This window comes from Dicentrarchus labrax, unplaced genomic scaffold (genome assembly GCF_905237075.1).
Source record: "Dicentrarchus labrax unplaced genomic scaffold, dlabrax2021, whole genome shotgun sequence".
Lineage (NCBI taxonomy): Eukaryota > Metazoa > Chordata > Actinopteri > Moronidae > Dicentrarchus > Dicentrarchus labrax.
In genome coordinates this window covers 1,592,127-1,711,939 of record NW_026136715.1, presented here as the reverse complement: position 1 = coordinate 1,711,939, position 119,813 = coordinate 1,592,127, and the positions used below count along the sequence as shown (strand labels likewise).

Sequence of the window (119,813 nt, the reverse complement as noted above, 5' to 3'; positions counted from 1 at the left end):
AATGTATGACGAACAATATACAAGTCAATTTCTTTGTATTTTTATATCGAAATCCAATAATTTTCTCTTCATGTAAAACTAAATGTGACACGTGCTTACGTCAGCATGAACTAACTGATTTCAACCAATAATATCCTGACATTCACCGGTCAATCAATCTTTTAGCCACACAGAGCGAAGATTCATTAGTTAGCTAGATAGCTAACAGCATGGCTAGCTAGCTACCAGAGCTCACTGCTTACTGTACAAACACACAACTTTATCAGTGTTTTGGGTGTTGTTGTTGTTATAAGTATAATTAATGAAATAACAACCCCTAAACAGAGATATTTCTTCAATCACAATGACAAATGTTAAATGAACTGCTCCTTGTTAGTAGAAACATTCACTGTTGGTTTGACTGTGGATGTTATATAGAAATATAGAACGCAACCAGACCTATACTTGAATTGTTTCGACCTGTATCTGGCTGTGTAAGTGAAACCCAAACTAAACCATGATGTCAACAAACCGGCATGGCAGCCATTTTTACAGTAATACCGGCATACCTCGACGCATTCCTCGGGATGTCAGACAGAGCTAACAGCTGCCACATCAGCTCAACTCAGGCCTCTCCCGGTATTAGTTTCTTTCCATGGCCGAGTGGATTCACTGTCACACCCTTAAACAAACGGCCAGAAGTCCTGACTGTAGTCATCATCAAACAATAGCTCTCTGTTGAAGCCCTCTGTCCTTCCTTTCATCGTCAAAATCAACAACAGTGCAAAATTATAATTCACTGACAAAAGTCTGAGTGAAGCTGATGTTTGACTTTGCTCCTACTGACCTACGCATCCTCCATCCATCCGCTCTGTGTTAATACCCTGTCGCCTTCAGGTTCCTGTTAAGTACAGACTTTACATGACAGCCTTATTGTTTGCTTGTGTATATAGCTGAGCTGCACAATATGGTAAAAACGTCATATTGTGATTATTTTGTCAGATATTGCAACATGATTCGCGATTAATCTCTCATTTTCTGAATTAATCGATTAGTTATTGTGTACAGAAATGTTGACAGTGACATCCTTGAATGTCTAGCAGCAGTTTTTTCTTCAGAGAACACATTTTTGATGCTTATAATCTTGATTTCCATTTTCTTTTCTAAGGTCACATTGTTCTGTTGTCTTATAGAATGAACTTAGATCAATACTTACTGATATTTCTAAAGTAATGGAAAGTAATAAAGTTACTTTAATATTGTGATACTTGGATTAGCTCACTGACTACATTCTTAAACAGGTTATTAGTCACTGTATCAGATTACATTTTTAAAGTAATCCTCTAACCCTCCACCGGGGAAATTAAAACCAGTTCATCCAGCATATCACCTTCATTGTCTTCACCATAGCATCGATGGCTGAGGCTCGCGGGTACTGTAGTATCTGGAGCCGTTTTAATTCTCAGAAAACGCACATTAATGAGGCTTTAACATGAAATATCCTGAACTCTAAACAAGATTTTGGACTCAAACACAAAGACCCAGGACGGTGTACTCACTGTGTCGGGTTAGTCTGGACCGGTCTGAATCTCCTTCGGTGGATTTAGTTCAGTTTGGATGTTGCAGCAGGAGTTTGTGAGGATGTGTGGAAGAACACAATAAGTCAGCCAACAGAGCATCACATCACTTTATAACCTCCCCATGTGAAGGTCAGGGCAGCATGTGACCTCTGTGGCTGCCACTGACTGGTCGCACTGGTCCCGTTGGACGGTCATAAAAGGCCTGCTGTGGTCGGGATGGAATACCAACATGAAGCGGGACTAAAGCCCACATCTGCTCCCTCCTCATCCCTATTTTCTTTCCCTCTCACCTACTGTATGTGAGGGCTATCTATGGATACTGCTCTCTATCCTTTCACCCTGTTTCTGTCCATCCATCCAGACTATGTATGGACATCAGACCTCCAACTATCTTCCTCTCTCTGCTCTTCCAGTCAAATAATAATTCCACTTTTAGTTCTGTTCATCATTTCTATCACTTATGACTTCATTGTACTCGCCCCCCTTAGCTACTGTTCATAATATAATAACATAGAAAAATGTATTATATATATATATATATATATATTATCCTTCTTATTGTTTTTATTTATTTCTTCCTGCTTTCTTAATTTATTTAATTTAGTCTTTAGTATAACTTTCAGTAAATACTTTCATTATTTAATTTCTATTGTATTTTGTCATAATTTTTATCATCATATTTTATTTTTAAATCTAATTTATTTACTTTTTATCATCTTGTCAATCATCTGTGAAGCACCAAATTGTATGAAATGTATTATATAAATATTTCATTTGTGCAGCATTCACACATGTGCAGGTTACAATGACTACTAAAATTTAGGGCTGTTAAAACATATTGTGATTATTGTTGACAGATATGATTCACGGTTAGTGTCGGAATCCCCCCCACCCCCCCTCATATAACATTTTACTTTTCATAATCAAACAAATTTTAGCTTCTGAGATTTGCATATTGCACTTGGTCCTATTTCAGTTTAGATAATATTTCAGCTAATTGTAGAAATCCTAGTAAAAATATATATTTCTGTAGGGCACAAAGGATGGTTTCAGCTGATGTTGTGCACACCGTCAGGGAACTGTGATACCGGCCCGTATTCAGACACGTTGGAATACCTTCAAATTATTCATTTATTAACTATTATTTGCTAGTTGGCCGTTCGCTGTAGTCGATGCAGTGTTTTCTACAGGCGACGTCGGGACTAATATATATTAACTCTTTGCCTTGGAAACAACACTTTCTGATTGATTGTGTTTCTTCACCCATCAGATCTCAGATATTAATGTGGTGAGTGCAGTGTTATTAATTTATGGATAAAACTACTAAAATAAAACCAACGCTGTAACAGACCAAACACAGGCTCCATCTTAATCTCCCATCATCCTCCCTTTCTGTCAGTGTAATCCCCCATTAGTGAATGACAGTTCTAAACGAGGCATTGACACACACACTGTTTCATTATCGCACACAGAGAGCAGCTTTAGGATTTGAACAGCGGTCTGTTGTGATATTTGATTTCTCTGCGTACAGTTACAGTGAAATAATAGATCTGCTGTGGGATTAAACGGGAGGCGTTCAGATGCAGCAGGACGCTATTTTTACTCTTCAACCCTCAGGGAAAGTTGACTCAGACAGAACAAATCTGCCTTCACCTCCGACCTGCAGCCTCTTTAAACCTCATATCTCATGAAAACTCACTTCTGCACTGCGATCAGCTGCCACGGCAGAAAGGTTTCGGCTCGTGTTACTGCCGTAGCTGCAAATCCTGGAGCAATTTTAAGACACTTGTAATAACTTACACGTCCTTAAAATGTCTCTTTATGTTAGTGAATTATTGAGCATCCATTATCCCAGCAGAGCTCGCAGTGGACCTGCATTTTGGCGTTACTGTTGAAGCCCACTGACCATGTGGTTCAGATTGGGTCCAAGTTAATTTGTAACAGCAGATAAACTTGCCTGTAACTCCTCCCCCAAATCACAATTGACCCTTCAAAAGCCCCGCCCCTTTTTGCCTCGGTCAACTTCCTGCTTTCCTGTACTCAGATATGCTACGTGCTAGGCTAATCTAGGTTGAAAACACATTTTGAAAATATATGTATGTATGTGTATATATAGTCACATCTAGTTAACAAAATGTTTTTTTTATTTAATTCACAAAAACTAAAAAAGAACAAACAAAACAGTCAGTCATAAAAAACACATACAACATACATCACCACCAACAAAACATCCAAGAGATTCATAAAGTAAAATACTTGCAGATTAATCCAAACTTTTCATTTGGAAAAATGTTTACGGCTTGTTAAGATAATTATGAAAATAAATAAATGAATAAACTTCACTTGATGTTCTTTTTAAGTAAATGAGCAACAGAATAAATAAAGTCATCTTTAAAGTAAAAGTAATTAAATAGTAATCATAAATAAATAATTCCTACCAACCCTGTTCGTAATGTTATCTGACTAACAGTTGATGGACATTAGATCGATAGTTAGCTATAATATTCATCAGCTTTTAGATGTAACTAGTTAGCTAATGGTGCAGTATGAGTGCGTTTTCTTTTTTCACTTTTTGTTTTTATTAAAAATGTTTAGTTTTAGTTTAGTTTTTATTAGTTTCAGTTGTGTTATTATAATATGGGGGTATTTATCAGAATAGGAGTTATAATTCGGACACACTGATTCACAGAAACAAATGAACCAACACCTCCTTATGCTTATTTTAGTGAGATTTGTACACAGTATTGTTTCAGTTTGTTGATGCGATTCAAACTTTTCCTCCTTTTTCCTGCTGTTGAGAGTCTGTTGCTGCTGGCTGACCCCTCTGTGTTTAGAGGCGTTTTATAAATAAAGGTTTACTCACAGACTTACTGCTGATACTGCTGCACATTTCTCTGTAAGCCCTCCATCCATCCTCCCTCCATCCCTACCAGCTGTCCCCTCCGTCCCTCCGTCCCTCCGTCCATCAGCTGTTTCGCTCTCTGGCAGGAGGAAAAATAAACGATTGGAGGACAGATTGTTCATTTCCCAGAGAGATCTGACTTTCTCTGGGAAATGAACAAGATATCCGCTGACTAATTTAATTTTCCTCCTCCTCTCTATCGCTCTCCCCTTTGACCTTTCTTCACCTCTCTCTCCCCCTTTCTCTCTCCAGTTGTCCCTCCTGTTGATTCTCTCTAATCCAGAGTAAAATCCTGAGTCACACAGCCATAAAAATACCTTGTAGACCTCCAGTTCACACTCTCAGAACCACTGACTCATGCACCAGTGTGCACCAATACCTTTATTATATTCAGCTTTATACTTTTACTCCAGTACATTTATCTGTCAGCTTTAGTTGCTTTTGAAGGATGAAGTATTCCTTTTATACGCTGAGAAAATTCTCCTAGTTCTTAGTCTAAATAAACTGTTTAAAAAGGCTCTTAGATAATCTAAATTCACCGTCACAAAGCTGAACACAGGACAGACTGTAAAGATAATGATGGTCTCAGATCTACTGCTGCAGCTTCACATTAAAAACATTTAACCAACGAAGCAAAGTGACACTGGTCGCTATCATAAAGAGATAATGTTCAGTTTCTGAATGTTTTTTGTCGCTGGTCACAGACTCCTGCTGCTTAAAATCAGACCTCAGGATGATGGAAAATAGCCGATTATTGTCTGAATGCTTCCAGTATTCTGGGTCCTTCAGTATTGACCACATTCTTTGCCATAATCAGGCTGCCTTAATATTGACTAACAGCTGAGACTAGTGGACAGTAAATAATAAATAATAGTTGGTATTTTCAGTAATACTAGTGAGGATCCTTTAATCACGTTAATGTGGATCTGTGGACATTCAGGACGGAGCAGCAGTCTGTCAGTCTGTCAGTCTGTAACGTCAGCAAACACTCAGCAGCTGTCAACAGGAACAATTTACTCCCTGGAAAAGAAACTAATGGATCCATCTGACCAGACCGTCCTCACAGTGACAGTGAACACATCGCTCACTGCGTCTGATACGATGCTTATGCTCTTATTTCAGGGAGACTGCTGTGTTGGTGCCAACGGCCAATCAAACAGCACTGATTCCTGGAAGGTTACTTCACATCGTGAGCAGTAAAATTACATTTTTAATCTTGCAGTTGTGGAAACAGATGGTACAGTGTCTATCTCATGTTAATATGGGCTGACGTGCAGTGTCTGGAGCCTTAAAGTCATAGATCTGTTAAAATTAAGGCTGTAAAGATTCACCGATACGAGTCGGGGATCAGTTTTAACGTTATAGACGCGACTACATCGGTACTCTGATCGATCTAAATGAACCACGAACCGGTCGATGGTCTGATTCTAAAGTTGTGAATCTGCTGACTGAAGCTTTGCTGCTAACAGCGTCTCCACTCTCGTGAAAGGTCAAAAGTCAACGCCAGGGCAAGAGCGGCGAGAGTAGGGAAAGCGCAACTTGTCTTATTTTCTATTTTCTATATATATTGTTGTTATATATTGTAATATAATGCACATTTAACATTCTTCTTATTTCTTTTTTTAGCAACTTGAACATCTGTCCCCCCGAGGATCAATACAGTATTTCTGATTAGGAGTAAAAAAAAAAAAAAAGCCCTTGTTGGAAGCTAACGTAACGCCAAAGCTGCCAAACACAGAGTGCCTTTCAGTGTAAAAGCTGCAGAAGAGAATAAAAATAATTGATACTAAGATATTGATAATTAATGTTGATATAAATAATATGTGCAGCGTACCTTAACCTTTTAATCACACAAACATTCACACACACCATTTGTGCACAGTGTTAATCCCGGTATAATACAGTATAAACCCCCTACAGCCCCACAAACACCTGTCACACACACCAACCACAGCTCACTCTCTCTCACACACACACACATACATACACACACACACACCCCTCTCTCTCTCTCTCTCTCTCTCTCTCTCTCTCTCTCTCTCTCTCACTCACACACACACACACAGAGAGAGAGTCAGAACAATGGGCCGATGCTATAAACTTATTTTAGTTGGACAACAGAGAGACGCCAAGGGAACCCCGAGCTGGTCCCTCTAATCCCTCCGCTGTCAGTCAGATTGACACTTATGCCACACACACACACACACACACACACACACACACACACACACACACACACACACACACACACACACACACACCAGTATCAGTTAGCCGGTGCTTTATTTATCCTCTCTTTAATCTTTAATGAATCCCTCTGGTGCTCAGTGACCTACAATCCACAGAACCAGAACCATCACTTCCTTCGAGGTGACTTTTATTTTGAAGTAAGCTAGTCACAGGAAGTTTAAAAGTGGCACCGGCTGCTATTGTAACAAGATAATGGTCAGTTTCTGAATGTTTTTGCCAGCAGAACAGCTGTATATATGTGATGGAGTGATGGGACAGGACAGAGCCACAGTGAGCTGATTGAGGAAGAGCTGCACACCTCCAGCCTCTCAGCCAGGTAACCAAAGTTACCTTCAGCATAAAATCAGGTCACGGTTGTTGATTACTTCCTGTATTCTGAGACCTGTAGTATTAACCAGTTCCCCTCCAGTGGCTCTCTGTGGCTTTGACAATATAATAATGTTGTAGACTTAAAGTCATTCTTACATTCTCAAATTGTACAAAGGAAATGAAATTGAACCCATTTCCTTTCTGCTGCCTTACCGATGTGTTTGATCTGCAGAGAGAAAATAACTTAATGTGGCTCAAATCTGAGAAACCAGGAAACAGTTTCTGAGTAGCTGAACTTGTTAATTTTAGAGACTTCAGTTTTCCAATCAAAACGCCTGCAAATGGATTAAAGCGACCAAATATCCTGAAAAATGTTTACTGTTAAAGTAAATTCTAGCTGTAGCGGTACATTATATAAAAGGGGGAACCCTGAGCTTGTGTGTCTGTCGGTGTGTTGTGCAGTTGTTCTGCCCCCTAGTGGCCAGAAATGATTAAATACGCAACGGCATGACTGGTCCCTTTTAGCGTCGCAGTTCCCTGTTGGTGTCATTGTGATTCACTTGGGGGAGAATGTCATCTGAAGATAGACTATATGTTAATAACTGTTATAATAATAATAATAATAATAATAATAATAATAGTGCAAAGAGTTACTGAATAAGTTAAAAGTAAAATAAGGTATTAAAGGTACAGGTATGGTTGGCGTTTCCTCCTACTGTGCTTGGACAGTGAGTGTTATGAATGTTATGTGTTGTTCTGTCCTTTCATATCTCTGCTGCTATAGTTAAAAGATCCCAGCTGATAACAGAGTCTGAACATATTAAACTACCTTGTTGGGTCACTCTTTGATAAAAAGCTTTGTGTTTGTGAGCAGCTGCTGCAGCCTGTGACAGTGAACAGCTGGAGCTGCATTCCTCTGAGGCTCCACAGCAAAGCTCCGAAATCCTACTGGAAGCGCTCTCTCTCTCTCTCTCTCTCTCTCTCTCTCTCACTCACACACACACACACACACACACACACATATATTAAAACAAGCATATAGGTAGCACAGACCATGAGATCACCTGTTCTAATAGAAACATGGTGGGAAGCAGTGAATCCATAGGTCAGACATTAGCTCACACACACAGACTGCAGGACGAGCTCAGAACAATAAACTCTATTCATAGACCAACAGTAACTTCGCTCTGTGTGTGTGTGTCTCTGTGTGTCCATCCATTGAAAACAAACACATTGTTGAAATTGTTCATGCAGACAGATTTATCTGACAGACGTTAGTGAATAAAAATGACAACAACAAACAGCAAACAACAAAATAAATGTAGTTTCTTTGAATTAATGTTTTGGTGAATCGCACATAAATAGAAACGATGATGTAATAAATGTAAAGTTATTAAGATGCAGGCATCCATTTGACATCGTATTGCCGACCCAGCTTATGTAATAAAACAGTAAAAACAATGTTAAGATACAATGCTATAATGCTATGAACTGCTGAAGTAGACATCTGCCTGAATCCATGTGGATGCAGCAGAAAGCGAAACCTACAGGTTAATGTTTTGTTTTTTGTTTTTATTAAAAAGGAATAAAGACAGATTTTCCCAACAGATGGACTGTTTTCTGATGTCCCGACTGCAGAATGGTGAGGTGAGATTGGAAAGTACCACAAGCTGGCTCATTGCATTACAGAAATCGATGAAACCCTGATTTATAGGTCTACTGTATAATTATAAAAAAGCTTTCTTACACCCCTTAAAATCAAGAAGGCCTTGTGACTCCTAGTGGTGGTCCTGACCAGGGCTGTAGTATTAATGTTTTTAACTTTAAAGGAGCATTTAATTAAAACCCCACCAGATCATACCGCATTCTAAAATTCATTAACAAGTAAGAAAAAAATGCATTTTGTTCCTCCATAGTAAATATTTTATTGATTTTGAAGATGTGTGGTCTTCATTAAACCGTCCCCATCCTCCTCTTCCTCACTCTGTGTACCCATCTCATTGAAAAACAAAAGTTATTTCTGTTCACAAACTAAAAGCAGTTCAACTATAATCCAGTGTCTGTACTGAGCTAGTTACAGTGTTAGAAACAAACAGCTGCTCTCTTCTGACATAAATCACTATTAAACCTTATCATTATTATTATTAATAATAATAATAATAATGTATATCAATTAAAAACTACAGTTTCCCTAGATTTACAATAAAAAAAACACAGCTGGGTTCAGCTCACTTTACATTCACAAAATATTTCATCCTGTCATCAACAAAGAAACACACGTCAGTCTCTATTTACAGTTTCTTAAAATAACTAAAGTGAGTCGATGTCTCGTTATTCTCTGAGCCTACAAGCACACACAGAGGCGCACATTTTAGCCTTTTACTATGACACTGAACAGTGATTGACAGCTTGTAGTCCTCCAACCAGGAAGTCTTTGACTTCTAGATTTTACGTTTTTCAGTTTGTGTAGAAAATCACAAAACCCAGAACAGTTGGTTTGTTCCAAAGCAGAAATTACACCTATTAAAGTTTCAATTGTCATTTTTAGGGATGCACAATATTTTTTTATGCGATAAGGTAAACAACAATAATTTCACATTTTTGTATTTTAAATAAACAAAAAAAAAGTTCACAACCTGTAGTTTATACACACCTGAGGGTTAGCATAAGAATTTAAAATAAATTATTATTTTTAGGGCTGCCCCACTTATGGAGAGTTTTAATTGACTCACTTTTTATTAATCGGATATTCGTCTTGTCACCAGGACCAAAGTATCAGAAGATTTTTGCTACAAAAAATCGGCTAAAATTTAATTATTGGAATAATAAAATATAATTTATGAGATGTATTGCGCATCCCTACTAATTTTCTGTTTTGGAAATTATTTTGTTGAACAAAACCTGAGGCAAGATTTATTAATAATCTGTTGTTGGAACTCTGAGTAACCGTGACTTACAGGTTGATCCAAAGTAAAACCATAATTTCTGGACTCTATGGAAGATTTAAAGCTGCATCACAAATCTCCCAAATTTTAGTTCAAGCTCCATCCTGGAGATCTGCAGAAATGGCCCAAAATGTATTAATATTAAAGGGTTTGGATATAGTCTGAAGCCAGAGTCCTCTCCCAACACTTGTAGAGGGAAGAATCTGAACTAACTCGGTCCGAACTTTAAATCTGAACCAAAGTTCCACCAGAAAATGTCACTAATAACTGCTGCTGCTGTTAGCTTCTGCTAAAACACTGGTTCCCAACCTTGTCCCTTGTGTAAACTGATGACCCCTGACTAAGTGACTTATTTTATTTGGAGTTTATTTAAAACAAGTGATTTGGATGAATTTTTCCCGAATCATAATTCACAAATAGAACAATGACCACTCACCCCTTAAAACAAGGCTTTCCGACCCCCCATTAAGCTTTGGTGATCCCTATAGGAGTCCTAACCCCCAAGTTGGGAACCACTGTGCTAAAACATTGGCTAGCACACTGAACTAAAGTTAGCTAAACACAAAATCAGTCAGATCGATCACTTAAAACAGCCTCATCTAGACCTCCAATACGGCGCACAAACAGTGAGAAAGTGAGTTCATTTTATCTACAATATTGAATATTTGTCACTTTCAGGTGTCTGTTGTACACACACACACACAATATATTTAAATTAATCAAAATATGAACTAATCTTAGCTGAGATACTATCAACATGTCTTACATTATACAGTAATGGTGGAGATCTTACTGACTCTGGATCAGAGACACATTAAAAAGTAAAAGCAAACAAAAAGAATCTTGTGTTTTCAGTGAGAAACATTAGCTTTCTGTTTAATATTCTAGTGTTTTTCTGCAGGAGAACCGTGTGTGGGGCGGTCCATCAGTCCAACTGTGTGGTGTACAGATGTTGTAGTGAACAGTAATCAGTTCTTTATTGTTTGTAGATCTGGTGGTTCCCTCCGGCGGCGCTGGGCGGCAGCGCTGCGCTGGCTCCCGCCTGGACGTCAGCGAATCCCATCCTCTGCCTCCTCTTCCTCTGCTCAGTCATCTGCATGAACACAGCAGGTACGGTGAGTGCACACTGTTAGAAATTGTGTTTTTATTTGATTTATCGATTCTGATTGAGTACCAGTTTCAATTCCAATATAGTAAAAAAAAAAAAAAAAGAGGTATTATAATTATTACTATTTATTTTTTGTGGCTTCACTGTGATTGTATTTAACAGAAATCATAACTATTCCCCACAAATAACTCAAACGTATTGAAGAGGAAATTGATAATCGTCAGTCAACTTCCTTTGTTTAATGTTACTAATTTTTGTGTTATTTTTCTTTATATTACCATAAAATAATCTTATATCCCTTTGAAGGACCAGTGTGTAGGATTAGCGGTGTAGTTGCATGATGCAACTCCTTCCCTTCACCCACCCTTTTTAAACACAAGGGAGAAACTACGTTTGTCCCTCCTCGGCTAATGTAGAAACATGGTGGTTCAACGCGGCGGACTCTGTGGATAAAACAGCTCATTCTAAGGTATGGAAAACACAATTAGACACTAATAAAAACACACCTATGAATATTATATTCCAGTTCTGCTAGTAGATACCCTTCACAACACACACGCATGCTTGCGTTTTTTGCTTTACCCACAGCTGGGTACTACTAGTAGGGCTTTTTGGAAGAATTGAGTGCAGTGCAGCTAGATAAATGAGACTGCACCATAAGATTACAGTACTAAATTCTTTCAGTCATTGGTCTGATAAACTAGTACACACTGAGAAAGACCCACTTAGAATGTTTTGGATTCATTCTACATTAATGTGGAGGCTTTGGCATGCAGTGGGGGAAATATCTTCAGGAATTCAAGGCAACACAGGGTGAGTAATTGATGTACAAATCATTTCCAGGTTGTGACTAGAAAGCATTTCAGTCAGCACCAAAACGTTTGTCAAAAGAGAACTTTTTTTCCAAATGCAGAATGTTAAATTTGGTGGATTGGCTCTGTTCTGGGACCAGAGTAGCAGCAAAGGTTCCCCAGGGTACATAACATAGCAAGCATCAATGACAACAGAAATGACATTGTTTAAATCAGATACAGCATAAAAGGAGGAACTGCGGTGGAGGCGGATTGCAGAGTAAGCAGCAAAGGTAGGCAAGCTAAAGCAGCTTTGCTTGGAGGCTAGAAGAGAATCAGCTGATGTGTGTTTACGATCAGCTGATGTAGCTGAGCTTGACTTTGTGGCCTGCCTGAATTCACACTGTGCTCAATTAATCATATCATGCTACTGTGCTACTGCTCTAGTTACTGGTGATGAATTAACTTTTCAGGAGTGTTAATTTGAAACCCCAAATATAATCGAGTCTTACTGTTTATAAGTAAAACCTGGCAGCTTTAATGCGTGTGTGTATACCTGCTCTTTGAGCTCAGTCAGCTGAGTCGTCAGGGTTGTCACAACCTTCATTGTCGCTGCCAGTTTGTCCTGTAACATCCTCATCTCGTTCTGCTCCCCGTCACCGTCGGTTACCACCAGAGACATTGCTTGCATCCGTGGAAACCAGTCCAAGTTGTTGTTCTGAAACAGAAGAAGTTGTTTCCATGCTAAGTCTGTGTTCTTTGGTATTTCCCGTTTTTTATTCTGTGTGTGTGGATGTCATTTTCGTTTTTTTACTTTGATCATGTGAGCGACGTAGCTCTCCGGTCCGGTGTAGTCCGTCTTGTTCTTCTCACGCACCAGAACGATGAAGTACAGGTAGTTCCAGATGTTGTGCTCCAGTTTGATGTGCTCTTCGAATGACACCGTCTTATTGTCAAACTTATCTCGCTCCAGACCTGCAACAACACGCAACACTGCAGGTCAGATATTCTGCTGGAAATGTTTTAAAAATCTGTCGTCAGATTAGTGTCCCCAAGAAATTATCGTGCATCCCTACCTAAAATTACTGTTTAGTTGCCGCCCTGATACAATAATATAAAGACACACTGCAGTTATATAAAACTTTCTAAAATAACTAAAACAAACACTAGTGATTATAACAAGGCTGATCAAAATATTAAAGCTGAAATAAATATTACAATATTGTCGGCATATGGTTGATGTAATAGTATTAGTTTTCATTAGTTTTACTTCTGTTTTGTCTGCAGAATTTCTGTATATAATGTTTTTGTGTGTTTTATTCAGTTATTTTCAGAACCGCAGTAAATCCGCCCGGCTCCAGTTCAGTGGCTCATTCAACTCCCCCCATCCTTCCAGCTCCCAGTCCGGATACAGACAGCTAATAGGATCGCTGACTAGCTAATAGCAGCTAGTACAGTTAGCATATGCATCGGTGTGTTGCCTGTGTTACAAGAGAAACGGTCTGTGTTGCAACAATCCTCTGATACTTTGGTCCTGGTGATAAGGAGCAGCTCCTGAACGCAGTTTAATGTTTTTGTTTTTCTGCAACTGTCAGACTGACAGAGCGTCGACTAAAACTCTTCACATCGAATTCAACTATTAAGGGGCAGCCGTCTCTTTTAGTTTCCTTATGCCCAGTGCGTACGTGTATCAATGTTTTTCCTAATCTGCCTCTCACAGTTCCCTCAGTGGTCGGTCTGACAGCTGTGTAGTTGTCTGTACTCACCGCAGATAAAACATGTGGTCTTCAGTATCTCCTCTTTCTTCTGTTTCTCACTCCTCAGGTCGGCGAATGTGTCAATGATGACGCCAAAGATCAAGTTTAGGACGATGATGATGACAATGAAGTAGAACAACAGGTCGTACACCACCCGGGCCGGAAACAGCGTCTCCTACACACAAACAGATACACACAGATACACAGAGACTTTATTTAACCAAAAACCCTTAAGTAAGAAGTTATTAACGATTATTATTATTTCTCAGCAGCTAGAGAACTTTATACAATCTGAAAACCCAAAAGTTTTTTAAAACTGATCTATAAAACTCAGTAACCATTAATAATAATTAGTTAATGAAGGGGATGGATACAAAGTGTTGCTTACGTTCTTGGATGGTTTGCGGAGAACGTCTCCGACTCCTCCTCCGTTCCTCAGTCCGTGGTTCAACACAGTGACGATACACATCAGCAGAGTGTCGCATGCTCGCTCCGAGCTCGGCTCCTCTGAAACACACACACACACACACAATACGAAGCGTTTAAGTTGAACGTGTATTAAAGCTGAATCACGTCGTCCTGCGTTGAACATGCACACGCCAACTCTCACCTTCCTCCTCAACGGCGGCGACAGCGTCGGTCTCCGACGTGCAGCTGACTCCATCTGTAGAACACGAATTGATGAAATCCTGAGAGGCTTCACTCTGCTGAGGTCCTGAAGGACAGAACACACACAGTGTTACTGTCAGAGACTCACCAGTACAACCAGTAACACCTCACCAGTACAAACACACACTGACACACTTCTGTCGTAAGTAGAACAGAGGTCTTAAGGGCAATTTCCGGCCCTCAATCACGCAACATAATGTCAAAAATATAACATTGTTATGTTTACCTAAACTTATCTACAGATGTCCTAGTATTTGGATATATACACCATTTTTCAATTCAATTAAATTTTATTTGTATAGCGCCAATTCATAACAGAAGTTATCTCAGGACACTTTTCAAATAGAGCAGGTCTAGACCGAACTCTTTATAACATTATTTACAGAGACCCAACAGTACCACCATGAGCAAGACCTTGGAGACAAGGGCAAGGAAAAACTGCCTCGACCAGTTGGACGGACGGATGGACGGACGGACGGACAGACAGACAGACATTTGCCCAAGCATTGATGGATAGTACATTTAGGAAAACCTTTGAATCATGAGTTCCCTGTGAAGCTTTGGCGACCCCTAGTGGAGGTTGAGGCCCCAGCTACTCAAGATGCTGACTATTTCCTGGTGCAGATGAAAACATAAAATGCTCCCAGTTGAGTGTTGAGGACGTTACCTGCAGCAATCTGCAACAGCGGGTCAACCTCCATGATGAAATCATCCTTCAGGCAGAGGAAGCCGACGATGGAGAAGAGGTAGACGAGGATGAGAGCGAGCAGTGCCGTCAGCAGGATGGAGCGCCCGTTCCGAGTGACGCTCTTTATCACGTTAAACAGGGTCTCCTCCCGGTAGATCAGGTCGAACAGCTGCACACAGACAGACAGACAGACAGACAGTGAGTTTGAACTGTGGCAGCATTTCTGGTTGTTGTTGTTGTTGTTGTTGTTGTTTACCAGGATGCTGTAGAAGAGCTCATGGACAAACAATCCCAGCGTGGAGGTGAGGACGTAGGCCAGGTGGTACAGGAACTCCACATCCATCACCATGGCTTTGTATCCCATAATGAACGTCCCGTTGTTCCCCACGAAGCTCACCACAAACACCACCTTGTTGATCAGCTGCAGGTCAACAGCAAACAGCGGATTATTAAATCATATTGTATAAATATGAATCCGTTCTTATCATTTATCCTGGGAAATTTATTTTTTTCTTTTGAATATAAAATGGCTGAAATTGTAAATAAACATGTTGCTTTGTAGTTTAAACTGTGGAAGGAAGTTGTCATAACTTCACTGTACGATCTCCACCAAACTTCACATCTCAGAAAACTACATGCTAATATTCAGTCATAGTCACAGCGCCCCCTACTGGAATTCATTGCTGCAGCAGCTTTAATATTTTTATTCTTCTGTTTAATTTTAATCTTCTGTTTCACTTTGTTTTAATCCTTTGAATTGTATTTTCAAACACCAAAATTAAAATTAAATATTAAAATTGATTTTTTTTAACATTTCACTTTTTCATGATTGTAATATTGGCAGCCTTAGTTTAAGGTATTAAGAAAACCTTTTAAAAGTCACTTTGAATCCTCTCATAAAATAAATAAAACGGAGGTCTGACTTTAAATAAAGTTTGTTAGACAGATTTCTGTTATCAGTTCACAGAGTGAGAGTGCCCTGCGGCCCAGGTGGCTGATGGGTAACTTAGTGCCACGTACGTTGAGTGATCCCAGCAGTATGAGCGTGTTGCCGATGCCGAGGTGGTAGATGGATCTGAGGATGAGAGCGAGGGTGAGCGGCTGGAGGCCGTAACGCTGAGAGAGCAGGGCCAACACGGAAAGACCGATCAGGATCCAGAACAGCATCAGCAACAGGGAGTCGTCAATCGCGCCTACTGGGAGGGAGGGAGCGGGGGAGGAGAGAGTATAGAGGAGGGGGAGAGAGAGGAGAAGAGGAGTTGAAGGGAAAAGAGATGAGAAAGAAAAAGTTACTCTGGGCACCAACAGACAGAATGCAGTTCAATAATATGATCAGTATCAGTTCATTGAATCCTCTTTGTAAGGAAGTTTGTGGACGCCAATGTTACAATCATTTAATCAAACTGACATTTTATTATTATTACTATTATTGTTGTTTTATTTCATTTTCAGGTAAAAACAAACAAACATTTACTGCATAAATATTTGTACTTTCACTGACATAATTAATGTGAAATGGCCTGTAAAATGTGTTCTATCAGTACTATCAATACTATCAGTACTATCAGTAATACCTTGTCCGGAGTTGTAGGGGTAGAAGAAGGCGATGATGAGGTTGATGAAGACGGCGAGGTTGAAGGAGATGGTTCCCCACAGAGACATCCTCCTGGAGAACCAGTACAACACCGGCATACCTACACACACACACGCACACACATGCACAGACGCATGTTATAGTTATTGATAATAATTATCATTAATGACTTCATACCCTGTCCTTGAGGATCAATAAAATGTTATCTTAATCTATAATAATACATCATATGTATGGGGGGGGGTCCATATACAGTTCAATAATACTAAAACATTAACAGCAGTAATAATAGCAGTCGTCTATAATCTATAACTGTACGTCCTAATTGATTTATTGATTATCGGAATCGAAGAAGCGACTCACTCCTCAGCTTCTTCTGCCACTCCATCTCTCCGTGCAGGAAGGACGTCTGTTCGAAGAAGTGCGTGACCTTTGACCCCTGCTCGTCCTGCTCCGTGGTGTTGAACACTCTCAACTTGGACTCTTCGGTCAGAAACTCGCAGATCGGATGAACGGGAAACACGATCTGCTCCATACTGCGGTCCTCACGGACGATCTGCAGACAGGCAGGCAGACGGTTATAACAGGTCTTATACTCAGTTTATTTTATATTGCCTTATATTTATAGCTTCTTTCATTGTCCTTTGTTCCCGTCACTTTAATCTCCGCAGCACTTTGGTCAACTCGAGATATTTAAATAAACTTGATTTGATTTGAATTATTAGTATTAATGTTACAGTTATCAGTGTTATCCACTGACTGTAATTAGTCTGCACAAAACATTAACAGTTATATGCTTATATATGACAATAAAGTTGGACTGAAGAGGTATTAGCAGTATTAGCAGTACCTCTATCTGTGAGGTCAGCTGGTCGTAGTACTCCAGAGGGTCCTGTTCCACAACAGCAGCTGGAGCTGAAGACTTCAACATCTGGGACAGAGGACGGTTGTTCAGGTTCAACTGCAGATGGACAGACACAGTGTTAGAAAGTACTGCAGTAGTACTCCAACAGTATAAAGTAATGTTAGGAAGTACTGCAGTAGTACTCCAACAGTACTTAGAGTAGAGTTTACCATGGAGGAGATCCCCTCCTCTCCCTCTTTACTGTTCTTCTGGGGTTTCAGGAGGTTCTGCAGGACCTTGTTGTGTCTCGCCAGCTGCAAACAAACAGACAAACCTGTTTAGAGAACTACAAACTGAGAGCACAGTGAGACCTCCTGTCGGCCAGCGAGGAGCTCATCTTTACTCACCTGTTGAGCCAGGATGTAGATGTTGTGTCCCACCTCGCGGGGAGAAACCTCCACTTCCACCTCCTCAAACTCACACTCACTGTCCTGATGGTAGGCCTTCTTTATCACCTCCACCTGCACACGCACGCACACACAGACACACAGACACACAGTTATACATGAACTCAGGTTATCAATAAGCACTCTAACAGACTCTGCTGGGAAGACTCTGACCAGCTCTCGTGGTCGGAGGTTGAACAGGATCCTCTCTGCGTTCTCGCTGTCGTGGCGACTCTCCATCAGAGCCAGCAGCAGCTTGGAGGCATTGTCCTGGCAACCGGAGAGAAGACAGCGGCAGTCAGTCGACAGGTGTGACCCCGAGCCAAAATAAAATGAGACTTTATTCTGTAAATTACGTGACTTTTATTTTGAAGTAACAGAGTAATACACTATGTCCAAACCTTTTCTATCACTGAGTAAACTGACTGTACTTTATGTATATTTCATTTTATTTTCAATAATAACAATAACAGCAGATAACAGATGATAAACTGAACAATGAACCCAAACAGTGAACTCAATAACTGCAGGAAGTTTGATTATTTCCTTGATCAGAGATGAGATTTCCTGATATTTTTATACAATTCTGTCTGTATTCTGTATTTATTGTATTTTTGAACAATCATACAGACTAAATATTCTTACTTTTCTGACAGATTCACAGTTTTCTCCTCATTGTTCTATAAACTCTTTGGTCAACAGGATGAGGCTGCTGATCAGAGGCTGAAGCTCTGTGTTCAGTTCTTCAGAGTTTAGATCTTAATTAGTTTTCTCCAGAGAAATGAACAAATTGCTGAGATACAGTTCTACTGTGTATATTATTTTTTTATGAGCCCCATGTGACGCTTTGGCAACCCCTAGTGGGGGTCCCGACCTCTAGGTTGGGAACCACTGGAGTTAATACATACGATATCTGTCCTAAAACCCTGAACTGAGTCTGTTCACACTGACAGAAGCTAATAAAAATAACAATCATTGAGTAAGAAAGTGAAAATATTCAACAATAATAGGCTAATTAGGCTTAATTGAATTTACATTCTTTCTACTTCTCTGTCTGCTTTGAGAAATTCTGGCTTTTGGACACGTTCGTTTTAGCCCCCTTTAGTCTGACACTGGGGCAGATAACGATAACTGACGTACCTTCAGCTGGAGCACCATCTCCATCCGGTACCGGCACAGAGGACTGATGTCATTCAGGATCAGGGCTGTGATGATGTCGATGCCGTTGGACTCATGGGTCACTATACATGTCTGCAACACACACACACACACACACACACACACACACACACACAATAGTGATGAGTCTACTATACACGAATCCAATACTGCGGTTATTTCTCAGGGCGGCTTGCAATCAAGCACGCGTATATATCGTAGGAGGACGCCACCGCAGTGATTGTGACCTGTTTACACTCCTCCGTGTACCACAGGCCGTTCAGATGTTGCATCTTTTGTGCACAAATACATCATTTTGAATGGAAACGGGTTGTTTTCCTGCTTAATTACCGCAACTTCATCATCATGCAGCCTGCAGGTTTTGGTTGCCGAGTAACAACAGGCGCCTCGGATAAACGCTCTATCTGAACGGCCCCTAACTCAGTGACAGAGCCCCCCTCCTGGCCTTCTCAGTCTACCTGGTTCTCCTGGCAGGGGCCCTGGCAGTACTCGGTGAGTGTCTCCAGGGTCTGAGTGATCAGGTGGACGTTGGATTCGTTGATGTAGAGGCCCAGCAGGCCCAGTCCTCCCGTGGTGCTTCCACACATGATGTCCAGGAACTGCAGAGTCTCACACACCAGGTTGTAGTTGGTCTTATTGTTCTGGCAGCGTAGGAAGTTCTGGAAACACACAAAAGTCCAAAAGCCAGTCTTTGATAAGCCACCTGTAGATTCTGGTTTGTTATCACCAGCCGGTTGAACTGACCTGCAGGTCGTGGTTGTGGTTCTCACACAGCAGCTGCAGGAACCTCAGGATCGGCTTCATGATGGTCACAGCTGGTCCCATCTCTGTCTCCACCTCTCTCTGCTCCGCTACCGGTTGGACCGGCAGGGCTGCGGCACCCGGCACCGGGGCGATGGCCTGGCCCTGGACCAACAACGGGTGACTTGCTGTACCAGGAAGTACTAGCGCTGTAGAGCCGCCTTTACAGACGGGGGAAACAGAAGTTCTCACCTCTGATCTCTAAACTTAAAAAACATCAAATATCTAAAAAGAGACGGAAATAATGAAACATTAATCTCACCGGTCTCCAGCTCCTTCTCGTTGGCCTTGTGCGTCATCTCTCCGACGTTAACCGACACCGTAGCTTTAATGTCTGTCTGGGCTTCTTTCATCCGGTCGTGAAGAACCTTGAAGAACTTCTCTGACTTGTTGTCGCCCATCATCAGTTTGTAGAAGGAGTTCTAAACAGTGTTTTATAGGTATACACAGGCAGAAATGGAAAGCTGAGACTATTGTGGATTCAATGAGCCCAATCGGAGTCAAATGTGAGGATTTTCGTCCCCATAGTAACCATTTCATTGTGAGCTCTAGGGTAGTCATAATCCACAGACTAGAGACCGGATCAAACTGATGCTGGTCTGCTGGACTCACCTGTATCTCCGTGTTCCCTCCCTCCAGCAGACAGATGGCCATCTGGATGCTCTCCTGGAAGATCTTGTCGTTCTTGGTGCTCATCACCAGATCGGTGAACAGCTTTGTTCCTCCTTCTCGGTCCAGACGACACTGAACCGCCGCCACCGCTGCCCAGTCCCGCTCCTGCTCCCCACCTGACACACACAAGGAATTCACTTAATCAGGGTTCCCGTGTGACTGCCAAGAGTTCTCTGCAAGTGGTGTGAACAGCTCGTAACAAGATTTTCTGTCATTTAAGACGCTTCCCAGCCACTGAGATACTTAGGCAATCTGTGTTTTCACTATTAGAGTAAAAAAATGTGTATAAAAATACGGGTTCTGCTCTTTGATGTATTCACTGTTATCTATAGAACAATAATAATAGTCTGTGTGAAAAATTTGTGAATATGACCAAAATGCTGGCAACTTCTTATTTGTTGCGCTTTTGGCCATTTTATCTGCTCCTTCATCCCCTTTTATACCAACATGAGCAGGTACCCCACATAATCTGTGTAATCTTAACAGGCTCTGATACATTAATAAATATGAATGTCTTCTCTTATTGATTTTACACTGCAACAGACACAGAAACAGATAAATGTTAGTTTTCATTTATCTGCTCACTGTGGGTCAAACTCTTCCATCAGAGCTCATTATTTATCTGAAGAATATATTTGATGTGAGGCCTGCACCACAAATCCGGACTACCTGTTAAAACTGAGATTAAACTGCATTTCGTCAGAACCTTCAGATCCTCACCGGCTGATCTTCATCTCCAGATTTCATCAAACCTTTAGACCTTTTACCAAACACACAGCCTTCCTACTGTGCATTCTCTTCCTGTCTGTGATGTAATTTCCCTTCAGCAGACAGACAGGTAATCAATGAGTGGGATGACTGACACCTGTCACTCTCTCTCTCGCTCTCTGTCTGGCTGTTGTTTCGCAGTCTGACAGCAGATGTCGCTGTTTCACTTCACAACATCTCATGAATGTGTCGGTTGAAACTGTGAATTAATAAAATAAAGTTAGCGTGACGCAGCGTACCTGCAGCTCCGAGCTCAGCCAGGTCATTCTTCGGGTTGTTCTTCTTGTTTGGAAACAAGTAGTTCTGCAGCAAAACCTTCCGCAGCGCGATTCCCTGAAACAACACCAAAGACACTTTAACCCGCCGTCAGCTCTCGTTTTAAAGCTAATATTTTATTATTTCTCTTTAGAGAATGAGACAGAAAATATGTGTCTTTTTCTTTTATATGTAAGAAAAGTAAAATAAATGAAGTTTTTTCAAATGCTTATATTAGACACAATCTTGCTTAACATTGAAGTGGATTTTTCTCTGCAAGTCATAATACACAAAGTTTGTATATAAAATATGTCTTTAATTAATAAAAGGTAAGATTGGGTGGTGGGAAATATTTATCAGTTTATGTGTAAGCTATATGTAGTATATTCTAATAGTAGTCAGTAGTTAAGTAATATTTTTGATGCTTTACTTTGCCATCAGACAGCTCTTTATGGTGGGTTTATATTGATCTACACTCTCTTCAAAGCCACCAGACTCCATTGACAAAAACAGTAATTTTACCTCACAGAATACAGGAGTTGCTGGTCTGCTGCCTCGATCCACAGCAACTAAGTCTGTTTAGATCCTAACTAACAACCAAATTCACACAATAACACAAATAAATGAAGCGATCGAGGCAGCGGTGAACCAGCACCTTCCATGTTCTGCAGAGTAAAATCATTGTTTTTGTCATTGGAGTTGGTGAGGTTAAAGATCGACACACACACTTCAGTTTCCAGTTGAAAAGGGCTGTCTGATGGTGAGGTAAATTATTCTATATTATACAGAATATAGAATATTCTAAATATACACTTGAACTGATTTGTTTAAGTGGTCAAAATACATTTTGCTGTTTGGTACCTTATAAAACCTGAACTAACACTGAACTAAACAGCAACAGAAATATTTCAAATGTGTTAAAAATGTGTTTCAAAGGTAAAAGTTGCTCTGGTGATATTTTTTTATTGTCTGTCAGTTATTATTATTGTTTAACTGACCTTTTCATCAAAGTCCAGAGTCCTGATCAGCATCTCCTGCAGAGTCCTCAGGACTTTGATACACAACTTCTCCTCTGAAGACATCAGAGCTTTGGTGTGCTGGATCAGCCTAAACACAAACACACACACATATATCACATATATATTTTCACCCCCTGTCAGTGAGTCAGTACCGCGGGAGATTTTGAACCTACTTGGAGATGAATCCTCCGGACTCACAGCGCTGTCGGGCATCGGTTCCCTCCAGGAACAGGAGCTCCGGTTGGTGGAGGACGTCCACCAGCACCGACAGCTCCGCGTTCACCAGCGGCTTTAGGCGCTCCTCCAGAGTGTTGATGATGTCCTGTAACATGCACATTTCACTAAAAATTATAGCTGCCACATGTGAGATTCACTCCCGAAAAACAGATTTTATGGTCTCATCTGTCATATTCAGGTCTGTGCCAGCAACTGTTATCAGTTTTATGTTAAACCTGTGTGTTTGTTCCTGAGCTTGTTTTCACACTGATTGCCTACCTGCAGTTTCTCTATGATGTTCTTGTAGTCCCAGGGGTTGCTGGGAGCGATGGGTCTGGAGGAGCGGGACAAGGACTTGTAGTTGGGGTTGGAGCGGGACAGAGAGTTGAGAGCAGATGTGGACAACATGGAGCTGATCTGAGACTCCAGGTCCAGAGGAAGAGTGATCGAACGACTCTTAGCTACAGAGAAACATGCGTCAGTGTCAATCTCTGGGAGGTTTCATTTGCTACATAACAATCAGTGGTGGTAAGTTACTAAATAACTAATTCGTTAGTTACTAGTTACTTTTCTGAAAGTAACTGAATTACTTTTACCAATTACTGCGTATAAAAGAAGAAACACTGAGTTCTGACTGGAGGAGGGACTTTCATTAATGGAGTAGAAGTAGAAAGTTGCACAAGATTTAAAGTACAACTACCTCAGTACTCAGTTACTTTCAGGACATTGTGTTTGTGTATGTGTGTGTGTATGTGTGAGACCTGTCATGGCGAGCGTCCTGATGCAGGTCTCCACCTGTCCTCGGTGCTGCTGCTGCAGCCAGGGACAGTCCAACAGCCGGACAGACGACTGAAGCAGCTGAGTCACGATGGTGTAATGAGTCTGACAGAAACAGAAAGGCCTGATGGGTAAATAAATAAAACTCCTGCAGGTGATCTTCCTGCTCCACCTTCACCGAAAGATGGACGATATGACAGCTCTCCAAAAGTGCAGCCAAACCCTCTCTATCTCCCACTGGTGGGTGACTGCAGTAAAGACCCTCTCTAAAATACATTATAATCATTATAAAGTGTTATTTATTATCTGTTTCCTCTTTTAAATCCACAATTTTACACAATATTTCCAGTGTAATATTTATTTTATTTTCCATTATTTATTACTTTATTTCACTTTATTTCAGCACAAACTGCTATGTTTTATGTTTTTAATCTATTTTTATTGCTGCTATTTTTTGTTTTTTAAAGAAGCGCTATAAAAATACTATTATTATTATTTCCTACATTCATATAAATAAATAAAAACATGCTGTAAATAATTAATATTTTTAATTTAAGAACTTGTGACTTAGTGTTTCCCTCTTACGAACCCCAACATTTGCCCAACATTGAGTCACACTGTGAGACAAACGCGGCGCCGCCAGAGTGCATCATGGTCCTGACCTGCAGAGAGGTGCTGTTCTCGGAGAAGGGGGAGCTGAAGAAGGCGTGGATGGTGTCAAAGACCACGTTGATGATGTATTTCTCCAGGATGGGATCGGAGAGACGCTTCTCTCGTTTGTTACAAACCTGCAGACGAACAACAAAGAAATCACACAAACACATGAAAACTGTGTGTGAGCACATTTAATGAGTGAAAGTGATCAATCAATAACTGATTACTGCGTTTCTCAGTCAGTCTTTGTCTCTGTGTATAATGACTGCGTCTCCGTCAGAGCTGTTACCCTGGCCATGTCCACGGTGAAGTCTTCAAACAGCTTCCAGATGTGGTTCGACGTGTAGATTTCCTTCATCTCAACCTCTGTGTCCACGTAGCAGTGATTGACAAAGTTCACATAGGCCACCTTCACCTGGAGACACACGGACAGACATACAGACAGAGACAAAGACAGACAGAGAGACAGTTTATAGCTTTAGTTGTGGCCATTTTCGACAGGAAAAGTCATTAGATTAAAGCTGCAGTAGGTAATTTTACGAGCTAACTAGTTAACGGCATTTAACATTACAGTTCTTTTAGCAACAAGTCCATCTGGAAACTCCATAAATCACCTCCCTAAGTTGAGGATTGACGGGTGAATGACGTGATATTATTGGTTGAAATTAGTTAGTTCATGCTGAAGTATAAAAGTATAAAAATACAAAGAAATTTAGTTTTTGTACATTGTTTGACATGGACTGGACTTTAATAATTAATTGTGAGGACACACACGCAGTCAGTACCTCGGTGATGCAGTCCTCATGTGTCACCACTCTCACTACGTCCTCCAGAGGCAGCAGCGAGGTACATTTGATCTCAGTGTAAACGTTCTTCCCCTCAGCACAGGCTGCCAGCAGCTCCACCAGAGAGATGTGATACCTGCAGACGGAAAGAATCAACATTCAAACTCTAGAGATAACACACGAGCTCACTGATTGTCTACAACCTGTAAAAAAAAATCCAACAAACAGCAGGATGTACAAAGATCTCTGGAACTGAGAAGTGACAGAAAAAAAACTTGTTTTGCTGTTTGAACATAAGGAACAAAGTCAATAACTTACTTAAATATTCAATTGTGAATTTCCCCTTGGGGATGAATAAAGTATCTATCTATCTATCTATCTATCTATCTATCTATCTATCTATCTATCTATCTATCTAGCTATCTAGCTATCTATCTATCTAATTTATGTTGACTGTTAATACATATCTACACATTTAAGTGAATTTCAGATGTGAGTTGCAGCTGAGTAGAGCGACTGAAAGTTAAGGATTTATTTCCACCAAACCAAACTTTGACAAGGATTAACATCATTTTATGCTTTCACAAATACTTTTATATCTGTGTGAATTACGGGTTTTAGTTTGATTCTGTCCATTTTGAAGTGTGTTTTATCTACTATCTAAAATTACTAGTTTTGTCAGTGGAGTCTGGTGGGACGTAGCACCCACTGTGGCAGGGGAATTTAGCATATATAACCTTTAAGTATCTGAATGCATCTTCCACCGCTAATTTTCACTGAGGGTACAGAGTTGCCATGGTTACCTGAGCGGGCTGTTCTCGCCGACCCCCTCCCTGCTCTCCGCCATCAGCCCCAGCATGACGTTGAAGGAGGCCTTGTCATTGTAAAAGACGACAACGTCCTCGCCGGAGTTGGTTAACTGCAGGGAGACAACAGTGTTACATCGACATCCTGAAGCATTCTGAGAAAAAGTGACGCGTCTTGTCCTCGTCCTCACCTCCGTCATGATCATGTCCTGACACTTCTTGACGTACTTGCCCTCGGCCTTGATGATGGTGTGGAGGAAGTTGAGGTACTGAACGTGGCGGCCGTGCGTGGCCAGACAGTGGATGAAGTGCTGCAGGACGCTCTCGGAGATCTCGCTGCACAGCTGGTAGTTGTTACTGAAGATGTGCTGCACTGTCTCTGCCTCCAGCAGCTGCACACGGAAGAGGGAAAGGTCAAAATGCAACATCTGTTCTGATGTTTTATGAATGAAACAGTTATTTAGCTCCTGAAATGTCACAAATAGAGGGGGAAGCAGTGGGACGTTTATATTCCTGCTCCCCAGAGGATGAACCCTTTAGATCTTAATGACTCCATGACCTTTACATCGTTAGTTCCACTGTTGGTGAGACTGTAAGAATAAATAAATCATCAGGATGTTGTTTGTCAAACACTGTTGTGTCTCTAATGAACACTGCAGCCTGTGGGAGGCGCTAGTGTGTGTGTGTGTGTGTGTGTGTGTGTGTGTGTGTGTGTCTGTGTGTATGTGTGTGTGTGTGTGTGTGTGTGTAAGCAATGATTAACTGAAACAAAATAATATTTTTCTGCAGATTGATGAGTTATGGAAGCAGCGTACCCCGGGGTTGAGGAAGAGACTGAGGTTCTTGTGCAGCAGAGCCTGGTTCTCCTGGTTCCCCGTACAGAACTTCTGTAGGAACAGGTGAGTGTACCTGATGATCTCCTGCATCTTCACATCGTTCTGTAAACAGACAGACAGAGAGAGAGAGAGAGACAGACAGAGAGAGAGAGAGAGAGAGAGAGAGAGAGAGAGAGAGAGAGAGCGAGAGACACAAATGAAGCTGAGCTCAACGTCTCTTTTCAAAGTCCAGTTAACAGACCAGAGTCCGAAAGGGTCAGGAGCTTTTGTACAAAGAGAATCTGTTAGAATGCTTTTATTTTGGCGGTGTCCAGTCTCACCTGGTCGTAGGACACCTGCAGCAGGTCCAGCATGACTTTGTGAGCTCCCATGTTCTTCAACAACCTCTGCTGCTTCTTCCAAACACCAGTGCTGCACATCTTATTCAACCTCTCCAGGATCTACAAAGGAGAAGAGAGGAGTGATAGAGAGTTAAATAAAGTTAAGAAAATCACTCCTCTGATTGTGATGTGTTGATGAAAGCTGTTTAATTAATCTATTCTTAACATTAATTGTCCCTCAAGGAAAGAGCATACTGGCTAACATGAGTATATTTTACTCGCCACTTAACTTCCCAATGGACAAATTAAACGTGATAAATGATGGTGAAACTGAAATAATGTTTGTGTTAAACTGATATAAAGATAAATATAAAAGATCTGGTTGTCACTCAGCAGTGATAATTATATTTACAATGTACATTATTGTCACAATGATACGTGAGTGATAGCAACATAATAAGCCAAAGCTTACCCTGTGTTTATATTTATGTATTTTTTTAATAAATTATTTATTATCATATTATTTTATTATTTCTGTCTCTGATGTCTTTGTTCTGTTTAAATCTTCTATTTTAAAAAGCAATAAAAAGTGAATTAATTCATACATATATGTCTATTGCAATGCTAAAACGTATATATATATATAGAATATAAGATTTCATCATTATTAATTATTAAAAATCTGCCCATACATTACTTACTGTGTGGAGATACATGTAGGTAGCAACAGGTATCAGGAGGATAAAAATCAATTCAAATATTCACTGAATGTTACTTGTGGGGTTCCCCATGGCTCAGAGTTTCGTTTTTTACATATTTTAAATCATATTTGTCGGGTTTCCAAAATGTTAAAATGTATTTTGCTGATGATACAAAGAAAGGGCAGTAGTAAATTACAGTGTAAAGAACTGGTTTAACAGTAATCACAGAGCAAACTTAAGATAGGTGATGTAAAATAACATTTGGGAGTGATGCGAGAATCCACATCTTAATTATTTTAAAGCAACTCTGTCTAAGCCTGAAATTCCACCGGGTACGGCTTTATAACGTTTTATCTGCGATGCGGTTTGGCTTTGTGATCCGCACGTCTTCAAATTCCACTGAGAGCCTTTCAGGTGTCTCTTACTTGTGTATTTTGTCCCTTGAAAAGAGACAAAACGGTGTGTTTCTCCTCTTATAATCTCCTCTAACTGACTGACTTCTGATCTGGTGCCACAATGTTGATTGTTGAGTCTGCACAAGGTATTTTTTTTTGAAAAACGCAGCACAGAAATAAGACATACAAAAAAACTACTCATAAAGAATGAATAAATCCTGTCTTTATTCAATACTCCAGAAGTCAGAGGGTTGATAGATTTAGTATAAAGTTATTGTACAAAGTTAAAATAAAAGTATCCAAACGTTATTTAAAATGTGAGAAAACCAATATGACTTCAAACAAAATGACATATTTTAAAAACAAAGAGAGAGGAATAATATATTTTCAAAAACTCGTTTTATTGTATTTCAGTTAAAGGTCTGAATCCACAACATTTTAACACATTATAGAACACCATTTAAGCATAAAAGGTTTTAAAATAATTGAATAAAAAAATTTGAACTGTTTGATCAAAATGGCATTTTGGCATATCGTAACTTGTGTTTACTGTTACTTTTGATGCCACATAGGTTATGTATTGTCTGAATGAGTCTTTTTTATCTTTTCTGGCAAGACGGCAACCTGAGGATGTGTTAAAGACATAAGACTAAAAGACAGACGATTTTGTACCATCACAGAACAGCCTGCTTTAAGAGTTGAGAGCATTTACACCTTGATTCCACCAGGGGTGGCTCTGTGATTGCGCGTCTGTAACATGGTTTTCATTCTCCAAGCAACTGTGAACCTATTGTGATGTCACCCATCAGTTTGGTGAGTACCGTTTTGAAGTGTCCAGTTTGGCGTTAGTCTGGTGTATTTAGTTGATTTGGTTATAAAAATGGATGGTATGAAAATCACTTTTGATAAACAATGTTGGCAGTTTCCATGATATGCTGGCAAGCCTTATGATTCAACACAGACATTTTTATTTTTCCCTTCAAAAGATAAAGGAAATACAAGACAATCTGGACTTGGAGATTGGACACAATGGCAAACTGAACACTTTGAAGCCAAATCAGACACAACAAGAGGCAACAATAATTTTGATTGGCTCAACTTTAGAGTGTAATTTGATAGAAAAGGAGGACTGTGGATTGTGTCCTTTTGTCTCTCACAGTGTAAACGTGATTGCTTCAGAGCCAGTATAAGCACAAGGAATGATTGCACACACTGATAACTCCTTCAGTGTGTACATACTGTGAAGGCATGAAATTTGATCCTATCCTTTAATTTTCATCTTTATTTCCATTTGGCAGATGATGTTATTCAGAGTATCAAGATAAAACAAATGAAATTATGCTGAGCAGTGAAAGCCAACATTGCTGAAGAGACAAAGACAAGAGCACCACATAAATAAAATAAAAGACATCACAGCCCCGCCCACATTGATTGATTGACAGGTGATTTCTGGGAAGCGCACTGCAGATACAGCAGAGCTGAGATGGAAAAATAAACAAAATCAGAATGCTACCTGAAGGGAAACAAACTGATGAGAGTTCTCACCTCTTTGACGTTCTGGTAGTTCTCGTTGCCCTTCTCCAGTTTCTCCTTCTTGGGTGTCATGTCCTCTGATGCCCCCTGCAGGATGCAGAGGGTAAGACAGCATATGCAGTTCTCTCTGGGTATGGTACTACATTATACACACTTCAATCAAACTAATAAATTAATAAGGTAAAAGTAAGTAGCGTGTTACAATAAATAAATAAACGTAATGGTCAATTTTGCACATTGATTTCAGCAGAGCGTCACAGACATGGACAAATGAAGTAATGTACGTCATGTGGACCCTGGTAGCTACACAGAAAGTTATTTGACTAAATTTTAACTAAACACATTTGAGGTTACTTAAAAAACTACAGTTTGGGAAGTCATCTTCATTCAAAATAGCTTCCTTTCCTCCTTCCTAATGTTTGTGGAAAACATTAAGTCAACTGTTCTTAGCAACCGCTACGTCAACGGATACGTCACTGAACACAATCCTAGACTGAATCATATAGTCAAATAAAATGGCAGTTCAGTCTGATTATCAGGTTAGCGTTTGCCAGAACCCAACTGTTTGTTTGTTGTTTTAATTGTTTTATATGCAGTATAAGTGTGTATAACATGTATGACAAGCTTTATTTCACATGGGAAAGAAACAATAAACGGAGAGAGAGAGAGAGAGAGCCGTGACATGCATCAAAAGTTCCAAGCCAAATCTGAACCAAGACAATGTAGTTGCACCTGAGACACCAGCAAGCCCAACACCAGCATTTCAACAGTACAAACAAGTTCAAAAAGTTAGTTTTAGTCGCCGTTTAGTAGTTTAGTTTCATGAGTAATATTCTGATTATTAATAATTGTTAATCTTCTACCAAGACAGTGGTTCTTGTGCTGGTGTAGTAGTGGCTTTAGTTTGTTTGTTAGATATTATAAACAGTTCTCATATTGTTATTTAGACATGCTTGAAATGTCACTCAGCCATCTACACAAGAAATACACACCTAGTTCTGGAAAAGAATGGAAGTCTTTGGGAGTTAGGCCATAATCATTGACCTTATCACCCCATATGAACTCTTTCACTCTAAAGCTGTATGCTGACGATTCTGCACTATTCACCATCTTCTCATCTTCTTTTTTCCTTGAACTAATAACTTCAAAAAACGTTTTATTATGTGTCCAATTTTAAGAATCTTGATATGACCAAGTAATGTTAATTGTGGCAGGAACAGAAACATTTTCATGTTTGGGTGAATACAAATGTGTTAATTAGATGACTAAGTCATCCGAGAAAACCAGCATTTTTTAGCCTACACAAGCGTTCATCAGGGTATGGAGAAAAAAAAGAAGGTGGCTATAAGAAAGGGAATAAATTCCTAAATGTCAACTCTGTTTGACTCCTTAATTAAGGCTTGTAAAGCTTCATTTTCATTGGTTTAAAATTGTTTTGCTGCCTAAATACAGGATGTTTTGACTTCTGAACTTATTTTCTAACCACATCTTGGGAATCTCCACAAGCTCCTCAAACTCCACGTACATTAAACAGTTATTTTACCTTTTCAATATTAATGCTTAATATGAAAATAATCTAATTTTGGCTCCTCACCTCTCCTTTCTCCTTCTTGTCTTTCTTGTCTTTCTTCCCATCCCCTCCACCCGAGCTCTTCTTCTCCACCCACAGTTCAGATTTCTCCACCAATGTTCGGAGGCGATCCAGATCTGCCTTGATCAGCTTGTAGTTCTCCACGTCCTGAGCTGAGATCAGCAACTGGACCTGCAGACACACAGCGAAACATTTGGAGGATTAACCTAAGTAAACCATGAGTGTCCTGCTAACAGTGGGTTGGTGAGTCTTCATTCAAAATTATTCAAAATTGATGAGCAGATTCAATCAAATGTTATCAAGCCCCAAACCTACAGCAGTTGTAGTCATAACGCTCAAAAATTAGCTGACACTAGGGCGTCCAAAACCAAATACCTTGTTTTTTCTGAAATAACTATTTATGGCAGCCTAAATCTATTTAGCTCAATTTCTCATTCAAATAATATGACTGTTCAGAATCAGAATCATATTGAATAAGACCTAAATAAACAACACACTTTACATAAACTGGATAAAGGCTTCACAAGAGAAGTGATCCTGATATAGAGTGCTGCAGGAATGAGTCCTAAAACCAGAAAGTTTGCATTTTAGCACCACCGGTTCCCTCTCCTCAAAGAAGTTTTTTGAATGGGTTTTTGGTTAGATGTGTGAAATAAGGTTTGTTATCGGTTTACACACACTTAAGCTCTTTTACCTTTTATTTACTGACATAAAATACATCAATCTTGAAGCTTTTAGGTTATTTCTTTAAAAAAGGCGGTTGCTAAAAAGTGGCTAAATGACACTACAGAGGTTTTCGGTAGACTTATCTACTCACTTGCCCGCCTTCTTTACTTCCTTGTGTTTATATTGCGCTCTTTCAAACTTTTCTAACTCAAACTTTACAACTTGTAGATTTTAAGTACAAGACTTAATTACAAGTTGGAAGTTTAGTGATGGTGAAGCTGAAGTCAATGCACCCTTGGTGTGGTTCGTTTATAACCTAATGTAAGCGCTTTACCTCTGGAGATCTGCTTAATTAAAAAAATTATAAAAGTCTGTTCATTTGTGAAGATTATCTTGCTAAATTGTTGTTCACCATGGAGCTGGGTTTCTGCAACAATTCAAAATCTCGCTGGCTTTTTATTGAAGGAACCAGGGCGAAAGACCTGGCCTGTGTCCAAAGTCTGTATCATGTTACTACTTTCAGTTTTATGCCAACCTTTCAGTGTGGATGCTGTGCTGTTGCAATTAGAATACAGGAAATGTATCTACTCTAAGCAGCCATGTTCTGATCACTGTCAAAGTAAGAAAAAGTTTGTAACACAAAAAGAAAGTAAAAGTGCAATTTAGAGTATTTATTTTAGTATTTCTTTATTGTCTTTCTTAAGGCCCGGTTCACCAATTTTGTTTCACTCTTTTTCCACTGTGAACATTGATATCTATATTTGTTTGGTTTTTGAATATTTCTGTATTATTAGGCACAAAAACAGATGTATCTGAGCTTTCAGAAAAAATGCATCCCAGTCATCGAAGTGTGTTCCAAGTGTTCCACGGCTTGAATTGTACGGCATTAAGTTTGTCACTGTACTTCCATAAACAAAGGTTGGTTTAGTCGAATTCTCTCAGTGCCGAGGTTGTCTTGACATTCTCTACAGAAGTCAATCAAAAGTCTTTATCGGAAAGGAGTATTAGAGTACAGCCTGAATTTTTTAATATACAGTGTCTTCAGTTTATGTAAATGTGATGCAGATTGCACCATAAACACACTGCCTGAACAGGGACTTGAATCCTGGACCCTCAGATTAAAAGGCTGATGCTCTACCAACTGAGCTATCTAGGCTTCACAAAGGGCATCCTCTGGAGAAAATAACAGGTTTAACTCAAAATCCCAAGTTCTGTACAAATACACCAGGAAATAAGTGCATGGGCCCTGAAGCAGAGTACGTGCAAACATCCACAAATTCCATTTGGGGTGCAGACTTCTCCATCGATCTTTTAATTTTACAATTTTGCATGTAGTCTGGATACAGATAAAGACAGATTGCAATCAACAGCGATGTTACCTTCAGACAGTATGAATCATGTACAGACATAATTACTGATATTACGTATTAATGTGTATCCTTAATGTTTGATTTATTGTAAAGCACTTTAGTTTGATTATTCAGACTTTTAGGAAAATATATTGGCTTTTGGCTTACGGTTGAGTAATTTCTCACCCTAACAGTGTGTATGCTTTTAATTCTGTGTGTGTGCACCTGTTTGAAGGTGTGCAGCACTTCCTGTCTCTGGCTGAAGTGTCTGAAGAGCAGCTGCAGGGCGCCAGACACCAGAGGAGGGTAGTGGTGCATGGTGAGGTGGATCAGCACCCGTAGGAACATACGACCGCCTTCATCATCCACCTCCAGGATACTGTTCCCCTTACTGTATGCACACACACACACACACACACACACACACACACACACACACACACACACACACAGACACAATATCTAACATCAACATATATGTGCTTCTTGTCATTTGAATCAATTTCCAGATTTCCCAGGACGGGTGGGAACACTATAATATGGTTCAGTAGTGATTTATGAGTAAAACCTTGTGAATAAATATGTATGTTTAGATGTCTTTACATATGCAACATGTCCATGTTCAGAATTACATACCCGACTCCAAACATAGCCTCTGCCTGCTCTCCAATGTGCTGCAAGTTGATGGCAGCTGAGGAGGGACAAACACAGAAGTTACAGGAAGGTCATTTGCTTTGAGATTATTCACGTACACAGACACACGCTGCAGTGACAGCAAGCACATTTGGATAACTTTGAAATGTATATATTAACAAATAATAAATGGAAAATGGGGAAAATACAATATGTAGTGTAAACACGGCTATCAGATTTCTCAAGTTATCAGATAGTATTTATATTCTGGAAAGGTCCTTTAGTATTCTTTTCCATAGAGATCTGACCAAGAGGGCAGCATTGAACACTACAGCAATAAATACAAACAGCAGACTAAGACAACTGTCGCACACTGCAAGAACATAATATCTAGCTAAAATGCAATAAAAGAGTGCAGATAGTATCTGGATATAATACATCATGTACGATTTTCCTAAATCTAAAATAAAGTTAACACAATGAACATAAAAACAACAATTAGATAATGAGCTATACAGTAAGATTGTACAGTATTATACAACTGAATTCAGCAGCAAATTCTGAGTTTACATTTTTTTAAGTCAGAATTCTGAGTTTCGGGATTATTCACTTACACACACACTGGTTGCGGTGATCGCAAACACAGGAAGCACATTTAGATCACTTTAAAATGTTTATATCAATAAGTATTCAATGGAAATAAAACATGTAGCATAAACACTGCCTCAAGGTTTTAAGTTACCAGTCTAAAATGAAATATTTTAGAGTTTTTCAGGTTCTACCTGTCGTTTCCCCGTTGACGGGGACATCTGGAGGCATTGAGAGAAGTAACAGCCCACACTTTTAATACCTACATGTACATTTTTAAAATATCAGATAGTATTTATATTCTGGAAAAGGGTCCTTTAGTATCGTTGAGATTAAACTCTCTTTTTTCAAAGAGATCTGACCATGAGGACAGCACAAGAACATTACAGCAATAAATACAAACAGCAGACTAAGACAACTGTCACACACTGCAAGAACACAGTACCTAGTTAAAATACAATAAAAGAATGCAGACAGATTTGTAAGATTGTACAGTATTATACAACTAAATTTCAATTGGTTTGAGATTCACGTACACACACACTTGTTGCAGTGACAGCAAGCACATTTGGATCACTTTGAAATGTATATATTAACAAATATTAAATGGAAAATGGGGAAAATAAAACATGTAGTGTAAACACTGCTATCAGATTTCTCAAGTTATCACTCTAAAATGAAATATTTTTTTCAGTTTTCCAGGTTCTACCTGTTGTTTCCCCGTTGACAGGGACGTCTGGAAGCATTGAGAGAAGTAACAAATCACACCTTTACCACCCACATGTAAATTTTTAAAATACCAGATAGTATTTATTTTTTGGAAAGGTCCTTTAGTATTGTTTTCCATAGAGATGTGACCAAGAGGGCAACAACTGTCGCACACTGCAAGAACACAATACCTATTTAAAATACAACAAAATAATGCTGACAGTATCCAGTTATGATACATCAGGTACAATTTGTAAGATTGTACAGTATTATACAAGTAAATTTAGCAGCAAATTCTGAGTTAATTTTTTTTTTTAAGTCAGAATTCTGAGTTTTGGGGGTTATTCACATACACACACACTGGTTGCAGTGATAGCAAACACAGGGAGCACATTCAGATAACTTTAAAATGTTTATATCAATAAGTATTCAATGGAAAAAGGGATATAAAACATGTAAAATAAACACTGCCTCGAGCTTTCTCAAGTTATCACTCTAAAATGAAATATTTTAGAGTTTTCCAGGTTCTACCTGTTGTTTCCCCGTTGACTGGGACGTCTGGAAGCATTGAGAGAAGTAACAACTCACACCTTTACTACAAACATGTACATTATTAAAATATCAGATAGTATTTATATTCTGGAAAAGCGTCCTTTAGTATCGTTGAGATTAAACTCTCTTTTTCCAAAGAGATCTGACCAAGAAGGCAGCATAAGAACATTACAGCAATAAATACAAACAGCAGACTTAGACAACTGTTGCAGGCTGCAAGAACACAATACCTTTATCAATAAGTGTTCAATGGAAATAAAACATGTATCATAAACACTGCCTCGAGGTTTCTCAAGTTATCACTCTAAAATGAAATATTTTAGAGTTTTCTATTATTATTTTAGAGGGTTCTACCTGTTGTTTCCCTGCTGACTGGGACATCTGGAAGCATTGAGAGAAGTAACAACACACACCTTTACCACGTAGATATACATTTTAAAAATACAATATAATAAGATAGTAATTATATTCTGGAAAAGAGTCCTTTATCTTATCAGGTAAAAGTATCGTTGAACTTTTCTGCATATAAAACCAATGATGGAATATAACCGCCCAAAAACGGCATAAATGGAAATTATTTAAAACTCAAAACACAGGCTAAAGGAAGGAGGGACAATTGAACTCAACAGCAAATTGTTACACATTTATATTCAATTTATGTGTGTTGAATTAAAAACTCCTGAAAAGGATTACAGACACGTGAACATTTTATTTGAGTTATGAGTTTAACCTCAGGATGATCTTTTTCCTTTAAACTCAGAACTAAAATAAAATTTTTACGAAGCCGTAATCCTCTACAGTAAAAAAAAACTTTTGAGTGATACAACTCATAAAACCAGACTGAGAGGTGTGTGTTTCCATTGGCTCTGTGTGTTTGTACCTGCATGCTCCATGTTGGTGGTCGCGTCAGCGTCAGCCATCGGATAAACGTCCACAAACTCCTTCTTAAACACAGACAGCAGGAAGGAGATGCGGTAGTCCAGACGAACGTTCAGGATGAACTGATGAGGAGCAGAGTTAGCATGAATACAAGAAACTGTTTCACATTAAAATAATAATAATTAAACATCCATCCATTAACAGTATCAGTTTTCAGATCCACACAGTGAATCATAGTTTAGACATTATAGCAATCAGCATAATGTATGAAATAAAGCTTTCAATCAAGGAGCTAGTATAGTAACAAGGTGAATAATCTTAATATAGCATGCTAGCAAATGTATTAGTTTATATTATCAACAATGGAGACATTACTAAGGTAGAAAACAAATGTTAGCCTGGTAGCTAACTAGAAACTAGCACATTAATCATGTAGAAATTCAAATTCTACAGTTTTTACCATAACTCTCACTTGCAAGCTGACGGTAGTTAGCTAGCGGGCTCCCTTGCTAGCATCAAAAATTCTAATCTACCGTAAAACTTCCAATAAAAGCAGGGTCCCTAATAGACGCAGGTCTCCTTTAAAAGCCTGGTGTGGATACACGTTTTGACAAATAAACGCAGGTCTCCAATAGAGGCCTGGATTTTATAGAAATTATCTCGATGTATAAAACCTCTTAAAACCCACCAGGTCGCCTGCTTGAGTGAGTTTTAAGTTGTCTCAATCTCCTACACGAATATAAATGTTTAAACTTCTGTCAGTATGTACATAATGGACATCGTTAGATCAGTTATAGATTCTCCACAATTCAATTGTTCACTATATTTTACAAAAAACGATCAACAGCAAAAGTTAATAATAATAACGTTAATTCGTTCTGAATTACCAGTAACACGGTAAACAAGAGAGAAGGAAAAAAAACCTCTGAAACATCATAATCATCTTGTTAGTTGAACAAAAACTCATGAGATGCAGCAGTTACAGTCTTGTTTAGTTTTGTGCTAAAGGAATTAAAGGCCTGTCCCAAATAGACGCCTGTCCCAAATAAAGGCAGGGGGAGTTCAGTGATTTAAGCAAATAAAGGCCCGGGCTATTATTAAGTTTTACGGTAATCTCAATAGCGTTAGTTAGCTAGAATGTGACCTAGCATTAGTTTTAGCTTATGAGCTAACTTTATTTAATTAGCATAACACAATTTGAAGAAATCAAAACAAAACAGCGTGGTACCACTGAAATGAAATTTAAAATTGAGTTTTCACAGTTTGTAGAATTTAGCGAATGACTGGTTTTCTTAGGAGGAAATATTTGCTTCACCTACACATTTATGATGATAACAGGCGTATACTGAGTTGCAGTGTACTTGCAGTGTAGTAGCTGACTGTAGCCTTGTTAGCCCATTAGCCGCTGATATGAAGTGCAGACAATGGCCACAGGCAGGGAGAAGCATTAAATTGTTTGCCATCACTAACTGTGACCTCAATGCTAAAAGATATAGGCTTGAATAACTTTACCTAATGAAGTGGCCACTGAGTATATATTTGTGTTATATTTGTTACCTGTAATATCTCCAGTATCTTCAGCTTGGTGTCCATCACTGTCAGGTCCATCTTGTCTATACTATCTTTACTGCCTCTCTGTCCTTCAAGCACAAGTCCTGGCCCCAGCTCCGTCCCTCTGGCTCCTGGACCTCCAAATATTGACAGCTTCCTGTTGAGGACCATGGTGGACATCATCTGACCCACCCCATGTATGGAGCGCTTCACATTCTTCCCTGAAAAGAAAATAGCAAACAGTCATTATCATTACCATACAGCATTAGACTTGAAAAGAAAACAGCGTCCATCACTTAATTAACACAACGTGGAAACTTATATGGGGCAGGTTTTTACAGAGGAGCGCAACCTTATTGGCCTGTGAGGCATTTTTGTAAACAACCAAGATGGCTGCCGCTGATGTGGAACTGTTTCTGTCAGTATTAAATGATCTGGACGATATTTTCTCTAAAAGGAGAATAAACAATTGCACTTAAAGCTTTTGTTGATAAGTATGTTTGTTGTACTTCCGACTTTGATAAGGTTAATTAACAAACCACGCTATATCACACATTTCCCTGCTCTGATTGGATCCTCTGGATGCAATCTGTCCAATTGCATCCAGAGGCATTTTGGTCTGACATCCGAAGAAGGAAGTCTCCATTTGGCAATTTTTTAAACTGTCCAGAACTGATAATGCAACAATCATGGCCCCTTTAAGCAGTGATAGCCCAATCATTAATAATTAAAGTCTTCAACCAAAATCTCAGCACAGCAGTAAGTTACTGATCGAAACACAGTAAAAAAACAAGGCGGACAGAAGATTTAATAGTCATTAAGACTGATCAAAGTCATGGAACTGTATTTGTAATTTTACGTGAAAGTAACCAGAAAAAAGTACCTGATAGATCATCATGGAATAAGAGCCCGGTGTATCCAGGATTGGGTCTACAGTCGATGATGCCCAACAGGGTTCTGGTGAGTCTGAGAAGCTCGAAGAAACTGTAGAAACCAAAGTAGATTAAATGTCTGGCCAAACTCACCACCTGGAGAAAGAAAAGGAAAAACAATGTGATCAAATGAGAAAGGAAGAACACTGAAAGACAGGAAAAGTTGCAAAAAAAGTAGAAGATTAGGGACAGACCTCGTAGGTGAGTTTGTTTTTCTCCTCATTGTGGAAGGGCAACTCTTCATTCAGAACATTGTTGAGATACTCCTCCATGAAGGCCATTGTGTTTGAGAAACGGTTCTTCTTGTTATCTCTGCTGTCGTCCATGTTGGAGTCATAACTGAGGGTGAAATACATTAGAAAAAATAAGCAAGGAAATTAAAAGGAGAAATATACTGTCCTTAAGCAGACAATAAGCAAATGTAAGACAGTTCACAACCACATTCGACAATTATATTTCTGGTTTGCAATTTGGTCAACATGAAAGGTGATGACTACAAGGGCAACAGGAGACTTCACAACCATATTATACAACAAACTACTCGCCTGAACAGGGACTTGAACCCTGGACCCTCAGATTAAAAGTCTGATGCTCTACCGACTGAGCTATCCAGGCTTCACGAACAGCGCCCTCTGGAGGAGTTGACACCCTTAACTACAAATCTCCAATTCTATACTAAAACGCCTTGAAAAAGGTGCAACAACTAGGTGAGAGTAGACTTCCGCAAACTTCCAGGGAGTCCGTTTACACATGGTCCTGGGAAGTGTGCAAGTGCTGAGCCCTGTCCAACTCAACAATCTTGCTCATGTCCCCAAGCCCACTTGTAGCAGACGTCCTTGAAAGATGGCGATAGTGAGTTCTAGAGACAGTTCACAACCACATTAGACAACAAAGTACTCGAGTCTGATGCTCTAATTGACAGGCATACCTACAAATCCCAATATCTAGACTAATCCACCATGAACTAGGTTCAGGGGTCCTTAAGCAGACAATGAGCAACGTCCAGAAGGTCGGTTTGGGGCGAAGACTATTCCAGACTGCTCGCAATCTTTTATTTTCACAATCCCAATGCAATGGGAAAAGATAAAGACACATGTCAATCATATTAGTGGTCTGCGATTTGGTCATCAACAACGCAAATATGTGTCTACGTGGAAATGTAGCCTCGAAGACTTCTGAGGGTAACATACATAATGTGGCCACTCAGCTCCACATACATGCAAGTCACCATGAACATTGATGCCTGCAAGTGCAACAGGACACTTCACAACCATATTATACAACAAACTACTCGCCTGAACAGGGACTTGAACCCTGGACCCTCAGATTAAAAGTCTGATGCTCTACCGACTGAGCTATCCAGGCTTCACGAACAGCGCCCTCTGGAGGAGTTGACACGCTTAACTACAAATCTCCATTTCTATACTAAAACGCCTTGAAAAAGGTGCAACAACTAGGTGAGAGTAGACTTCCGCAAACTTCCAGGGAGTCCGTTTATACATGGTCCTGGGAAGTGTGCAAGTGCTGAGCCCTGTCCAACTCAACAATCTTGCTCATGTCCCCAAGCCCACTTGTAGCAGACGTCCTTGAAAGATGGCGATAGTGAGTTCTAGAGACAGTTCACAACCACATTAGACAACAAAATACTCGAGTCTGATGCTCTAATTGACAGGCATACCTACAAATCCCAATATCTAGACTAATCCACCATGAACTAGGTTCAGGGGTCCTTAAGCAGACAATGAGCAACGTCCAGAAGGTCGGTTTGGGGCGAAGACTATTCCAGACCGCTCGCAATCTTTTATTTTCACAATCCCAATGCAATGGGGAAAGATAAAGACACATCTCAATCATATTAGTGGTCTGCGATTTGGTCATCAACAACGCAAATATGTGTCTACGTGGAAATGTAGCCTCGAAGACTTCTGAGGGTAACATAGATAATCTGGCCAGTCAGCTCCACATACATGCAAGTCACCATGAACATTGATGCCTGCAAGTGCAACAGGACACTTCACAACCATATTATACAACAAACTACTCGCCTGAACAGGGACTTGAACCCTGGACCCTCAGATTAAAAGTCTGATGCTCTACCGACTGAGCTATCCAGGCTTCACGAACAGCGCCCTCTGGAGGAGTTGACACGCTTAACTACAAATCTCCATTTCTATACTAAAACGCCTTGAAAAAGGTGCAACAACTAGGTGAGAGTAGACTTCCGCAAACTTCCAGGGAGTCCGTTTATACATGGTCCTGGGAAGTGTGCAAGTGCTGAGCCCTGTCCAACTCAACAATCTTGCTCATGTCCCCAAGCCCACTTGTAGCAGACGTCCTTGAAAGATGGCGATAGTGAGTTCTAGAGACAGTTCACAACCACATTAGACAACAAAATACTCGAGTCTGATGCTCTAATTGACAGGCATACCTACAAATCCCAATATCTAGACTAATCCACCATGAACTAGGTTCAGGGGTCCTTAAGCAGACAATGAGCAACGTCCAGAAGGTCGGTTTGGGGCGAAGACTATTCCAGACCGCTCGCAATCTTTTATTTTCACAATCCCAATGCAATGGGGAAAGATAAAGACACATCTCAATCATATTAGTGGTATGCGATTTGGTCATCAACAACGCAAATATGTGTCTACGTGGAAATGTAGCCTCGAAGAGTTCTGAGGGTAACATAGATAATCTGGCCAGTCAGCTCCACATACATGCAAGTCACCATGAACATTGATGCCTGCAAGTGCAACAGGACACTTCACAACCATATTATACAACAAACTACTCGCCTGAACAGGGACTTGAACCCTGGACCCTCAGATTAAAAGTCTGATGCTCTACCGACTGAGCTATCCAGGCTTCACGAACAGCGCCCTCTGGAGGAGTTGACACGCTTAACTACAAATCTCCATTTCTATACTAAAACGCCTTGAAAAAGGTGCAACAACTAGGTGAGAGTAGACTTCCGCAAACTTCCAGGGAGTCCGTTTATACATGGTCCTGGGAAGTGTGCAAGTGCTGAGCCCTGTCCAACTCAACAATCTTGCTCATGTCCCCAAGCCCACTTGTAGCAGACGTCCTTGAAAGATGGCGTAGTGAGTTCTAGAGACAGTTCACAACCAAATTAGACAACAAAATACTCGAGTCTGATGCTCTAATTGACAGGCATACCTACAAATCCCAATATCTAGACTAATCCACCATGAACTAGGTTCAGGGGTCCTTAAGCAGACAATGAGCAACGTCCAGAAGGCCGGTTTGGGGTGAAGACTATTCCAGACCGCTCGCAATCTTTTATTTTCACAATCCCAATGCAATGGGGAAAGATAAAGACACATCTCAATCATATTAGTGGTATGCGATTTGGTCATCAACAACGCAAATATGTGTCTACGTGGAAATGTAGCCTCGAAGACTTCTGAGGGTAACATAGATAATCTGGCCAGTCAGCTCCACATACATGCAAGTCACCATGAACATTGATGACTGCAAGTGCAACAGGACACTTCACAACCATATTATACAACAAACTACTCGCCTGAACAGGGACTTGAACCCTGGACCCTCAGATTAAAAGTCTGATGCTCTACCGACTGAGCTATCCAGGCTTCATGAATAGCGCCCTCTGGAGGAGTTGACACGCTTAACTACAAATCTCCATTTCTATACTAAAACGCCTTGAAAAAGGTGCAACAACTAGGTGAGAGTAGACTTCCGCAAACTTCCAGGGAGTCCGTTTATACATGGTCCTGGGAAGTGTGCAAGTGCTGAGCCCTGTCCAACTCAACAATCTTGCTCATGTCCCCAAGCCCACTTGTAGCAGACGTCCTTGAAAGATGGCGATAGTGAGTTCTAGAGACAGTTCACAACCACATTAGACAACAAAATACTCGAGTCTGATGCTCTAATTGACAGGCATACCTACAAATCCCAATATCTAGACTAATCCACCATGAACTAGGTTCAGGGGTCCTTAAGCAGACAATGAGCAACGTCCAGAAGGTCGGTTTGGGGTGAAGACTATTCCAGACCGCTCGCAATCTTTTATTTTCACAATCCCAATGCAATGGGGAAAGATAAAGACACATCTCAATCATATTAGTGGTCTGCGATTTGGTCATCAACAACGCAAATATGTGTCTACGTGGAAATGTAGCCTCGAAGACTTCTGAGGGTAACATAGATAATCTGGCCAGTCAGCTCCACATACATGCAAGTCACCATGAACATTGATGACTGCAAGTGCAACAGGACACTTCACAACAATATTATATAACAAACTACTCACCTGAACAGGGACTTGAACCCTGGACCCTCAGATTAAAAGTCTGATGCTCTACCGACTGAGCTATCCAGGCTTCACGAACAGCGCCCTCTGGAGGAGTTGACACGCTTAACTACAAATCTCCATTTCTATACTAAAACGCCTTGAAAAAGGTGCAACAACTAGGTGAGAGTAGACTTCCGCAAACTTCCAGGGAGTCCGTTTATACATGGTCCTGGGAAGTGTGCAAGTGCTGAGCCCTGTCCAACTCAACAATCTTGCTCATGTCCCCAAGCCCACTTGTAGCAGACGTCCTTGAAAGATGGCGATAGTGAGTTCTAGAGACAGTTCACAACCACATTAGACAACAAAATACTCGAGTCTGATGCTCTAATTGACAGGCATACCTACAAATCCCAATATCTAGACTAATCCACCATGAACTAGGTTCAGGGGTCCTTAAGCAGACAATGAGCAACGTCCAGAAGGTCGGTTTGGGGCGAAGACTATTCCAGACCGCTCGCAATCTTTTATTTTCACAATCCCAATGCAATGGGGAAAGATAAAGACACATCTCAATCATATTAGTGGTCTGCGATTTGGTCATCAACAACGCAAATATGTGTCTACGTGGAAATGTAGCCTCGAAGACTTCTGAGGGTAACATAGATAATCTGGCCAGTCAGCTCCACATACATGCAAGTCACCATGAACATTGATGACTGCAAGTGCAACAGGACACTTCACAACCATATTATACAACAAACTACTCGCCTGAACAGGGACTTGAACCCTGGACCCTCAGATTAAAAGTCTGATGCTCTACCGACTGAGCTATCCAGGCTTCACGAACAGCGCCCTCTGGAGGAGTTGACACGCTTAACTACAAATCTCCATTTCTATACTAAAACGCCTTGAAAAAGGTGCAACAACTAGGTGAGAGTAGACTTCCGCAAACTTCCAGGGAGTCCGTTTATACATGGTCCTGGGAAGTGTGCAAGTGCTGAGCCCTGTCCAACTCAACAATCTTGCTCATGTCCCCAAGCCCACTTGTAGCAGACGTCCTTGAAAGATGGCGATAGTGAGTTCTAGAGACAGTTCACAACCACATTAGACAACAAAATACTCGAGTCTGATGCTCTAATTGACAGGCATACCTACAAATCCCAATATCTAGACTAATCCACCATGAACTAGGTTCAGGGGTCCTTAAGCAGACAATGAGCAACGTCCAGAAGGTCGGTTTGGGGCGAAGACTATTCCAGACCGCTCGCAATCTTTTATTTTCACAATCCCAATGCAATGGGGAAAGATAAAGACACATCTCAATCATATTAGTGGTCTGCGATTTGGTCATCAACAACGCAAATATGTGTCTACGTGGAAATGTAGCCTCGAAGACTTCTGAGGGTAACATAGATAATCTGGCCAGTCAGCTCCACATACATGCAAGTCACCATGAACATTGATGACTGCAAGTGCAACAGGACACTTCACAACCATATTATACAACAAACTACTCGCCTGAACAGGGACTTGAACCCTGGACCCTCAGATTAAAAGTCTGATGCTCTACCGACTGAGCTATCCAGGCTTCACGAACAGCGCCCTCTGGAGGAGTTGACACGCTTAACTACAAATCTCCATTTCTATACTAAAACGCCTTGAAAAAGGTGCAACAACTAGGTGAGAGTAGACTTCCGCAAACTTCCAGGGAGTCCGTTTATACATGGTCCTGGGAAGTGTGCAAGTGCTGAGCCCTGTCCAACTCAACAATCTTGCTCATGTCCCCAAGCCCACTTGTAGCAGACGTCCTTGAAAGATGGCGATAGTGAGTTCTAGAGACAGTTCACAACCACATTAGACAACAAAATACTCGAGTCTGATGCTCTAATTGACAGGCATACCTACAAATCCCAATATCTAGACTAATCCACCATGAACTAGGTTCAGGGGTCCTTAAGCAGACAATGAGCAACGTCCAGAAGGTCGGTTTGGGGCGAAGACTATTCCAGACCGCTCGCAATCTTTTATTTTCACAATCCCAATGCAATGGGGAAAGATAAAGACACATCTCAATCATATTAGTGGTCTGCGATTTGGTCATCAACAACGCAAATATGTGTCTACGTGGAAATGTAGCCTCGAAGACTTCTGAGGGTAACATAGATAATCTGGCCAGTCAGCTCCACATACATGCAAGTCACCATGAACATTGATGACTGCAAGTGCAACAGGACACTTCACAACCATATTATACAACAAACTACTCGCCTGAACAGGGACTTGAACCCTGGACCCTCAGATTAAAAGTCTGATGCTCTACCGACTGAGCTATCCAGGCTTCACGAACAGCGCCCTCTGGAGGAGTTGACACGCTTAACTACAAATCTCCATTTCTATACTAAAACGCCTTGAAAAAGGTGCAACAACTAGGTGAGAGTAGACTTCCGCAAACTTCCAGGGAGTCCGTTTATACATGGTCCTGGGAAGTGTGCAAGTGCTGAGCCCTGTCCAACTCAACAATCTTGCTCATGTCCCCAAGCCCACTTGTAGCAGACGTCCTTGAAAGATGGCGATAGTGAGTTCTAGAGACAGTTCACAACCACATTAGACAACAAAATACTCGAGTCTGATGCTCTAATTGACAGGCATACCTACAAATCCCAATATCTAGACTAATCCACCATGAACTAGGTTCAGGGGTCCTTAAGCAGACAATGAGCAACGTCCAGAAGGTCGGTTTGGGGCGAAGACTATTCCAGACCGCTCGCAATCTTTTATTTTCACAATCCCAATGCAATGGGGAAAGATAAAGACACATCTCAATCATATTAGTGGTCTGCGATTTGGTCATCAACAACGCAAATATGTGTCTACGTGGAAATGTAGCCTCGAAGACTTCTGAGGGTAACATAGATAATCTGGCCAGTCAGCTCCACATACATGCAAGTCACCATGAACATTGATGACTGCAAGTGCAACAGGACACTTCACAACCATATTATACAACAAACTACTCGCCTGAACAGGGACTTGAACCCTGGACCCTCAGATTAAAAGTCTGATGCTCTACCGACTGAGCTATCCAGGCTTCACGAACAGCGCCCTCTGGAGGAGTTGACACGCTTAACTACAAATCTCCATTTCTATACTAAAACGCCTTGAAAAAGGTGCAACAACTAGGTGAGAGTAGACTTCCGCAAACTTCCAGGGAGTCCGTTTATACATGGTCCTGGGAAGTGTGCAAGTGCTGAGCCCTGTCCAACTCAACAATCTTGCTCATGTCCCCAAGCCCACTTGTAGCAGACGTCCTTGAAAGATGGCGATAGTGAGTTCTAGAGACAGTTCACAACCACATTAGACAACAAAATACTCGAGTCTGATGCTCTAATTGACAGGCATACCTACAAATCCCAATATCTAGACTAATCCACCATGAACTAGGTTCAGGGGTCCTTAAGCAGACAATGAGCAACGTCCAGAAGGTCGGTTTGGGGCGAAGACTATTCCAGACCGCTCGCAATCTTTTATTTTCACAATCCCAATGCAATGGGGAAAGATAAAGACACATCTCAATCATATTAGTGGTCTGCGATTTGGTCATCAACAACGCAAATATGTGTCTACGTGGAAATGTAGCCTCGAAGACTTCTGAGGGTAACATAGATAATCTGGCCAGTCAGCTCCACATACATGCAAGTCACCATGAACATTGATGACTGCAAGTGCAACAGGACACTTCACAACCATATTATACAACAAACTACTCGCCTGAACAGGGACTTGAACCCTGGACCCTCAGATTAAAAGTCTGATGCTCTACCGACTGAGCTATCCAGGCTTCACGAACAGCGCCCTCTGGAGGAGTTGACACGCTTAACTACAAATCTCCATTTCTATACTAAAACGCCTTGAAAAAGGTGCAACAACTAGGTGAGAGTAGACTTCCGCAAACTTCCAGGGAGTCCGTTTATACATGGTCCTGGGAAGTGTGCAAGTGCTGAGCCCTGTCCAACTCAACAATCTTGCTCATGTCCCCAAGCCCACTTGTAGCAGACGTCCTTGAAAGATGGCGATAGTGAGTTCTAGAGACAGTTCACAACCACATTAGACAACAAAATACTCGAGTCTGATGCTCTAATTGACAGGCATACCTACAAATCCCAATATCTAGACTAATCCACCATGAACTAGGTTCAGGGGTCCTTAAGCAGACAATGAGCAACGTCCAGAAGGTCGGTTTGGGGCGAAGACTATTCCAGACCGCTCGCAATCTTTTATTTTCACAATCCCAATGCAATGGGGAAAGATAAAGACACATCTCAATCATATTAGTGGTCTGCGATTTGGTCATCAACAACGCAAATATGTGTCTACGTGGAAATGTAGCCTCGAAGACTTCTGAGGGTAACATAGATAATCTGGCCAGTCAGCTCCACATACATGCAAGTCACCATGAACATTGATGACTGCAAGTGCAACAGGACACTTCACAACCATATTATACAACAAACTACTCGCCTGAACAGGGACTTGAACCCTGGACCCTCAGATTAAAAGTCTGATGCTCTACCGACTGAGCTATCCAGGCTTCACGAACAGCGCCCTCTGGAGGAGTTGACACGCTTAACTACAAATCTCCATTTCTATACTAAAACGCCTTGAAAAAGGTGCAACAACTAGGTGAGAGTAGACTTCCGCAAACTTCCAGGGAGTCCGTTTATACATGGTCCTGGGAAGTGTGCAAGTGCTGAGCCCTGTCCAACTCAACAATCTTGCTCATGTCCCCAAGCCCACTTGTAGCAGACGTCCTTGAAAGATGGCGATAGTGAGTTCTAGAGACAGTTCACAACCACATTAGACAACAAAATACTCGAGTCTGATGCTCTAATTGACAGGCATACCTACAAATCCCAATATCTAGACTAATCCACCATGAACTAGGTTCAGGGGTCCTTAAGCAGACAATGAGCAACGTCCAGAAGGTCGGTTTGGGGCGAAGACTATTCCAGACCGCTCGCAATCTTTTATTTTCACAATCCCAATGCAATGGGGAAAGATAAAGACACATCTCAATCATATTAGTGGTCTGCGATTTGGTCATCAACAACGCAAATATGTGTCTACGTGGAAATGTAGCCTCGAAGACTTCTGAGGGTAACATAGATAATCTGGCCAGTCAGCTCCACATACATGCAAGTCACCATGAACATTGATGACTGCAAGTGCAACAGGACACTTCACAACCATATTATACAACAAACTACTCGCCTGAACAGGGACTTGAACCCTGGACCCTCAGATTAAAAGTCTGATGCTCTACCGACTGAGCTATCCAGGCTTCACGAACAGCGCCCTCTGGAGGAGTTGACACGCTTAACTACAAATCTCCATTTCTATACTAAAACGCCTTGAAAAAGGTGCAACAACTAGGTGAGAGTAGACTTCCGCAAACTTCCAGGGAGTCCGTTTATACATGGTCCTGGGAAGTGTGCAAGTGCTGAGCCCTGTCCAACTCAACAATCTTGCTCATGTCCCCAAGCCCACTTGTAGCAGACGTCCTTGAAAGATGGCGATAGTGAGTTCTAGAGACAGTTCACAACCACATTAGACAACAAAATACTCGAGTCTGATGCTCTAATTGACAGGCATACCTACAAATCCCAATATCTAGACTAATCCACCATGAACTAGGTTCAGGGGTCCTTAAGCAGACAATGAGCAACGTCCAGAAGGTCGGTTTGGGGCGAAGACTATTCCAGACCGCTCGCAATCTTTTATTTTCACAATCCCAATGCAATGGGGAAAGATAAAGACACATCTCAATCATATTAGTGGTCTGCGATTTGGTCATCAACAACGCAAATATGTGTCTACGTGGAAATGTAGCCTCGAAGACTTCTGAGGGTAACATAGATAATCTGGCCAGTCAGCTCCACATACATGCAAGCCACCATGAACATTGATGACTGCAAGTGCAACAGGACACTTCACAACCATATTATACAACAAACTACTCGCCTGAACAGGGACTTGAACCCTGGACCCTCAGATTAAAAGTCTGATGCTCTACCGACTGAGCTATCCAGGCTTCACGAACAGCGCCCTCTGGAGGAGTTGACACGCTTAACTACAAATCTCCATTTCTATACTAAAACGCCTTGAAAAAGGTGCAACAACTAGGTGAGAGTAGACTTCCGCAAACTTCCAGGGAGTCCGTTTATACATGGTCCTGGGAAGTGTGCAAGTGCTGAGCCCTGTCCAACTCAACAATCTTGCTCATGTCCCCAAGCCCACTTGTAGCAGACGTCCTTGAAAGATGGCGATAGTGAGTTCTAGAGACAGTTCACAACCACATTAGACAACAAAATACTCGAGTCTGATGCTCTAATTGACAGGCATACCTACAAATCCCAATATCTAGACTAATCCACCATGAACTAGGTTCAGGGGTCCTTAAGCAGACAATGAGCAACGTCCAGAAGGTCGGTTTGGGGCGAAGACTATTCCAGACCGCTCGCAATCTTTTATTTTCACAATCCCAATGCAATGGGGAAAGATAAAGACACATCTCAATCATATTAGTGGTCTGCGATTTGGTCATCAACAACGCAAATATGTGTCTACGTGGAAATGTAGCCTCGAAGACTTCTGAGGGTAACATAGATAATCTGGCCAGTCAGCTCCACACACATGCAAGCCACCATGAACATTGATGACTGCAAGTGCAACAGGACACTTCACAACCATATTATACAACAAACTACTCGCCTGAACAGGGACTTGAACCCTGGACCCTCAGATTAAAAGTCTGATGCTCTACCGACTGAGCTATCCAGGCTTCACGAACAGCGCCCTCTGGAGGAGTTGACACGCTTAACTACAAATCTCCATTTCTATACTAAAACGCCTTGAAAAAGGTGCAACAACTAGGTGAGAGTAGACTTCCGCAAACTTCCAGGGAGTCCGTTTATACATGGTCCTGGGAAGTGTGCAAGTGCTGAGCCCTGTCCAACTCAACAATCTTGCTCATGTCCCCAAGCCCACTTGTAGCAGACGTCCTTGAAAGATGGCGATAGTGAGTTCTAGAGACAGTTCACAACCACATTAGACAACAAAATACTCGAGTCTGATGCTCTAATTGACAGGCATACCTACAAATCCCAATATCTAGACTAATCCACCATGAACTAGGTTCAGGGGTCCTTAAGCAGACAATGAGCAACGTCCAGAAGGTCGGTTTGGGGCGAAGACTATTCCAGACCGCTCGCAATCTTTTATTTTCACAATCCCAATGCAATGGGGAAAGATAAAGACACATCTCAATCATATTAGTGGTCTGCGATTTGGTCATCAACAACGCAAATATGTGTCTACGTGGAAATGTAGCCTCGAAGACTTCTGAGGGTAACATAGATAATCTGGCCAGTCAGCTCCACATACATGCAAGTCACCATGAACATTGATGACTGCAAGTGCAACAGGACACTTCACAACCATATTATACAACAAACTACTCGCCTGAACAGGGACTTGAACCCTGGACCCTCAGATTAAAAGTCTGATGCTCTACCGACTGAGCTATCCAGGCTTCACGAACAGCGCCCTCTGGAGGAGTTGACACGCTTAACTACAAATCTCCATTTCTATACTAAAACGCCTTGAAAAAGGTGCAACAACTAGGTGAGAGTAGACTTCCGCAAACTTCCAGGGAGTCCGTTTATACATGGTCCTGGGAAGTGTGCAAGTGCTGAGCCCTGTCCAACTCAACAATCTTGCTCATGTCCCCAAGCCCACTTGTAGCAGACGTCCTTGAAAGATGGCGATAGTGAGTTCTAGAGACAGTTCACAACCACATTAGACAACAAAATACTCGAGTCTGATGCTCTAATTGACAGGCATACCTACAAATCCCAATATCTAGACTAATCCACCATGAACTAGGTTCAGGGGTCCTTAAGCAGACAATGAGCAACGTCCAGAAGGTCGGTTTGGGGCGAAGACTATTCCAGACCGCTCGCAATCTTTTATTTTCACAATCCCAATGCAATGGGGAAAGATAAAGACACATCTCAATCATATTAGTGGTCTGCGATTTGGTCATCAACAACGCAAATATGTGTCTACGTGGAAATGTAGCCTCGAAGACTTCTGAGGGTAACATAGATAATCTGGCCAGTCAGCTCCACATACATGCAAGTCACCATGAACATTGATGACTGCAAGTGCAACAGGACACTTCACAACCATATTATACAACAAACTACTCGCCTGAACAGGGACTTGAACCCTGGACCCTCAGATTAAAAGTCTGATGCTCTACCGACTGAGCTATCCAGGCTTCACGAACAGCGCCCTCTGGAGGAGTTGACACGCTTAACTACAAATCTCCATTTCTATACTAAAACGCCTTGAAAAAGGTGCAACAACTAGGTGAGAGTAGACTTCCGCAAACTTCCAGGGAGTCCGTTTATACATGGTCCTGGGAAGTGTGCAAGTGCTGAGCCCTGTCCAACTCAACAATCTTGCTCATGTCCCCAAGCCCACTTGTAGCAGACGTCCTTGAAAGATGGCGATAGTGAGTTCTAGAGACAGTTCACAACCACATTAGACAACAAAATACTCGAGTCTGATGCTCTAATTGACAGGCATACCTACAAATCCCAATATCTAGACTAATCCACCATGAACTAGGTTCAGGGGTCCTTAAGCAGACAATGAGCAACGTCCAGAAGGTCGGTTTGGGGCGAAGACTATTCCAGACCGCTCGCAATCTTTTATTTTCACAATCCCAATGCAATGGGGAAAGATAAAGACACATCTCAATCATATTAGTGGTCTGCGATTTGGTCATCAACAACGCAAATATGTGTCTACGTGGAAATGTAGCCTCGAAGACTTCTGAGGGTAACATAGATAATCTGGCCAGTCAGCTCCACACACATGCAAGCCACCATGAACATTGATGACTGCAAGTGCAACAGGACACTTCACAACCATATTATACAACAAACTACTCGCCTGAACAGGGACTTGAACCCTGGACCCTCAGATTAAAAGTCTGATGCTCTACCGACTGAGCTATCCAGGCTTCACGAACAGCGCCCTCTGGAGGAGTTGACACGCTTAACTACAAATCTCCATTTCTATACTAAAACGCCTTGAAAAAGGTGCAACAACTAGGTGAGAGTAGACTTCCGCAAACTTCCAGGGAGTCCGTTTATACATGGTCCTGGGAAGTGTGCAAGTGCTGAGCCCTGTCCAACTCAACAATCTTGCTCATGTCCCCAAGCCCACTTGTAGCAGACGTCCTTGAAAGATGGCGATAGTGAGTTCTAGAGACAGTTCACAACCACATTAGACAACAAAATACTCGAGTCTGATGCTCTAATTGACAGGCATACCTACAAATCCCAATATCTAGACTAATCCACCATGAACTAGGTTCAGGGGTCCTTAAGCAGACAATGAGCAACGTCCAGAAGGTCGGTTTGGGGCGAAGACTATTCCAGACCGCTCGCAATCTTTTATTTTCACAATCCCAATGCAATGGGGAAAGATAAAGACACATCTCAATCATATTAGTGGTCTGCGATTTGGTCATCAACAACGCAAATATGTGTCTACGTGGAAATGTAGCCTCGAAGACTTCTGAGGGTAACATAGATAATCTGGCCAGTCAGCTCCACATACATGCAAGTCACCATGAACATTGATGACTGCAAGTGCAACAGGACACTTCACAACCATATTATACAACAAACTACTCGCCTGAACAGGGACTTGAACCCTGGACCCTCAGATTAAAAGTCTGATGCTCTACCGACTGAGCTATCCAGGCTTCACGAACAGCGCCCTCTGGAGGAGTTGACACGCTTAACTACAAATCTCCATTTCTATACTAAAACGCCTTGAAAAAGGTGCAACAACTAGGTGAGAGTAGACTTCCGCAAACTTCCAGGGAGTCCGTTTATACATGGTCCTGGGAAGTGTGCAAGTGCTGAGCCCTGTCCAACTCAACAATCTTGCTCATGTCCCCAAGCCCACTTGTAGCAGACGTCCTTGAAAGATGGCGATAGTGAGTTCTAGAGACAGTTCACAACCACATTAGACAACAAAATACTCGAGTCTGATGCTCTAATTGACAGGCATACCTACAAATCCCAATATCTAGACTAATCCACCATGAACTAGGTTCAGGGGTCCTTAAGCAGACAATGAGCAACGTCCAGAAGGTCGGTTTGGGGCGAAGACTATTCCAGACCGCTCGCAATCTTTTATTTTCACAATCCCAATGCAATGGGGAAAGATAAAGACACATCTCAATCATATTAGTGGTCTGCGATTTGGTCATCAACAACGCAAATATGTGTCTACGTGGAAATGTAGCCTCGAAGACTTCTGAGGGTAACATAGATAATCTGGCCAGTCAGCTCCACATACATGCAAGTCACCATGAACATTGATGACTGCAAGTGCAACAGGACACTTCACAACCATATTATACAACAAACTACTCGCCTGAACAGGGACTTGAACCCTGGACCCTCAGATTAAAAGTCTGATGCTCTACCGACTGAGCTATCCAGGCTTCACGAACAGCGCCCTCTGGAGGAGTTGACACGCTTAACTACAAATCTCCATTTCTATACTAAAACGCCTTGAAAAAGGTGCAACAACTAGGTGAGAGTAGACTTCCGCAAACTTCCAGGGAGTCCGTTTATACATGGTCCTGGGAAGTGTGCAAGTGCTGAGCCCTGTCCAACTCAACAATCTTGCTCATGTCCCCAAGCCCACTTGTAGCAGACGTCCTTGAAAGATGGCGATAGTGAGTTCTAGAGACAGTTCACAACCACATTAGACAACAAAATACTCGAGTCTGATGCTCTAATTGACAGGCATACCTACAAATCCCAATATCTAGACTAATCCACCATGAACTAGGTTCAGGGGTCCTTAAGCAGACAATGAGCAACGTCCAGAAGGTCGGTTTGGGGCGAAGACTATTCCAGACCGCTCGCAATCTTTTATTTTCACAATCCCAATGCAATGGGGAAAGATAAAGACACATCTCAATCATATTAGTGGTCTGCGATTTGGTCATCAACAACGCAAATATGTGTCTACGTGGAAATGTAGCCTCGAAGACTTCTGAGGGTAACATAGATAATCTGGCCAGTCAGCTCCACATACATGCAAGTCACCATGAACATTGATGACTGCAAGTGCAACAGGACACTTCACAACCATATTATACAACAAACTACTCGCCTGAACAGGGACTTGAACCCTGGACCCTCAGATTAAAAGTCTGATGCTCTACCGACTGAGCTATCCAGGCTTCACGAACAGCGCCCTCTGGAGGAGTTGACACGCTTAACTACAAATCTCCATTTCTATACTAAAACGCCTTGAAAAAGGTGCAACAACTAGGTGAGAGTAGACTTCCGCAAACTTCCAGGGAGTCCGTTTATACATGGTCCTGGGAAGTGTGCAAGTGCTGAGCCCTGTCCAACTCAACAATCTTGCTCATGTCCCCAAGCCCACTTGTAGCAGACGTCCTTGAAAGATGGCGATAGTGAGTTCTAGAGACAGTTCACAACCACATTAGACAACAAAATACTCGAGTCTGATGCTCTAATTGACAGGCATACCTACAAATCCCAATATCTAGACTAATCCACCATGAACTAGGTTCAGGGGTCCTTAAGCAGACAATGAGCAACGTCCAGAAGGTCGGTTTGGGGCGAAGACTATTCCAGACCGCTCGCAATCTTTTATTTTCACAATCCCAATGCAATGGGGAAAGATAAAGACACATCTCAATCATATTAGTGGTCTGCGATTTGGTCATCAACAACGCAAATATGTGTCTACGTGGAAATGTAGCCTCGAAGACTTCTGAGGGTAACATAGATAATCTGGCCAGTCAGCTCCACATACATGCAAGTCACCATGAACATTGATGACTGCAAGTGCAACAGGACACTTCACAACCATATTATACAACAAACTACTCGCCTGAACAGGGACTTGAACCCTGGACCCTCAGATTAAAAGTCTGATGCTCTACCGACTGAGCTATCCAGGCTTCACGAACAGCGCCCTCTGGAGGAGTTGACACGCTTAACTACAAATCTCCATTTCTATACTAAAACGCCTTGAAAAAGGTGCAACAACTAGGTGAGAGTAGACTTCCGCAAACTTCCAGGGAGTCCGTTTATACATGGTCCTGGGAAGTGTGCAAGTGCTGAGCCCTGTCCAACTCAACAATCTTGCTCATGTCCCCAAGCCCACTTGTAGCAGACGTCCATGAAAGATGGCGATAGTGAGTTCTAGAGACAGTTCACAACCACATTAGACAACAAAATACTCGAGTCTGATGCTCTAATTGACAGGCATACCTACAAATCCCAATATCTAGACTAATCCACCATGAACTAGGTTCAGGGGTCCTTAAGCAGACAATGAGCAACGTCCAGAAGGTCGGTTTGGGGCGAAGACTATTCCAGACCGCTCGCAATCTTTTATTTTCACAATCCCAATGCAATGGGGAAAGATAAAGACACATCTCAATCATATTAGTGGTCTGCGATTTGGTCATCAACAACGCAAATATGTGTCTACGTGGAAATGTAGCCTCGAAGACTTCTGAGGGTAACATAGATAATCTGGCCAGTCAGCTCCACATACATGCAAGTCACCATGAACATTGATGACTGCAAGTGCAACAGGACACTTCACAACCATATTATACAACAAACTACTCGCCTGAACAGGGACTTGAACCCTGGACCCTCAGATTAAAAGTCTGATGCTCTACCGACTGAGCTATCCAGGCTTCACGAACAGCGCCCTCTGGAGGAGTTGACACGCTTAACTACAAATCTCCATTTCTATACTAAAACGCCTTGAAAAAGGTGCAACAACTAGGTGAGAGTAGACTTCCGCAAACTTCCAGGGAGTCCGTTTATACATGGTCCTGGGAAGTGTGCAAGTGCTGAGCCCTGTCCAACTCAACAATCTTGCTCATGTCCCCAAGCCCACTTGTAGCAGAGTCCTTGAAAGATGGCGATAGTGAGTTCTAGAGACAGTTCACAACCACATTAGACAACAAAATACTCGAGTCTGATGCTCTAATTGACAGGCATACCTACAAATCCCAATATCTAGACTAATCCTCCATGAACTAGGTTCAGGGGTCCTTAAGCAGACAATGAGCAACGTCCAGAAGGTCGGTTTGGGGCGAAGACTATTCCAGACCGCTCGCAATCTTTTATTTTCACAATCCCAATGCAATGGGGAAAGATAAAGACACATCTCAATCATATTAGTGGTCTGCGATTTGGTCATCAACAACGCAAATATGTGTCTACGTGGAAATGTAGCCTCGAAGACTTCTGAGGGTAACATAGATAATCTGGCCAGTCAGCTCCACATACATGCAAGTCACCATGAACATTGATGACTGCAAGTGCAACAGGACACTTCACAACCATATTATACAACAAACTACTCGCCTGAACAGGGACTTGAACCCTGGACCCTCAGATTAAAAGTCTGATGCTCTACCGACTGAGCTATCCAGGCTTCACGAACAGCGCCCTCTGGAGGAGTTGACACGCTTAACTACAAATCTCCATTTCTATACTAAAACGCCTTGAAAAAGGTGCAACAACTAGGTGAGAGTAGACTTCCGCAAACTTCCAGGGAGTCCGTTTATACATGGTCCTGGGAAGTGTGCAAGTGCTGAGCCCTGTCCAACTCAACAATCTTGCTCATGTCCCCAAGCCCACTTGTAGCAGACGTCCTTGAAAGATGGCGATAGTGAGTTCTAGAGACAGTTCACAACCACATTAGACAACAAAATACTCGAGTCTGATGCTCTAATTGACAGGCATACCTACAAATCCCAATATCTAGACTAATCCACCATGAACTAGGTTCAGGGGTCCTTAAGCAGACAATGAGCAACGTCCAGAAGGTCGGTTTGGGGCGAAGACTATTCCAGACCGCTCGCAATCTTTTATTTTCACAATCCCAATGCAATGGGGAAAGATAAAGACACATCTCAATCATATTAGTGGTCTGCGATTTGGTCATCAACAACGCAAATATGTGTCTACGTGGAAATGTAGCCTCGAAGACTTCTGAGGGTAACATAGATAATCTGGCCAGTCAGCTCCACATACATGCAAGTCACCATGAACATTGATGACTGCAAGTGCAACAGGACACTTCACAACCATATTATACAACAAACTACTCGCCTGAACAGGGACTTGAACCCTGGACCCTCAGATTAAAAGTCTGATGCTCTACCGACTGAGCTATCCAGGCTTCACGAACAGCGCCCTCTGGAGGAGTTGACACGCTTAACTACAAATCTCCATTTCTATACTAAAACGCCTTGAAAAAGGTGCAACAACTAGGTGAGAGTAGACTTCCGCAAACTTCCAGGGAGTCCGTTTATACATGGTCCTGGGAAGTGTGCAAGTGCTGAGCCCTGTCCAACTCAACAATCTTGCTCATGTCCCCAAGCCCACTTGTAGCAGACGTCCTTGAAAGATGGCGATAGTGAGTTCTAGAGACAGTTCACAACCACATTAGACAACAAAATACTCGAGTCTGATGCTCTAATTGACAGGCATACCTACAAATCCCAATATCTAGACTAATCCACCATGAACTAGGTTCAGGGGTCCTTAAGCAGACAATGAGCAACGTCCAGAAGGTCGGTTTGGGGCGAAGACTATTCCAGACCGCTCGCAATCTTTTATTTTCACAATCCCAATGCAATGGGGAAAGATAAAGACACATCTCAATCATATTAGTGGTCTGCGATTTGGTCATCAACAACGCAAATATGTGTCTACGTGGAAATGTAGCCTCGAAGACTTCTGAGGGTAACATAGATAATCTGGCCAGTCAGCTCCACATACATGCAAGTCACCATGAACATTGATGACTGCAAGTGCAACAGGACACTTCACAACCATATTATACAACAAACTACTCGCCTGAACAGGGACTTGAACCCTGGACCCTCAGATTAAAAGTCTGATGCTCTACCGACTGAGCTATCCAGGCTTCACGAACAGCGCCCTCTGGAGGAGTTGACACGCTTAACTACAAATCTCCATTTCTATACTAAAACGCCTTGAAAAAGGTGCAACAACTAGGTGAGAGTAGACTTCCGCAAACTTCCAGGGAGTCCGTTTATACATGGTCCTGGGAAGTGTGCAAGTGCTGAGCCCTGTCCAACTCAACAATCTTGCTCATGTCCCCAAGCCCACTTGTAGCAAGTCCTTGAAAGATGGCGATAGTGAGTTCTAGAGACAGTTCACAACCACATTAGACAACAAAATACTCGAGTCTGATGCTCTAATTGACAGGCATACCTACAAATCCCAATATCTAGACTAATCCACCATGAACTAGGTTCAGGGGTCCTTAAGCAGACAATGAGCAACGTCCAGAAGGTCGGTTTGGGGCGAAGACTATTCCAGACCGCTCGCAATCTTTTATTTTCACAATCCCAATGCAATGGGGAAAGATAAAGACACATCTCAATCATATTAGTGGTCTGCGATTTGGTCATCAACAACGCAAATATGTGTCTACGTGGAAATGTAGCCTCGAAGACTTCTGAGGGTAACATAGATAATCTGGCCAGTCAGCTCCACATACATGCAAGTCACCATGAACATTGATGACTGCAAGTGCAACAGGACACTTCACAACCATATTATACAACAAACTACTCGCCTGAACAGGGACTTGAACCCTGGACCCTCAGATTAAAAGTCTGATGCTCTACCGACTGAGCTATCCAGGCTTCACGAAGAGCGCCCTCTGGAGGAGTTGACACGCTTAACTACAAATCTCCATTTCTATACTAAAACGCCTTGAAAAAGGTGCAACAACTAGGTGAGAGTAGACTTCCGCAAACTTCCAGGGAGTCCGTTTATACATGGTCCTGGGAAGTGTGCAAGTGCTGAGCCCTGTCCAACTCAACAATCTTGCTCATGTCCCCAAGCCCACTTGTAGCAGACGTCCTTGAAAGATGGCGATAGTGAGTTCTAGAGACAGTTCACAACCACATTAGACAACAAAATACTCGAGTCTGATGCTCTAATTGACAGGCATACCTACAAATCCCAATATCTAGACTAATCCACCATGGGGGTCCTTAAGCAGACAATGAGCAACGTCCAGAAGGTCGGTTTGGGGCGAAGACTATTCCAGACCGCTCGCAATCTTTTATTTTCACAATCCCAATGCAATGGGGAAAGATAAAGACACATCTCAATCATATTAGTGGTCTGCGATTTGGTCATCAACAACGCAAATATGTGTCTACGTGGAAATGTAGCCTCGAAGACTTCTGAGGGTAACATAGATAATCTGGCCAGTCAGCTCCACATACATGCAAGTCACCATGAACATTGATGACTGCAAGTGCAACAGGACACTTCACAACCATATTATACAACAAACTACTCGCCTGAACAGGGACTTGAACCCTGGACCCTCAGATTAAAAGTCTGATGCTCTACCGACTGAGCTATCCAGGCTTCACGAACAGCGCCCTCTGGAGGAGTTGGCACGCTTAACTACAAATCTCCATTTCTATACTAAAACGCCTTGAAAAAGGTGCAACAACTAGGTGAGAGTAGACTTCCGCAAACTTCCAGGGAGTCCGTTTATACATGGTCCTGGGAAGTGTGCAAGTGCTGAGCCCTGTCCAACTCAACAATCTTGCTCATGTCCCCAAGCCCACTTGTAGCAGACGTCCTTGAAAGATGGCGATAGTGAGTTCTAGAGACAGTTCACAACCACATTAGACAACAAAATACTCGAGTCTGATGCTCTAATTGACAGGCATACCTACAAATCCCAATATCTAGACTAATCCACCATGAACTAGGTTCAGGGGTCCTTAAGCAGACAATGAGCAACGTCCAGAAGGTCGGTTTGGGGCGAAGACTATTCCAGACCGCTCGCAATCTTTTATTTTCACAATCCCAATGCAATGGGGAAAGATAAAGACACATCTCAATCATATTAGTGGTCTGCGATTTGGTCATCAACAACGCAAATATGTGTCTACGTGGAAATGTAGCCTCGAAGACTTCTGAGGGTAACATAGATAATCTGGCCAGTCAGCTCCACATACATGCAAGTCACCATGAACATTGATGACTGCAAGTGCAACAGGACACTTCACAACCATATTATACAACAAACTACTCGCCTGAACAGGGACTTGAACCCTGGACCCTCAGATTAAAAGTCTGATGCTCTACCGACTGAGCTATCCAGGCTTCACGAACAGCGCCCTCTGGAGGAGTTGACACGCTTAACTACAAATCTCCATTTCTATACTAAAACGCCTTGAAAAAGGTGCAACAACTAGGTGAGAGTAGACTTCCGCAAACTTCCAGGGAGTCCGTTTATACATGGTCCTGGGAAGTGTGCAAGTGCTGAGCCCTGTCCAACTCAACAATCTTGCTCATGTCCCCAAGCCCACTTGTAGCAGACGTCCATGAAAGATGGCGATAGTGAGTTCTAGAGACAGTTCACAACCACATTAGACAACAAAATACTCGAGTCTGATGCTCTAATTGACAGGCATACCTACAAATCCCAATATCTAGACTAATCCTCCATGAACTAGGTTCAGGGGTCCTTAAGCAGACAATGAGCAACGTCCAGAAGGTCGGTTTGGGGCGAAGACTATTCCAGACCGCTCGCAATCTTTTATTTTCACAATCCCAATGCAATGGGGAAAGATAAAGACACATCTCAATCATATTAGTGGTCTGCGATTTGGTCATCAACAACGCAAATATGTGTCTACGTGGAAATGTAGCCTCGAAGACTTCTGAGGGTAACATAGATAATCTGGCCAGTCAGCTCCACATACATGCAAGTCACCATGAACATTGATGACTGCAAGTGCAACAGGACACTTCACAACCATATTATACAACAAACTACTCGCCTGAACAGGGACTTGAACCCTGGACCCTCAGATTAAAAGTCTGATGCTCTACCGACTGAGCTATCCAGGCTTCACGAACAGCGCCCTCTGGAGGAGTTGACACGCTTAACTACAAATCTCCATTTCTATACTAAAACGCCTTGAAAAAGGTGCAACAACTAGGTGAGAGTAGACTTCCGCAAACTTCCAGGGAGTCCGTTTATACATGGTCCTGGGAAGTGTGCAAGTGCTGAGCCCTGTCCAACTCAACAATCTTGCTCATGTCCCCAAGCCCACTTGTAGCAGACGTCCTTGAAAGATGGCGATAGTGAGTTCTAGAGACAGTTCACAACCACATTAGACAACAAAATACTCGAGTCTGATGCTCTAATTGACAGGCATACCTACAAATCCCAATATCTAGACTAATCCACCATGAACTAGGTTCAGGGGTCCTTAAGCAGACAATGAGCAACGTCCAGAAGGTCGGTTTGGGGCGAAGACTATTCCAGACCGCTCGCAATCTTTTATTTTCACAATCCCAATGCAATGGGGAAAGATAAAGACACATCTCAATCATATTAGTGGTCTGCGATTTGGTCATCAACAACGCAAATATGTGTCTACGTGGAAATGTAGCCTCGAAGACTTCTGAGGGTAACATAGATAATCTGGCCAGTCAGCTCCACATACATGCAAGTCACCATGAACATTGATGACTGCAAGTGCAACAGGACACTTCACAACCATATTATACAACAAACTACTCGCCTGAACAGGGACTTGAACCCTGGACCCTCAGATTAAAAGTCTGATGCTCTACCGACTGAGCTATCCAGGCTTCACGAACAGCGCCCTCTGGAGGAGTTGACACGCTTAACTACAAATCTCCATTTCTATACTAAAACGCCTTGAAAAAGGTGCAACAACTAGGTGAGAGTAGACTTCCGCAAACTTCCAGGGAGTCCGTTTATACATGGTCCTGGGAAGTGTGCAAGTGCTGAGCCCTGTCCAACTCAACAATCTTGCTCATGTCCCCAAGCCCACTTGTAGCAGACGTCCTTGAAAGATGGCGATAGTGAGTTCTAGAGACAGTTCACAACCACATTAGACAACAAAATACTCGAGTCTGATGCTCTAATTGACAGGCATACCTACAAATCCCAATATCTAGACTAATCCACCATGAACTAGGTTCAGGGGTCCTTAAGCAGACAATGAGCAACGTCCAGAAGGTCGGTTTGGGGCGAAGACTATTCCAGACCGCTCGCAATCTTTTATTTTCACAATCCCAATGCAATGGGGAAAGATAAAGACACATCTCAATCATATTAGTGGTCTGCGATTTGGTCATCAACAACGCAAATATGTGTCTACGTGGAAATGTAGCCTCGAAGACTTCTGAGGGTAACATAGATAATCTGGCCAGTCAGCTCCACATACATGCAAGTCACCATGAACATTGATGACTGCAAGTGCAACAGGACACTTCACAACCATATTATACAACAAACTACTCGCCTGAACAGGGACTTGAACCCTGGACCCTCAGATTAAAAGTCTGATGCTCTACCGACTGAGCTATCCAGGCTTCACGAACAGCGCCCTCTGGAGGAGTTGACACGCTTAACTACAAATCTCCATTTCTATACTAAAACGCCTTGAAAAAGGTGCAACAACTAGGTGAGAGTAGACTTCCGCAAACTTCCAGGGAGTCCGTTTATACATGGTCCTGGGAAGTGTGCAAGTGCTGAGCCCTGTCCAACTCAACAATCTTGCTCATGTCCCCAAGCCCACTTGTAGCAAGTCCTTGAAAGATGGCGATAGTGAGTTCTAGAGACAGTTCACAACCACATTAGACAACAAAATACTCGAGTCTGATGCTCTAATTGACAGGCATACCTACAAATCCCAATATCTAGACTAATCCACCATGAACTAGGTTCAGGGGTCCTTAAGCAGACAATGAGCAACGTCCAGAAGGTCGGTTTGGGGCGAAGACTATTCCAGACCGCTCGCAATCTTTTATTTTCACAATCCCAATGCAATGGGGAAAGATAAAGACACATCTCAATCATATTAGTGGTCTGCGATTTGGTCATCAACAACGCAAATATGTGTCTACGTGGAAATGTAGCCTCGAAGACTTCTGAGGGTAACATAGATAATCTGGCCAGTCAGCTCCACATACATGCAAGCCACCATGAACATTGATGACTGCAAGTGCAACAGGACACTTCACAACCATATTATACAACAAACTACTCGCCTGAACAGGGACTTGAACCCTGGACCCTCAGATTAAAAGTCTGATGCTCTACCGACTGAGCTATCCAGGCTTCACGAACAGCGCCCTCTGGAGGAGTTGACACGCTTAACTACAAATCTCCATTTCTATACTAAAACGCCTTGAAAAAGGTGCAACAACTAGGTGAGAGTAGACTTCCGCAAACTTCCAGGGAGTCCGTTTATACATGGTCCTGGGAAGTGTGCAAGTGCTGAGCCCTGTCCAACTCAACAATCTTGCTCATGTCCCCAAGCCCACTTGTAGCAGACGTCCTTGAAAGATGGCGATAGTGAGTTCTAGAGACAGTTCACAACCACATTAGACAACAAAATACTCGAGTCTGATGCTCTAATTGACAGGCATACCTACAAATCCCAATATCTAGACTAATCCTCCATGAACTAGGTTCAGGGGTCCTTAAGCAGACAATGAGCAACGTCCAGAAGGTCGGTTTGGGGCGAAGACTATTCCAGACCGCTCGCAATCTTTTATTTTCACAATCCCAATGCAATGGGGAAAGATAAAGACACATCTCAATCATATTAGTGGTCTGCGATTTGGTCATCAACAACGCAAATATGTGTCTACGTGGAAATGTAGCCTCGAAGACTTCTGAGGGTAACATAGATAATCTGGCCAGTCAGCTCCACATACATGCAAGTCACCATGAACATTGATGACTGCAAGTGCAACAGGACACTTCACAACCATATTATACAACAAACTACTCGCCTGAACAGGGACTTGAACCCTGGACCCTCAGATTAAAAGTCTGATGCTCTACCGACTGAGCTATCCAGGCTTCACGAACAGCGCCCTCTGGAGGAGTTGACACGCTTAACTACAAATCTCCATTTCTATACTAAAACGCCTTGAAAAAGGTGCAACAACTAGGTGAGAGTAGACTTCCGCAAACTTCCAGGGAGTCCGTTTATACATGGTCCTGGGAAGTGTGCAAGTGCTGAGCCCTGTCCAACTCAACAATCTTGCTCATGTCCCCAAGCCCACTTGTAGCAGACGTCCTTGAAAGATGGCGATAGTGAGTTCTAGAGACAGTTCACAACCACATTAGACAACAAAATACTCGAGTCTGATGCTCTAATTGACAGGCATACCTACAAATCCCAATATCTAGACTAATCCACCATGAACTAGGTTCAGGGGTCCTTAAGCAGACAATGAGCAACGTCCAGAAGGTCGGTTTGGGGCGAAGACTATTCCAGACCGCTCGCAATCTTTTATTTTCACAATCCCAATGCAATGGGGAAAGATAAAGACACATCTCAATCATATTAGTGGTCTGCGATTTGGTCATCAACAACGCAAATATGTGTCTACGTGGAAATGTAGCCTCGAAGACTTCTGAGGGTAACATAGATAATCTGGCCAGTCAGCTCCACATACATGCAAGTCACCATGAACATTGATGACTGCAAGTGCAACAGGACACTTCACAACCATATTATACAACAAACTACTCGCCTGAACAGGGACTTGAACCCTGGACCCTCAGATTAAAAGTCTGATGCTCTACCGACTGAGCTATCCAGGCTTCACGAACAGCGCCCTCTGGAGGAGTTGACACGCTTAACTACAAATCTCCATTTCTATACTAAAACGCCTTGAAAAAGGTGCAACAACTAGGTGAGAGTAGACTTCCGCAAACTTCCAGGGAGTCCGTTTATACATGGTCCTGGGAAGTGTGCAAGTGCTGAGCCCTGTCCAACTCAACAATCTTGCTCATGTCCCCAAGCCCACTTGTAGCAGACGTCCTTGAAAGATGGCGATAGTGAGTTCTAGAGACAGTTCACAACCACATTAGACAACAAAATACTCGAGTCTGATGCTCTAATTGACAGGCATACCTACAAATCCCAATATCTAGACTAATCCACCATGAACTAGGTTCAGGGGTCCTTAAGCAGACAATGAGCAACGTCCAGAAGGTCGGTTTGGGGCGAAGACTATTCCAGACCGCTCGCAATCTTTTATTTTCACAATCCCAATGCAATGGGGAAAGATAAAGACACATCTCAATCATATTAGTGGTCTGCGATTTGGTCATCAACAACGCAAATATGTGTCTACGTGGAAATGTAGCCTCGAAGACTTCTGAGGGTAACATAGATAATCTGGCCAGTCAGCTCCACATACATGCAAGTCACCATGAACATTGATGACTGCAAGTGCAACAGGACACTTCACAACCATATTATACAACAAACTACTCGCCTGAACAGGGACTTGAACCCTGGACCCTCAGATTAAAAGTCTGATGCTCTACCGACTGAGCTATCCAGGCTTCACGAACAGCGCCCTCTGGAGGAGTTGACACGCTTAACTACAAATCTCCATTTCTATACTAAAACGCCTTGAAAAAGGTGCAACAACTAGGTGAGAGTAGACTTCCGCAAACTTCCAGGGAGTCCGTTTATACATGGTCCTGGGAAGTGTGCAAGTGCTGAGCCCTGTCCAACTCAACAATCTTGCTCATGTCCCCAAGCCCACTTGTAGCAAGTCCTTGAAAGATGGCGATAGTGAGTTCTAGAGACAGTTCACAACCACATTAGACAACAAAATACTCGAGTCTGATGCTCTAATTGACAGGCATACCTACAAATCCCAATATCTAGACTAATCCACCATGAACTAGGTTCAGGGGTCCTTAAGCAGACAATGAGCAACGTCCAGAAGGTCGGTTTGGGGCGAAGACTATTCCAGACCGCTCGCAATCTTTTATTTTCACAATCCCAATGCAATGGGGAAAGATAAAGACACATCTCAATCATATTAGCGGTCTGCGATTTGGTCATCAACAACGCAAATATGTGTCTACGTGGAAATGTAGCCTCGAAGACTTCTGAGGGTAACATAGATAATCTGGCCAGTCAGCTCCACATACATGCAAGTCACCATGAACATTGATGACTGCAAGTGCAACAGGACACTTCACAACCATATTATACAACAAACTACTCGCCTGAACAGGGACTTGAACCCTGGACCCTCAGATTAAAAGTCTGATGCTCTACCGACTGAGCTATCCAGGCTTCACGAACAGCGCCCTCTGGAGGAGTTGACACGCTTAACTACAAATCTCCATTTCTATACTAAAACGCCTTGAAAAAGGTGCAACAACTAGGTGAGAGTAGACTTCCGCAAACTTCCAGGGAGTCCGTTTATACATGGTCCTGGGAAGTGTGCAAGTGCTGAGCCCTGTCCAACTCAACAATCTTGCTCATGTCCCCAAGCCCACTTGTAGCAGACGTCCTTGAAAGATGGCGATAGTGAGTTCTAGAGACAGTTCACAACCACATTAGACAACAAAATACTCGAGTCTGATGCTCTAATTGACAGGCATACCTACAAATCCCAATATCTAGACTAATCCACCATGAACTAGGTTCAGGGGTCCTTAAGCAGACAATGAGCAACGTCCAGAAGGTCGGTTTGGGGCGAAGACTATTCCAGACCGCTCGCAATCTTTTATTTTCACAATCCCAATGCAATGGGGAAAGATAAAGACACATCTCAATCATATTAGTGGTCTGCGATTTGGTCATCAACAACGCAAATATGTGTCTACGTGGAAATGTAGCCTCGAAGACTTCTGAGGGTAACATAGATAATCTGGCCAGTCAGCTCCACATACATGCAAGTCACCATGAACATTGATGACTGCAAGTGCAACAGGACACTTCACAACCATATTATACAACAAACTACTCGCCTGAACAGGGACTTGAACCCTGGACCCTCAGATTAAAAGTCTGATGCTCTACCGACTGAGCTATCCAGGCTTCACGAACAGCGCCCTCTGGAGGAGTTGACACGCTTAACTACAAATCTCCATTTCTATACTAAAACGCCTTGAAAAAGGTGCAACAACTAGGTGAGAGTAGACTTCCGCAAACTTCCAGGGAGTCCGTTTATACATGGTCCTGGGAAGTGTGCAAGTGCTGAGCCCTGTCCAACTCAACAATCTTGCTCATGTCCCCAAGCCCACTTGTAGCAGACGTCCTTGAAAGATGGCGATAGTGAGTTCTAGAGACAGTTCACAACCACATTAGACAACAAAATACTCGAGTCTGATGCTCTAATTGACAGGCATACCTACAAATCCCAATATCTAGACTAATCCTCCATGAACTAGGTTCAGGGGTCCTTAAGCAGACAATGAGCAACGTCCAGAAGGTCGGTTTGGGGCGAAGACTATTCCAGACCGCTCGCAATCTTTTATTTTCACAATCCCAATGCAATGGGGAAAGATAAAGACACATCTCAATCATATTAGTGGTCTGCGATTTGGTCATCAACAACGCAAATATGTGTCTACGTGGAAATGTAGCCTCGAAGACTTCTGAGGGTAACATAGATAATCTGGCCAGTCAGCTCCACATACATGCAAGTCACCATGAACATTGATGACTGCAAGTGCAACAGGACACTTCACAACCATATTATACAACAAACTACTCGCCTGAACAGGGACTTGAACCCTGGACCCTCAGATTAAAAGTCTGATGCTCTACCGACTGAGCTATCCAGGCTTCACGAACAGCGCCCTCTGGAGGAGTTGACACGCTTAACTACAAATCTCCATTTCTATACTAAAACGCCTTGAAAAAGGTGCAACAACTAGGTGAGAGTAGACTTCCGCAAACTTCCAGGGAGTCCGTTTATACATGGTCCTGGGAAGTGTGCAAGTGCTGAGCCCTGTCCAACTCAACAATCTTGCTCATGTCCCCAAGCCCACTTGTAGCAGACGTCCATGAAAGATGGCGATAGTGAGTTCTAGAGACAGTTCACAACCACATTAGACAACAAAATACTCGAGTCTGATGCTCTAATTGACAGGCATACCTACAAATCCCAATATCTAGACTAATCCACCATGAACTAGGTTCAGGGGTCCTTAAGCAGACAATGAGCAACGTCCAGAAGGTCGGTTTGGGGCGAAGACTATTCCAGACCGCTCGCAATCTTTTATTTTCACAATCCCAATGCAATGGGGAAAGATAAAGACACATCTCAATCATATTAGTGGTCTGCGATTTGGTCATCAACAACGCAAATATGTGTCTACGTGGAAATGTAGCCTCGAAGACTTCTGAGGGTAACATAGATAATCTGGCCAGTCAGCTCCACATACATGCAAGTCACCATGAACATTGATGACTGCAAGTGCAACAGGACACTTCACAACCATATTATACAACAAACTACTCGCCTGAACAGGGACTTGAACCCTGGACCCTCAGATTAAAAGTCTGATGCTCTACCGACTGAGCTATCCAGGCTTCACGAACAGCGCCCTCTGGAGGAGTTGACACGCTTAACTACAAATCTCCATTTCTATACTAAAACGCCTTGAAAAAGGTGCAACAACTAGGTGAGAGTAGACTTCCGCAAACTTCCAGGGAGTCCGTTTATACATGGTCCTGGGAAGTGTGCAAGTGCTGAGCCCTGTCCAACTCAACAATCTTGCTCATGTCCCCAAGCCCACTTGTAGCAGACGTCCTTGAAAGATGGCGATAGTGAGTTCTAGAGACAGTTCACAACCACATTAGACAACAAAATACTCGAGTCTGATGCTCTAATTGACAGGCATACCTACAAATCCCAATATCTAGACTAATCCACCATGAACTAGGTTCAGGGGTCCTTAAGCAGACAATGAGCAACGTCCAGAAGGTCGGTTTGGGGCGAAGACTATTCCAGACCGCTCGCAATCTTTTATTTTCACAATCCCAATGCAATGGGGAAAGATAAAGACACATCTCAATCATATTAGTGGTCTGCGATTTGGTCATCAACAACGCAAATATGTGTCTACGTGGAAATGTAGCCTCGAAGACTTCTGAGGGTAACATAGATAATCTGGCCAGTCAGCTCCACATACATGCAAGTCACCATGAACATTGATGACTGCAAGTGCAACAGGACACTTCACAACCATATTATACAACAAACTACTCGCCTGAACAGGGACTTGAACCCTGGACCCTCAGATTAAAAGTCTGATGCTCTACCGACTGAGCTATCCAGGCTTCACGAACAGCGCCCTCTGGAGGAGTTGACACGCTTAACTACAAATCTCCATTTCTATACTAAAACGCCTTGAAAAAGGTGCAACAACTAGGTGAGAGTAGACTTCCGCAAACTTCCAGGGAGTCCGTTTATACATGGTCCTGGGAAGTGTGCAAGTGCTGAGCCCTGTCCAACTCAACAATCTTGCTCATGTCCCCAAGCCCACTTGTAGCAGACGTCCTTGAAAGATGGCGATAGTGAGTTCTAGAGACAGTTCACAACCACATTAGACAACAAAATACTCGAGTCTGATGCTCTAATTGACAGGCATACCTACAAATCCCAATATCTAGACTAATCCACCATGAACTAGGTCAGGGGTCCTTAAGCAGACAATGAGCAACGTCCAGAAGGTCGGTTTGGGGCGAAGACTATTCCAGACCGCTCGCAATCTTTTATTTTCACAATCCCAATGCAATGGGGAAAGATAAAGACACATCTCAATCATATTAGTGGTCTGCGATTTGGTCATCAACAACGCAAATATGTGTCTACGTGGAAATGTAGCCTCGAAGACTTCTGAGGGTAACATAGATAATCTGGCCAGTCAGCTCCACATACATGCAAGTCACCATGAACATTGATGACTGCAAGTGCAACAGGACACTTCACAACCATATTATACAACAAACTACTCGCCTGAACAGGGACTTGAACCCTGGACCCTCAGATTAAAAGTCTGATGCTCTACCGACTGAGCTATCCAGGCTTCACGAACAGCGCCCTCTGGAGGAGTTGACACGCTTAACTACAAATCTCCATTTCTATACTAAAACGCCTTGAAAAAGGTGCAACAACTAGGTGAGAGTAGACTTCCACAAACTTCCAGGGAGTCCGTTTATACATGGTCCTGGGAAGTGTGAAAGTGCTGAGCCCTGTCCAACTCAACAATCTTGCTCATGTCCCCAAGCCCACTTGTAGCAAGTCCTTGAAAGATGGCGATAGTGAGTTCTAGAGACAGTTCACAACCACATTAGACAACAAAATACTCGAGTCTGATGCTCTAATTGACAGGCATACCTACAAATCCCAATATCTAGACTAATCCTCCATGAACTAGGTTCAGGGGTCCTTAAGCAGACAATGAGCAACGTCCAGAAGGTCGGTTTGGGGCGAAGACTATTCCAGACCGCTCGCAATCTTTTATTTTCACAATCCCAATGCAATGGGGAAAGATAAAGACACATCTCAATCATATTAGTGGTCTGCGATTTGGTCATCAACAACGCAAATATGTGTCTACGTGGAAATGTAGCCTCGAAGACTTCTGAGGGTAACATAGATAATCTGGCCAGTCAGCTCCACATACATGCAAGTCACCATGAACATTGATGACTGCAAGTGCAACAGGACACTTCACAACCATATTATACAACAAACTACTCGCCTGAACAGGGACTTGAACCCTGGACCCTCAGATTAAAAGTCTGATGCTCTACCGACTGAGCTATCCAGGCTTCACGAACAGCGCCCTCTGGAGGAGTTGACACGCTTAACTACAAATCTCCATTTCTATACTAAAACGCCTTGAAAAAGGTGCAACAACTAGGTGAGAGTAGACTTCCGCAAACTTCCAGGGAGTCCGTTTATACATGGTCCTGGGAAGTGTGCAAGTGCTGAGCCCTGTCCAACTCAACAATCTTGCTCATGTCCCCAAGCCCACTTGTAGCAGACGTCCATGAAAGATGGCGATAGTGAGTTCTAGAGACAGTTCACAACCACATTAGACAACAAAATACTCGAGTCTGATGCTCTAATTGACAGGCATACCTACAAATCCCAATATCTAGACTAATCCTCCATGAACTAGGTTCAGGGGTCCTTAAGCAGACAATGAGCAACGTCCAGAAGGTCGGTTTGGGGCGAAGACTATTCCAGACCGCTCGCAATCTTTTATTTTCACAATCCCAATGCAATGGGGAAAGATAAAGACACATCTCAATCATATTAGTGGTCTGCGATTTGGTCATCAACAACGCAAATATGTGTCTACGTGGAAATGTAGCCTCGAAGACTTCTGAGGGTAACATAGATAATCTGGCCAGTCAGCTCCACATACATGCAAGTCACCATGAACATTGATGACTGCAAGTGCAACAGGACACTTCACAACCATATTATACAACAAACTACTCGCCTGAACAGGGACTTGAACCCTGGACCCTCAGATTAAAAGTCTGATGCTCTACCGACTGAGCTATCCAGGCTTCACGAACAGCGCCCTCTGGAGGAGTTGACACGCTTAACTACAAATCTCCATTTCTATACTAAAACGCCTTGAAAAAGGTGCAACAACTAGGTGAGAGTAGACTTCCGCAAACTTCCAGGGAGTCCGTTTATACATGGTCCTGGGAAGTGTGCAAGTGCTGAGCCCTGTCCAACTCAACAATCTTGCTCATGTCCCCAAGCCCACTTGTAGCAGACGTCCTTGAAAGATGGCGATAGTGAGTTCTAGAGACAGTTCACAACCACATTAGACAACAAAATACTCGAGTCTGATGCTCTAATTGACAGGCATACCTACAAATCCCAATATCTAGACTAATCCACCATGAACTAGGTTCAGGGGTCCTTAAGCAGACAATGAGCAACGTCCAGAAGGTCGGTTTGGGGCGAAGACTATTCCAGACCGCTCGCAATCTTTTATTTTCACAATCCCAATGCAATGGGGAAAGATAAAGACACATCTCAATCATATTAGTGGTCTGCGATTTGGTCATCAACAACGCAAATATGTGTCTACGTGGAAATGTAGCCTCGAAGACTTCTGAGGGTAACATAGATAATCTGGCCAGTCAGCTCCACATACATGCAAGTCACCATGAACATTGATGACTGCAAGTGCAACAGGACACTTCACAACCATATTATACAACAAACTACTCGCCTGAACAGGGACTTGAACCCTGGACCCTCAGATTAAAAGTCTGATGCTCTACCGACTGAGCTATCCAGGCTTCACGAACAGCGCCCTCTGGAGGAGTTGACACGCTTAACTACAAATCTCCATTTCTATACTAAAACGCCTTGAAAAAGGTGCAACAACTAGGTGAGAGTAGACTTCCGCAAACTTCCAGGGAGTCCGTTTATACATGGTCCTGGGAAGTGTGCAAGTGCTGAGCCCTGTCCAACTCAACAATCTTGCTCATGTCCCCAAGCCCACTTGTAGCAGAGTCCTTGAAAGATGGCGATAGTGAGTTCTAGAGACAGTTCACAACCACATTAGACAACAAAATACTCGAGTCTGATGCTCTAATTGACAGGCATACCTACAAATCCCAATATCTAGACTAATCCACCATGAACTAGGTTCAGGGGTCCTTAAGCAGACAATGAGCAACGTCCAGAAGGTCGGTTTGGGGCGAAGACTATTCCAGACCGCTCGCAATCTTTTATTTTCACAATCCCAATGCAATGGGGAAAGATAAAGACACATCTCAATCATATTAGTGGTCTGCGATTTGGTCATCAACAACGCAAATATGTGTCTACGTGGAAATGTAGCCTCGAAGACTTCTGAGGGTAACATAGATAATCTGGCCAGTCAGCTCCACATACATGCAAGTCACCATGAACATTGATGACTGCAAGTGCAACAGGACACTTCACAACCATATTATACAACAAACTACTCGCCTGAACAGGGACTTGAACCCTGGACCCTCAGATTAAAAGTCTGATGCTCTACCGACTGAGCTATCCAGGCTTCACGAACAGCGCCCTCTGGAGGAGTTGACACGCTTAACTACAAATCTCCATTTCTATACTAAAACGCCTTGAAAAAGGTGCAACAACTAGGTGAGAGTAGACTTCCGCAAACTTCCAGGGAGTCCGTTTATACATGGTCCTGGGAAGTGTGCAAGTGCTGAGCCCTGTCCAACTCAACAATCTTGCTCATGTCCCCAAGCCCACTTGTAGCAGACGTCCTTGAAAGATGGCGATAGTGAGTTCTAGAGACAGTTCACAACCACATTAGACAACAAAATACTCGAGTCTGATGCTCTAATTGACAGGCATACCTACAAATCCCAATATCTAGACTAATCCACCATGAACTAGGTTCAGGGGTCCTTAAGCAGACAATGAGCAACGTCCAGAAGGTCGGTTTGGGGCGAAGACTATTCCAGACCGCTCGCAATCTTTTATTTTCACAATCCCAATGCAATGGGGAAAGATAAAGACACATCTCAATCATATTAGTGGTCTGCGATTTGGTCATCAACAACGCAAATATGTGTCTACGTGGAAATGTAGCCTCGAAGACTTCTGAGGGTAACATAGATAATCTGGCCAGTCAGCTCCACACACATGCAAGCCACCATGAACATTGATGACTGCAAGTGCAACAGGACACTTCACAACCATATTATACAACAAACTACTCGCCTGAACAGGGACTTGAACCCTGGACCCTCAGATTAAAAGTCTGATGCTCTACCGACTGAGCTATCCAGGCTTCACGAACACTGCCCTCTGGAGGAGTTGACACGCTTAACTACAAATCTCCATTTCTATACTAAAACGCCTTGAAAAAGGTGCAACAACTAGGTGAGAGTAGACTTCCGCAAACTTCCAGGGAGTCCGTTTATACATGGTCCTGGGAAGTGTGCAAGTGCTGAGCCCTGTCCAACTCAACAATCTTGCTCATGTCCCCAAGCCCACTTGTAGCAAGTCCTTGAAAGATGGCGATAGTGAGTTCTAGAGACAGTTCACAACCACATTAGACAACAAAATACTCAAGTCTGATGCTCTAATTGACAGGCATACCTACAAATCCCAATATCTAGACTAATCCACCATGAACTAGGTTCAGGGGTCCTTAAGCAGACAATGAGCAACGTCCAGAAGGTCGGTTTGGGGCGAAGACTATTCCAGACCGCTCGCAATCTTTTATTTTCACAATCCCAATGCAATGGGGAAAGATAAAGACACATCTCAATCATATTAGTGGTCTGCGATTTGGTCATCAACAACGCAAATATGTGTCTACGTGGAAATGTAGCCTCGAAGACTTCTGAGGGTAACATAGATAATCTGGCCAGTCAGCTCCACATACATGCAAGTCACCATGAACATTGATGACTGCAAGTGCAACAGGACACTTCACAACCATATTATACAACAAACTACTCGCCTGAACAGGGACTTGAACCCTGGACCCTCAGATTAAAAGTCTGATGCTCTACCGACTGAGCTATCCAGGCTTCACGAACAGCGCCCTCTGGAGGAGTTGACACGCTTAACTACAAATCTCCATTTCTATACTAAAACGCCTTGAAAAAGGTGCAACAACTAGGTGAGAGTAGACTTCCGCAAACTTCCAGGGAGTCCGTTTATACATGGTCCTGGGAAGTGTGCAAGTGCTGAGCCCTGTCCAACTCAACAATCTTGCTCATGTCCCCAAGCCCACTTGTAGCAGACGTCCTTGAAAGATGGCGATAGTGAGTTCTAGAGACAGTTCACAACCACATTAGACAACAAAATACTCGAGTCTGATGCTCTAATTGACAGGCATACCTACAAATCCCAATATCTAGACTAATCCTCCATGAACTAGGTTCAGGGGTCCTTAAGCAGACAATGAGCAACGTCCAGAAGGTCGGTTTGGGGCGAAGACTATTCCAGACCGCTCGCAATCTTTTATTTTCACAATCCCAATGCAATGGGGAAAGATAAAGACACATCTCAATCATATTAGTGGTCTGCGATTTGGTCATCAACAACGCAAATATGTGTCTACGTGGAAATGTAGCCTCGAAGACTTCTGAGGGTAACATAGATAATCTGGCCAGTCAGCTCCACATACATGCAAGTCACCATGAACATTGATGACTGCAAGTGCAACAGGACACTTCACAACCATATTATACAACAAACTACTCGCCTGAACAGGGACTTGAACCCTGGACCCTCAGATTAAAAGTCTGATGCTCTACCGACTGAGCTATCCAGGCTTCACGAACAGCGCCCTCTGGAGGAGTTGACACGCTTAACTACAAATCTCCATTTCTATACTAAAACGCCTTGAAAAAGGTGCAACAACTAGGTGAGAGTAGACTTCCGCAAACTTCCAGGGAGTCCGTTTATACATGGTCCTGGGAAGTGTGCAAGTGCTGAGCCCTGTCCAACTCAACAATCTTGCTCATGTCCCCAAGCCCACTTGTAGCAGACGTCCTTGAAAGATGGCGATAGTGAGTTCTAGAGACAGTTCACAACCACATTAGACAACAAAATACTCGAGTCTGATGCTCTAATTGACAGGCATACCTACAAATCCCAATATCTAGACTAATCCACCATGAACTAGGTTCAGGGGTCCTTAAGCAGACAATGAGCAACGTCCAGAAGGTCGGTTTGGGGCGAAGACTATTCCAGACCGCTCGCAATCTTTTATTTTCACAATCCCAATGCAATGGGGAAAGATAAAGACACATCTCAATCATATTAGTGGTCTGCGATTTGGTCATCAACAACGCAAATATGTGTCTACGTGGAAATGTAGCCTCGAAGACTTCTGAGGGTAACATAGATAATCTGGCCAGTCAGCTCCACATACATGCAAGTCACCATGAACATTGATGACTGCAAGTGCAACAGGACACTTCACAACCATATTATACAACAAACTACTCGCCTGAACAGGGACTTGAACCCTGGACCCTCAGATTAAAAGTCTGATGCTCTACCGACTGAGCTATCCAGGCTTCACGAACAGTGCCCTCTGGAGGAGTTGACACGCTTAACTACAAATCTCCATTTCTATACTAAAACGCCTTGAAAAAGGTGCAACAACTAGGTGAGAGTAGACTTCCGCAAACTTCCAGGGAGTCCGTTTATACATGGTCCTGGGAAGTGTGCAAGTGCTGAGCCCTGTCCAACTCAACAATCTTGCTCATGTCCCCAAGCCCACTTGTAGCAGACGTCCTTGAAAGATGGCGATAGTGAGTTCTAGAGACAGTTCACAACCACATTAGACAACAAAATACTCGAGTCTGATGCTCTAATTGACAGGCATACCTACAAATCCCAATATCTAGACTAATCCACCATGAACTAGGTTCAGGGGTCCTTAAGCAGACAATGAGCAACGTCCAGAAGGTCGGTTTGGGGCGAAGACTATTCCAGGCCGCTCGCAATCTTTTATTTTCACAATCCCAATGCAATGGGGAAAGATAAAGACACATCTCAATCATATTAGTGGTCTGCGATTTGGTCATCAACAACGCAAATATGTGTCTACGTGGAAATGTAGCCTCGAAGACTTCTGAGGGTAACATAGATAATCTGGCCAGTCAGCTCCACATACATGCAAGTCACCATGAACATTGATGACTGCAAGTGCAACAGGACACTTCACAACCATATTATACAACAAACTACTCGCCTGAACAGGGACTTGAACCCTGGACCCTCAGATTAAAAGTCTGATGCTCTACCGACTGAGCTATCCAGGCTTCACGAACAGCGCCCTCTGGAGGAGTTGACACGCTTAACTACAAATCTCCATTTCTATACTAAAACGCCTTGAAAAAGGTGCAACAACTAGGTGAGAGTAGACTTCCGCAAACTTCCAGGGAGTCCGTTTATACATGGTCCTGGGAAGTGTGCAAGTGCTGAGCCCTGTCCAACTCAACAATCTTGCTCATGTCCCCAAGCCCACTTGTAGCAGACGTCCTTGAAAGATGGCGATAGTGAGTTCTAGAGACAGTTCACAACCACATTAGACAACAAAATACTCGAGTCTGATGCTCTAATTGACAGGCATACCTACAAATCCCAATATCTAGACTAATCCACCATGAACTAGGTTCAGGGGTCCTTAAGCAGACAATGAGCAACGTCCAGAAGGTCGGTTTGGGGCGAAGACTATTCCAGACCGCTCGCAATCTTTTATTTTCACAATCCCAATGCAATGGGGAAAGATAAAGACACATCTCAATCATATTAGTGGTCTGCGATTTGGTCATCAACAACGCAAATATGTGTCTACGTGGAAATGTAGCCTCGAAGACTTCTGAGGGTAACATAGATAATCTGGCCAGTCAGCTCCACATACATGCAAGTCACCATGAACATTGATGACTGCAAGTGCAACAGGACACTTCACAACCATATTATACAACAAACTACTCGCCTGAACAGGGACTTGAACCCTGGACCCTCAGATTAAAAGTCTGATGCTCTACCGACTGAGCTATCCAGGCTTCACGAACAGCGCCCTCTGGAGGAGTTGACACGCTTAACTACAAATCTCCATTTCTATACTAAAACGCCTTGAAAAAGGTGCAACAACTAGGTGAGAGTAGACTTCCGCAAACTTCCAGGGAGTCCGTTTATACATGGTCCTGGGAAGTGTGCAAGTGCTGAGCCCTGTCCAACTCAACAATCTTGCTCATGTCCCCAAGCCCACTTGTAGCAGACGTCCTTGAAAGATGGCGATAGTGAGATCTAGAGACAGTTCACAACCACATTAGACAACAAAATACTCGAGTCTGATGCTCTAATTGACAGGCATACCTACAAATCCCAATATCTAGACTAATCCACCATGAACTAGGTTCAGGGGTCCTTAAGCAGACAATGAGCAACGTCCAGAAGGTCGGTTTGGGGCGAAGACTATTCCAGACCGCTCGCAATCTTTTATTTTCACAATCCCAATGCAATGGGGAAAGATAAAGACACATCTCAATCATATTAGTGGTCTGCGATTTGGTCATCAACAACGCAAATATGTGTCTACGTGGAAATGTAGCCTCGAAGACTTCTGAGGGTAACATAGATAATCTGGCCAGTCAGCTCCACATACATGCAAGTCACCATGAACATTGATAACTGCAAGTGCAACAGGACACTTCACAACCATATTATACAACAAACTACTCGCCTGAACAGGGACTTGAACCCTGGACCCTCAGATTAAAAGTCTGATGCTTTACTGACCGACAAACCTTTAATGTTGTCATTGTAAAGTTAAATTTAAGACTGATTGCAATTTAGACCTCCAGTTTCCATGTGACGAAAACTAAGCGAGGCAGGAGATAAAACACAGTTTAAAACACAATTTCCATAATTTCCATAACACATTGCTGCAGTATTAAAATCTACCAACTCTTTGATAGTGATGGAAGTGGGGATCTCGGTCCAAAGGCGGGCAAACTTTACAGGAGTCACCAACTCCTGCGGGTCCCGGTCAACGTGGGCATGGAGCATGAGGCGACAGAAGGAGGCCCGGAGGTCAAATGGCAGCGTCTCGTCCATCATGCAAAGGAAGATGAGCTCCACGTCCAGCTGCTTGGAGATCTCATCTATGGCCAGATACTGACGGTCCAGACACATTCGGGCAAAGAGCTTCAGCTGGTATCTGAGGGTGTCAACAGAGACAGACAGGCTCCATGAGCTTAACTTTCTTCCTTTGGCATTCTTAAATCTCAATTTACAATACACTGAAACTTAATGGTGGGATTTTTGATGAAATTTTTTTGTGGATGATGATGTGCGTACCTGTAGTAGGTGAGGACATTTTCATCGTGAGCATTCCCTTGTCTTGCCTCCTGAGCCAGCTGTCTGATGCCCTTCTCTTGTCTCTCGTTGGTCTTGTCTGTCCACACAAGCCACACCTACAGGAAGAGACAAGAATTGGTCAAGGCAGACGGCCACCCACCTCGAGCCAGGGTCTGCTTGAGGTTTCTGCCTCTTAAAAGGATGTTTTTCTCTGCTTTCGCCAAGTGCGTATAGTCTAGACCTGCTCTGTTTGAAAAGTCATGAGATAATTATTGTTATGAATAATTTTCTCCACTTGGCTATTTGTTCTTGTACAGCACAGCAACAAACACACACAACTGGAGGTAAAGAAAGTGATTAAAAAATATATAAACCAAATAAGAAAATAGTACATAAACAGAGATGCATCTACCTCGTCATCATCTCCAAAGTCATCCATCCCCATGTATTCTCCCTGAACACCACCAGGGGACGCCTCTTTGGGGACACGACGTCTGGATGGAGCGAAACAGAAATTGTGAAATTATAACATGTTAGCATAATTTCAAGGATTATACACTAATTGTGGTATGAAATGCAATGCCATAGCTCCACTAGACACTTTGTAGCAGGAAACAGTACTTTAAAATTAAAATTAAAATTAAAATTAAAATTTAAAAAATTCAGTTCAAGGCAAAAGGTCAAAGGTCATGATTCCCTCAATCCCTCCCTCCTCACTCTGTCTTGATGAGGATGTCCTGGTTTTTGGGGTCCAGCACACATTTACAAATGAGCTCCTGAGTGACGGGGATGGCCACGTTGTTTGACACACACAGGTCTGATAGGTAGTCCAGAAACCTGCACAAACACACAATCTAAGAATAAATAAACCAACAACAACAACAACATACTGACCAACCCTCTGGCCCCCCACCCCTCCATGTCTACCTGGGCTCTCGGTTCTTGCGGACCAGGCTAACAAAGGTCTCCACCTCGGTTTTGGTGATGTGTTTCTCTAGCAGTTTGCGGTTGTTGTGAAGCAGGGCAGTGATTGTGTCCTCGGCCAGGATGTCATAACCGATCTGACTCTGCATCACACCGAACTGCTTCGCTATGTGCTCCTGGAGGCGAGAGGAAGGTGAGAAAGATGGAGAGCCACAGAGAATGAGTAAATCATCATCACCATCATCATTCTTAGCATCTCTACCATCATCTTCAACATCATCACCAAACTTCAGAGTTGATTCTTGACCTTGAAAACAACAGTTGACATCTCACCTCAAGGTCCATTTAGTAGCCGTTTTGGACCTTTCAACTTCTATCTACAACCCACTTGTATAGGTTAGCAGTTTTATATGTCTGCTGTCTGCAATTCGTATTGGTTTTATTTGTCCTAATTGTGTTTTGGTTGTTACATTACTATTGTACACTATTGTTGATGAGTATCTGCTTTTGTCATATTGTATTCTTGCTGTTTACTTTAATTGACTATTGCTTTAATTGTTGATTATCATTATTATTATTATTATTATTATTATTAAAAGTAGTAGTAGTATTTGCTTTCCGCTAGAGATAGAGTTTGCTAAGTTGTCATGGAATGGTATTTGATCAAATTGAAAAGCTCTAGACTAACTATCCAGCAAGCAAGATAGTTTTATCAATCATTCCTCTGTCAATACGACAGCATAAGACTCGCAACAACAATCACAATCTAGAGAATATAAACAGGCAAATATAACTGTCACATACAAGGAATAAATAAAAATAACCATCAGCATTATCTTGGCTTTGACTTAAGACTTGAGAAAGTACACGTTACAAACTGGGGTTTGTAGTGTGGGGTTTGAAGGAAAGGGGTATTTAGGAGGCATGGGACGAAGGTTTAATGAAAGAAGCTATTGAGTAGTATTATGGGAAATGCAGGATCCAGTGTTTTTGGACTTTGCCTACTTACAAGAGCAATAGGTAACAGTATCATCAGCAAAAAATGTAATTAAATTCATTGGATAAGTTTTCACAAAGTTTACATACAGAAAAGAGAAATGGTCCTCGTATAGAACCCTGGAGTACGCCCCTTTGATACGAGAAAGACCGAGCTAACTGAAAACCGGGTTTTAGTTGGCAGGTCGTTGACATCATCCATTTCATCATCATCTTCCTCCTCACCTGGTTCTTACGGTAGTCCTCCTGGGAGTGTCGGAGGACTCTGTAACAGAGTCTGAACATGTACTGGTAGGGAGAGTTCTTCTGGTCTGCCAGCTCCTCCAGACGCAGCAGAGGACCCTCCCCTCCAGCCCGGTCCTTAAAGGGAGCCTTCAGGATGCCAAAGATCTGAACAGGCAATTACACAAGGCATCAGTTAGTTGGTGGTCACTGAACATTTCGTGCTTCTGCTTCATGAGTTATTTTTCAGTCATACCTGTTTAAGGATGTTCTGTTCTCTCATTAGCTTCTGTCTCTCTCGGTTGGCTTTGGTCATGGCTACTTCCAAGACCGGCTGACCGCTGTTGATGACGTCAGCCACGAAGAAAACCACGTCCTCCAGCAGCTTAATGGCAAATCTGACCAATAAAACACAGTGAATATTAACTCTTCCTGTTGGCTCTTGCTCATATTCCCGTGAATCTCTCCCTCCTCAAAAATGTAACACTTAGGTCAAATCTATTTTGGAAATTTGGAAACAATGCAGCATATATTTTGCACTACAGATCCTCTCTTTCGAGGCACATTTAGTGGTAAATCCATAATTTTTTCAGGTATTTACAAAATCCCATTTTTGTCCAAAATAGTTACCATAATTTCCTTAATCTACCAGTGCCGGTATTGATTCGTTATTTGGAATAAACATTAGACGGCTGATTATGATCATGTGGAAACCACCTGCTTCACCTGTCCATATTTTCCGTATATACTGAAAAATGTCCTACCATCCCAGACTGAAAGGCTTTTAGGCTATATTCTGTTTTATATCTTTTATTTAACTTACATATTTTTATTAACTTATATGAATTATTTATTTATTTCTATTGTTGTGTACACTACTACCTGAGGGGTATTGCACAAAAGTAGAATAAAGAAATCAAGGATAATTGAGCAAGCGCGGCTTGACCTAGCCTGCTCAGCGCATCCCTTAATTGGTTGCACGTTTGCCGAGCCAGGATGAAAAGGCGCGGCTATGTTAAGCCAGGTGTAGATAGTCGGGATAAGTGCGGGTTCACAGCATTCTGAAATAGACCTCGCGATCGCTCACAGAATCACCGATGGGAACATGGATAAGAGTCGCGCTTCATATTTCACGGCCGCTGAAAAACAGCTCCTGATGGAGTTCTATGAAGAGGTGAAAGATATAAGAAAAAAAGGCAATACCAATGCCATAACTAAAGAAAGAGAGAAAGCCTGGCAGACAATAGCGGACCGGCTTAAATGCTTAAGTAGTCCAAAACGGTACAATTAATAAACAGTGCTCCACTGGAACTGTCATCATTAGGCTACAATTAAAGGACTAAAGGAGTTACTTTAAGTCCACTAATCAACTGTTGTACACTTTGCTTTAAATGTGGCAAGTAGAGGTGCATGTTACTTAAATGTAGAGTATGATTAAGTGCAAAGAATTCATAAAGAACAAACATTGTCTGGCCATAAAAAGACCTGGCAGCAAGTTACATTAAAAATGTTTAAAAAGTTAAATACAAGAACATTTGGCAGGCTGGTAAGTGACTTTAAAGTAGATTACAGTGAACAAATGAGGTGAATAGATTAGGTGTCTGCTGACATGTTGAATGTCTGTATGATTGTAGCAGTTTAAAAAAAAGCCCATAGAACTGGCACAGGGGGCGGCCCACCAAGCCAGGATATGTGCTGCCAATGGTTCCTTTATTGAGGTTCTCTGCATCCCCAACAGAATAAAGGAAGCTCTTACTTGCAAAATATTTCAATGTAACACAGACCATCTGTGGTACAGTGCGAGCATGGCTTCCTGCCGTCTGGTGCTGTATTTTTGGACCCAGCAGCCTACATAAATATCTTAGTCCATCACCTGAGAATCTGTATCTCTCAATGAGATAGTCATCTCCAACGGCCAATGGGTCTGACCTGTCCCAGAAGACTCTTTCATGCCTTAATGCTCATCTGAGGATTAGGGCTTCCTAATATATATAATATATATACATATATATATGTATATATATACTATACTATATTGCCCTTGTCACAGATTTTATTGAAAATACCTTAGCAACTTCATCAGCTGTGTTTTGTAATCTCAATTACTGCAATAAAACACATATTTATGAAACCTCTGATGGCATAGCATAGCAATATAACACTTGGCCTGAGTAATAATACTACCACTTGAATCAATATAAAAAGACTGTTGCAATAACAAACAGCCAACAGATTTAAATGAAATGAGAAATGACAATATATATGTAATATTTCAATGCAGGATAATTAAAATGATGCAACATACTTAGAAAGACCATGGACATGCTAAAACACATTAATTCCTCACAGGATTGACGGTGGAAATACAGGTGAATCACAAGGATTAATGTTAGCCTGGCTGTTAGCCTGGTCTGGAGCAGGCTAGCTGCAGAGAATAAATCACCATAGTAACTTGGCCGGGATAAGTTTGACCTGCTTTCATGCAACCGACTTGAGGCTAAATTCAGCCAGGATAACCAACATATCCCGGCTTAATCCCTTATCTTGGTTTTGTGCAATACCCCTCTGTTTGTATGTGTTTGTCCCTATATAGATATATAGATTAAAAGATTAAAAGACATACATTTAGTTTTTGTTTCTTTCTCCCATTATCTTTCCTTCCTCTGTTCTATTTTATACCTATTTAAAAATCTGAACTGAAGTTTGACAGGACACTTGTTAGGTATTATTTCTTTGTTTAAAAAATTAATAAATTAAGTTTTGGGTAAAAAACTAAAACAAAACATAGATACCAAACTGACTTTCAAATAGGTTTTTAAATCGTCACACAACATGCTGCCTCACCCTAAACTAGAGAATCTAAACTCAAAAGGAGCTTTAGAATATGAATAATAAATTATGTCAAGATTTTAGTGTCAAGAGTTTGAATGCAGGACTTTTCCTTGTAGTGGAGCATGTTCACAATGTGTAATTAGTACCTTTAGGTAAGTAAATGATCTGAATAACACAACGTTATTATTATCTGACACACGTACCGGCGGTCATTTGGGCTGATGAAGCCCTGGCTGAACTGGTCCACCACAGTGCTCAGCATGGCGCTGGCATCGTTAGCAAAGTCCAGATCTCTGATCTCCATCACAGGAACGGAGACGATGGCGAACGCCTCCTTATCCTCTTTAGTGGGACACGTTCCTAACTGCAGGAGAAGTTGGATTAATACATACAGTTTATACACTGACTGACAGTAATTTACATTACTTTTATTTGTCATAAATGTGAACTGTTTTGGGGTGTAGTTGAGGTTTAAAGAAGAGGGTACTTTTTTTGTTTTTGTTATGCTTAGTTGGACTTTGGTCACATGATGATGCTGAACTAACCATGAGTCTGATGGGTCTCTCCTCGTCTATATCGATGGGGACGTTGGTGCTCTGGATCCAGGTGTTGGTGCACAGGTGTCTCAGTCGTACGTACGAGTTTCTGGAAGACAAACGGCTTGTTGTTACTGTGCACCTGTCTGTCTGTCTGTCTGTCTCTCTCTCTCTCTCTCTCTCTCTCTCTCTCTCTCTCTCTCCCCCAACTGGTCGAGACAGACGACCACCCACCTAGAGCCGGAGGATCTGTCCTAGGTTTCTGCCTTTTAACAGGCAGTTTTTCCTTGCCCTTGTCGCCAAGTGCTTGCTCATGGTGGTACTGTTGGGTCTCTGTAATTAATGTTAAAGAGTTCGGTCTAGACCTGCTCTATTTGAAAAGTGTCCTGAGATAACTTCTGTTATGAATTGGCGCTATACAAATAAAATTGAATTGAATTGAATTGAATTGTTTAAGTTCTGCTTAATTTTTATCACTCTGCTTCTCTTTGACAGTGTCAGTTTGATAGTACGGTTGGCTTCTTTGTGGCATTCTTGCTCCATTGTTCGTAGTTTTTTACAAATTGCATTGCATAAATATCGCCTTGCTTACAGTATCGCAATATATCGCAGTAATTTGAATCGTAACCCCTGTATTGTGACACGTGTAGCCCAAACCTTTAAGCTACTGTCAGCAAAACTCAAGGCTTAATGCACAAACATTTCACAATAAAAGTCTGCAGAAAGGTAGAGTTCATCCGAGGGAGTTGCTATCTACAACTATATGTCTAGATGCAACTAAATCCTACGCACTGGAGCTTTAATCCAGATACTCTCCATTAACATTAAAATAACTATTAGAACCCCATCATTCTGTTTTATTGTGAAACTTCGGCAGGAAGTAAAGGCACTGTTCCTACCGTGGTACGAAGGAGTCTGTCTTCTGCAGCGTGGTCGGGTCGAGCTCGAACAGCGAGGCGATGTCGTTCCCATGAGCCACTGCCACCAACTTGTACTTGATCCTCTCACCGTGGGAGCGCTTGTTGCTACGACTACCGTCGATCTACAGAGAGGTCAGAGGTCAGAGTGAGGCTCTTTATTGTGCTAATATTTTATAACGTCAGCTGACTAGACTCTGGTGCTAATGAAGTCATAATGGCGAAGAAGTTAAAACAGTGACTCACCGAGGACGACGACTCTACATTGTCTCCTTTATAGCCTGGGTTCTCCTACAACAACAACAACAACAACAGTCATCATCATCAACAACAACAACAACAACAACAACAACAACAACAGATATGATCTACTGCAGGAAAACTATTAGATTTTTCAAGAATACAAATAAATACAGTACAGTATACTTTAAATCAGTTTCAGAACCAATTTGTCATATATTTTACAGATATCATATTTCATATTACATTCAATAATAACAATAACAACAGAGAACAGCTGATAAACTGAACGATGAACACAAACAGTGAACACAATAACTGCAGGAAGTTTGTGTAAAACCAGATTTGGATGAATGTGAAGCAGATTATTTCCTGTGAAAACTGATCAGAGATGAGTTTCCTGATATTTTTATGTTATATTTTCTCTGTCCCTCAATCATACAATATGTTTCTTATTCCATCAGCTCTTTGCTTGTTTGAACTTTTCAAATGCAGGACGAGGCTGTTTACGTTCATCAGAGACTCTTTTTAACAAATCATTGCTGGACAGCTCACAAACGGTCAGATAAACTCCGGTTTAAAACAAACTGTCTACATTCATTTGTAGTAACAGCTAAAATCAAAAGTAGAAGTTATCTTATTTTACAGAAAAACACTTCTTCTACAGTACATGTATTTATCAACCACAGATAAGTCACTTTGCATCCACATTGAATTGTCACACAGTTTATCCTACTGACGGTTTAAAATCACATTCACTCATTCATTCATGGTGGTGGAAACCCACTGTTGTCGTGGTTACCTCAGCAGCCAGGTAGTTGCCGGTGGCCAGGTGTTTGAATCGGTAGAGGCTGTTCCAGTGTCCCGCCCCCCCTCGACATGGGTCATGATGGACAACCTGACGGAGACAGAATTGGGATAAAAGTCGTGATTTTTGGGGTTGGTGGGTTCAGGTTAGGTTGAGGACCACAAACACTTAAAGGTGTTAGGCTCAATGTCAGCATACCTCCACCTCCCACAGGGCGTTGGAGCTGGTCGCTGAGGTTGCGGACTGTCGCAGTGTCGTTCGGAGGAAGACGTGGAGTTTGCTCTTGTACTCGTCGCAGGTCAGAAACTTTTCCTGCTCAGCGTGAAACAGACGCACCACTTCACCCTAAGAGAGAGAGAGAGAGAGAGAGAGAGAGAGAGAGAGAGAGAGAGACTTGAAAATGCAGGAGTTTTACTTGTAATGGAGTATTTTTATACTGCAGTATTGCTGCATTTACAATGCACTGTATATACTGCAGTACTGTCTCACTCACTCCTTTGAGGACTTCCTCTCTGTGGTCACTGAACATCATGAACAGGTTGATCTTCCAGCTGGTGTTGCAGTTCACCGAGTTCACCTGCAGAGGGAGGGAGAGGGAGGTTTTTATGCAGTTCAGTACTAATCCTCATCAGTATCAGGACTAAATTCAGGACTGGTCTCAGTCTCGGTGTGTCTGGTTCTCACCTCTTTACAGCCTGGATGGTCGGTCAGTTCGTAGTTTGAAGCGTGAAGCGGCTGACCGGCATTCACCGGGTTCAGGATCACTTTATCTCCCACCACCACCTGCAACAGAAAACACACTAAATACTCACACTGCTACAACGAATACTACTACTGCTACTGTGGATAAAATCTCTCTGGGATGTTATTAAATGTATAAAATAAATTAAAATGTTTGTAGCAGTTTGGATTCACACTCATTCTGTCTACATCCCCTGCTGCCAGCAGTATAAATATGTGTCAACACCTTTAGCTTCTGTGGATAGAACCTAAATATATGGTTTTGAAATCCATTTGGTCTGTGTGTGTTGAAGATGGTCTGTGGTGCCTTATGTACTTCTTTCTAGTGGTTCTGTATGTTCTGGCATTCCCAGAAAACATGACAGTGGTTCCTCCGACACTGAGGTAACATTACCATAGTGGGCCTTCCCAAGGGGAGTGATAAAAAAACGGGTTATATTTTTCTTCCCAAGCATGAGATTTTATACCTTATACACCATTCTTCGTCTGTCTTGTCTGTCCTGATTGTGGAGGCTTTTATTCAGTTGAGAGATGACTTCTCTTTTAATGTCTGACTTATATTTATGAAAACTTAGATAAAGGGTTTACTGGCTTCTCTAGGATTTTTCCTTTTGATTGAACTGAATGTGGATTGAATCTCAATCAAGGCTCTACAACTACTGCTGACAGCACAATTGCACAATACTTTCTTTCACTGAAAATCTTTTCCTGACTTGTTTAAAATGTACTTTTGAAGGTTTTTTGTGAATTTTTCATTTCTAGAAGCACATAGAGGAAACGTTTTTTAATCTTATATTTGTGACGATTGTGATTCCTGATTTTATTACTATTATTATAATTAGAGGACAAGTCATTGCAGATATTAAAAAGGTTAAAGATCCCCTATAGTCATGAACTAACACATGCTGCTACTCTAATAAGTATAATTTAAGTCATCTACTCCTTCCACCTCATTATAAATCAATCTATTAAATATGTAAATGTTTTACTGCTGGACACAAGATGTTTCCTCCTTCACTGTAAAGTCCACTCTCAGTGTCTGTGCACTGGTGGAACACACTGTAGAAGTTTCATACTGGACCAGGACTGACTTCCTGAACTATTTGTGATGTCACAAACCATGCCCGTAGGCCCCGCCCTTTAAAATCTGATTTTCAATGAGCTCAGAGAAACTTTCCACTTTCAGCAGATGAATGTTAAAACATCCTTCTAGAGTCAAACTCTGCACTGACATCATTCAAACATCACACTGTAGGAACAAGAACAAACACTGAGTTCTGACTGGTGGTGCTGGAGGGAAGGTTAGGACAGAAAGATTAGGATTCATCCTCTGGGGACCTTGAACATGAGTAATGTCCTGTGCAGATGTGCAGATGTGTAGTATGAAGTGTATTTACATTGTCTCCGTTGGCGCGGAGTTTCCAGAACGGCTGGATGAAGAGCCACGAGCCTTCGTTTCCCGTCCCGTCCAGAGTGACCCGCATGGCGTTCTTCTCCAGCAGAGCCGGCAGACGCTTGTTCACCGTCAGGTATTTATTACTCTTCATATGGAGCAACTGGAGGCAGGGAGAGTGGGCATTTATTTCACTGTAGATTCACATAAAGACTCAAACCAACATTGAATGTATCCACTAACAAGGACTGTGGTCCTGCTGCCCCAAACACCAGATTTAGATGAATCCGCTGGCGAAAATAGTCCCAAACAAATGCTCCATTTCCGTCTGATTAAACTAGTTAGCAGCTGTTTAAAGGATATGTTGAAGGTTTTTGCTTGCAATCGTTCCTCCTGTTCACAGGAAGTTTACTTACACATTTATCTGAAGTTAATGTCAGAGTAGTTTTGTGTCTCTTTGTAGTCGTAATGCATCTCTTTTTGGTTGTTTGACACGTCTTTGTGGTTATTTTGAGTCTATTCGTAGTAGTTTTGGTTGTTTTTGCATTGGCTGGTTAGTTGTTTTGTGTTTCAATGTAGTTGTTTTACATTTATTTGTGTATTTTGTGTATTTCTGTGGTTGATCTGTCTCTTTGCTTGGGGGGGCTTGGAGCAGACAGGACGTCAGAGGTTTGAAGACTGTACAGAACATATAGAATAATGGCCGCTTTATCGTCCTGCAGAATGTGTGTTTAAACATGTGAAAGGTGCAGCTCAGTTATCACTCGTACTGTAATAATGGAGTTCTACAGCTCCATATAACCCTCTCCACACCTTCAACACACACACAAACACACACACACACACACACACACACACACACACACACACACACACACACACACACACCTTTTCTCGTACAGGAATCTTTATCTTAACAATCTGACACAGTTTCACTCAGCAGCCACACCCAGACTTTAAGAGTGTGAGTGTGTGTGTGTGTGTGTGTGTGTGTGTGTGTGTGTGTGTGTGTGTGTGTGTGTGTGTGTGTGATGACAGCTCTGCAATGAGGTCAATATTGACACTAACAGATATGTGGATATGCACCAGTGAGACAGGGTGTGTGTGTGTGTGTTTGTGTGTGTGAGACAGGTTAACAGTAATAATCACATGTATCAGGACACATGTTGCCACAGTAAAGAGGGGAGGGGAGGGGTGTGAGTCACCTGGTTGCCATGGCAGCAGGCGTCGACCGGTCAACAGCCAGGTGATGTGTTCAGTCATGTGCAGTAATACTTCCAGGTAAAGTACTTTTTTATTTATTGAACAGGTAAGATGCTGTGTTTTAGATTAATTCAAATAAAAGCATTAAAATGAGCTCCACCACCAGAAAATATAAAGTCCGTTACATTAATACATCAATAATAATGGTGCAGTAATATAATAATATAAATTCATCTTTTGTGGTTGTTTGTACACTCTGTAACTTTTTGTGTCTATTTTGGTTGTTTTGCTTTTTTTTGTCGTGTAGTGTTTCACATCTATTGTAGTCATATTTATGTCATTCTTTATACTCATTATGTATATTTTTATTGTGTTTTCGGTAGTGGTTTATATGTCTCTTTATAGTTATTTTGTGTGTTATTATGATCATTCTATGTCACTTTGTAGTCATTTTGTTTCTTTTTGTGGTTGTTTGATTGACTTGAAAAAATGTTAACAGTCACTACAATCAGAGGCTCTGACCAGTGAGGACCTCAGGCCTGAACTTTATTTTATATTGGCATGTGCCAACAGATCCCCAGATAATGTTTAATCTTATTATTAATAATATATATGTATGTTTGTACTTCTGTGGAAAAAGCTGAACAATCTTTACCTGCATGACAGTTCCGTATTTTACAACGTCTCCGTGGACTTTCTTGTTTTCTGTCTCGTTCTGCTTCTGCTCCAGGTTGGATGCATGCTGCAACAAACACACACACACACACACACACACACACACACACACACACACACACAGTTCACTCTATCTAGTAGTAACATGATGTAACATCTGGTTGCGAACTCTGTCTTTATACACTACAATACAATTAAATAATAACCATGAACACCACATGTGCAGTCAGATCATTTGCAGTGGTACTAACAGTGAAACCCTCTTGTTCTGTCTTTTCCAGATGTTTCAGCTGGATATCAGTTTCAGTTCGGTGTGTTCAGTACAGAAATAGATCCAAGTTCTTAGCTTAGCATGCAAACAGCTAACTCCATCAGTAGAGCTGTACCTCAGTCAGGATGAACTGACACTTGAAGCTGATGCTTAACTTAAAGGATTTCTTTATTATTTGAATTTTTCATATTTATAGATATCTTTTGTTTTAATATTCACTAAACATTATTCAATATACCTTACCTACGATTATTAGAAATAATATTATTCATTCCTTTGACAAGTCACCCTAAACTTAACAACAGTAACAATTTAAACACCTATAAAAACCAACTATATTCCAGAACACAAAGTCAGTTCTTTAAAGCGTGTGCAGAAATGTGTGCGTGTCTGTTACCTGTAGTTTCTGCAGCAGAACCACGTCGGCGATCTTGTCCTTCTCATGTTTGGCTTGTTTGGCTTTCCAGAACTGTTTCTGAGCCGAGTACCGACTCATGGGACACACCTTGAACAGGCAGTCTGAGCGAACACAGAGCACAACAGACCAGATCAGAATAAAGCAGAGACATCTAAAAACAGTTCAATTCAACGAGACAGTAATAAACTATTCAGTGTTCATTTCTTAGAAACATCACAGACAACATGAGTGTTTTTCACGAGTTTCACGGCCACTATAGTTTCTTCTTCACACTTAACAGCTTGTTCTCATTCCCAGGTCATCAAATACAGACAAGAGCAGTGTTCAGTTTGTTGCAATCTATAACTTCATCACTAGATGGCACTAAATCCTACACACTGGTCTGAGCTCTCTCTGTGAGAGAGCAGCACTGCCTGCTGATAGGCAACGGTCAACCACACTCAACACGCCACTGCAAGGGCAACAAATGCCCCGCAAACAAAAAGCCAATAATTAATAATCTTGAATTAATGTAATATGCGCTAAAGATGTAGAGACGACAGAAATAAACAGTCAGCAGAATACAGACAGTTCATTCAGGTAGTTCAGTGCTTCTGTGCAGCCAAACACTGGAGAGAGAAACTCGGTCCAGACAGCGATGAGGCAGAAAGAGCACAGAGAAGGTTTTATTCTGCAGAAGCACAACTGACAAGTCCCGTCTCCTCATCGTTAGTGCAGCCAATCACACAACAACTCCGACATTTACTGTGTCGACTGTATCTCTACCGTTAAGTTAGGTTGCGGGCAGCAGAAGAAAGCCTTGTTTTGCCTCCAATGAGGGTGTGACGTCACATGTAAACTATGAATACTTGTACACTCTGCACTACACCACTGCTGACGAAAGGCCACGATCAGCATCCCTCTCTAGAATGGTGTGCTGAACCTGACAAGCTGAGTTTTCAAACCAATGGAAAAAGCACTTTTCTAATCTACTGATCCCTCAGAGCACTTTGCATCACATACACACTTATGCTGCCATGCAAGGTGTCTCATCAGGACTGTGATGCAACTGCTGTGTTAGTTCTCTCTTTAGTGAGGGTGTAAAGTCGACACTAGAGCCTCAATAACTGCTGCCTCTTGTTTGTAACTAAATCAGTTGCACCACAATAATTTAACTAGTTTAAAGTCATAACTAAGGCAAGTAGCCAATTAACATCATGGTTACCGTGAGCATTAGCTTTCTGGCTATGAGCCACTTGGCTTCGTAGCACATCGTAGTCAGCGTGATCAATATAATATTAAATTAGGTCTGTACTGAATTACTGTGGTGCAAAATGGCTGCAATTAATAAAAGAATTAGGTTTTGTGGCAGAAAAACTTCTGTTTTACCCTCAGCGAGTTTAATCCTGTGACATTTACACTACCTTAGGGGATGTGTAACTATTTAGTTACTTTATAACTAGGCTAAGTTTTTACCATTGACAGTAAATATAATGGACAGAGCCAACCGGTCTGGTCGGTGAAGTGTCTTAAACCTGCATTCTATATAACGGCCGGCAGGGGGAGCTCCACTGGCTGCAATAAAGGCCAATACCATGCAGTCTGATAGAGGAATGACGCGACTTATCGCGACTTATTTATGAGTTTCAGTCAAACTGTCAAACTAGGCAGTGCTGGTCAGATATGGATCCAGATTCTGTTACTGCGTTGACTATTTCTCTCCTCAAATCTGTTACTTTTGAGTACTGTTTATCCGAAGGTTGGCAGTTCGATCCCTGGCTCCTCCTATCTTGAGCAAGACACTGAACAGATACTGTGAATGGGTGAATGTGGCATGTAAAGACCTTTGAGTGGTGCTGTAAAGGTGCAGTGCATTTACTGTGTAACTAGAGCTATTGGGGTTAATATTGTTAATATTGTGTCTCAGTGACGTTCACGGCTGGTTTATGAGCTCATAGACAGAAAGACCATATTTGGTCAAAGGTTAGAAACACAGACAGTCAGAGATAGACCTAATGTCAGATGCTTCACCAGTTTGACGTTCTGAAACCAAAACAACCAATTAGCTTCAGGTTCTGCTCCGCTAATCTGGAGCTAATCGCTCGAGCCAACCTGGACACGGTGAGACCTCATAAAAACTCCACAGTGTCCAGAATGAGATTAAATTTATCTGAGAACAGGATGGAACAGGACTGGAGTGAATGGATGGAAGAGAAAACACAAAGGAGGGTGTAAATATTGACTCTCTCCAGCAGATCCTGTGTGTTAAAAGACATTAACACTGTTACTGTGTTTGTGTGTGTGTGTGTGTGTGTGTGTGTGTGTGTGTGTGTGTGTGTGTGGACGGCAAACAGAATTTTCCTGTGAAATTGTATTGTAAAGATCTAAATGGATTTTCTGGTTTAAAGTCATCTTTACTTAAGGAAATGAGCTTTTAACTCTCTCTCACACACAGGCTGGTTTCTGCCTCGTAACATTTAGATTTAAATGTGGGATTAATTTCATGTCAAGATTATTTTTTTAGTCCAGTGATTAAAGAAACATGATGGGCAGCAACCAAATAAAAATATTTTTTTCGATTTATTTTACTTATGATGTTAAATTGTGCAAAAAGAAACTTGTGTTTTTGTTTCCTGATGTTTCTAAAAAAAAAGGTTTAGACCCAGTCATCTATGTCTTACTGTCCAACAAACATTAATAATTAATTATCAATTAATTAAAGTTTGAGCTGTCACTCACTCACTCACTGTGATCTAGTTGTAAACTGGTTCAACAGCTCGCTGTCCTAAAACGGAGCCAGCTCGGAGCAGATGGTGCAACAGGCTGTTTTCTATATATATTAGTGTGTGTGTGTCTCTGATGACAGGAGCTGGACTCAGATCACACACACACATCATTTATATTTCATACAGCATGTTGGAGGTTTTCATTCGGTTCCTTATAACACAGACCGGACCCAGGACCCAGGACTGCTGATCCCACAGGTATTCAAGGGACTCGGGGAGTTAACAGCAGCAGGAGAACACACAGTGAGGAGGTCAGCGCGGCACAGCAGGGGTCATAAAAATGTTATTATTAATGGATAAATTAATTTATCAGGAAGACGGTGAATTAACGGTTCTATGAGTCGGTGTTTAATTGAGCGTGTATCTGATCCACCAACCACCTCTCATTCCCACAGTCTTCTGACTCTCAGTGCAGCCAAAACTGAGACTGAGCAAGTAGAGGAGACAAAATGTAAAGTTTGTACAGAGTAAAACTCATCTTTACTAGTTTTTATTGATGCCGAATTGACGAGAAGATTGTGAACATACAACGCACTTTATCTCGTGTTTTTGTGTAAACGTTAGGAATTGTTGTAATGTTGTAATGGTGTAATGTTTTCACCGTAGAGCGCATTATTGATTCAAATTATGGAGATACCTGTGTGTGATTATCCCTGTTTCATACTTATTACAGCTTCCAGTTATATTCGGGTCTGATGAGTTTCTCTTTATTTTGAAAGTCTAACGACTTTTATTGTTGCTAAATTGACAGTGGAGCCACACACACACACACACACACACACACACACACACACACACACACACACACACACACACTCTTACACACTCGTACCTCTGAACTTCTTTGGAGGATTCTCCAGATCTCCAGCAGCTGGTTCGACCACACAGCGGTCATCTACCAACCTAGGGACAAAAACCAAAGAAGAAACAGTGTCAGTCTGTTGGAGACACAGCAGCAAGAGAAACTGGAGGAGAGGAAGATAAATGAAGAGTAAAAAAAGAAGGGAGGAAGAGGAGGGAGAGTACTTTTATGCACCAGTTGCTCAGTTTAAAAATACGTTTTTTCCTTTAAAACTCATTAAATTATGGAAATAATCCATCAAAACCTTCGTCCCTTAGTTTATCTATCACTGAACTCCTTTACAGGTAAAAAACTCAAAACGAAAACTGACAAAATAACATGAAGAAGGCATTAATATATGATAATGAATGGATAAATGAGTGGATTGTAATATATTACGGTATGGTTAAGCATTATTTGCACAGTTTAAAAACCCTTAAAACAAACACAACAGCCATCCAAGGGCCTGAATTCTTGAATTCAGGTGAAATTTCAGAGATGCTCTCAAACTATTTGGTACATTTTAATTGTTTTTTCCCCTTGAAACCCATTAAATCATGGAAATAATCCATGCAAAATGCAGAAAACGAAAAAAGGAACGTAAAAACAAGGAGTTTGTGCTCATGAAACTGAAGTGGGACCGCTGGCTGTGTGGATGGAAACTGGTCTACAGAGTGCTGGTGAGACTGGAGGAGGATGGGTAGGGTGTGAACAGCGGTCTGGTCCTCTTCGAGGGAGGACAGGAAGCAACTTGCACTGCGGTGACTCTATTTTTAGACGCTGGTTCTCACTTAGATGCTGCTGCAGCTGATAAGTATGAAGTTCAGAGTGGAACTGCTGAGACATACTGTAAACTGTGAACAGCAGCTCCGCCCTCAGCCAATCAGAGCGCTCCACCCGTCAGCTCTCACATTCACAGAGCGCGGCAGGAATGAGCCGAAAAACCTGAAATGAGTCAGCGTTTTAGCCCCTCAGTCCACATGAAACAGGAAGCAGACAACTGTTTACTTCCTCATATTTCCTGTAAAAAAATGGCAGCTAACGAGGAACCTGTCGCGGCGGCTAACAGCGCTGTGTGCTACGTCCCCCCAGTCCAGCAGCTGTTGTGGACCCATTAGCGGACTCTGTCGGACTGGGAGCTCCCAGTGAACAGCAGGGCCAGACCGGGACTGAATGCAGCGTCTGATGCTGACGGAGGACAGTTTGACGACAGGGAATTACACTTTTTGCCGGGTTATCAGTCAGCTAGCGTTAGCTGCACGAGCTAACAAAGTTTTTGGAACGAGTAGAACGATACCCTTTGTCCCCTTGTTCAAAATAAATCAGGAAACCAAGACAGACAGTTTAATCAAGTCAAGACATGTGAGGATATTTTCACCATAACGGAAATTCACCACGATAAATTTTGTGTTTTTATCCCGATAATAAAGTCTCATCCCTTGCGTCCAACCTTAAACATTTAATTACACCTGGAAATGTTTCCATTTCCTGTCTGCTGAAAGTCACACAAAGACACATTCAACCTCTAAAGTAACACATAGTAACCGTAAGCACAAATAGATACCACTGTGTGTGTGTGTGTGTGTGGTCATTAAAGTAAATCTCTCTTACCGTCACTGTTTAGGTTGATGGTAAGAGGGGCTCAACAGTGACAGACAGACAGACAGGCTGACAGACTGAATGCAGTTATTGTGTGTATGAATGGAGCCGTAATCCTGCTGACTGCAGACTGTCTCACTGCATGAAAAGAGAGATTTCACAGGTGTGTGTGTGTGTGTGTGTGTGTGTGTGTGTGTGTGTGTGTGTGTGTTGACCTCTGACCTCAAGATATCTGAATGAAAATGGGCTCTATGGGAACCAACGAGTCCTCTTTACAGACACTTTATGGTAATCCCGTGCAGTGTTTTGCCTGTGGTATTAAATGTGTTATTTCAGTGTTTGAATAATGATGAAATTTACTGAAATTAAGAATAACTGGAAAGCTGAGACACAAATTTCCTGCCCCCGTGCATAAGTCAGGGCCCCTCCAGTCAAAGAAGTCTGGAAACGCCCCTGCTTCCACTCACTAGAAAAAGTACTTGTTTTGACTGGAGTGGTGCTTTCTGAATGGTCGCAATCACTCAAATCATATATTTGCATTCTGGTTCAGTCGGGGTCACGCAGGTCAATTAGAAACCAAAACCGCCTGTAAACAAATCAGGAGTCTGCAGGTGGTTGTGGCAAGTTCCAACCTCTGAGTATTTAAGGAGGTCTGCCAAACGTGCCGCTTTTATGAGCTCTGTTCAAATAACGCGTCAGAGACGTGAACAAACAGTGAGGAAGGACGAACATCGCCCCGGCTAATGTGGCTGCTTTCTGGCATTGAACATGTTGCTGGCATTCATTTGCTTCCCTCATCTGACGTCTCAGAGTCGGAGATAACTAACACAACATTTAACCAACACAACATTTAACTAACACAACATTTAACTAGACAGTGAATGCCGACAAAGTCTGTTTAGTTTTTATTGCATGTTAGAGCGGAAAGGGTAACGAGGAACCTCCACCCGGTCGATGCCTTATGACCTGGCAACTTAATTTAATGGTTTTAAACGTGTTTATTTTTGTTATTTCTTTCTTCTTTTTTTTTTTGTTGAGTTAAGTCTGCAATGGGTATTTTATTTTGAAAATTGACCAGATTCTTTATGCCATTTCTGTGCATGACTTCCTGCCAATGTGATCTGCTCTCCGCTCAGAGTTTTAACAAATCATTTTCCAGGAGTTTTTCTTGAATACTTTTACTGTATCAGTAAAAGTTCAAATCAAGTAGAATTTATTTTATTTTACAGAAAATGTATCTTCTAGAAAGTAACAAGTAACACTGTGCATGTATTTATCAACCACAGCAACAAGAAATTTGATCATCAGTAGGCTGTATGTATGGAGAATTTCTGGAAAATATGAATGTGATCTGATTAAACCCAAAAGAATCGTACAGTTCATCCAACCGACAGTCGAGTTTCAAACAAAAAAGCACTCAGGTTTCTGAGTGAGGGGCTAAAACACAAAAATATCCAGGACAACGTAGATTATTTCCAAGATATTTGGTCATTTTAATCAGTTTCCAGAAAAGATGCTCCAGATGTTCCACCACTTTTATTTTGCCGTGTTCCGAGAGACGCTAACGAGCTCGTTAGCAGAGCCGGACCGAGGAGCTGAGGATAAACACTCAGCTGCCCTTACTTTCCAACAATGTCTCCACTTATTAATAATAATAAATGTCCTCACAGAGACAGAACTAACACGTGTGTGTGTGTGTGTGTGTGTGTGTGTGTGTGTGTGTGTGTGTGTGTGGCGCGTGAGGGTCATTGACTTAATTGACCATCATATTTTTCACTGAGCCTCAGTTAGTAAACACCTCATATGGAAATGAAGACCATGAAAATCTCATCAGGACACAAAGAGCCGTTCTATACGTGAAGGGTCCTTTAACAAAACAACACTTATCTGGTATTAATTAGTGCGTTTGTTGAGTGATCAGCTGACCCTTCGTTAAACAACGCCACACACAGTTACTGTTACTACGCATGTCAAGATTAGCATTTTCATGATTGATTTCACAGCTTTTCTTAAAAAACTGTGACCCATGTTGCAATGTTTGTAGGCTTTTTGGTGACGAATGGCATTTTAAGTAGGAAACTACAATGATTTGTCCAACTGTGGAAAAGTTGTGTTGATTGGACCAAATTGATCGCAGCTTCCTGGAGGGACTGAACAATGTGATCTCTGTTTTATCTTCATGTGCTCTTTTCTTTCCTGCCTTCTGTTTCTTTCTTCACTTCATCTTTTGGCTTTCTTCCCCTCATCTTCCTCACTGTACAAAATGTCCTCACTTTTTGAAAGTCAGCCGAGGAGTTGAGCAGCGGCAGTGTGGGTTTTCTCGGAGCGACACGTGAGCACCATAAATGAGCGAATGTAAATGAAGGCCACGCATTTACATCATCTTCATCATCACATGCAAATAATACTGAGTTCAAAATGCACATTGTAGCACCACACCCTTCACTACAATGCATTAACCTTAGACTTATCAAATATAAAGAATAAGATTTTATATCTTTTTTTATTTCACTACTTGAAACTTGAAAATATCACTTATAAGACAATTAAAAAATATACAACGTTACGGTTTGGGCGGCTGTGGCTCAGAGGCAGAGTGGGTCGTTCCTAAATCGGAAGGTTGTGGGTTTGATCCCCAGCCCCTGGTGCCACATGTCAAAGTATCCTTGAGCAAGATACTGAACCCCAAATTGTGTGTGAATGTGTATGAATGTTAGTTTCTGTTCGATGGACTTTGCCATCACTGAGTGAATGTGTGTGAAAGGGTGAATGTGGCACATAGTGTAAAAGCGCTTTGAGTGGTCGGAAGACTAGGAAGGCGCTATACAAGTACAGGTCCATTTACCATTACCATTTAAAGGTGAAGTTAACAAGACCACAGCAGCTTTCACATCACTAAAACTAACAAGAAAAATTAGCTTGTATTATATTGTAGAGCAGCATTACTACTGTTTATTGACTCCTGTCAGCTGAGACATCACAAGACAAAGTTACAAAAGACTATTTCTGCATTACTAACTGGTTTCCTGCAGGTAAACCGTCTCTGTTTTTATGTATCTTGATTAATGTGCAGATATCTGTTTATAGAGATTTGCTAAGAAGTGTCTTTTGTTATGTATCAAGTTGGCAAAAAACTTGATTTGTCCGTTAAAAAAGGTGATTATGCAGCTTTTACTGTTAATTTTAAGATACACCAACTTACTTTTTTAAGTTACAGAATTCCTGATTAAGTACATTTTACTAGTTATTTTGTTTTCACAGTATAAAATTAAGTCAGTGCCACTTAAAATTACAAAAGCTACTTGATCAATTATGGGGTTTTTTTTGCTTTAAAGTTAGTTTACTTAAAGTGTAATCAGTTAAAACATTTTTAGTTTGATAAACTAATCTGGTTTTACAGTGAAATGAATGTAACTAGTACAGATGATGTCAGAAAAGATGAATAAATATAACTCCAGTCGAGTAATAACATGCTCAGATCTCTCTGCCTGATGAAGGACGGGCAGTCTCCCGAAACACAACAAAGGCAGGAGTTGTCATTTAAGGAGTACAACCTTTGGAAATACTCCAATCCAGGAGGGAGTTAGGTTTGTCTGTCTGGATTCAGACCTAAGAGCCCACTTTGGTTCTGGGTCGTGTTTGGGAACAGTTGTGACACCAGAATTCAGACTTCTAACCCAACAGCTGTGATTGGTTGTTTTCATGTATGTGGAACTCATTCTGTGAAGTTCTGTTCTTCTATTCTTCCTGTCTCATATTTTTTATATCGTCACATCTTTCTTTACTCTGTTTCTTTCTGTTTTCCCTTCTCACCACATTTATCACTTCTTTCTTTTCGTCCTTCATTTCTTTCTTCAGTTTGTCCTCCTCTTCCTCTTTTCTGCAAGTATTATTCTTCACAAAACGTTCTATCTCTTGTTTTAGTCACTTTCCTTTTATATTTTTCCTTCTGTTTTCCCTTCTCCTCTCTTCAATTCCAGACGTTAATCCTTCCTTTCTTTCTCTCCGACCGCCCACAGAGTCCACCATCGCTCAGACCACGACAGCCAATCCGTTCTTTTGTCTGGCAGCCAGGTGTGTCCAGGTGTGTGCGGGTGTGTCCAGGTGTGTCCAGGGGTCTTTCAGCCCGCCTATACCTGCTGATTGCTCCATTCACAGTCCTGTCAGTCCCACACTCAGATAGTCTCTCAGGTATGTGGACTCTAAGACTAACAGCTCTCTGACCTGTTAAACCGGATTCACAGAAAACATCAACATCTGTTTCAGGATCCACATCAGAGTTCATCAGCTGGACTGAAAATCTGTCTAACATCTTAATGAGCAGTTAGTTTGGTCTTTGCTTTGTCTCTAAAAGTGACACTGACTTCATCTGGATCATCATCTGTCTCCAGTCCAGTTCCAAAGACTAAAACAAATCTAGTTAAATGAAACTTTCAACCACAAATCAGGTTTATTACCTTTTTTGGATACAAGGAACTTGCCTTGGTGTTGTGGTGCAAACCAAGAATTACCATCCCATAATGTTCTAATACAATGTAGGTTCTAACCTTATGCTACAAGACACAGAGCTAAGGTTTGGTTTGGTGGCTGTTTGAGTCTGAACTACTGCAGAGCATCTGACAATCACAGCTGTGACTCAGAGAAAGATTTATCAGTAACACTAAATACAGAATGATATAAAACTTTAAGACTTAAAGGTGTATGTCCTTTCAGTCTCCCTGTTTGTAAAATCTGGTTTGTTTTTGTCTCCTCCTCCTCCTCCTCCTCCTCCCTCCGGCAGGAAAACAGATTTGAATATGGATTTGGGTATCTGAATGAGCACAGGTGTTTTCCATCAGTCACAGACTGAACCTGCAGGAGCTCCTGTTAATAACTGACCTTTTTGTTTTTACACATTTATAAATCTGAGCTGAATCTTATCCAAAGATCATCAGTAGAATAAAACCAGATGGCGACTCCAATACGACGACCTGTTTATTAAAATTCAATCCAACAGCCCTGCAGGTACCTTCCTGATAACCTTCTGCCTCCAGAATGCAATCTTTACCTCGTTCCCACAGTGACGGTCCCCCAACAGCCTCTCCGAGCCGTTAGCTTAGCAACAACACAGTCGTTAGCTTAGCTACAACACAGTAGGCCACGCCCCCTAAAGTCACTGTCCTTTGGAGGTTTTTTCTATGTACTGAGAGGAGCTAGCAGGATTTAAAGGTTTAGTTTTTAAATAATTCCATCTGAAGTCTGACTCTGAAACTAAATTTAGTCTCATTTTATTTCAGTTTGTTTTAATCATTTAAAACCCTTTTCATGTGTCCTTTATTGTCTTGTGTTTCTTTTATATCTTTTCTTAATGCCTTCGTGTTTCATATAAAGCCCTCTGAACTGCCCTGTTGTTGAAGGCTGCTGCACAAATAAACTGCAGACAGATGTTGCTCCACACGAACACACAAACTCAACTTTAACTCTCAGCAGTGACGTTTTTTTCTCCGACTGCTGGTGAAACAAATGAGAGCGTTTTATTGTTGGAAACAGGAGCTGAGGAGCGTTTTCACTCATTATCTCAGCTGCTCTGTGTCGTTAACAAGCTGCTGTTACAAACATTTGAGTGTCCTGTTTGTCTAGATGCAGCAAGATTTGACTGTATGGAAACCAGCAGCTTCATCTACTCACATCTCTCTCTCTCTCTCATTGTCATCAGGTCTCTCTCTCTCATGGCAGGTACTCCCTATTCAAATGTCTCTCTCTCTCTCTCTCTCTCTCTCTCTCTCTCTCTCAGCAGTAAATATCAAATAAAAACAAACTGTGAGCAAACACCACTCACTGAGAGTCGAGGGTTGTCAGTTTAAATGCTCACTGTGTGGCCAAAAGTATGCGGACACATGCAAAAGTTCATTAATCTGCTGCTCCACTCGTCTTTCCTCCAGATGTTCAACCTGGTTTCAGGTATTTGCTCCTATTCAGACTCAAAAGCATCAGTGAGGTCCAACCCTGACGTTGGTGATCAGGTCTGTTCATCCCAAACTGTGACATACATTTTTTTTATGGAGATTGTCATGTTGAAACAGTCTCACTCCCGACTTATCAAATACGTAGCAGTCAGTGGCCTTCCGCTTCAAAATATCCAACCAGAGTTATTACTGGACGCACCATTTAAAGTCAGGTGACGCAGTATAAAGAGTGAGAAAGTTTGCATATGGAGGTGGTGGAGTTTAACCCATATGAGGCCAAAAGTCAACAATATTTTCCTTGAAATATCGAAAGGTAAGTAATGTAACTTACGATCTTTTACTAATCCTATCCGAGTACTTTTTGTTCCCAACCCCAACAGTTTCACAGTTAATGTAACCTTGACTGTGTTTTCTACTGTAGACAGTTTTTCTTGTAGAAACCATGCTTTCACATACAAAAACACACATTTGGATATTGTCTACAATGAAACCGAAAGGGAGTCCAAAAATCAAGCTACCATCTTTGACAATGTCCAGTTGCATATTTTATTAGAGATGCATTGATTTATTGGCCGATGAATGCTGATGGACATTGGCCTATCCAACCACTCAAAGCGCTTTTACGTTACATACCATATCCATACAAATAGAAACTAACTCCTTCCATCATATTCATTTTCGCATTGGAAGCAGTTTGGGGATCAGTATCTTGCTCAAGGACACTTCAAACCCCCAACCTTCTGATTAGTGGACAACACGCTGTATCTCTGAGCTATGTTGTTTTGATTAATTCCAACTTGGACTTTGGAGAAATTATCACCTTGGAGAAATTTTCCAGCTCAAACTGCAACAAGGCAGATAATCTTATCTTTGTAGAAATATTTGTCTCCCTGGAACAACAACAACAAAAAACATTGGTGTCGGCAGCGGCTATCGGCCAAGTTGTTATTTTAAACATTGGTATTGGCCCAGAATTTTAAAATCAGTGAATCCTTGTGTTAACTTCACGGCAGAGACCTGCGTGTCCAGAAATGACACTACATGGATAGCTACAGCCCCATGTTTTGAAGTCGAGGGCCACTGATCGAGCTGCAGTATTTGACGAGTCGGGAACACAGTTACAAAAACACTGTTGTTGCTGTAATGTTCAGGTGTCCACATACGTGTGGCCAAAAACGACTTTCCGTACAGGAAATATATCAGTAGTTAGAGAAACAAACAAGAACAGAAGTGAATCACAAGAAACATATGAAACAAAGAACAAACCCTGAAATATCACTGAAGCATCTAAAATAACTAAAGATAACATATTCGATCAAACAAACGCAGATGATGCAATCTTGTTTTCTTAGTAGTTAGCTATTATTACAGGACTTTGAGGTGGGTTCATTCTATTTGATTTAAAGGGCGGAGGACGGACAAGGTCAGATGCTCAAGGAAGTGCAGGATTATTTACATTTGTCTGTGTCAGATATGCTGGTGTTTAGTAGGTACATTGTGAATCATGATCACTGTCTTAATGTGTTGTGCGAAACACAAACTACAGCTGTTTTTGATTCTAACTCAAACTAACCAATAGTTTGAGTTAGAATACTTTACGAGAGTGTGTGTATAAACACAACAAGGCTGAGGAGGACTAGTACATCTGTAGTCTCAGCTAGCCACTTGTTAGCAACCGCCTTTTTAAAGACACGTAAAAGCTTCAGAACTCATAGGTAGGGTATTTACTGAAGGATTTTAAGTCATAGAACAATATGGGAAAATCTTTGAAGCTTATTTCAGGGATCTAACCAAAAACCCATTGACTTCATTAGCAAAAATGCCAACTCTGTTCCAAGTTTCAGGACTCATTCCTGCAGCGCTCAATATGAGGAGTAATAATCGACCGTGTTTGCAGTTGGACGTGTCCTGTCAGCAGTTTGACAAACGAAAATGTTTTTTTATTGCAGTACCGTGAGTGACCACTGGAGACAAACTGGCAGATCTAAACATACAGTCTGATGGGAATCACTGTAAATTCTGACCTATAGGTGGCGCTAGAGGAAAAGATAAAAAAATTATCAGCAAAGTAAATATCAAATTTAAGAATGATCCATCCAATAGCTGTTGATGTTATTTCAGTCTGGCTCAACGTGTCAACCTGAACTCACCCAATGACATCACCTTCCTCACAGCTGTTAGCATATGACGCTAGTGGGGCTAAAAATGGTGACCTATTGTTTATATTGTTGGGAGGCGGTGAAAGTCAACACGTGAAGCCAAAGGTTACAGAGACGCTTTAAAGGTCAAGATAGAGTCAAATACAGGAAGGTGGATGTAAGACCACAGTACAGGATGCACACACACACACACACACACACACACACACACACACTGGCACAGTGGAAATCTCTCTTGGACATACTTGGTACCACTTCCTTTTCCTGTCATACAATTACACATTGCCACAACTTTCTCTCTCTGTGTGTTTGTGGTAAAGGTTATTATCCACAGCACATCGTCACAAAGTCTCCCTGGATAACATCAGAGAAAGTTACAGAATGCAATTAAATTGCTCCAGATATTCACTGACGAGTGAAGGAAGTCACAGAAACGGGATGAAAGACCAAAAAACTCGACCTCGGAATCTGCAGAAGTTTACTGTATCTCTATTGCAGAGTTTCCACTATTAGTGGATGTCTATGGGAAGGAGAACCTCCACTGGCCCAAAAACAAAGAAATATCCATTCTTTTGGAACTCGATGCATTTTTGCACTTTGTTTCTTTAATGTTATTTATTTGTTTGTACGAATCCTCATTAGCTGCTACCGAGGTAGCAACTACGGTGGTCGACAGGTAACAACTGAGTGCAACAGGAATGCAAAAGCCTTGACTGCCTACACGTGTTTGACAAGTGACGTTGCGTAATATTTGAATGTGAGGCATAGACATGAATGAGAACATGTGAGTTAGCTAACTCACCTCTCAGGCCGAACAGACTCAGAGTTTTCACTAAACCCGCTTTGTGGACATTTGCTAAAAGATGCAACGCTCTCAAAAATAGTCAAACATTAACAGTAAATTCGTACCCATGCAGAATTCTTGCTAATGTGAATCAAGAACCGGTTACAAATTGCCCGATTCACCGGAATTATGCACCTTCATTTTATCAATAACAGCCTGTTTTTATTCACTGCACATTGAAAAACAATGAGGTCAAACAAGAAACGTGGAACAAGAACGAGTCCTGGTGGGGAGAAAGAAACGGTCCAAAGAGTGGCTTCATTTCAATTCAATTCAATTCAATTCAGTTTTACTTGTATAGCACCAATTCATAACAAAAGTTATCTCAGGACACATTTCAAATAGAGCAGGTCTAGACCGAACATAAAAAATGATTTACAGAGACCCAACAGTTCCCACCATGAGCAAGCACTTGCTTACGGCAGCGAGGAAAAACTTCCTTTTAAGAGGTAGAAACCTCGGACAGACCCCGACTCTAGGTGGGTGCCTCGACCACTTCATAAAGAAACAGTTGCGTTGATACTGAAAACCTGTGTCGCCATATTTGTTTCCACACAGAAAACTGATCAGGAATCAATTAAGGAATCAAAACAGAATCGCGCCGATAATCATAATCAATAATTTTATTGGTATCAGTAAAATCTCATCAATTTCCCTCCCTAATAACAACGATAACTGATAATCAATGGATCCTGTGTCAGTCTCTCTAGTCCAGTTAGGCTCCTGCCATCCCGGGGCTAAGTCAGCTAACGTTAGCTGCACGAGCTAACTGGCTAACAGCATCTAACATTACTGTTAACGACAGTTAGCTTCTTTTAGCAACAAGTCCATCTGGAAGCTCCAGAGTTGAAGATTGATTGACGAGTGAATGTCATGATATTATTGAAAACAGGTAGTTCATGCGGACATAAGCACGCGTCACATTTTGTGTTTTTCTGTATTTGTCTGTTACACATTGTTAAAAATGGGAACAATATTACGGAGGATATGATCTCAGAGGGTTAAAGTGATGTTTCACCTGAACTTTAAACTACTGCAGGACAACAAAATATCAAATATTATTAAAATATTCACGTTAATTTTCAGGCTGAAGGGAGAGGACGGCAAAATGGTGGAAAGCCGCCTCATTAAGTGGAAGGTGATCACAATAAATCATTAACAAAGGGCAGAACAAAGAGTCTCAAACTCACTGCTGTTTTATTCATTTTAATCTGTCTGAACTGAACTTTCACGAAACTGGTTTCAACTGTGAATTAACAATGTTTTTAACTTCACAATTCAGTGAGTGTTCAGATTCATATAATATGAAACCGCCAGAATCTTCAAAATGACCACAATACAAGTTCTTGTTCTGACGGCCCGGCCCTAATAATCACTGTAAGTACATGATGAGTAACCCAGAGTCACAGCCAGCTGCAGCCACGCTGTGATAAAGAGATCAGAAACCACCGTACAGTAAGTCTATGTAGGAATATCAAACAGGGGGTGGACACAATAATGTAATCACAACAAGAGGAATTCACACGTCCTGCTTCTTCTTAAGAAATCATTTTCCAGGACAGCAGTTGGTCCCAAAAGGTCATATAATTCACCGGTAGGCCTCCGCGCGGAAAAGATCACTGCAAGTCCGTTTCCCTTCGCAGCCGGTGTTAACAGGAAGACCGACTGATACGGGCCCCGAAATGGAAAAGGAGTGTTTTTCCGTTACACGTCTGCTAAACAAACAGCTGGGTTTCAAATCAGGTTTATGTAGGCGATCTGAGCCAGGAGCTTAACTACGATCAGAACCTTCCAGGACATCAATTATTGGTCATTTTCGTAAAGTTAGTCTCTAAATTTCAAGGTTTTCCATGTTTTCCAGGACTCGTGGGACCCTTAATGTTAATGCCTTGTTTGTTGAGGACAATCCTGCTCCCCAGAGCCTTTCCTCTAGCGCCACCCTCAGGACAACCTTTACACCGTTGATCCGGTCATCAGGATGTTTGTTCTGTCCAACACTTGTAATGGACATTGCAGCTGTAACTGGTGGCGCTGTAACCTCTTTAAACTGAAGCTTTTCAGGCATCAACCTGCTGTAAGTAGACGAGTTCGGTCAGGCAGAGAGCGGAGTGAGTGTTAGATCCCCTCTGTGGCCCCGATGTAGAATTCAGGACTTTGCAGGACTCGTAAGGCTCAGCTACATTAGCAGTTAGCCGGAGGACGTCAGAGGGGAAACCAGACGATATTCTCTAAATTAAATATGATCCAGTTTCACCCAAATCACTGATAAAGTTGTGTGTTTGTACAGTAATCAGTGAGCTCTGTGTCGCTACAAGTTGTTCTGTTGTTGTTTTAGTAAAAAGTTTTTGTCGTTCATTGTTAAACAGGGTAACAATATAACTCAGGATGAGATCTTAAAGGATTAAAATTAATCTTTTTATTTCATCTGGACTTTAAATATTCTTTAAATCTTTGCGTCGTCATTTTGGAACAATCAACAGAGAAAAGGTTTATTTCAGCACAGAGATCCACTATATCAGCAATTAGTAAATGTTTCCCTTCTAAAATCAATAACGGCCTCAAACATCCCATATGGGTCGGCTCTAGTTTGTCAGTGTGAACACAAACTGAACAGAATTCAACAACAGATATTAAAAGTGTTTTAATATAAAATCTTGATCTGATCAGTAACTGTAGCTGTCAGATAAATGTATCAGGAACAGATCGATTATCAGCCTGGATCATTATCAGATCCTGTATCTGATTGCCAATAACATAAATGATTATAATAATACACTACAGCCGCCTCAGTAGTGTCACTGTCCACAGCTCTGTCTGATAAAGGTTATAATACAGTAATATTACTTTATACTTTATATTAATAATGTAAATTTGCATTATTGTGTTATATTTTATAGTCGTGGACGTATTCATTAACATTTCCATTTCATGTTTGCTACATTTGAACTTGATTTTTGTAATTTATACCAAATAATATTCATAGTAATAGCAAATATACAAAATATGGTGAATAAACTATCAATCATAAACAAATAAAGTGAATCTGCAAAAGAAGTTTTACAATAAAAGCAGTTGATTAAATGATAAAAGAGTGAAAGTATCAAGCTTCAAGTACTTAGTTACACTCCACTGATGGTTATTAGAAATGTCGACACTAAGATTTTAATTTTTACTGTAAATATCTGTTATTGGTTTCCTTTATTACTAGTAATCAGAATCTGATAAAGTGTATCAGTCGATTTCAAGTTCCCAACATAGGGCTCGGGCCCCTGCACTGGGTCACAGAAGTCTAATGACTTTTTAAATAGTTCTTACATGTTTATTATCTGTTATAATGATTTTAATTCAATGTACAAAAATGTAATCTTGTCTGATGCGTTTTAAAGGGTTTATTATGGAATAAAGACTGTAAATTTACAGAAAACCACCATAACTAATATTTGAATACAGATTCAGGTTCATATGGTGTTTTATGCAGTAAAACTTTAATCATGAAATCAGCAGCACTAACATCCTTTTACCACAGCTGACAGTTTTTTAACCATAAAACTAACCTTTGTTTTTTACAGTGTAGTGCAGTACTGTGGGGCAGTTGAAGTATAAAGGGGCAGAAAAGGTGAAGGACTCTGAGTAAAAGCGGAGCTGCAGGTGATCAGGTGTGTGTCAGAGACAGTGGACTCACCCCAGGGTGCTGATGAAGCCGTTCACTGTCCCCTCGGCGTACAGGGACACGATATCCCCGATGTGAAGGAAACTGGAGGCAGAGTCAGACATCCTGCAGCTGCTTCACCACCAACAACAAGAAAACACCGAACAGGTACAAACTTTCTTCTCCTCTTCCTCTCTCTCTTCCTCTGTGTGTGTGTGTGTCAGAAAGTTTCCTCCTCACATGCAGCAGCTGGAGTCCAAACTTCACACTCAACCTGCAGCAGCTCACACACTCACTGCCGGGTTGGGCTGCATGTCTGCGGGCTGCACGAAACCTCCGCAGCGCTCACAACCGCGCAAAGTAGTCCCAAAACAGCGGATTGTTCCAGCAGGAAATATCAGCAACCCTCCGTGTGTGTGTGTGTGTGTGAGTGTGTGTGTGTTACAGGAGGTTACCGTGCACACACACTGAGACAGAAAGGTGTACAGTGTCTCTCTCTCTGCTCCCTCCCTCTGCCTGTGAGTAACGAAGACTCCGGTATTAAGAACCAGGAAGTGAGTCGAGGTGTTGATAAGGGCTGACAGACAGCTTCAAGACAGAAAAACTGCCGCAGCGCTACACACACACACACACACACACACACACACACACACACACACACACACACACACAACAGCTGCAGCCAAGGCGTGACATATAGGGAGCGTGCACGTGTGAGCCTATGAGTTGCGCGCGCACACAGGCCTCCCTTTAAGAAAACAAAACAAACATGTTTCCTCAGTTTTCCATTCTGTTCTTTAACCTGTTGAAACTTTTAGAAAAACAACTTTTTGTCCTCTTTCTCTTTCTCCTGACGTCAGAACGTCAGACAGATAATCTGTGAAATGATAACGGTAACAACCAATCAGAGTCCAGAAAGACTTCCCGCTTTGAACTTGAGTTCCAGTTTCAGTATTTTGCTTCATTAGCTCGTAATCCATCTGCGTTAGGGAGCCATTGTTAGCCAGCTAACAGCTAATATCATTACATTATTTAAGTTGGCTAAAATCAACACCTGACCGCGGAGGTTAGCCCGCCAGCTGCAACCCAGCCGCCATGAATAACGGCAGTATGTGTCCGCCAACGTTATTCAGCGATAGCAAATCTCGATAGCAAAATACTATCTGAGTGGATATGTTGATCACGTGACCCAGCCAACAACAAATGGACACAGGTAAGGACAGGTAAGGTGTATATATGTTAGCTAAGAACATACATCAGAAACATACATATATTTATTTGTCATTGACCATATTGCAGTTTCCACTCCATTTAGAGTATATATATTTATTATATATATAATGCTATATACTACAATCAGTCTGATCTCACAGGTCACTTGTCCCTTCGTCTTTTACAGAAAGAATCATTTTACCAGAATACAAACTCCTGGTAGCGTCTCCAGAAAAGAGAAGTGGCATGCTTCAAAGATGCGGAAGTTTGTGGGTTTTTTGTTGTAAACCACAATCTCCTGAGAGAACACACCGAGGGACTCGCACTGTACTTCAATATTTCCGTTTTACGCAGCACTGCACCTCAGTATATTTAGTACTTTTTGTTCCTTTAAATTCTCCTACTTCTTAAACTCAAAGTATTTAAAAACCCTCCTGGATTATCTAGAAGATGCATCGTCATAAAGAGAACAGCCTGTTTTTCTTTACAGGACAACATTCACATTAATGCAGCTTTAATATGAATCCAGTAAAACACTGACAGCAACATTTTACTGCACTTCAATCTATAATCTGTAACACTTCCTCATTAAACAGTGTATAAACTCTGGAGCTGATTCAATCAATAATCAATAATCACTGACTGTTGATCCAGTGTGAAGCCACATTATTACCATCCACTGTTTAGATCTTGGTGCTTTTTAACTCTAGATTTGAACCGGATGAAGGATTTTAGTCATCGGACGTCTGGATCTTAAGTTATCAGAGAAACAAGCTGAGCTAACGTTAGCAGCAGCTCGGCTCGCAGCCCCTCCGGGACGTCCTTTGTCTGTCCAACAGCGTGGGAGAAGCAGTGATTGTTAAGGTGGAACTGCTTTATTCAGTGTGTTTAAGGTGGAACTGCTTTATTCAGTGTGTTTAAGGTGGAACTGCTTTATTCAGTGTGTTTAGTGGTTTTAATCAGCGGGTCTGTTTGTGTTGGAGAGGAGGAGACCTCTGTGGATCATTGGGCTCCCGGTAGAAACCTCCTGAACCATGAACACTGAAGGAATCCTAACCGGGAGAAGCTGACTGCAATGACGCCAATGGTGGTGAAGACAACAACTCCCATGATCCCACGCTGCTTCATAAAAACTTTATCTTCAGGCAGAAATGACATATTGTACATTAAAGTACATTGTTCTTGTAGTACTTTCACTTTAGTATCTGAATACTTGTTCCTCCTCTCGTCACTGCTGTGTAGTCTGTGTGAAGTCATGCTGACTTGACTTCCTGTTTCAGGCTGCTACTGTCTGATTCACTGTGTCACAGTAAACACACCACAGACCCCAGTGGAAGGAAAAGTGCTGGTTTGGATATAAAGGTATAATCATATAGTGAGACGACTCAAACTAAACAAACTGGTTCCAGACTTCAGAGTCACCGACCACATCTCTGATGTTCCCGGAGATTCAAATGAGTCTGGACCACAACAGCAGTCTGTAGTGTGACAAAGGATCAAATGGACGAGTGCATGTTTTAAACACTGTTTTTACATGAGATACTAGCAAAAAAATAAACTACCCACACAACCAGTTGGGTTCTCCCTGTGCTAAACTGGCTCATTGTTTCCTTAAAATAAAAGATTTCCTCATTAAACTACAGGAGACGCTGGTCACACTGGACATCAACAGCAGCTCCAGAGGTTCCTTCAGTCAGACATAAAGTGTGTCGATGAGAATAGTTACTGTGTTTGTGTATATAAATCAGAACAGTTCCCTTTGGGTTGGTCGGTATCGCCCTCGCCAGACCAACCTGAAGAAACTATGGCGTGAGACGGTTGCAGGCAGGGGCTATTAAATACCCGGCACAGTCTCATCTCCTCAATCGTTTTGGTACTTCATCTCACAAACTGGACACCTTGCTCGCTCCGTGCCCCGCGCCTCGTTATCAAGGCTTGTATCCACATTGTGCCTGTTTATGTTGCTAACTCGCAAGGGAGGAAATAGGATCGGCTCCAGAGAAGACGAAGGGCCTTCCAGCGGGTCAAAGCCAGCTGTGTGAGGCTGTGTTCAGGTCCAATCACTAAAGTACTAATACTGAAAATACTGCAGTCCAAATACTCACTGAGGTATTACAGTAACATTTACTTAAAGACGTCATTGTGCAGTAAAATGTTTTCTTAATATTTCTGCTGTATTAAGGTTGAATAATGTTTTATATACTTTATATACTGTTCAAATAAAAAGTATTTATCCAAGACCAGAGTGGCACTAACAATGACTTTATTCCAGGTCTGAATACATACAGTTTCTCTATATACACAGTTAGACTTTAAGACCCTGTTTTGGGGCTTTAAGTAACATTTGAATGCAGAACTTTTGGGCTATTGTATTATTTTACAGTGTAACATTAGTCAGTAAAGAGGAGCACTGATACAGTGTTGATGGTTAGAATTAGTATTCTACTCGCTCCACCTGACCGTCCATTATTGATTTATAGTATGAGCTGTCTGTGTGTGTGTGTGTGTGTGTGTGTGTGTGTGTGTGTGTGGTGTCCATGGTGACAGGGGCAGTCTGGGTTTCAGTGGTCTCCATGGCGATGGAGAGAACACGCCAAGAACATGTTTGTTTCTGGAGAGGCGTAAAACTTCCGCCGGACGTAAGGAACAAATCTAGACCTGTGTGTGCGTGTGTGTGCGTGTGTGTGTGTGTGTGTGCGTGTGTGTGTGTGTGTGTGTGTGTGTGTGTGTGTGTGTGTGTGTGTGTGTGTGTGTGTGACATTTAACCACACTAAGTTTGCCTCTCTGCTCTACAAACCTGCTAAACTCAGTGAAAGTACAGCTCAATAATCTGTGTGTTATATTACCGTAAGAAAACAGGGTTGTTAATGTGGTATCTTTATGGATGATATTGATCAGTATACACTGTATCTTTATAGATGATATTGATCAGTATACACTGTATCTTTATAGATGATATTGATCAGTATACACTGTATCTTTATGGATGATATTGATCAGTATACACTGTATCTTTATGGATGATATTGATCAGTATACACTGTATCTGTATGGATGATATTGATCCTGTATTGACAGTCAGACTGTGGACATATGACGGCCTTTAGCTCGTGTTTCTAGAGTTACGTGTTGTTACGAACACGTTAGGAATTGTTAAAATGTGATATTTCTTAAAGGGAGTTTGGTGCAGGGAGCTTTTAGTTGGATTCAAACTGCTGATATGGATCATTGTTAACGTTTAGTCTCCACTACAGAAACCAAATGAATGTTATCATTTTAACTTTTTTATCTCATAATTTCTAAACTTCATGTTTGATGGAGTCTCGGCCTGAAAACATTGACATGTTATAGCACCACCTACTGGAAACAGGAAGTAGGCTTTGTTTGGCTGTCACATGTAATCTTCCCGTTCATCACTGTTTGCAGCTTTAATTCTACATTTTATGGAGGTTATTTGGGAGCATGTACAACAAGAATGAAGGGCGAGTAAACACACCCTCATGACCTTCTATAATCCTGGCTGCGTCGATGCTTATTGGAGTGTTTAGAAAAGGCAATTTAAGAGAGTTTTAATGTCAAACTTTCCTTATCTAGTCCTTCCCTTACTCTCTCTCTCTCTCCTTGCACACAGATCTCAGTATTTCCACAAGACTCAAAGCTCATGTCACTAAATTTCAGGGAATCAGACTGAAGAGAGTTCATGTTTCTCTGACTACATCACGTGGTTAAAGTGTGTGTGTGTGTGTGTGTGTGTGTGTGTGTGACATACTTGTGTCTACCTTTTGAAGTGATGTGAGCTGGCGCGCTGGACGCTCAGACGGAGGATGGACAGATTTAGAAAAAGACAGCTGTCTAAATAGGGAGAAGATCTAAAAAAACAAAAAAAGAGGCGAGATTTTTCCATCTGAACTTAATAAACACAAACTTCTCTGGAGGCCGGACGAGGTCGCTTAACTGGGACGGAAACATCAGTGATTATATAGATCAGCATCAGAAAAACTTAACTGATCCCTGGGAGGAAATTGGGTTACAGTTACTAAAGTTAACTAAACTTAAAATTATAAGAAAAAAGAAAATAAGAAGGATGTTAAAATATGTGCTTTATACTACAGATGTAAAAATGAATGTATGTATACAATATTCCATAATAACAATATATATCAAAATGGAAAATACCATTAAAAATACATATACTACATTATATAATACTTAATGTATAGAAAACTATATATAGACATACACACATACATATATAAACAGAAGATACAACAACTATAAGTGCTTTATACTACAGTGTATAACAATAATATGTAGAACAATGGAAAATAAGACAAAAATAAGTAAAAACATGTTTACTACAATATATAACAGTTTGTTGCAGTCATAATTAAATAGATGTTAAAGTGACAGAAACGTGAAAGTAGCAGTAAAATATATTCCAAAATACTTTTTCTTTGTTTTGACAGGTAAAACTAGTTCTGAGTTACTCTGAGATTTTGGCTCTTTCTTATGATGAAAAGTTTAATTTCAATAATTCAGCCTCCTCACCTTGTAAATAAATAAATAAATATATAATACAGCTGTTGATCATCAATTTTGTCTTTTTAAAGAATATTTTTAATATTCTTAAACACATAAACACAAACAACACACAGTGGCCACAAGAACCAAACTTTACATTCCTGTGATACTCATAAAGAAAACTGTACAATCAATATGATGGGAAACAATCAATATAGCATCAATGTCCACACACACTCATTCACACGCAGTCCCATTAGTTACAGGCTAAAACAGACACAAGATATCCTCTTCAGCGTTACAAACTGGACCTTTAAATACACCAAAACCTTATTAATGAGAGTGTGCCGGAGCCGCTGTGTGCCGGAGCCGCTGTGTGCCGGAGCCGCTGGTGGCTTCAGGAGTCCGGCTGTAATCTGCCATCACTGTTAGCGTAGTCTGTGTGAACAGGTAGAGCAGCTCGGACCAGAGCTACTGGTTGTCCAGCATCGGTTAATAACACAGAGGCGTTACAGTGTGGTATTAGTACAGTTACAGTGGTATTAGTACTGTTACAGTGGTATTAGTACAGTTACAGTGTGGTATTAGTACAGTTACAGTGGTATTAGTACAGTTACAGTGGTATTAGTACAGTTACAGTGGTATTAGTACAGTTACAGTGTGGTATTAGTACAGTTACAGTGGTATTAGTACAGTTACAGTGGTATTAGTACAGTTACAGTGTGGTATTAGTACTGTTACAGTGGTATTAGTACAGTTACAGTGTGGTATTAGTACAGTTACAGTGGTATTAGTACAGTTACAGTGGTATTAGTACTGTTACAGTGGTATTAGTACTGTTACAGTGGTATTAGTACAGTTACTGAAGTAAAGTTCTTCAGGAACGTGTGGGTGTTCGGATGAAGTCTGACCCGTCAGTGGAGGGGACGTGGATCACGTGTGTGAATTTGGGTTAAATCCCTCATGAACTATGAGACCAGATAGTGTGTTTTTATTTTCTAGGTCATCTTTGAGCCGCAGCGAGATGATTCGCTCCAAACTAAACATGACTGTCAGCTCTGGGAGATTTAGATTGGATTTAAGAGAAAGGAGGAATTTTCACGCTCTGTTGTTTCACACCGACATTTTCCACCGGCTTTCTCTCCCATATAAGGTGTGTGTGTGTGTGTGTGTGTGTGTGTGTGTGTGTGTGTGTGTGTGTGTGTGTGTGTGTGTGTGTGTGTGTGTGTGTGTGTGTGTGTGTGTGTGTGTGAGTGTGTGTGGTGAGTGTGTGTGTGTGTGTGTGTGTGTGTGTGTGTGTGTGTGAGTGTGTGTGTGTGTGTGTGAGTGTGAGTGTGTGTGTGTGTGTGTGTGTGTGTGTGTGTGTGTGTGTGTGTGTGTGTGTGTGTGTGTGTGTGTGTGTGTGAGTGTGTGTGTGTGTGTGTGTGTGTGTGTGTGTGTGTGTGGGTGTGTGAGTGTGTGACAGCGTGTCCGCTGACCCGTGCTGCCCTCCATGTCTTTCCACCGGAGAGACTGACAACCTTATATAGCGCTGCAGGAGCCGAGCGGACTGAGCGTGTCCATATGCAGCCCGTCCGCTCACCTGATTGGTTGATAAATGGAGGCGGGAACACCTGTAACCTGTCAGTCAAGGTTTAAACTCAGTGATCAATGATTGGTTTACAGTGTGTGTGTCTCTCAATGAGTTCAGACTGAAATGTGAAGCCCTCATTCATCTTAACGAACCTGCTGCGTTCACACAGCTGAGGTGCCGCCGCTGAGGCCTCTGGGAAGAAAAGCTCGGGGTCATCTGACAGTGAGCTGCATCCGCCAATCAAACGCATACAAATGCATTTGAACACCATGTTTAGTCCATTCCTGCACTATATAATAATTAATAATTCCCCTCAAATGTATTAAAACTACAGTAATGAGCCTGTTTTTAAAAGGTAAGGAGGAGGAAGTACAGCTACCTGAACAAACTACTGTTTGTAGTTTCCACCTCTGTGAATAATCAGTGTGCTAACAGCAGGTAACATGAAACACTTCCTGTTCCCCGCCTGCGCTCTGCTCCCTCGGTCAGCGTCTGAAGCTTCAGGCAGGAACTCGTCTCTGAGTCAGCAGCCAACAGTTAATGATATTACAGTTAATCTTCTGGAGACTCCTAGGAATCCATGTTCCTGTCTGCGGGGGGGGGCAGCAGTCTACCTTTAATTTCTTTAAATGCATGGAAATATTAATACAATTATAAAAACAGCCTGTGAATTTACATGTCTGCTAAAATAATGTTAAAAATCTGTAACTGTGAATAATCATAATAACTTAACATAACTTTTTTCAGTTAAAATACATTTGCTTATCTATATTCTACTGTTTCTTTTCTTCTATTTAATAGATTAAACAGTTAAATTTAAGTTCAATACTGTTAATTCATTTCTAAAATTATATAAAATTTGTGACAATTAACTAATAAAAGTGTTAGTTGTGTAATTTTAATGTATTAGTTAGTTAACTGACAGATATGTTGTATAATGATGGAAGTTGAATAAATGTTGTTTATCAGTGTATAAGGTAAACTGTCCAAATACAGTTGTTATCAGTGTAAACAGCAATAATAACTGTAATCTCACAGATAATGACTTTTATTACACTTCTATAACTTTTAACATTCACATTAAAATAATAACAATCCAATAATAACAGCACTCTGCTGTAAATGTAAGTCTGATTATTGTATTATAGCAGAGTTCAGCTGGATTTTTCTGTTATTTTACTGTACTTCACGGTTCGAGCTGCAGGAAAGTTGCACAGATTGAATATTAATTTTCCACATTTGTGTTTTAAATCGATCCAAAGAAACATTTTTCTGCTTCTTATAATGTTCAAAGTGTGTGACTGACATTTACACTGCCCTGGTGCATCATGGGAAAAAACCTGATGATCGGTTACTGACACACAAACACTGCCCATTTGACAAACACCCACACGTGTGTGTGTGTGTGTGTGTGTGTGTGTGTGTGTGTAGGTTGTTTACTCAGAGACCTGATAGCATCCTGTAACGTGACCTTTGTAAATCCTGAAGTTCTGATTGGCTGCGAGTTGATTTTCCTGTTTAAATAAAGTTCATTTCTTCAAACCTGTGAGAGCAAAAGAATGTCTCTAATTATGTGACATTTAGAAAGGTTTATTTCTATCAGTTATAATAAAACATACAAAGTTAAGAAGAAGAAGATTTACTCTGGAAGCAGTTGGGGGTTGCTCAAGGGCACCTCGGCAGCGCACAGGAGGTGGAACTGGCACCTCTCCGTATAGAAATGAGTCTTTTATCTTTTAAACATCTTCGAAATGTGGTTGTCTTTTGAACATACATTAGCCTAGCATATAGCATATCCAGCTCAGCTGTGATTGGAGCACAGAGCAAAAAGGGGCGGGGCTTAGAAAGGGTCAATAGTGATTTTACAACACAGGGTTTTAAAATGAAATTCCGGCTCATAAAAACAAAAACTATACAAAATATATAAAGTAAAATGTATTAATGAGTCATAAAATAACTTAATTACATTTACTCAAGTACTGCGCTTACTGAGGTACTTTACTCGAGTATTTTCTCTTCATGCCACTTCCTGCTTCTACTCCACTACATTTATCTGCTTTAGTTACTGTTGATGTTAAGATGTTTGCACACAATTCAAATATAATATAATAAAATATGTTTTGTTATAAATCATCATTAGTAGAAGAAAACAACAACAAGAGTTAATATTACATTTGCCTAAATATGATGTTCGTACTTATAGTATCCTTACAATATGAATTACTTTATAGTAAAAAATAATAGCAATCTATTAATTAACAACAACAACAATAACAATAATAATCATTTTAATAATTTTAATTCTCTGTGTACATTTTCCTGATAGAACTTACATACTTTAACTTCGGTGTAGGACTTTTTCCTGTAACAGAGTATTTACTTGAATAAAGGATCTCATTGTAATCAGTAATCTGAGGATTGGAGGTGATTCTGCTGTTGAGTCACAGTTGAACATTAAGCGATATCGACCTCTAGTGGTAGAAAGTGGAACTGCAGCTCAGTGAGTGTGTGCGCAGACACAGATCTGAGATTAATATAAATATTAACACTAAAATATAAAGATTGTGTTTTGATGGGGAATAAAAACAGACAGACACTTTATTGATCTTGGAGGACATTTATCTGAAACACAGACACAGGAATATTAGAATAACAACATAATTGTACAAAATAAAATAAAAACACAACAATGAACAGAACAATCATATATCTATATCATCTATACATAACAGAATGAGTTATAAACAAACTGTATTTAATAGAATATTAATAAATATATAAAAACTGAGCTTTGGCTCTGCTGCCTGGTAATTAGTGTAATTAAGGTTATAAACTGTTCTTTCTCTATACAATATAAACTGATCTATTACAGGTTCTGACTGCAGCTTTCACATCTGCATCAGGTCCTTTCAAACTTCTCTGACTACTGGGAGAGTTTACCTGATTCCTGTTCCCACAGCTCACTCTCTCTGCTTCGATCCTCTTTCTCTGACGGATAATCTGCTCATCCTTGTTGAAACACTGACACGAGGAGGGCAGACTCTACACAGCTGGGGTGCATATAGGGCAGCTCATAGTGTAAATGTAAGGGATTAAAAAGGTAAAACAGCACAAAAATAATGATTATGGGTACTATAACATAAAGATAACATATAAACAAATATATGTGATGTTGTACAGCAGTATCTGAGATATTGTACAGTAGTATATGTGATATTGTACAGCAGTATATGTGATATTGTACAGCAGTATATGTGATATTGTACAGCAGTATATGTGATATTGTACAACAGTATATGTGATATTAGGAGCCACAAACAGAAGAAAGCCATAGCTGTCCTCACCCTGCAAATGTTCTCACTGT

The 119,813-nt window shown here is 41.5% G+C and overlaps 2 protein-coding genes and 53 non-coding genes across 57 annotated transcripts in view; all 55 read right to left on the bottom strand.

Annotated features, from left to right (window-relative positions):
- Positions 1–1,713, bottom strand: part of LOC127378055 (myosin-7B-like) — a 25,028-nt gene extending 23,315 nt beyond the window's left edge. Inside the window, exon 1 of the mRNA XM_051426551.1 lies at positions 1,539–1,713. The gene's annotated coding sequence lies outside the window, so the exon portion shown is untranslated. The remainder of the gene's footprint in view (positions 1–1,538) is intronic.
- A 6,540-nt stretch (positions 1,714–8,253) lies between these two features.
- itpr3 (inositol 1,4,5-trisphosphate receptor, type 3) lies at positions 8,254–109,675 on the bottom strand. Of its 3 annotated transcripts, none has more exons than XM_051426547.1 (60): positions 109,177–109,675; positions 94,939–95,009; positions 91,321–91,442; positions 90,633–90,719; positions 88,779–88,937; positions 87,325–87,423; positions 87,134–87,217; positions 86,839–86,985; positions 86,635–86,730; positions 85,839–85,883; positions 85,575–85,717; positions 84,685–84,784; positions 84,343–84,503; positions 81,564–81,705; positions 81,311–81,475; positions 80,093–80,265; positions 79,883–80,002; positions 79,578–79,659; positions 79,166–79,281; positions 78,774–79,025; positions 39,223–39,367; positions 38,980–39,124; positions 38,103–38,317; positions 36,547–36,667; positions 33,822–33,876; positions 33,411–33,576; positions 31,174–31,341; positions 29,592–29,666; positions 26,951–27,070; positions 26,610–26,732; positions 25,986–26,186; positions 25,792–25,907; positions 24,989–25,124; positions 24,493–24,618; positions 24,212–24,337; positions 23,534–23,654; positions 23,052–23,233; positions 22,730–22,878; positions 22,536–22,644; positions 21,522–21,615; positions 20,455–20,630; positions 20,105–20,264; positions 19,786–20,003; positions 19,500–19,700; positions 19,003–19,113; positions 18,037–18,132; positions 17,824–17,937; positions 17,647–17,730; positions 17,423–17,533; positions 16,936–17,128; positions 16,553–16,672; positions 15,999–16,174; positions 15,235–15,399; positions 14,958–15,147; positions 14,232–14,336; positions 14,010–14,128; positions 13,631–13,796; positions 12,679–12,839; positions 12,421–12,582; positions 8,254–11,058 (listed from the first exon to the last, which is right to left on the bottom strand). In XM_051426547.1, exons 1-60 carry the CDS (start codon positions 109,266–109,268, stop codon positions 10,942–10,944), a joined length of 8,094 nt encoding a protein of 2,697 aa, XP_051282507.1. In that variant the 5' UTR covers positions 109,269–109,675; the 3' UTR covers positions 8,254–10,941. The 3 variants fall into 3 exon arrangements, with proteins under 3 accessions (XP_051282507.1, XP_051282508.1, XP_051282509.1); XM_051426548.1 differs by having other exon boundaries at positions 15,999–16,171; XM_051426549.1 differs by lacking the exon at positions 29,592–29,666.
- trnak-uuu (transfer RNA lysine (anticodon UUU)) lies at positions 32,920–32,992 on the bottom strand. Its single transcript has one exon. It is a non-coding gene; the product is annotated as a tRNA-Lys (tRNA).
- trnak-uuu (transfer RNA lysine (anticodon UUU)) lies at positions 39,571–39,643 on the bottom strand. The gene has a single exon. It is a non-coding gene; the product is annotated as a tRNA-Lys (tRNA).
- On the bottom strand, positions 40,321–40,393 carry trnak-uuu (transfer RNA lysine (anticodon UUU)). Its single transcript has one exon. It is a non-coding gene; the product is annotated as a tRNA-Lys (tRNA).
- trnak-uuu (transfer RNA lysine (anticodon UUU)) lies at positions 41,071–41,143 on the bottom strand. Its single transcript has one exon. It is a non-coding gene; the product is annotated as a tRNA-Lys (tRNA).
- On the bottom strand, positions 41,821–41,893 carry trnak-uuu (transfer RNA lysine (anticodon UUU)). The gene has a single exon. It is a non-coding gene; the product is annotated as a tRNA-Lys (tRNA).
- Positions 42,570–42,642, bottom strand: trnak-uuu (transfer RNA lysine (anticodon UUU)). Its single transcript has one exon. It is a non-coding gene; the product is annotated as a tRNA-Lys (tRNA).
- trnak-uuu (transfer RNA lysine (anticodon UUU)) lies at positions 43,320–43,392 on the bottom strand. Its single transcript has one exon. It is a non-coding gene; the product is annotated as a tRNA-Lys (tRNA).
- trnak-uuu (transfer RNA lysine (anticodon UUU)) lies at positions 44,070–44,142 on the bottom strand. Its single transcript has one exon. It is a non-coding gene; the product is annotated as a tRNA-Lys (tRNA).
- trnak-uuu (transfer RNA lysine (anticodon UUU)) lies at positions 44,820–44,892 on the bottom strand. The gene has a single exon. It is a non-coding gene; the product is annotated as a tRNA-Lys (tRNA).
- Positions 45,570–45,642, bottom strand: trnak-uuu (transfer RNA lysine (anticodon UUU)). The gene has a single exon. It is a non-coding gene; the product is annotated as a tRNA-Lys (tRNA).
- On the bottom strand, positions 46,320–46,392 carry trnak-uuu (transfer RNA lysine (anticodon UUU)). Its single transcript has one exon. It is a non-coding gene; the product is annotated as a tRNA-Lys (tRNA).
- trnak-uuu (transfer RNA lysine (anticodon UUU)) lies at positions 47,070–47,142 on the bottom strand. The gene has a single exon. It is a non-coding gene; the product is annotated as a tRNA-Lys (tRNA).
- trnak-uuu (transfer RNA lysine (anticodon UUU)) lies at positions 47,820–47,892 on the bottom strand. The gene has a single exon. It is a non-coding gene; the product is annotated as a tRNA-Lys (tRNA).
- On the bottom strand, positions 48,570–48,642 carry trnak-uuu (transfer RNA lysine (anticodon UUU)). The gene has a single exon. It is a non-coding gene; the product is annotated as a tRNA-Lys (tRNA).
- On the bottom strand, positions 49,320–49,392 carry trnak-uuu (transfer RNA lysine (anticodon UUU)). The gene has a single exon. It is a non-coding gene; the product is annotated as a tRNA-Lys (tRNA).
- trnak-uuu (transfer RNA lysine (anticodon UUU)) lies at positions 50,070–50,142 on the bottom strand. Its single transcript has one exon. It is a non-coding gene; the product is annotated as a tRNA-Lys (tRNA).
- trnak-uuu (transfer RNA lysine (anticodon UUU)) lies at positions 50,820–50,892 on the bottom strand. The gene has a single exon. It is a non-coding gene; the product is annotated as a tRNA-Lys (tRNA).
- trnak-uuu (transfer RNA lysine (anticodon UUU)) lies at positions 51,570–51,642 on the bottom strand. Its single transcript has one exon. It is a non-coding gene; the product is annotated as a tRNA-Lys (tRNA).
- On the bottom strand, positions 52,320–52,392 carry trnak-uuu (transfer RNA lysine (anticodon UUU)). The gene has a single exon. It is a non-coding gene; the product is annotated as a tRNA-Lys (tRNA).
- On the bottom strand, positions 53,070–53,142 carry trnak-uuu (transfer RNA lysine (anticodon UUU)). The gene has a single exon. It is a non-coding gene; the product is annotated as a tRNA-Lys (tRNA).
- trnak-uuu (transfer RNA lysine (anticodon UUU)) lies at positions 53,820–53,892 on the bottom strand. The gene has a single exon. It is a non-coding gene; the product is annotated as a tRNA-Lys (tRNA).
- Positions 54,570–54,642, bottom strand: trnak-uuu (transfer RNA lysine (anticodon UUU)). Its single transcript has one exon. It is a non-coding gene; the product is annotated as a tRNA-Lys (tRNA).
- On the bottom strand, positions 55,320–55,392 carry trnak-uuu (transfer RNA lysine (anticodon UUU)). Its single transcript has one exon. It is a non-coding gene; the product is annotated as a tRNA-Lys (tRNA).
- Positions 56,070–56,142, bottom strand: trnak-uuu (transfer RNA lysine (anticodon UUU)). The gene has a single exon. It is a non-coding gene; the product is annotated as a tRNA-Lys (tRNA).
- On the bottom strand, positions 56,819–56,891 carry trnak-uuu (transfer RNA lysine (anticodon UUU)). Its single transcript has one exon. It is a non-coding gene; the product is annotated as a tRNA-Lys (tRNA).
- trnak-uuu (transfer RNA lysine (anticodon UUU)) lies at positions 57,569–57,641 on the bottom strand. Its single transcript has one exon. It is a non-coding gene; the product is annotated as a tRNA-Lys (tRNA).
- trnak-uuu (transfer RNA lysine (anticodon UUU)) lies at positions 58,319–58,391 on the bottom strand. The gene has a single exon. It is a non-coding gene; the product is annotated as a tRNA-Lys (tRNA).
- On the bottom strand, positions 59,067–59,139 carry trnak-uuu (transfer RNA lysine (anticodon UUU)). The gene has a single exon. It is a non-coding gene; the product is annotated as a tRNA-Lys (tRNA).
- trnak-uuu (transfer RNA lysine (anticodon UUU)) lies at positions 59,806–59,878 on the bottom strand. Its single transcript has one exon. It is a non-coding gene; the product is annotated as a tRNA-Lys (tRNA).
- Positions 60,556–60,628, bottom strand: trnak-uuu (transfer RNA lysine (anticodon UUU)). The gene has a single exon. It is a non-coding gene; the product is annotated as a tRNA-Lys (tRNA).
- On the bottom strand, positions 61,306–61,378 carry trnak-uuu (transfer RNA lysine (anticodon UUU)). The gene has a single exon. It is a non-coding gene; the product is annotated as a tRNA-Lys (tRNA).
- Positions 62,056–62,128, bottom strand: trnak-uuu (transfer RNA lysine (anticodon UUU)). The gene has a single exon. It is a non-coding gene; the product is annotated as a tRNA-Lys (tRNA).
- Positions 62,806–62,878, bottom strand: trnak-uuu (transfer RNA lysine (anticodon UUU)). Its single transcript has one exon. It is a non-coding gene; the product is annotated as a tRNA-Lys (tRNA).
- trnak-uuu (transfer RNA lysine (anticodon UUU)) lies at positions 63,554–63,626 on the bottom strand. Its single transcript has one exon. It is a non-coding gene; the product is annotated as a tRNA-Lys (tRNA).
- Positions 64,304–64,376, bottom strand: trnak-uuu (transfer RNA lysine (anticodon UUU)). The gene has a single exon. It is a non-coding gene; the product is annotated as a tRNA-Lys (tRNA).
- trnak-uuu (transfer RNA lysine (anticodon UUU)) lies at positions 65,054–65,126 on the bottom strand. The gene has a single exon. It is a non-coding gene; the product is annotated as a tRNA-Lys (tRNA).
- trnak-uuu (transfer RNA lysine (anticodon UUU)) lies at positions 65,804–65,876 on the bottom strand. The gene has a single exon. It is a non-coding gene; the product is annotated as a tRNA-Lys (tRNA).
- trnak-uuu (transfer RNA lysine (anticodon UUU)) lies at positions 66,552–66,624 on the bottom strand. The gene has a single exon. It is a non-coding gene; the product is annotated as a tRNA-Lys (tRNA).
- trnak-uuu (transfer RNA lysine (anticodon UUU)) lies at positions 67,302–67,374 on the bottom strand. Its single transcript has one exon. It is a non-coding gene; the product is annotated as a tRNA-Lys (tRNA).
- Positions 68,052–68,124, bottom strand: trnak-uuu (transfer RNA lysine (anticodon UUU)). Its single transcript has one exon. It is a non-coding gene; the product is annotated as a tRNA-Lys (tRNA).
- On the bottom strand, positions 68,802–68,874 carry trnak-uuu (transfer RNA lysine (anticodon UUU)). The gene has a single exon. It is a non-coding gene; the product is annotated as a tRNA-Lys (tRNA).
- On the bottom strand, positions 69,552–69,624 carry trnak-uuu (transfer RNA lysine (anticodon UUU)). The gene has a single exon. It is a non-coding gene; the product is annotated as a tRNA-Lys (tRNA).
- trnak-uuu (transfer RNA lysine (anticodon UUU)) lies at positions 70,301–70,373 on the bottom strand. Its single transcript has one exon. It is a non-coding gene; the product is annotated as a tRNA-Lys (tRNA).
- Positions 71,049–71,121, bottom strand: trnak-uuu (transfer RNA lysine (anticodon UUU)). Its single transcript has one exon. It is a non-coding gene; the product is annotated as a tRNA-Lys (tRNA).
- trnak-uuu (transfer RNA lysine (anticodon UUU)) lies at positions 71,799–71,871 on the bottom strand. Its single transcript has one exon. It is a non-coding gene; the product is annotated as a tRNA-Lys (tRNA).
- Positions 72,549–72,621, bottom strand: trnak-uuu (transfer RNA lysine (anticodon UUU)). The gene has a single exon. It is a non-coding gene; the product is annotated as a tRNA-Lys (tRNA).
- On the bottom strand, positions 73,298–73,370 carry trnak-uuu (transfer RNA lysine (anticodon UUU)). Its single transcript has one exon. It is a non-coding gene; the product is annotated as a tRNA-Lys (tRNA).
- Positions 74,048–74,120, bottom strand: trnak-uuu (transfer RNA lysine (anticodon UUU)). Its single transcript has one exon. It is a non-coding gene; the product is annotated as a tRNA-Lys (tRNA).
- Positions 74,796–74,868, bottom strand: trnak-uuu (transfer RNA lysine (anticodon UUU)). The gene has a single exon. It is a non-coding gene; the product is annotated as a tRNA-Lys (tRNA).
- trnak-uuu (transfer RNA lysine (anticodon UUU)) lies at positions 75,546–75,618 on the bottom strand. The gene has a single exon. It is a non-coding gene; the product is annotated as a tRNA-Lys (tRNA).
- trnak-uuu (transfer RNA lysine (anticodon UUU)) lies at positions 76,296–76,368 on the bottom strand. Its single transcript has one exon. It is a non-coding gene; the product is annotated as a tRNA-Lys (tRNA).
- Positions 77,046–77,118, bottom strand: trnak-uuu (transfer RNA lysine (anticodon UUU)). The gene has a single exon. It is a non-coding gene; the product is annotated as a tRNA-Lys (tRNA).
- On the bottom strand, positions 77,796–77,868 carry trnak-uuu (transfer RNA lysine (anticodon UUU)). Its single transcript has one exon. It is a non-coding gene; the product is annotated as a tRNA-Lys (tRNA).
- Positions 109,676–119,813: the final 10,138 nt, after the last annotated feature.

Bases quoted from the DNA above. Each gene is read 5' to 3' on its own strand.
- itpr3 (XM_051426547.1), bottom strand. From the start codon at position 109,268: ATGTCTGACTCTGCCTCCAGTTTCCTTCACATCGGGGATATCGTGTCC. The intron at 27,071-29,591 runs GTGAGAACTCTC...TCTCCTTTGTAG, and splicing joins ACTACCAGAACGTCAAAGAG to ATCCTGGAGAGGTTGAATAA. The intron at 23,234-23,533 runs GTCTCACACATA...GTTTCTCTGTAG, and splicing joins CAGGACGCTCGCCATGACAG to CTAAGAGTCGTTCGATCACT.